Below are 144,179 nucleotides of genomic sequence, written 5' to 3'. Positions count from 1 at the left end.
GGCGTGGTGAGAAAAAACCGAGCTCCCCTGACCCTGTCCTGGTGCCGTAGTCGCACAGGTACTCATTGATGGCCCTCTGCTGCGTGTGCAGCCGCTGCAGCATGGCCAATGTTGAGTTCCATCTGGTGGGCATGTCACATATAAGGCGGTTCTTGGGCAGGTTCAACTCCTTTTGGAGCTCAGCCAGCCGAGCACAGGCATTAAATGATCGGCGGAAATGCACACAGACTTTCCTGGCCTGCTTCAGGACATCCTGTAAGCCGGGGTACCTGCCCAAGAACCGCTGCACCACCAGGTTAAGGACGTGAGCTACACAGGGCACATGGGTCAGTTGTCCCTGTCGGAGGGCGGAGAGGAGGTTGGTGCCATTGTCACAAACCACCATTCCTGGCTTAAGCTGGCGTGGCGTCAACCACCTCTCGGCCTGCCCCTGCAGAGCTGACAAAACATCCGCCCCAGTGTGGCTCCTGTCCCCCAAACAAACCAGCGCAAGCATGGCATGGCATCGTTTTGCCTGCGTACTTGTGTAGCCCCTGGAACGCCTACGAAGCACCGCTGGTTCTGAGGACAGAGCACTGGAAGAGGCCATGGAGGAAGAAGACGAGGAGGGGGTGGAGGAGAGAGGTGTGTCACAACCAATAGTAGCATTTTGGAGGCGTGGTGGCGGAACAACCTCCAACACTACTGCACCTTGTCCTGCATCCTTCCCAGCTGCCAGAAGAGTGACCCAATGGGCCGTGAAAGACAGGTAACGTCCCTGTCCATGCCTGCTGGACCATGAGTCAGCGGTAATATGCACCTTACCGCTGACCGCCCTGTCCAGCGAGGCAAGGACATTGCCTTCCACATGCCGGTAGAGAGCCGGAATCGCCTTCCGTGAGAAAAAGTGGCGTTTGGGGACCTGCCACTGAGGAACCGCACATTGTACAAACTCACGGAAGGGGGCCGAGTCTACCAACTGAAAAGGCAGCAGTTGAAGTGCTAGCAATTTAGCCAAGCTAGCATTCAACCGCTGGGCATGTGGATGGCTGGGAGTGAACTTCTTTCGCCGGTCCGGCAGCTGGGGCAGGGACATTTGCCTGCTATAATCGGACGTGGGTGTACCGCTAGCAGAGTTCCCGGAAGCACTTGGCTGTGACACACCTAATTCTACACCTTCATTCCTCTCAGAGCAGGTTTCAGAGAGGACTGAAGGTCTAGTGGGGTTGGAGATGCCAGCTGATGAGGAGCAAGGAGAGGTCCGCTTTGTTCTTTGGTGTGGGTCTTTGAGGTACGCTTGCCAATGAGCTGCATGGCAGGTCAACATATGTCTGGTCAAGCATGTGGTGCCCAAGCGGCTGATGTTTTGGCCACGTGAGATACGCTTGAGACATATGTTGCAAATAGCAGCGGTGCGATCTGATGCACTCGTCTCAAAAAAGGCCCACACCAAAGAACTTTTAGAATAACGCGCAGAGGCAGCGCTCTGCACAGGCGGAGCTCTGCGGTGTGATTCAGTCGGTGTGCTGCCCCTAAGCTGGCCCCCGGAGGGCATCCTGCCTCGTTGGACATGTGCCTCCTCCTCCTCCTCCTCTCTCCTTCCAGGCACCCACGTGGAGTCAGTGCCCTCATCATCCCCTCCCTCTTCATCGCTGTAGCAAACCTGGCAGTATGCTGCAGCTTGTGGAACATGACTCCCAGATTGCTGTCCTTCTTGAGCATCCCCTCTCTCTGCGCTCACGCTACTGCCTTCCTCTAGCTGAGTGTCATCATCAGAGCCCACAAAACACTGGGCATCCTCCTGGAGCATGTACCCAACACTGTGCTCAAAGAGTTCAGGAGACTCCTCAGGAGGACGTGGTGGGTCTAGGGAAGGAGTCACTGATGATGACATTGAGAGGAGGGAAGACGATGCGTTGGCAGCTGCTTTGCTAGTACCCTGAGACTGGGTGAGAGAGGAAGAGGAGGATGAAGAGGGCTTGGTCATCCACTCTACCAAGTCATTGGCATGTTGCGGTTCAACATGTCCAGCTGCCGAAAAGAAGGACAAGCGTGTCCCATGGCCAAGTGCTGATGACAATGCACCGCGTCCACGACCAGCACTGTTGTCTCTAGACACAGAGCCTGCTTGCCCTCTTTTATCGGCTCGCGCCTGTCTGCCTCTCCTTGCTGGCCTTCCAGACATGGTAATGGCCTGAAGGGAGTTGGGTAAAAAAGCAGTTGGGTAGTGTATATTGTGCTAGAGGCACACAACACCCACTAACTCCTGCAGATGCCTTTATTATAGAACACCAGAGATAAAGGGGTATATACAGATGTATACTGTGCTGTACTGGAGGCACACACAACTTCCAATAACTCCTGCAGATGGCAAGTGGGCTCAAATAGAGAACAGCTATGTAGGTGGATATAGCGGTATGTACTGGGTACAGAGCACGCAGACAGCACACACTATCTCCTAACACTACTGACTGCAAGCTCTATTATAAAAGATAGATCACTAGCTATATAGGTGAGGTGAATATAGCGGTGTATACTGCGGTCAGGGCACGCAGACAATAACCAGAGAACACCAGAGATAAAGGGGTATATACAGATGTATACTGTGCTGTGCTGGAGGCACACACAACTTCCAATAACTCCTGCAGATGGCAAGTGGGCTCAAATAGAGAACAGCTATGTAGGTGGATATAGCGGTATGTACTGGGTACAGAGCACGCAGACAGCACGCACTATCTCCTAACACTAATGACTGCAAGCTCTATTATAACAGATAGATCACTAGCTATATCGGTGAGGTGAATATAGCGGTGTATACTGCGGTCAGGGCGCGCAGACAATAACCACTACACAACAGCAAGATCGAAAATCGTCCGAAAACGATCGGTGTGTACTGTGTTGAAGGTACACAGAACACCCACTGCTTCAGATGCCAACACACTACAAAAGGCCGCCGCGCTGGCGGCCTTATATAGTGTGGGGCGTGCACTACACAGCCTGAGCTATGATTGGCCACAGGCATCCTGCCTGTGGCCAATCATGGCTCTCCTCGCTGCTGGCGCTGCGATTGGCCAAGCATGCGGGGTCACAGTGCATGCTTGGCCAATCATGAGCCAGCAATGCACTGCGCCATCGCATTGTGATATAACAACCATATCTGCCCTTACCAACTCCAATGGACTGTGCATAACTTAGTGGCCCATCTCATGAATAGAGGTTACTGCCTCAGGTAGCCAAGGACACCACCATTGACCAGACAAGACTTACCACTTGTCCTAGTGTTCATGGCAAGCTTTTAGTTCAATTAATATTATTGAATCTCCTTTGTGGAACCTGACCTTGAAAATGTAACTTTTTAGTAGCTGTCACCTCAGCCCGAAGGGTCTCGTTGCTAAATACGTTGTGCAAATAGCCGTGCACCATATCCTTCTCAGATTGAATGTTCTCAGTGTTACTCGAAAGGCCACTATGTTATTTTATTTTAAAGCAAAGAATTGTACTTCCCACTTTTAGGGTGGAAAAAAACTGCAATAGCATCTTTGGTGGGTTGAGTGAACTCTCTAGGCATAAATTGAGGCTACAACCACTGTCAGGAAGTCTTCTATCCTCTTCATTATCCCAGCAGGGAAAAATCAAGGCCAAGCAGGTAAAGAAGGCAAGGAAAATGACAGAATGTATTCTCTAATGCTCAGTGGTACAAATAGGGATAAACATACAGAGGAAAAAGGCAGAACTGAGTGAATATACATCTACTATAATCGGGGTTCACAGTGGGAACCCTTGGTTCCTCAGACACTGGTTGAGAAACCCTGTAGAATTATGCTTTCCTATCAGCATATAGAGTAGTCATCTCTGCATCTGATGACAACATCTGTTTCAGGAGACATTTAAAAAAAAAAACTTTCAGCAATATGGAGCTATGGATGTTTAAGGTTGGTGACCTTGTGGTACAATAGTAGCACATCAGACTCCATAGTAAAAAGTTTTGTGTTCAGATCAGATTGAGGTCCCAAGATTAAAAAAAAAGCCTTTATTTAATTTACTTATAATTTTTATTCATATGTTAGGTAATAAATATTAAAAATATTTTTTTTGTTTTAATCAGGCAAATATGAAAAATGACATATACAGTACATAAAAGGCATGAAAATTCATTTCCTGGAATGGACTGTAAAAAAAAAAAAAATATCAAACAGCTCTGCATTTTTTAAAATAGTGCGGATGAAATTTGAAGACAACGTTCTTTCTGATCTGCTGTCAAGATTTGCGGCACCATCTTTGCGGAAATATTTCTCATTCTCAAATCCTCTTTTAGAATCTGCCACACTGTTCATGTTGAAATCTTCTGCCATGATTCGCACAGTACGAGGGTTTGCACTCTGTCCACATTTGCATCCATCCTTTGCGTTTTTTGGGTGCCTACTGCATCATTGTGACCCCTCTTTAAACCACCTATGCCATTCCAAAACACTTGATTTCTTCATGGAATGTTCACCATAAGCCTGTTGTAAGAGAGCTACTTTTGTCAATTTTCACCTAAAAAAGCCGCTACTCCAGATTCCTGTCACTCTTTTTGCCCCAACAGCTTAATGCGCACACATGTAAATTCTTCTACTACTCCTTAAAGACTGAGTCAATCAATCTACCACTCAGGTATCTGCAAGTTAGAATATGTCAGAACACGCTCGAGCGCCAATGGCTGTGTGGCTCACCACTAGGGATAAGCTCAGGCGTTTTCACATGCTCCACGTGCAGAGCCCACCAGGAAGCCCGACCTCTGCAGCCGCGCATCGGGGCAATGTCTCACTGCCTGTGATTGGAGGAGCGCTGCACCGACTTCTTGGTGGGCTCTGCACATGGAACATGCGAACACGCTGGAGCTCATCCTTACTCACCACCATAGTGATGCGTCGCAGGAATTCTGGGAATTAAATTGTCACACCTTTCATTTTATATTCACCATTTGCAACCAGCAGGTAGAGGGCGAAAAGAAATAGCAACTTTCTGGAGGCTCAGATAGATGTTATAAAAAAAATAAGTATTATAGAAGGAAGGATCGGTTTCATTTTATACATATGTTCAACATACCTCCCAATCTTTCTAGATGGGAACGAGGGACACCTATTAGCAAAAGTATGTAGGCATGGGGCACACTCCCTGCCATGCCCTCTAAAGGAGCATTATACATATTTTTCTTACCACTACTATTCCTTTATAATTGGATGAAAAGTTTAGCACTGGGAAACACTTTTTGAAAGATAAAAAAATGCATTTGATATACAGCTATATAGATCAGACCAAAATGAGGGACAATTGAGGAGAAAAGAGGGACTTTTGTTTTCAGAATCAAGGACAGTCCCTCAAAATCAGGGACAGTTGGGAGCTGTGCTGTACAGTTGTGTTCAATATGCAATACATATTCAATACATTCATCCTATTTCAATTTTTTTTAAAGCCTGTGGCGTGCAAAACACACTCAAACTTCACCCGGTGCATAAAAAATGTGCACACACATGAAGAGTGACACAAAATCCTGGTGAATGCTATACTGTAAATGGGATATTCAGGACCTGAGTAGAGGAAATTCAGACTTCAAGCACTTAGTGAGAAAAAATATTTGGCCCGTACGGGGATCGAACCCGCGACCTTGGCGTTATTAGCACCACGCTCTAACCAACTGAGCTAACCGGCCAATTGGTAAACATCGGTAAACATTGGTAAACATTGGTAAACATTGGTAAACATTGGTAAACATTGGTAAACATTGGTAGTGAGCTCTATGTAAAAAAAATGTACTTTCAGCACAGTTGTATTACAGTAGCTAGAATTTGTGTTTTCTTATTAATATTTAAAGTAGTTATTAGCTGATGATACACCTGCTCCATGACTTGTGAAAGAAAACCTTAGGAGCTGTGCCCTAAAATACTTCAGCAATCTGTTTATATCCCAAATGTCCCCACAGACAACTCAAATCCCAAGAACAGAACCAGACAGTGAAAAAGACAGTGGAGGAAGAATGCCGAAATGTCTTAGGGCGCTATGTTCCAGTTGTAAGTTGAAATTCAAATGTAGGCTCTTCTACCCTCTTATACCTGTACCTGGAGCAGAAGAAAAGTTTATAAATTTGCTCACCGACAACTAGAGCTCCATCACAAGAAATTTGTCTGTCAGCTCTAAAAAACGGTACTGAGGTGATTCCTGACACTGCAGGCATCACTCGGGTACAACCCCTTAAAGCAAAAAACCACTTATATGTTTTATGTCAGCATCAACTAATTGTTAACAGGGCTCCATAGCTCAGGGGTTAGAGCACTGGTCTTGTAAACCAGGGGTCGTGAGTTCAAATCTCACTGGGGCCTAGCCAATGTTTGGCAAATGTATTTTGCATAGTAACAGAAAATTGTATCAAATACCATAATTTTCCCTTCATTGGGCCAGTCCGTGGCAAAATGCATGTCTACATGTCGTAGCATGCTGCCATACTTGCACCAGAAAAAATAGAAAATTGTCTGAAAACACTTACCACAATTTTCCTTTCTTGGCACCAGTTCACAGCAGCATACTACCCCATGTATTTTGCCATGCTTGGGCCAGGAAAATCAGTTTCTTGAAAAGTCCAAAGAAATGTTGAGATTATAAATGATACAAAGGCCTATAGATTACGAAAAACTTGACTTTCTGGAAATATTGACATAGGACTTATCAACTGGAAACACTAACATTTGTCATGAAATATGATATCTTGTGAATTATAAGATGCTCGTTTTCTGAGTGATCTTGTATTAGGAAACTACTTTTGCACATGAATGACATAGTTTGTATTTGGAATCTTATGTAACCCTGGATGTCCATCACACTTTCACAAAGTGACTGCCGGGACCCCGGCAGCTGCTTCAATGTAAAATTACATTTTCTGAAAGTGTCACTGAGAAATACAATGTAACAGGATAATTGTTACATTGCATTTACCATGTCATTCATATGTAGATCAGAGGGATGACCTTTCATCAGTTAAAGTAACCCAAAAATAAATAAACAGATTAAAAAAAAAGTTTTCCTATTTACTTCTTATTAACCACTAATTTTACCCTAGTCAGCCCTTTCTATTTCCTTCCTACCCTTCTTCCCCCTAGACATTATTTTTCTGCTGAATTTCATAGTCTTATAGTCGGTAAGGCTGAAAAAACACAATAGTCCATCCAGTTCAACCTGTGTAGGTGTATTTGTATCAGTGTCTATAATGATTTCCCACATCCCTGTATGTGGGGTCCTTTAAGATGTATATCTAGTGCCGCGTACACACGATCAAACAATCGGGTGGAAAAGTTCGGCAAACTGAAGTCCGCCCGACAATCCCCCCGTGTGTAGCCTCCGCCATACTTTTTGGACCCGAAAGTACGGCGGACTTAGAAAGTAGTTTTGCACTCCAATCTTCCCGCCGGACTCGCATTTAGGCACACAATCCGGCCGTGTGAGTGCCAGTCCGCCGATCTTTTGAAATGAGCGGACTTTCCTCCGCGTGCGTGGGCGAGTCCGTTCATTTCAAAAGTAGGGCGGATAGTACGGCGTACTTAGTACGCCGTATTAGTCCGCTGAAAAAGTGCCGTGTGTGGGCAAGTAGCCCGTTCGGAAAGTCAGACGGACTGTCTGGCGGGAAGTCCGCCAGACTAAGTCCGTCGGATAGTCCGCTACGTGTGTACGCGGCATAAGAGTCTTTTGAAGATATCTATACTCCCTGCATCCACCACCAATTGTAGGAGAGAGTTCCACATTCTTATTACCCTACCAGTTAAGAACCCCCTATGCACTTTAAGGTTAAACTGCTTCTCCTCCAGTCTCATTGTGTGGCCCTGTGTCCTTTTTCACTCCCTAGGACTGAATCATTAGTTTCCTATGCTGGGATCCCCATTAAGATATTTGTAGATCACTATCATGTCCCCTCTCAAATGTCTTTTCTTCAGCGAGAACAAAAATTTAGTGTTTGCAGCTGTTCCTCGTAATTGAGGTCATCCAGTCCCCTTGTTAGTTTTGTTGCCCTTCTTTGGACTCTCTCCAGCTCCAGCACATCCCTTTGAAGGATTGGTGACCAGAACTGAATGGAAAACTCCAGATCTGACCAAAGATTTATAAAGTGGCAGAATTATAGTTTTGTCTCTGGAGTGTATCCCCTTTTTTTTATGCATGCTAATATTCTGCCTGCTTTGGTAGCTGCAGCTTGGCACTGCATGCTGTTGCTCAATCTGTCATCTATTAGCACCCCCAGATCCTTCTCCATCCTTGATTCCCCCAGCTGATCTCCACCTAGTGAATATTTTTCATTTATGTTTTTTGCCCCCAAGTGCATTACTTTACATTTCTCCACATTAAACCTCATTTGCCATTTGTCTGTTCAGTTTGTTCTGCAAACTTTGTCCTGATGCAAGCTTATTACTCTGCTTATCTTTGTGTCATTCACAAAGACTGAGGCTAAACTAGTTATGTCATACTCTACGGTGTATCATTTATGAATATGTTGAATAGAATTGGTTCAAACAGAACTTTGGGGTACCCCACTCACTACTCCAGACCAGTCTGAGTACATGTTATTTATCACTACCCTTTGGACCCGCCCCTTAACCAGTTTTTTACCCAAGCACACACCCTATGGTCCAAGCCTGCAGACCTCATCTTTTAAATTAAGCGTTTATGGGGGACTGTATCAAATGCTTTTGCAAAGTCCAGATACACCACATCCACAGGCCTCTCTCTATCTAGATTGCTGCTTACTTCCTCATAGAATGTTAGCAGATTGGTCTGGCAGGAACATCCATAAACCCATGCTGATTACTAGGGATGGGTGAAAGGTTCGGCCCAAGCATAAGTTCTGGCGAATACCGAACAATATGCGGTGTTCGGGGAAAATTCGAAAGCCGCCAGAACACCATTAAAGTCTATGGGACAAGAACATGAAAAATCAAAAGTGGTCATTTTAAAGGCTTATATGCAAGTTATTGTCATAAAAAGTGTTTGGGGACCTGGGTATAAATGCAACATTTTTTTTAAAAGTGACTATTTTTTCGGGAGCAGTGATTTTTTTTTAATGTTTAAAGTGAAACAATAAAAATGAAATATTCCCTTAAATATCGTGCCTGGTGTCTATAGTATGCCTGTAAAGTGGCGTATTTTCCCATGTTTAGAATAGTCCTTGCACAAAATGACATTTCTAAAGGAAAAATTGTCATTTAAAACTGATCTTCAGGTCTGGTATGGATTTTAAGGGGAACCCTGCACCAAAATTAAAAAAAAATGGCGTAGGGTTCCCCCGGGGCAGGACCCGGGTCCCTTCACACTTTTTATGACAACTTGCATATAAGCCTTTAAAATTAGCACTTTTGATTTTTCATGTTCGTGTCCCATAGACTTTAACGGTATTCGTGTGTTCTGACAAATTTTTTGCCAGTTCAGTATGTTCTGGTGTGAACCGAACTGGGGGGGGGGGGGACTGTGTCTGGCACATCCCTACTGATTACTACTAATGATTTTGTTCTCCATAGTAAAGCTTTGGATATAATCCCTAATCATCCCCTCCAATAATTTACCCATTATTGATGTTAGGCTGACTGGCCTATAATTCCCAGGAATAGGTCTCAGCACTTTTTTGAATATTGGTACCACATTGGCTTTTCTCCAATCAGTTTGTACTAATCCTGTCAGTATGCTGTCCACAAAGACCAGGAACAATGGTCTGGCTATAACCTGACTGAGTTCTCTGAGGACTTGCGGGTGTAAGCCATCTGGTCCTGGTGATTTATTTTTGTTAAGTTTTATTGAGTCTTTAGTTGACTCCGGCCTCTGTTAGCCATGTGGGTATGTCACATGCTATGTCACTAACACTACAGTCACTTTTGGTAGGCCCTTCTTTTTCCTGTGTAAAAACTGTGGAGAAGAAGGCATTTAGTACAGTCGCCTTCTGTGTCATCTGCAACCATCCTCACATCCTCGTCTTTTAAGTGTGCTCCAATTTTGTCTTTTTACTGTTTGTCACGTACCTAGTAGGCGAGCCCGGAATGCAGGAAGCGGCCCCTCGTAGCCCCTGGCTGAAGAACCCCTGGAGGTGGTAACAGAAGCTCAAAAGTTCAGGGGGCACAAGTGCCTGGCAGGTAGATGCTGGTCCGGATGGGCAGCAGGACACCAACAGCGAGTAGATGGAGCTGAAGACAATAGGCTGGTGTAGGCAGGCACAAGTGGTAGACTGACTGGCAGACGGACGTCAGCGGATACAGCAGTCACAGGATATCCAACAGGTAGATAGAAACAGCAGAGTCGGGTACAGGCCGGGTCAGCAGGTAGCGGTCAACGTGGTACAAGAGGGATGAGGCAGAGGCGTAGTCAGACAAGCAGGAGGTCGTAGGCAGGCAGCAATGGATCAGGGTCAAGGTCAAGCCGGGTAACAGGAACCAAGGTAACAGATACGGGTATAGGATAGCAGGATCTCCGAGCACGCTGTAGACTGGACAGCACGGATGGAAGGGAGCAAGTGCCTTAAGAAGACTGTAGGGCGCCAAACGGTCGCACGACGAGTCAGCGTGCGCGAGTGGACGTGCGCCCGTTCGTGCCCCCACGTGCACGCGTGCGTTCGTTCAAGCCGACGCGAGTGCGTCCGGTCGCTCTAGCGCGCGTTAACGGAGCACGACGGGTCTTTGACAACAAGCTTCTATGGGTAAGTCTCTCGTGCGCAAACGAGACGCCAGGACGATCGTGACACTGCCCCCCCCCAAAGGGCAGCCTCCGGATGCCCAACCGAGCCATCTTACTCGGATGGGAGTTCTTAAAGGCACGGATGAGTCTTTTAGCGTGAATATTAGATTCTGGCTCCCAAGAATTCTCCTCCGGGCCGTACCCCTTCCACTTGACCAAAAATTGAGTCTGGTTTCGCCTTCTCCTGCAATCCAGTATGGATTCAATCTCAAATTCAACCTCTCCATTGACCATCACGGGTTCTGGAGGGCCGGTCATCCTGTCAACGAAGGGGTCCGGGACTGCGGGTTTGAGTAGTGACACGTGGAAGACTGGATGGATCCGGAAGGACTCTGGAAGCTTAAGTTCGAAAGCCACGTTATTCAGTTTCCTTTTGATCGGAAAGGGGCCCACAAATTTCGGACCCAACTTCTTAGAGGGGCAGGACAGTCTAAGGTTCAAGGTAGACAACCAGACCTGATCCCCAATCTTGAGATCCAGCTCCCCCCTCCTTTTCCTGTCAAAAACTTCTTTGTTGTGCTCTTGGGACTTGGTCAGGGTTTCTTGTAGATGTTTGTTGTTTGATTCAAGGAAGTTAAGACGGTCCTGTACTGCTGGTACCGAACATTCAGGGAAGGTGCCAGGCAAGAACACTGGGTGGAAGCCGAAGTTCGTGTAGAAGGGGGACTGTTTGGTGGCAGAGTGGACCGTGTTGTTGTAGGCGAATTCGGCCATAGGCAGGAGAGAGACCCAGTCATCTTGGGAGAAGGAGGAGAAACAACGGAGGTACTGCTCCAGAGTCTGGTTCGTCCTCTCAGTCTGGCCGTTGGTCTGTGGATGGTAGGCTGAGGACAGACAAAGATCGATCTTTAAGGCTCCGCAGAGCGCTCTCCAAAACCTCGAGGTGAACTGCACCCCCCTATCGGATGTGATGTTAACGGGAATGCCGTGGAGTCTTACGATTTCTTTGATAAAGGTGTTGGCTGTCTCTGTAGCTGAGGGAGTGCCTTTCATGGGCAGGAAGTGAGCCATTTTGGTAAGTCTATCGACTATAACGAAAATTGTAGAATAGTTCACTGAAGGGGGAAGTTCAACGATGAAATCCATGGAGATCATCCTCCATGGTCTATCAGGAACAGGCAGCGGTTTTAGCAGACCCCAGGCTCTTGACTTGCTGCCTTTGCTCCGGGTGCAGATGACACAGGTTTCCACGTACCTCTTGCAGTCGTCCTTCATGCGAGGCCACCAGAATGTGCGTTGGAGTAGTTCCAGAGTCTTGAATACCCCAAAGTGGCCGGCCAGTGGGTGATCATGACAGGCGGCCAGAACTGGGGTCCGAACTTCTTGGGGAACAAAGATCTGGTTCTCATGCCACAGAAGGTCATTGCTGGAGGACAACGGGATACCGGGTGGAGGCGTTAGGCCTATGGAAGCCTGCTTAATTTGGGATACCACATCCCCCTGGAGCAGAAGGAAGTTCCCCGTAGAGAGGATAGTATCTGTGGATGGCGAGCTCTCCGATTGGTTGTACATGCGGGAGAGAGCATCTGGTTTGGTGTTCTTGGATCCGGGACGGTAGGTGATGTGAAATGAAAATCTGGAGAAGAAGAGTGCCCACCTGGCTTGACGGGGCCTCAATCTCTTTGCGGTTTTAAGGTACTCCAAATTTTTGTGGTCCGTATAGACCAGGATCGGGTGGGTGGCTCCCTCCAGCAGATAGCGCCACTCTTCGAGTGCGGATTTTATTGCCAGTAACTCACGATCCCCGACGTCGTAGTTTCTCTCTGCCTCCGACAACTTGCGGGAAAAAAAAAGCAACTGGGTGGAGTAAGGACTTGGCCCCCTGCCTCTGGGAGAGTATCGCTCCTACTGCAATCTCCGAAGCGTCGACCTCGAGGATGTATGGTAGAGCGGGATTGGGATGTTTCAGGACAGAAGCGGATATAAACAAATCTTTTAAGGTTTTGAAGGCCTCTTGTGCTTCAGGGGTCCAATGAAACTTCCGAGACTGCTTCGTTAGTCCGGTGATGGGAGCGATAATTGCAGAGAAACCCTTAATGAACTTGCGGTAGAAGTTCGCGAATCCCACAAATCGCTGAACTCCTTTTTTATCGGAAGGGGCAGGCCAGTCCTGAATTGCGGAGATCTTCTGGGGATCCATCTCAATTCCCCTCACCGAGATAATCAGGCCGAGGAACTGGATGCTCGGTTGTTCGAAAACACATTTCTCGGGCTTAGCGTATAGACCGTGAAGACGGAGACGGGTCAGGACCTTCTTAACGTGTACCCGGTGATCCGCTAGAGAGGGGGAGAAAATCAAAATGTCATCAAGGTAGACAATTACAAACAGGTCAAGGTAATCTCTAAAAATGTCATTGACAAAATGCTGGAACGTGGCAGGAGCGTTACACAGCCCGAACGGCATCACCAGGTATTCAAAGTGCCCGAAGCGGGTACGAAAGGCAGTCTTCCACTCGTCACCTTTCCTAATACGGACGAGGTTGTAAGCCCCCCGAAGATCCAGCTTAGAGAATATTTTAGCGGAACCTAGTCTCTGAAAAAGTTCGGGAACCAATGGCAGAGGGTAACGGTTCTTGATGGTGATTTTGTTCAACGCCCGATAGTCCACGCATGGGCGTAGAGAGTGGTCTTTCTTTTCCACAAAGAAAATCCCTGCACCAGCCGGGGAAGTAGAGGGTCGGATAAATCCCTTTTCAAGATTTTCGTCCAAGTAGGATTTCAGAGTACTGAGTTCAGATTCAGACAGAGGAAAAATTCTTCCAAAGGGAATCTCTGCCCCCGGGAGTAGTTTGATAGGGCAGTCGTAGGGCCTATGAGGTGGTAGGGTTTCAGCCCCTTTTTTACTGAACACATCTAGGAAGTCGTGGTATTCTCTAGGCACAGCTTGTCGGGTGTCATCATCTGCTTCCAAACAGAGGAGGGCCGGAGAGTCCCCGTTAATTGCTGGGTAACAATGCTGGAGGCAGTAGTCTGAAGGGAATTTAATTTTTCCGGTGGCCCAGTTGATACGTGGATTATGTGCCTTCAACCAAGGCATGCCTAGAATGATGGGGAACAGAGGAGATTTGATGACGTCTAGGCACAGGAATTCTTGGTGAGTCCCGGCGATGACAGCAGAGAGGGGACTAGTCTCCTGAGTCACCGGTCCTGATTCTAGAGCGGACCCATCGGCCAGGTATACCGAGAGTCCCTTCTCTCTCGGTCTAAGGGGAATCTTGTTCTTCAGGGCAAAGGACACGTCCATAAAACCACTGCATGCCCCCGAATCAATAACTGCGTGGGTTGAAATAGTCCTTCCTGGGAGCTGCAAAAGAACAGGAACAGCCAGGTGAGAGGAGTTTTCAGACAGCACTGACGAAGGAACAGGTGGAACAAGAAGGCACTTACGTATCTTGGCTGGGCAGGAGCGAACAAAGTGCCCTGATTCTCCACAGTACATACAGAGGTTGTTGACCCGGCGTCGTTGGCGTTCCTCTGGGGTCAGTGATGGACGGAGTAGCCCTAACTGCATCGGTTCCGGGGGATCCAGCGTGGCTGTGGCAGGAACTGAAGGAGCTGGGTGGGGGGAGCTAGGCACCCGTGGCAACATCCAGACAGGGCGTGCAACTGTAGAAGAACGTTCTTGGCGGCGTTCCCTCAAGCGCCTATCAATTTGAACGGAAATGTCTATCAGGGCCTCCAGGGTTTCGGGAATGCCAACACGTGCCAACTCATCCTTCAAAGGCTCGGACAGGCCCATGCGGAACTGATATCACAGGGCTGCGTTATTCCAGTCCGTGTCAGCGCTCCAACGACGGAACTGCGACACGTAGTCCTCCACAGGCCTGCGACCTTGCTGCAGAACGTGTAGGGCTGCTTCTGCGGTTGCAGCGAGTTGGGGGTCCTCATAGAGTCTAGACATTGCCATAAAAAAGGTGTCTAAGGTGTCTAAGGATGGGTCCTTGCGCTCCAGTAGGCGATGTGCCCAGGCTTGAGGTTCGTTCGTTAGGAGGGAGATAACGAACCCCACCTTGGTCGCCTCGAGGGAGAAGGTCCTCGGTTGCAGGGCGAAGTAGAGCTCACAAGAGTTACGGAAGGCTCTAAACTTGTTCTGGTCACCCGTGAACCGCTCTGGGGTTGGTACTCTGGGTTCAGGTGGCATCATCACCACTGAAGGCGGGGCCTGGCCCCCTGGAGCAACGAGCGGAGAAGCAGATAGCGCTTGGACTTGCTCTTCCAGTCTGCCGTAGCCTTCCTGTAGACTCTTTACTGCCTGGGTAAGACCGGCCAAATGGCGGCAAAGCTCGTCCATGGGGGAGGCTCCCTGCGCAGGCTCGGACATGGCTGTCCAGTACTGTCACGTACCTAGTAGGCGAGCCCGGAATGCAGGAAGCGGCCCCTCGTAGCCCCTGGCTGAAGAACCCCTGGAGGTGGTAACAGAAGCTCAAAAGTTCAGGGGGCACAAGTGCCTGGCAGGTAGATGCTGGTCCGGATGGGCAGCAGGACACCAACAGCGAGTAGATGGAGCTGAAGACAATAGGCTGGTGTAGGCAGGCACAAGTGGTAGACTGACTGGCAGACGGACGTCAGCGGATACAGCAGTCACAGGATATCCAACAGGTAGATAGAAACAGCAGAGTCGGGTACAGGCCGGGTCAGCAGGTAGCGGTCAACGTGGTACAAGAGGGATGAGGCAGAGGCATAGTCAGACAAGCAGGAGGTCGTAGGCAGGCAGCAATGGATCAGGGTCAAGGTCAAGCCGGGTAACAGGAACCAAGGTAACAGATACGGGTATAGGATAGCAGGATCTCCGAGCACGCTGTAGACTGGACAGCACGGATGGAAGGGAGCAAGTGCCTTAAGAAGACTGTAGGGCGCCAAACGGTCGCACGACGAGTCAGCGTGCGCGAGTGGACGTGCGCCCGTTCGTGCCCCCACGTGCACGCGTGCGTTCGTTCAAGCCGACGCGAGTGCGTCCGGTCGCTCTAGCGCGCGTTAACGGAGCACGACGGGTCTTTGACAACAAGCTTCTATGGGTAAGTCTCTCGTGCGCAAACGAGACGCCAGGACGATCGTGACACTGCCCCCCCCCCCAAAGGGCAGCCTCCGGATGCCCAACCGAGCCATCTTACTCGGATGGGAGTTCTTAAAGGCACGGACGTTCTTAAAGACGCCAGGACGATCGTGACACTGTTAATATATCTGAAAAGAATGTTTAGGTTATTTTTACCGCTATGTGTCTCTTTTTTAGCCACCATGATTGGGATTTTTCATTTTATTGCATTCTATGTAGTGCAGGAATGCTGATGGTGACCCATTCCCTTTATATTTTTTAAAGGTCATACAGAACTTTTTTCCTTGATGAGGCTACTCACATTTCAGTTTAACCACCCAGGTCTAATGTTCACTTTACTATATTTATTGCGCATTGGTATGCACTATTTTATACCTTTGTTTAATATGTCCCTAAAGCATTCCCATTTCTCTTCAGTGTTCAATGATTCCAGAATTTGGTCCCAGTTAATGTCATATAGCAATAACTGTAGCTCAGGAAAACTGTCTCATTTTAAATTTAGTGTTTTTGTACTACCCATATGCATCTTTTTCCTATGATTTATGGTAAACATGATGATCCTATGATCACTAGATCCCAAGTTATCACATATCTCCACATCTGAGATCAGAATTGGATCATTCATATTTAATCGATCTAACAGGGCATTCTTTCCAGTTGGGGAATCGAACATTTGGGACATGAAGTTGTCCTGTAAAACACTGATGAAATGATGGGCCTTTAGTGAGTGAGCTGTTCCCTCTGCCGAGTCGATATCGGGATAATTGAAGTCTCCCATTATGATTACATTACCCTGTTTCTCTGCCATTTCTAACTGAAATAGTTATTCCAGCTCCTCTTCCTTCTTCATGTTGGGTGGCCAATAGCATACCCCCACTATTCATTTGCCACTCACCTCCTCTCTTTGAATTCTACCCATACTGATTTCACCTCCCATAGTCCCATACATGATGTCGCTCCTCTCTACCACCCTAACATCACTTTTGACATAAAGATACACCCCTCCCCTTCTTCTACCTTCCCTATCCTTTCGATACAAGGAATGTACAACATACCCTTGTATGTTAGCCAGCCAATCGTGTGAGCTGTCAAACCAAGTTTTAGTTATTCCTACAAAGTCTAATTCCTCCTCATGTAATAGCAGCTCCAGATCCACTATTTTGTTATCTAGACTCCTAGCATTTGTGTATACTCTTCTTAATGTTGTATGAGTGCATAATGTTTTCCCTCTTTGTTTCTCTTGGCTTTGTTTTTGAATTTGAATTGCCCACTCACCCCGTGATTAGTTGTTTTGTATTTTCACTGCTCTATTACTACTTCTGACTCTCCTATCACCCTCTGTCACACGTTCCCTGTCAGCTATCGCTTTTGCTGGTGCCTTTTTTGGCTTTTTTTGTTTCAATTTTTTTTCTGCTTCAATCATTTTTATTGAGTTTTCAAGTAAAAATGGAAAACAATATAAAATAGTAATATCACACACAGTAAGGCACTTCCATCATCATCAGTATATATAACAGGGGTGCCCAACCAGTGGCCCGGGGGCCACATGTGGCCCGCGGAGCCCTTTGATGTGGCCCGCGACCTCCTGCTCTGGGATGGCGGGTCGGAAAGCCCTGATTGCAGGTTGTCTACCCGCCATGCCAGAGTATCAGCTTTGTGAATGAAGCCAGTGGTAGAGGAAGCCAATTCTTCCTGTATAGCACCGGCTCCTGTCATAGGTGGATTGATACCAAATGCACTCTGCCGGGGACATTACATTTATTACTAAAATCTGTTTAAATATGGACGTATCTGTTCTGCAGTGGTTACTGGGCTGCTTTTAAACTGATCCGCAGGTATAGTGCAGTGTACCTGTGGCTTACCTGCACTGAGCCATAGACTTCTGGTTTTACTTGTGGGTTTGGTGCACTTTCAGAAAGTGCACCACACCTGCAGGATATGATAGAGTTATATGGCAAAGTACAGCTAACCTGCAGGAAAGCCACAGGTGCAGGTAGACCGCAGACCATCAGTGTAAAAGTAGTCTTAGGCCCCTTTAACGTGATCTGTCTGACCCAATCAGAGCCTCCATTCACCTCTATGGAGTGGCAGATGTAAATAGACTTGTGTCTGTTTACACCTGCCTCGTCCCAATCCGATCTGCTAAAAAAAACGGAAAGTGGATCCGTCCCTTTCTATTTGATCAGATGAGAGGGCCCATTGGGTAGAGTGGGCTGTGTCTGTGTCCACTTTGCATATGCAGAGTGGATGCAGAACTGTCATCTGCTCATTGTGGCCCGCGACTGGTTGCTAAGTCGCTTAAGTGGCCCTCGCTCTTCAAAAGGTTGGGCACTCCTGATATATAAGAATGGAGACATCAAAAGGGGAGTTAATCAAAGTCCCATAAAAAGTCCTATAATAATTATATGCAAAGGTGGTCAACAACTGAGAGTCCATTGTTGTGGTGTAGAACGGGCCATAGTCTAAGGCAGTGGTTCTCAACCTCAGTCCTCATGTACCCCCCACGGGCCATGTTTTGGGAACTTCCCTTAGATAAAATAACTCTTAGCAATACTCTGTCATTGATAATAATTTAAAGAAGCTGTGCAAAGTGTAAAAGAAAACTTGAAAACATGGTCCATTGGGGTACTTGAGGACTGAGGCTGAGAACCACCGTTCTAAGGTAAGGCCAAGCAACAAATAGTGTATGAGGTAGACCAGTGATGACGAACCTTGGCACTCCAGATGTTTTGGAACTACATTTCCCATGATGCTCATGCACTCTGCAGTGTAGTGGAGCATCATGGCAAATTTAGTTCCAAAACATCTGGGGTGCCAAGGTTCGCCATCACTGAGGTAGACCAACACTGTAGACCTGGTGGAGGGGTCGAGCAGGAGAACACCTAACCACCTGGATAGGTGATAGCAATAATAATTCAAAACAAACTATAGCATATTTAGAAGCCACACGGGCTCTAACCAATAAATGTATACATCTACCATAAGATAATCAGATTGTATATTGAAGCTGGTAGCATTTTTTTGTCACATATAAGCCTAGTCAGACTAGTCAGAACGAGTAGTCCTCCATATTGTCATTTTTTTTTAACCAGTTATTTTCTTTTCCTATTTACATCCTGTTTGATTTTGTTTGTGCATTTTGTATTTGTTACATAAAAAAATATGAAAAATGTAAAATGCGTCTTTATTTCATTTTTAGATTACTTTGACATGCTTTGAACCAGAAATTAAAATTGTAATGTTTTCTTTAATAGGACAAATTATAGAATAAAATGTGGTCTTTTTACATACAGTATCTACAGTAACAATTATTATTTTAAATATATATATATATATATATATATATATATATATATATATATATATATGCATAAAATTTGATTGCCCCCCAAAAATGATGTATTTTTTACACTGTTGTTTTCCAGGTATGGTTGATTGGCCAGCTTGGGCCAACTTAAATATGCATGTTTCATACCTGGCTGATATCCCTGTGGAAACTAGAAATCACAATAGTAGTCACTGGAGTAGCAGTGCAACACCCCATGTCCACAGATACAATCATTACTTCCCTCATTCAACCCTGCTACTTTTAATGAGGTTGCTAAACTTGTATCTAACACTCATCTAACCACCTGCCCCCTGGATCCTGCTCCCTCGCAAATGCTACGCTCTCCCTTTGACTCAATTCTATACCCTCTAACTCACATTTTCAACCTCTCCTTCTGTGGCATCTTCCCAAACTCTCTATAACATGCACTAGTCACCCCCCACCAATCTTCTCTTTCAAAAGATTTTTATTGAAGTTTCAGCATTGTAAAAGTAACATGGTACAGCGAAAACAGTTATCAATCAGGTAAATAACAAACTGAGTGTTTCAGAGGTGCAACAGAGCCATAACATACATGGTCCTACTTATAGAGTAAAATCATCAAGCAGCCTTCATCATTATCCAAGAAAGGAAGGAACTCCTCAGTCCCAACACCCCAACACCCAGAATGGGAACTTACTGTGTTGGGGTTCGAGGAGTTTAGCTCCCACTGGGATCCAATCGTTCATCTGTTTGTTTCCTGGCTGGCTAGCAAGGGCCGCTCATTTGGAGAGGACCTGTTTTAAGAGCTTGTAGAAGTATAATTGGGTACATCTCCAGATTTTCACATATGACTATGCTGCACTTTGTGACCTCAGTTAAAACTATGCTGTACCTAATAAGTAAACAAAGGCAATAAAGGGATAGCGAAAACAGAAAAGAGTATAGGTAGGAAAAAGAGAAAGAGAAGCATTGATAAAGCACCTTAAGACGGAGGGGCACTCGGTCCTCTGCATCTAATCAGAAGGAGAAGCACGGTTCAAATGTATTTGGCCCGGGGTTCCCATACAGCGTCCTTTCTGTCTACCCTGTCTAGAATGATGCTGACTGTTTTTTCCTGAGCCATAATCCAGGATATCTTTCTTTTAATTAACATAAATGAGACTGTGGGCTGTTTCCAAGCTCGAGCTATTGTTAATTTTTGTTTCCGAGACTGATGAACCTGATAAGACGGGATCTCCAACCCTGTGTCCAGACTTTGTAGATTACCAGCAGGGTGTGTGCTCAGGTGAGCAGATCACTTATAATGAGGGTATGGGAAGACCTCATGGCTCCCAGTTGGAGACTGCTTCACACCCAGAGAGACAGGAGGTCTACAGGAGTCAGAGGGGCTGCAGGAGGCAGCCAGAATGTGTGACTGCAAGAGGCAGTGCAACGGCCTGAGGACTAAGTCCAGAGCAGATCTGTGAGCGCTAAAGTGAAGCCATCCACATTGAGGAATCCTGCGGTCTGTGTGACCAGGATAAAGGGCAGAGGTACTGCTAAAGACAGCCAGGTGGGATAGCATTTTGTGTTGTGTTTATTTGCTGGAGAAGAACCCCTGTAAGGGAAACCTTTATGTTACGGACTTTTATTTGCCTTTTTAATAAAAATGGACTACCATGCTGTTAAATATAGTTCCTGACTGGCTTGAATCACTGACAAATGCATCTGCCACTAGAGCTAATGGTCCCCGATATCACAGCGTCTAAACCTTTCCGTCCCTGGTATGTCAAGTTTACTGCTGCAGTGGGCAACGGTAAGAGGGCCCGTCGGGTTTACAAAGTGACCAATCCTATAAAGCCCCTTATCTAGCCACCATTTAATGTGTCTTTAATGTCCTGTCCTGGCGGGAAAAGAGGATTTCTGAAATTGTGGGATAGAGGGCGCCAATGGGAGATCAAGTGTGAATTGTTTTTAAGAGAGTCCCAAAGTGTTAAGGAATGAGAGAGTGTGGGTGCTAGGATGGCCGTTCTTGTCTTGGTTGAGCACCAAAGTATATAATCTATTCTAGAGTGTAGTGGGGGATAGCCTCTTTCCACATGCAGCCAGTCAGGGTGAGCGATTTTAGAATATATATAGTGGAAAGTTGAGATAGTTGTGCTGCTTGATAGTACCAGAGTATGTTTGGCACTCCCACCCCACCCTGATCTCTACTGCGAAAGAGAGTTCCCTTGGCAATTCTATGCCCTTTGGTATCCCATATAAACTTTACAATTTTCTAATGGAAATACCGGAGATGGTCCTTAGGGATGGGGATAGGTAAGGATCTGAAGAGATACAGGATGCAGTGTAGTAGGATAATTTTTACCAAGTTCACCCTGCCTAGCCAGGAAAGGCCCAGTTTGTCCCATATTGAGAGATCTTCCTCCAATTTGCGAAATAATGCAGGGAAATTGGCTGAGTAGAGTTTGTCTATAGTCGCAGTCAAGTTAATCCCAAAATAAGGGAGCGCTGTCTCGGTCCACCCGAACTTAAAGTTGTTTTTAAGCTGAGAGACCAGCTGAGCTGGTAGATTAACATTGAGAGCTAAAGATTTTGAATAATTGACCGTGAGTCCCGAGACTTTGCCAAAATCATCCAGCACCCTGCATATAATAGGAAGAGAGGTGATTGGTGAGGATATAAAGAGCAAGATGTCATCGGCGAACAAATCGCATTTGTGAGATTGTGGTCTGCATTGTACCCCTTGTATGTCAGGGTTGTCTCTGATGGAGAGGGCCAGGGTCTCAATAATCATGGCAAAGATTAACAGGGATAAAGGGCACCCCTGTCTCGTACCGCGGAGGATTGGGAAGGAATTCAAGGGATGTCCCTGCATCTTAATTTTCACTTCCGGATTAGAGTGCTCCTATTATGTTCATAAAGAACTCACCAAATCCCCATTTTTTCAGGGTAGGGACCAGAAAAGATCAGGAGACGGAATCAAACGCCTTCATGAGATCCAGCGAAAGCAGGAAACCCTTTTGTTGGGGGCCCCCGTCCCATTCTGATCCCAAGAGCGAAACAACGTCTATGAAACAAAAAAACACCCAAAAAGGAATGAGTGTATAACCTCTATGGGAATTTAAATTGGGTTGCTGCCATTATATTAATAGAAAGATTTTTAATATTTGAAATTATTATTTATTCAACAAAAGAGAAAAAAGCCACTAAAGACAAGTAGCATTACACATAAAAAATTGGATGTATACTAGAAGTACATAACATATATACATAGAACAATGAATGACCAGGTCTATTGCAAGAGATGATCTTTACAAAAAAATAACCCAACGTTTCGAGTTATATATAAACAGTTGACCTCTTCTTCAGGGGTAATTCATGGTCAAATCAAGTAGATCTGTAGTAAGAAAAAAATAAAATAAAAATACATTACAAGTTCTCATGTCAGTCACGTACATAGATACCCATAAGCAAAATACAAATTTAATAGCTAATCATGTGTACATTTCAATATAATACACTGACGCAATCATATTTCACATAGCAACAAATGCATATAAATATATACACATTACTAACCATATGTGTAGATGGTGAACTTCATATAACATCCAACAAGAAGGTTGATCTACCCCAGCTCCATCGAGGTCAGAGGGCCCAAGGGATGAGGAGAAATCCAAATATGTAACCAGGACAGGGAGGTTATTGGGGAGAAAACGTACACCCCCCAACCCCATGGATGTCGTGTTCCTGTCAATCAATCTGGAATCCCAGCCACCATATGGCGTCACAGAGGGCACCACCACACGGGCCCGCCACGCTCCAATTGGGTGTCCAAACTGGCTAGGTGAAAACACACATACAAACATGTATCATATAAGTACCTCCCCAGGCATCCCGGTCAACATTGGGGTAATATCAAGAAAATCTGTGATTACATACAAACTGAGCTGAAAAGACCTATCCTCACTGCTGATGCAAGATATATTAGATCACAGGTGTGAATCCTCTCATAGGAACCAGGCTTGAGAAATCCCTCTACAGGGGCAGGGCTCAATTATCACCACACTGAAAAAGTGTCCTGTACCCAAAATCTGGGGGCATAAAATATAGACAGGCAAATTTATGACTCCATCCTAGTGTCACACATGCCTCTAACAGCCACAGCATATTGTATATATGTCCATGTAGCTATAATCTCTGTCTGTCCCAAAACCTGTGATCAGCTGCAGGCAGGAGAGAGCACTTGTGATCAGCCTTTTAAATACAGTCGTCACATGGTGCTCTTGATTAGGCCAATTCAGCCCAGCTGTATCTCCTAGATTGGAGAGCCACTGGAGCTAGGTGTATCCCGCTAAGTTAGGTGCCCCCCGGTTGGGCGGCGCGTGACGCCCCCCCCGAAATTGTGCATGTCACCCCAACGGCAATCTCCACCGAGATGCCAGGGAGGCGCACCCATGCCACGGCGCCCCGCACGCGGCGGAACCCCACGGCACATTCGCAAGGCCAGCCCACATCATCCACCCGTGACGCAGATCCGACATGGTCGCTCGCATACCGCGAGCAGACCGCCGGGACAAAGGAAGGTCGGGCCCGCCCATAGGGCGGACACTGGCCTCCCCTGCGCCGAGTGACCCCATCGGTGAAAGGGAAGGACCCAGAAATGAAAGAAATGAAACACAGACCACAAGGATTTTTCTCCAAAAACCCGTTCGGTATCCCCCACCTCCAAGGGGGAGGAAAAGCCCTGACCACACCGCGAAACAACGTCTATTGCCCTCCTGATCTGGTCCGGCCCCTGTCGCCTGGGAATAAAGCCAACTTGATCCTATTGAATGTAAAGGCCAATAAAGTTGGAAATCCTGTCTGCTATAATTTTTGTTAGAATTTTAAAATCATTCTTGATCAAGGATATGGGCCTATAATTGGAGGTGCAACGGGGGTCCTTACCTGGCTTAGGGATCACTGTAATGAATTCCGAGTTTGATGCCTTATCAAGGGGTGCATACCGGAGGTGAGTAAAAAAACGAGCTAAGTATGGGGAGAGTATTAGGGAGAAATGCTTATAATATGGAACAGAGAAACCATCTGGGCCAGGGGCTGAGTTATTTGTAAGGTTTTTAATGACCTGTGCTACTTCTTTCATTGAGATCGGAGCCTCTAACTCGTCCCTTTGCTGTTCTTCACTGATCTCAAAAAGGACTCTATGGTGTCGGAAGAGGGTTCCTTCCCTACCTTGCAATACAGAATGAAATAAAAGTCATGAAAGGCTTCCATAATTTTTTGGGGATTCTGTGTGAGGGATCCATCACTTAATTTTATTTTAGGGAGAGCATGGGTTCTAATTTTAGGGGTCAACCATCTCTAATAGACAATCCAATTGATCTTTTTGGTGACAAAACCATCCCCCCTCCCATCTGAGGTTCTTTTTCAGCTATTGCGGTGAGTGCTAGGTTCAGGGCTGTGTGGGCTAATTCCAACCTCTTTGCGGAGCCTGATGAAGGTTTGGATTTATGCAGTTTGGTTAGAGAGGAAAACTCCCTCTCTAACCTATCAATGTCCAATTTGGTAGCTTTGCGTATTCTAGACGAAATTTGGATTAGGCTACCCCTAATTGCAGCCTTATGAGCTGCCCACAGAGTGGATGGGGAGGCGTTGTCAATGTCATTCAGAAGGAAGTATTCCTGAATGTGTTTTTCCATTTCGTGAACGTGGAGTGTGGTTGCTGAGGATGGAGGCGTTTAGTCTCCAGTGAAATCCTGGATGTTGAATTTGTCCACCGTTTAATGTCAGTAGGAGAAGGGATTGGTCTGATGACTGATCGCTGCACCAGCGGGACATGTTGTTGTAGAAGAAAAAAATGGTCTATTCTAGAAAAAGATTGATGCGGGTTGGAGTAGTGCGTATAGTCCCATGCCCTCGGATTCATTTCCCTCCAGATATCCACCAAACCATGATGGAATATCTGTCTGGCTACATTAAGACTCTGCCTGGTAGGACGGACCTGGTTTTTGCCTGGGGGACATGTTTTATTGATTCCTGCATCAAAGACTAGGTTGGAGTCTCCTCCATAAATGACTAGGCCTTTGGTAAGTGGTGCAAGGGTGTGAAAAAGAGATTTAAAGAACTTTGCCTGCCCCTTGTTTTTGCACGTAATATGAAATGAGGGAGTAAAGTTGTTCATCTATGACAACCTTTACCAGCAAAAATCTGCCCTCCGGGTCTTTGAATTCAGATACCAGGGAGAACTGAGTTTTGCAAGAAAAGAACAGGCCTGCACCTTTAGTCTTATTGTCAGAGTTTGTTAAATAAAATCTGGGGAATTTGGCATGAATGAATGAAGGGGTATATGATTTTGGGAAATGTGTTTCCTGCAGGAACAGTATATCTATTTTTTGGGCATGATCATTTTCCTTCGTTTCACAGGGGAATTAAGTCCCTGAACATTGTGGGTGGCAATGCGTATGTCTGGTCTATGTATGGTGGGGTCAGCCATGGAGCAGTATAGGGGAGAAAGCGGGCGATCCCCGACCACCTACCTTGGTGGCAGAGGCTGATCTTATTGTGAATGCTGCAAGAGTGTTCACCTTGTCATCCGTCAGATCCCTGCGAAGGAGAGAGACCACATCCGTCACTGAAAGAAAAAATTTGAGAGATGAGGGATAGAGGAAAGGAAGAGAAAACAGTTTGAAGAACAAGTAGAAGTGAGCTCCGAGATAGAGGTGAGAGCAAGTCCACCACTCCCGGATAAACAATCATGATATCCCCCAAATAGTGAGGGAGTTCCCGATCAGGAGGAGTGAAACCACTACGGTTAACAGCTCCAAGTATGGGAGTAGGCGCATTGGACCCGCTCCGTCTTCCGCGCCCCTAACTAACAGCTCATAACAAATGGAACAAAAAATAAACATGAACAGTCAGGATATAAGTCCCTTATAGACTAAAATAGGAATGACCTGGACTAGGGGTATAGTAAGAAATGGGCAGGAAAAGAGGGCAGTACAGAAATGATAATGTGGGACCATGAACTGTAAGTCCGGTGTAGAGCTAGTCTAGGAGATCTGGATAAGAAATGTAAACTACAGGCAGGGAGAGAGGGGTGGGGAAGGGGGAGGGGGAGGCCTAACGGGCCCGACATGGCTCCAGCTTCGAGTTGGGGGAAGGGGCTAGAACAGTTCCTTCTGGATGCTCCTCAACAGCGCTAGTGGACCTAGAAAGGGAATAATTATTAATTAATTGGGTAAGAGCTCCTCTGGCGTAGGCATGGACCATGTAGTAGATTAGAATTGTCGAGTCCAGAGGATCAGTTCTGTAGGTTGTGCAGAAAGTCCATGGAGTCCAGATGGTTGTCCAATCAAAGTCCAAATAGAGAGGAGAGAAAAAAAATAAAAATAAAAATGTTTTTTTTTTCAAAGTAAAGGGGGTCCTCATCGGTTCTGTGTAAGTTCAGGTACACAAAAGCATGGCGTAGGGACTCAGAGAGGGGGTGTCACAGAAGCGGCCAGAGGAGTAGAAGTCCCTTAAAATCAGACAATATGGGGATAGATTTCAGTTGGACATAAATGCAAGGGGTCAAGGAGGGTCCTGACCCAAAAGAAATAGGAATTTTGTAGTGAAAGGGGGAGGATCCCCTCAAAATAAGGGGGGGTGTCTTTAGCTTCCTTGTTTCTGGGTGCCATCCAGAGGGAGGTTAGAGGACTAGATGGGGGTGAACGTTTGGTCATGCCGGATGAAGAGGTCTGCATTGGAGAAGGTGGATCCTTTGGAAGAAGGCCCAGCTTTTGCATCACTTGTTCTCCTTCCTGGAATGTGGAGAATTGAAAAGGCTTGCCATTAAGATCAAATTTCAGACTGAAAGGGAAAAGTCACCAATACTTAATATTCTTTTCTGTCAAACCAACAGAATGGGCTTGAGCGCCCGTCTTTTCTGGATAGTGAAGGGCGAGATGTCCGTGTAAATCTGTATCTGGTGTTCCAACAGCTGGATCTGTGGGGTTGTGCGAGCTCTCCTCATGACCTCCTCCATGACACTATAGTACTGTGGTTTAATCACAATGTCCTGTGGTAGGCCATCCTGGCGGCGGGGGTCCCAGGGCTTTATGACCTCAGTTAAGCTCTAGTTTGTGGGCTCAGATGTCTGGGATGAGGTTTTTGATGAGAGAATGTACAGCATCTGGGACATCCGTCACAGACTCTGGCAGACCCCAATCCTAAAATTAAGCATCCTGGACCTGTTTTTCAGGTCATCAATTTTTTTTCATGGCCCCCTCTAGTTGGTTATGCATGAAATTAGGCATTCCTGAAAGCGATCAGTGTTTTGATTGACTCGGTTGATCGTGGCGTCAACTTTGTTTTCAATGCTTTCAATGCTGGAAATCTAGGAGTTGGAAATCCGCTTTAATATCAGAGGTGATTCTGAATGCAGTCTGAGCTAAGCCCCTATCCAGCATTTCTGCAAATTTTGAGAACATGAGTGTAATGTCCTGGGTCTGAGAGGTGTGCTGGCCTGTCTCCTGATATGAGACATTAGGCCTGGGAGTGTGGGCTCCTGAGGGGGGCATGAGCATATGCATGTCTGGTTTAGGAGGGATACTGTTGTGGCTAGTGACAGTGGACCTCCACTTTTTGTGGGTGAAGGGGCCCCTCCACATACCTCCTCATGAAGTGTGTCATGCCATGGAGATGAGCCTGGGGTCCCTGTGAGGGCCTTGTGAGGTGGCCGGTCCCTCGCCATCTTGGATTTTTCAGTTGCTCCCGGGAGTGCTTCAAACAGTGCCCTTAAGCCTCTCCTCGCCGCTCCTACTTGTACCTAATCTTTCCCCAATGCTTGCAGACCACTCCGGTCCCGGTCTGGCAGCATGGGGGATAATATACCCACTGCAGGGTGCGCTGAATGGATAGAGTTGTACGGAGCTCCGTGGTCAGGCGTCCATCACAGAGCGCCACGCATGAGCACCGTTGGACCCCACTAATCTTAACAACCTACGTCCCATCTCCTTACTCTCCTTCTCCTCCAAACTTCTTGAAAGACTGGTCTGCAACTGACTGAGTGACCATCTGTCCATGATCCCCCTTCAGCCCGGATTTCGCCCTCAACACTCCACAGAAACTGCTCTCCTTTAACTCTCAAATGACCTACTAAAGGCTAAAACCAGCGGACACTATTCTGTACTACTTCTCCTGGATCTCTCTGCTGCCTTTGACACAGTGGACCACCCCCTCCTTCTCAATAAACTGCACTCCTTTGGTCTCAGTGACTGTACTCTGGGAGTGGGTGGGATAGGTAGGGCGAGAACCAGCGAAGAGTTGCTGCTGCCAGGCTCATCCACCTCACAAACCACTCAGCGTCTGCTATACCCCTCTGCCAATCCCTCCATTGGCTGCCACACCGAATTAAATTCAAGATACTAACTATAAGTTACAAAGCCCTCCACAGCCTGGCCCCCAGCTACATCACTAACCTAGTCTCAAAATACCAACCTAATCCTTCTCTTCGCTCCTCCCAAGACCTCCTGCTCTCAAAAACCCTTGTCACCTCATCCCATGCTCGCCTTCAGGACTTCTCCAGAGCCTCTCCCATCCTCTGGAATGCTCTACCCCAATCTGTCTGATTTTCTCCTACTTTATCCACTTTCAGACAATCCCTGAAAACTCATATCTTCAGAGAAGCCTATCTAGCCCCCATCTAACAACTGTACATTTATCTTCTCAATCAGCACATCGCCCACAGTTATTACCTCTTGTATCTCTTGACCTTCCCTCTTAGTTTGTAAGCTCTAAGGAGCAGGGCCCTCTGATTCCTACTGTATTAAAGTGTATTGTATTTGTACTGTCTAACCTCAAGTTGTAAAGCGCTATGTAAACTGCTGGTGCTATATAAATCCTGCATAATAATAATAATAATAATAGTCCTGTACCTATTGATCGCACTGCTGCTTAGTGAACACACAAGGTTGCTCATTTGGCACAAGCACCATTCAGAGAAAACTTTGCATTTCTCATTGAATGCAAAGTGTTCTGTGATTAGACGAGCTGGGCTGGTCAAATGTATGTATGCAAATAGGTCTGCCCCTGAACTGCAGCTTTGATGCATGAACATGTAGTTTTATGTCTTTAACATGCAAGGTTCTGTTGTTACCTTTTATCCCACAAGACTTGTATTCAAAACTGGTTAGCCAACTGCTGTTGATTCAATTAGCTACACACCCATCCAGGTCCTCTCTGTTTCTTTTTTAGCTAGTCTCATTGCCCCAGGCATGGCCAGAGTAAGGCCGCGTACACACGGGCGGACTGTCTGTCCAACTTAGTCCGCTGAAACACATTTCAGCGGACAGTCCGCTCGTGTGTGGGCTTGAGCGGACTTTTTCAGCGGACAGTCTGGCGGACTAAGTCTTTTGGAATGTTGGAAAGACTGTCGCTGGACTCGCTTTTGGGCGGACAATCCGCGGACAGTCCGCCCGTGTGTGTGCCAGTCCGCCCAACTTTTGAAATGAGCGGGCTTTTCCCACCCTGAGAAAAGTCTGCTCATTTCGAGCGGGTATCCAGGTAGGCGGGGCCCGCGACGGAGACGTCGCTGGCCCCGCCGCTTGGTATGGACTTAAAGGGGAACCCCAACGCCAAAAAAAATCGGCGTGGGGGTCCCCCCAAAGTCCACAACATACCCTTGTCCGAGCACGCTACCCGGCCGGCCAGGAAAGGGGGGCGAGCGAGCGCCCCCCCTCCTGAGCCGTACCAGGCCGCGTGCCCTCAACATGGGGGGTGCCTTGGGGAAGGGGGGGCCGCGCGGCCCCCCCACCCCAAAGCACCTTGTCCCCATGTTGATGAGGACAAGGGCCTCTTCCCGACAACCCTGGCCGTTGGTTGTCGGGGTCTGCGGGCGGGGGGCTTATCGGAATCCGGGAGCCCCCGGATACCGGCACCCCACCCTATGTGAATGAGTATGGGGTACAATGTACCCCTACCCATTCACCTGTAAAATAAAAGTACCCAAAAAAAACACAACACACGAGATAAAATATTTTTTTCTGTCGCCGCCGTCGGCGCCGCCGCCGCCGCCGCCGCCGCCGCCTTCCGTTCTTCTTCTTCCTCTTCTTCTCCAGGAGATGTTGCCTCGACGATCTCTCCGGCCACAATGCCAGGGCCGCACTGCGCGGCCACTTATATAGGGACAATGGGGCGGTGTCACATGGCTTTATGTCACATGGGTTGGTCACATGGGTTGATGTCACATGGGGACTATGACATCGTAAGGGGGCGGGGTCACCATGTGACCAACCCATGTGACATAAAGCCCTGTGACACCGCCCCATTGTCCCTATATAAGTGGCCGCGCAGCGCGGCCCTGGCATTGTGGCCGGAGAGATCGTCGAGGCAACCCCCCGGAGCTGTGCAATAAAATATTTTATCTCGTGTGTTGTGTTTTTTTTGGGTACTTTTATTTTACAGGTGAATGGGTAGGGGTACATTGTACCCCATACTCATTCACATAGGGTGGGGGGCCGGTATCCAGGGGCCCCCTTATTAAAGGGGGCTCCCGGATTCCGATAAGCCCCCTGCCCGTAGACCCCGACAACCAACGGCCAGGGTTGTCGGGAAGAGGCCCTTGTCCTCATCAACATGGGGACAAGGAGCTTTGGGGTGGGGGGGCCGCGCGGCCCCCCTTCCCCAAGGCACCCCCCATGTTGAGGGCACGCGGCCTGGTACGGCTCAGGAGGGGGGGCGCTCGCTCGCCCCCCTTTCCTGGCCGGCCGGGTAGCGTGCTCGGACAAGGGTCTGTTGTGGACTTTGGGGGGACCCCCACGCCGATTTTTTTTCGCCGTTGGGGTTCCCCTTTAAGTTCATTCCAGGCGGCGGGGTCAGCGACGTCTCCGTCGCGGGCCCCGCCTACCTGGAGACGCGCTTGAAATGAGCGGACTTTCCCCCTGCGTGTGTGGGCGAGTCCGTTCATTTCAAAAGTAGGGCGGACTTAGTACGGCGAACTTAGTCTGCCGTATTAGTCCGCTCAAAAAGTGCCGTGTGTGGGCAAGTCCGTTCATTCAAAAGTTGAACGGACTGTCTGTCGGATTGTCTGATGAACTTAGTTGGCCAGACAATCCACCCGTGTGTACGCGGCCTAACAGCTATTGTTCCTAGTGCCAGGACCCTCAGTGTCTTTGTATATCCAAGAAGATTCCTAGTACTTCCTAGTGACCCCCAGTCTTTCCTAGTGTCCCTGGGTTTATACTACTACATATCTTTGGTGAAAATAAGTACAAACTGATGTATATTATTTGGTCTGTGTGAAAGTTATAGTCCACAAGCTATGGTGCCAATATCTGAAAATTGATCGCACCTGAAGTACTGATGGCCTATCTAATTTCTTGAGACCCTAACATGCCAGAAAAGTACAAATGACCCCTTTTTGGAAAGAAGACATTCATAGGTATTTAGTAAGAGGCATGGTGAGTTTTTTGAAGTTGTCATTTTATCCCACAATTCTTTGCAACATCAAGATTTATTTTCCTTTTTTTTTTCCACAAAATTGTCATATTATCAGGTTATTTCTCACACACAGCATATGCGTACCCCAAATTACACCCCAAAACACATTCTGCTATTACTCCAGAGTATGGCGATACCACATGTGTGAGACTTTTACATACAGGGCCACATACAGAGGCCCAACATGCAGGGAGCGCCATCAGGCGTTCTGGAGCACCCAGGCCAATTCTGACATTTCTCTCCTACATGTAAAATCATAATTTATTTGCTCGAAAATTACATAGAACCCCAAAAAAAATTATATATGTTTTTTAGCAAAGACCCTAGAGAATACAATGGCGGTCATTGCAACTTTTTAACTTGCATAGTATTTGCGCAGCAATTTTTCGAATGTGTTTTTTTTGAAAAAAAAAAACAGTTTTGTGCTTTAAAAAAAAAAAAAGTAAAGTTAGCCCAATTTTGTCACCCTTCAAAATTGCACACACTCGTGGAAAGGCGCCAAACTTCGCTACTTAGAAATACCCATAGGCGACGCTAATTTTTTTTTACTGGTTACTAGGGATGAGCTTCGTGTTCAAGTCAAACATACGTTCGACTCGAACATCGGCTGTTCGCCCATTAGACAAATTCCGAACGTTATGGGCCGTTCGCACCCAATTCGTGTGGCGCTCACGGCCCACAATGCACTGCGTCATCGCAGTGCATTGCTGGCTCATGATTGGCCAAGCATGCACTGTGACCCGGCATGCTTGGCCAATCACAGCGCCAGCAGCGAGGAGAGCCATGATTGGCCACAGGCAGGATGCCTGTGGCCAATCATAGCTCAGGCTGTGTAGTACACGCCCCACACTATATAAGGCCGCCAGCGCGGCGGCCTTGTGTAGTGTGTTGGCGTCTGAAGCAGTTAGTGGGTGTTCTGTGTACCTTCAACACAGTATACACCGATCGTTATCGGCCGATTTTCGATCTTGCTGTTGTGTAGTGGTTGTTGTCTGCGTGCCCTGACCGCAGTATACACCGCTATATTCACCTCACCTATATAGCTAGTGATCTATCTTTTATAATAGAGCTTGCAGTCAGTAGTGTTAGGAGCTTGTGCGTGCTGTCTGCGTGCTCTGTACCCAGTACACACCGCTATATCCACCTACATAGCTCTTCTCTATTTGAGCCCACTTGCCATCTGCAGGAGTTATTGGAAGTTGTGTGTGCCTCCAGCACAGCACAGTATACATCTGTATATACCCCTTTATCTCTGGTGTTCTATAATAAAGGCATCTGCAGGAGTTAGTGGGTGTTTTGTGCCTCCAGCACAATATACAGTGGTGTGAAAAAGTGTTTGCCCCCTTCCTCATTTCCTGTTCCTTTGCATGTTTGTCACACTTAAGTGTTTCGGAACATCAAACCAATTTAAACAATAGTCAAGGACAACACAAGTAAACACAAAATGCAATTTGTAAATGAAGGTGTTTATTATTAAAGGTGAAAAAAAATCCAAACCATCATGGCCCTGTGTGAAAAAGTGATTGCCCCCCTTGTTAAAACATACTATAACTGTGGTTGTCCACACCTGAGTTCAATTTCTCTAGCCACACCCAGGCCTGATTATTGCCACACCTGTTCACAATCAAGGCATCACTTAAATAGGAGCTGCTTGACACAGTAAGGTCCACCAGAAGATCCTTTAAAGCTACACATCATGCCGAGACCCAAAGAAATTCAGGAACAATTGAGAAAGAAAGTAATTGAGATCTATCAGTCTGGAAAGGGTTATAAAGCCATTTCCAAAGCTTTGGGAATCCAGCGAACCACAGTGAGAGCCATTATCCACAAATGGCGAAGACATGGAACAGTGGTGAACTTTCCCAGGAGTGGCTGGCCGCCCAAAATTACCCCAAGAGCGCAGCGACGACTCATCCAAGAGGTCACAAAAGACCCCACAACAACGTCCAAGGAATTGCAGGCCTCACTTGCCTCAGTTAAGGTCAGCGTTCATGCCTCCACCATCAGGAAAAGACTGGGCAAAAATGGCCTGCATGACAGAGTTTCAAGGAGAAAACCACTGCTGAGCAAAAAGAACATCAAAGCTCGTCTCAATTTCTCCACAACACATCTTGATGATCCCCAAGACTTTTGGGACAACATTCTGTGGACCGATGAGACAAAAGTGGAACTCTTTGGAAGGTGTGTGTCCAAGTATATCTGGCGTAGAAGGAACACTGCATTTCATAAAAAGAACATTATACCAACAGTAAAATATGGTGGTGGTAGTGTGATGGTCTAGGGCTGTTTTGCTGCTTCAGGACCTGGAAGACTTGCCGTGATAAAAGGAACTATGAATTCTGCTGTCTACCAAGAGATCCTGAAGGAGAATGTCCGACCATCTGTTCGTGTACTCAAGCTGAAACGAATTTGGGTTCTGCAGCAGGACAATGATCCTAAACACACCAGCAAGTCCACCACCGAATGGCTGAAGAAAAACAAAATGAAGACTTTGGAGTGGCCTAGCCAAAGTCCTGACCTGAATCCTATTGAGATGTTGTGGTATGACCTTAAAAAGGCCGTTCATGCTCGAAAATCCTCTAATGTAACTGAATTAGGACAGTTCTGCAAAGATGAGTGGGCCAAAATTCCTCCAGGACGCTGTAAAAGCCTCATTGCACGTTATCGCAAACGCTTGGTTGCAGTTGTTGCTGCTAAGGGTGGCCCAACCAGTTATTAGGTTTAGGGGGCAATCACTTTTTCACACAGGGCCATGATGGTTTGGATTTTTTTTCACCTTTAATAATAAACACCTTCATTTACAAATTGCATTTTGTGTTTACTTGTGTTGTCCTTGACTATTGTTTAAATTGGTTTGATGTTCCGAAACACTTAAGTGTGACAAACATGCAAAGGAACAGGAAATGAGGAAGGGGCAAACACTTTTTTACACCACTGTACACCTGTATCTACCCTTTATTGCGGTTCTCTAATAGAGCCATCTGCAGGGCTTAGTGGGTGTTGTGTGACTCCATTACAGTATACCCCTTTATCTCTGGTGTTCTATACTAAAGACATCTGCAGGAGTTAGTGGGTGTTGTGTGCCTCCAGCACAATATACACTACCCAGCTGCTGTTTTACCCAACTCCCTTCAGGCCATTACCATGTCTGGAAGGCCAGCAAGGAGAGGCAGACAGGCGCGAGCCGATAAAAGAGGGCAAGCAGGCTCTGTGTCTAGAGACAACAGTGCTGGTCGTGGACGCGGTGCATTGTCATCAGCGCGTGGCCATGGGACACGCTTGTCCTTCTTTTCGGCAGCTGGACATGTTGAACCGCAACATGCCAACGACTTGGTAGAGTGGATGACCAAGCCCTCTTCATCCTCCTCATCCTCTCTCACCCAGTCTCAGGGTACTAGCAAAGCAGCTGCCAACGCATCGTCTTCCCTCCTCTCAATGTCATCATCAGTGACTCCTTCCCTAGACCCACCACGTCCTCCTGAGGAGTCTCCAGAACTCTTTGAGCACAGTGTTGGGTACATGCTCCAGGAGGATGCCCAGTGTTTTGTAGGCTCTGATGATGACACTCAGCTAGAGGAAGGCAGTAGCGTGAATGCAGAGAGAGGGGATGCTCAAGAAGGACAGCAATCTGGCAGTCATGTTCCACAAGCTGCAGCATATTGCCAGGTTTGCTACAGCGATGAAGAGGGAGGGGATGATGAGGGCACTGACTCCACGTGTGCCTGGTAGGAGAGAGGAGGAGGAGGCACATGTCCAACGAGGCAGGATGCAAACCGGGGGCCAGCTTAGGGGCAGCACACCGACTGAATCACACCGCAGAGCTCCGCCTGTGCAGGGCGCTTCCTCTGCGCGTTATTCTAAAAGTTCTTTGGCGTGGGCCTTTTTTGAGACAAGTGCATCAGATCGCACCGCTGCTATTTGCAACATATGTCTCAAGCGTATCTCGTGTGGCCAAAACATCAGCCGCTTGGGCACCACATGCTTGACCAGACATATGTTGACCTGCCATGCAGCTCGTTGGCAAGCTTACCTCAAAGACCCACACCAAAGAACAAAGTGGACCTCTCCTTGCTCCTCATCAGCTGGCATCTCCAACCCCACTAGACCTTCAGTCCTCTCTGAAACCTGCTCTGAGAGGAATGAAGGTGTAGAATTAGGTGTGTCACAGCCAAGTGCTTCCGGGCACTCTGCTAGCAGTACACCCACGTCCAATTATAGCAGGCAAATGTCCCTGCCCCAACTGCTGGACCGGCGAAAGAAGTTCACTCCCAGCCATCCACATGCCCAGCGGTTGAATGGTAGCTTGGCTAAATTGCTAGCACTTCAACTGCTGCCTTTTCAGTTGGTAGACTCCGCCCCCTTCTGTGAGTTTGTACAATGTGCGGTTCCTCAGTGGCAGGTCCCCAAACGCCACTTTTTCTCACGGAAGGCGATTACGGCTCTCTACCGGCATGTGGAAGGCAATGTCCTTGCCTCGCTGGACAGGGCGGTCAGCGGTAAGGTGCATATTACCGCTGACTCATGGTCCAGCAGGCATGGACAGGGACGTTACCTGTCTTTCACAGCCCATTGGGTCACTCTTCTGGCAGCTGGGAAGGATGCAGGACAAGGTGCAGTAGTGTTGGAGGTTGTTCCGCCACCAGGCCTCCAAAATGCTACTATTGGTTGTGACACACCTCTCTCCTCCACCCCCTCCTCTTCTTCTTCCTCCATGGCCACTTCCAGTGCTCTGTCCTCAGAACCAGCGGTGCTCCGTAGGCGTTCCAGGGGCTACGCAAGTACGCAGGCAAAACGATGCCATGCCGTGCTTGCGCTGGTTTGTTTGGGGGACAGGAGACACACTGGGGCGGATGTTTTGTCAGCTCTGCAGGGGCATGCCGAGAGGTTGTTGATGCCACGCCAGCTTAAGCCAGGAATGGTGGTTTGCGACAATGACACCAACCTCCTCTCCGCCCTCTGACAGGGACAACTGACCCATGTGCCCTGTGTAGCTCATGTCCTTAACCTGGTGGTGCAGCGGTTCTTGGGCAGGTACCCCGGCTTACAGGATGTCCTGAAGCAGGCCAGGAAAGTCTGTGTGCATTTCCGCCGATCATTTAATGCCTGTGCTCAGCTGGCTGAGCTCCAAAAGGAGATGAACCTGCCCAAGAACCGCCTTATATGTGACATGCCCACCAGGTGGAACTCAACGTTGGCCATGCTGCAGCGGCTGCACACGCAGCAGAGGGCCATCAATGAGTACCTGTGCGACTACGGCACCAGGACAGGGTCAGGGGAGCTCGGTTTTTTCTCACCACGCCAGTGGGGCATGATCAGGGATGCATGCACTGTCCTGTCACCGTTTGAGGAGGCCACAAGGATGGTAAGCAGTGACAGTGCATGCATCAGTGACACTGTACCTCTTGTCCACCTCTTGGAGCATACGCTGCATGGAATAATGGACAGGGCACTTGAGGCAGAACAGAGGCAGGAAGAGGAGGACTTCCTTGCCTCTCAAGGCCCCCTTTATCCAGACAGTGTTCCTGCTGTGCCACCCATCACACAGGAAGAGGATGAGGAGGAGGAAGAGGAGGAGGAGGATGATTGTGTCAGCATGGAGGTGGAGGCTGGCACTCAGCATCAGCATCAGCAGCAGCAGTCTTGTAGGGATGATTTACAGTCCCAAGAAACACGTGGACTTGTACGTGGCTGGGAGGAGGTAGCTGCAGATCATGTTGCCCTTAGTGACCCAGAGGACTCCGGACCGAATGCCTCAGCTAACATACGCTGCATGGCCTCCCTGATCCTGCAAAGCCTGCGGAAGGATCCTCATATTCTTCAGATCAAGGAGAGGGACCATTACTGGCTGGCCACTCTCCTTGATCCACGGTACAAGGGTAAGGTTGCCGACCTTATCTTGCCATCGCAGAGGGAGCAGAGGATGAGACATCTCCGGGAGGCCTTGCAGAAAAGTCTGTGCAACGCGTTCCCAGAGACTGGGAGGTTACAAACTCCTGGTCCTGGACAACGTGTTGCTGAGGCATCGGTCAGAAGGAGCGATGGAGAAGGTGGCCGTCTGACTGATGCTTTCAGACAATTTTTTAGTCCGCAGCCCCAAGGTATGATCGGTTCCAGCAACCATCGCCAGCGTCTGATTTACATGGTGCAGGAATACCTAGGGGCAAGGTCAGACTTGGACACCTTTCCCACCGAAAATCCTCTGGCTTACTGGGTCTTGAGGATGGATCACTGGCCAGAGCTTGCACAGTATGCAATTGAGCTACTGGCCTGTCCTGCATCCAGCGTTCTTTTGGAACGCACCTTCAGTGCTGCTGGTGGCTTTGTTACCGATCACAGGGTGTGCCTGTCCACCGAATCAGTTGATCGACTGACCTTCATCAAGATGAATCAGTCTTGAATCACCCACAGCTACCAAGCACCTGAAGCTGATGTAACCGAATAATTTTTTTTGAAATATCACATCCCTTCAAGACTGCCTATGCTGATGCTGAGTGACTGTCCTGTTATGTTGATTGTCTATCCTCTTCCTCCTCCGCTGATATGTTGGAAGAACATTTCTGGTTCTGGGTGATGCCATCAGCCCAATTTTTCTGCCCCTGTTTAACAGGGGCGTTTAATTACAATTTTTGATGCAATGCTTTGCAGCAGGGCTAATTCCTGCAATAAAACTAGAGTATATGGGAGAGGTTGCAGTGTGGTGGCACCAGCACCAGTGCCTAAGGCCCAATTTTTCTGCCCCTGTTTAACAGGGGCGTTTAAGTACAATTTTTGATGCAATGCTTTGCAGCAGGGCTAATTCCTGCAATAAAACTAGAGTATATGGGAGAGGTTGCAGTGTCGTGGCACCAGCAGCAGTGCCTAAGGCCCATTTTTTCTGCCCCTGTTTAACAGGGACATGTAATTACAATTCTTGATATAATATTTCACAGGAGGGCCTGTTCCTGTGCCCACCCAGAGTAACTGTGAGGACTTATAGTGTTGTGGCACCAGCACCACAACCACCAAAGGTCAATTTTTCTACCACTGTTCAACAATGGCATGTAATTACAATTCTTGATATAATCGTTCACAGCAGGGCGCTCCAGCGCCCACCAAGAGTCACTTTGAGGGCTTACAATGTTGTGGCAAAACCAACACCTTGTTCCGCCATTTCTGCAGAGCATATAGGGCAGGCCCCTACTTTCAAACATCCAACTTACAAACATCTCCTACTTGCAAACGGAAGGACACAACAGCAAGTGAGATGAAAAAAGATGGACGACAAAACAAATTATACAGGGGTGATAACCCTTCCCTATGTTTTCCAAAAAGATTAAAAATAGTTTTTTTGACTGCAGCTACACTTTAAAAATGTACCAGTTGAAAATTACAAACAGATTCAACTTAACACAACAAACCTACACAGTCCCTGTCTTGTTTGCACCGCCTGCGTATATAGGGCCTGGGGGCCACACGCATTTCCTTTTTTTAATATGGGTACTGGTTCCCCTTAATATGCGTACAAGACCCAAAGGGGCTGGTAATGGGCAGGGAGGGCTACCCATGCCATTTTTCTCAATGATTTTCAACCATATTGCAGGAACCAGATATAACATTAAAACAGCAAGCAGTTTTAAATGATGTTATTTCCGTTTAATGTCATTTTGTGCAGGGACTGTTCTAAACACGGGAAACACGTGGCACTTCACAGACATACTACAGACACCCCCCAGGCACCATATTTAAAGGAATATTTCACTTTTTTTTCACTTTAATCTTCATTAAAATCAGTGTTCCCGCCAAAACGGCCATTTTTCTAAACATTTTAGGCATTGACCCATGTCCCCTGGGGCAGGAGCCAGGTCCCCAAACCCTTTTTAGGACAGTATCTTGCATATTAGCCATTAAAATTAGCACTTTTCATTTCGAACGTTCGAGTCCCATAGACTTCAATGGGGTTCTAAAGTTCGTACGAATTTGGGGTCCGTTCGAAAGTTCTGGTGCGAACCGAACCGGGGGGTGTTCGGCTCATCCCTACTGGTTTGAGTTACAGAGGAGGTCTAGGGCCAACATTGTTGCTCTCACTGTAATGTTCGCAGCGATACCTCACGTGTGTGCTTTGAACACCGTTTTCATACGTGGACGGAACCTACGTATGCGTTCGCTTCTGCATGCGAACATGCGGGGACAGGGGCGCTTTAGAATTTTTTATTTTTTTTATTGTTCATTTTACTTTATTTATTTTAGTTTTACACTTTTTCCCCCAAAAATAAATGTTTTGATCACTTTTATTCCTATTACAAGGAATGTAAACATCCCTTGTAATAGGAATATGGCATAACAGGTGCTCTTTACAGTGAGATATGGGGTCAATAAGACCCCAGGGCTGAGCATGTCCGAGTATGCCTGGATATCACCGAGTATTGCAGAGCTGTGCATTGCTATGCATACTAGCTCATTATGCCTTTGTCTTGGTTTATGAATTGGCTTCCCCATTTTTCTTGGACTCCCAGCCAGAAATGCAGAAGCTAAGCTCTCTGGTGTGAGAGTGAGCTTGGAAACTGACTCTTGATTTTTCGATCTTCTTTAACTCAGCAGACATTCATCTTGAGGCAGGAAGCCAAACTGACCACTATTAAATTTAGGCTTGACCTTCTACGATCAAGAAAAATGCAGTGATAGCGTTTCTCCTAGAAGGTCACAACATCTTCTTGTAAGGTCATGTATATGGCCAATCCCACAAGGGACACACACTGACCAGAGGGGTGATCCCAACCCCTGAACAACTTTCAGTTCAAAAGGGCATAACTTTGACATCCTGCTGTGACAATATACTTCAATCTTGTAGAATGAGCACTTGATATGTCCAACATAAGGGCATTGTCAAGCGATCTTCTGGGGGTACTTAAAATACCTCCAAAGCTTCACTTCTATTTAAAGGCATTTCACCAACCTTACCAATCTGGACAAAGGTTGTCCTCATCTTCCTTTTCAGAAGAGACTGAAGAGCATTAATTGGCTTGAGAAGGCCCTGAAAAGAAGACAGGACATTGCCAGAATAGATGGCTCTTGCAGGAGAGTAATTCAGCCATTCCTTTAGCCCTTGTACACACGGTCGGAGAATCCGTCGGAATGTGTCCTATCGGACCGTGTTGTCGGATAATCCGACTGTGTGTGGTATGCATCGGACTGATTCCGTCGGAATATCCGTCGGACCCAATTTTCCAACATGTTGGAAATATTTTCCGACCAACTGGTTCGATCGGACATACTCCGATCATGTGTAGAGAATTTTGATCGGACCAAGTGCCACGCATGCTCAGATCAAATTCCTACATCAAAGCTATTGGCTACTAGTCTGAACGTAGTCCCATCGTAACGAAATTACGTCATCACGTTCTGAATGAACGGATTTTTCGACAACTTAGTCCGACCGTGTGTATGCAACAGTTTCGGTCAAGATCCGACAGGCAAAATCCGCCGGACAAAATCCGACGGATTTGGTTGGCAGAATGTCCGACAGTGTGTACAGGGGCTTAGAGTGCCTTGACCATATACTTAATTGTGACAACTTGATCACTATCATCATAACCGCAGCCTTTATTATTATTATTATTATTATTTATTATTATTATTATTATTATAGTGGTTCTATCCCTGTATGGTTGCTGAGCAAGGAACGCACTTGACTATCACCGATTCACTCACCGATGGGAACTTTTTCTCCCTCCCTTTCCCCTTTTTTCACCCTTCAACAAACTAAACAAATACCTTTGTTTAGATATAGATTGGCAGTTGGGGCCTAATCCCCCTCCCAGTCGCCGGGTAAGGCCTTTTTTTCCCCCAATCTGGTTCTGGCCTATCCAGGGGCAAGGGCAGAGAGGTAAGACTTTGCTCTCATTAGGTATTGTAATATTGTCTCCTTTATTGATTGGCTAAAGTAATTGTTACCTTATACTTTATGATGATTTTTGTATATTCATATACCCATGAAAAATTGATGTTTTTTTAGATGTAGGTAATTTCATGAAGAAGCTGAGAAGCGAAACTAGTCGAAATACCTCACCTTCCCCTATGAAATTGTGATTTACATTTGAAGTTGTAATGTCTTTTATTTTAATAAATTATATTTTTATGTAATATTGTTTTTTCTCATTCTGATGTAACAAATTTACATGCCCCGTAACAGTCCCCTTGCTCACACCTTTCTGATATCTCTGATTGGAGACCATAAATCTCGATTAAATATTCAGTTTATCTAGTTGGGATGAGGGTGCACATTGAAATTTCATAACTCTTATTTACTCATATGAGGCCACCCATTTCTTATAACCGCAGCCTGCCTGAACAAAGTAGAAATCACATGATCATTCACCTCTGCTTGGGAAGAAGCTAACAAGGGTTAATTTGCCTCAGGTGGTTCTGAGACTACTCATTGGCACCATATATGACTCCTTTAGAGAATGTATTGACCACATGCTTAATGAATGTGACAACCGGTTAGGTGTCTTCTCTCCTTCTGTGACTGACCAAAGTCTCAAAAACACGTTGTCCAGGACCAGGAATTTGTAACCTCCCAGTCTCTGGGAACAAGTTGCACAGACCTTTCTGCAAGGCCTCCCGAAGATGTTTCATCCTCTGCTCCCTCTGCGACAGCAAGATAAGGTCCGCAACCTTACCCTTGTAATGTGGATCAAGGAGGGTTACCAACCATTAATGATTCGTCTCCTTGATCCGACAAATGTGAGGATTCTTCCGCAGGCTTTGCAGGATCAGGGAGGTCATGCAGCGTAGGTTAGCTGAGGCATTCGGTCCGGAGTCCTCTGGGTCACTAAGGACGACATGATCCCCAGCCACCTCCTCCCAGCCACGTACAAGTCCACGGGTTTCTTGGGACTGTAAATCATCCCTAAAAGACTGCTGCTGATGCTGAGTGCCAGGCTCCACCTCCATGCTGACACAATCCTCCTCCTCTTCCTGTGTGATCGGCGGGCCAGCAGGAACACTGTCTGGATAAAGGGGGCCTTGAGAGGTAAGGAAGTCCTCCTCTTCCTGCCTCTGCTCTGCCTCAAGTGCCCTGTCCATTATTCCATGCAGCGTGTGCTCCAACAGGTGGACAAGAGAGACAGTGTCACTGATGCATGCACTGTCACTGCTCACCATCCTCGTGGCCTTCTCAAATGGTGACAGGACAGTGCATGCATGGATCATGGCTCACTGGCATGGGGGGAAAAAAACAAGCTCCCCTGACCCTGTCCTGGTGCCATAGTCACACAGGTACTCATTGACGGCCCTCTGCTGCGTGTGCAGCCACTGCAGCATGGCCAATATTGAGTTCCACCTGGTGGGCATGTCCCAGATTAGGCGGTTCTTGGGCAGGCTCAATTCCTTTTGGAGGTCAGCCACCCGAGCACTGGCATTATATGACCGACGGAAATGCACACAGACTTTCCTGGCCTGCCTCAGGACATCCTGTAAGTAGGGATGGCCGAACTGTTTGCCCGGCGGTTGGTTCGCGGCGAATTTTGCGTGTTCGCGATTCGCCAAACCGACGGACTATTGCCGCTGTTCGCCCGGCAGACATATGTGTTTACAGTGTGAAAGAAATTTGACCCATGATGACACATCCATCATGGGGTACAGGACAGTCAATTGAGACATTTCAGCACATGGACAATTGGACATACCCCCTACCTTATAAATAGACCTGATCTGGCGGCCATTTTACATTCTGTCTTATGTCAGTGTAGGGAGAGGTAGCTGTGTGGAGCAGGGACAGACTGTAGTGACACAAATCACTAGCTATTAGGTCCACAAAAGTCCTTTTAAGGACTGGTATTGGTGTAGTACAGTATATAGGGTTCAGTGCACTGCTGTGCTGGTGATTGCAACTGTCTTTTGTCAGTATAGGGACAGGACGCTGTGTGCAGCAGGGACAGTCAGTTTAATAACTAGCTAGCTATTACTATTAGGTCCACAAAGGTCCTTTTAAGGTCTGGTATAGGTGTACAATATATAGGGTGCTGGTGCATTGCTGTGCTGCAGATTACTGCTGGTTTCTGCAGCAGTCTTTTATCAGTGTAGGGACTGAGGGACAGTCTGCAAATCACTAGCTACTAGGTCCACAAAGGTCCTTGTAAGGACTGGTATAGGTGTACAATATATAGGGTTGTGGTGCAGGGTGCTGGTGTCAGTGCTCTATATCACGGTGCTGGTGTCAGTGCTCTATATCACGGTGCTGGTGTCAGTGCTCTATATCACGGTGCTGATGTCAGTGCTCTATATCACGGTGCTGGTGTCAGTGCACTCTATCACGGTGCTGGTGTCAGTGCACTCTATCACGGTGCTGGTGTCAGTGCTCTATATCACGGTGCTGGTGTCAGTGCTCTATATCACGGTGCTGATGTCAGTGCTCTATATCTCGGTGCTGGTGTCAGTGCTCTATATGACGGTGCTGGTGTCAGTGCACTCTATCACGGTGCTGGTGTCAGTGCACTCTATCACGGTGCTGGTGTCAGTGCTCTATATCTCGGTGCTGGTGTCAGTGCTCTATATCTCGGTGCTGGTGTCAGTGCTCTATATCACGGTGCTGGTGTCAGTGCTCTCTATCACGGTGCTCTTGATCATCTCCTGCACCCTCTTCATAGCCTTTCCTGACCTTTCCTCTCCTCCATTGCCTTCATGCACTCCTGAGTCCTGAATTGTCAAAATTTCAAAGATAAAAAAAGAATGCTTGTAGTTGTCGATCCCAGATTTACTTCATGCATGTGTTATGTCAGTGGCCATGTGGTGGGACTATGTGTGCACAGCTAGTAAGTATTTTGTGGCTGAAAATATGACCTGTAGGTTTTTAAGGTTCGCCTGCCATTGAAGTCAATGGGGCCCACTGCGAACTTTGGGCCGCGTTCGCGAAACGTCCCATCAGAAGTTCGTCCATCTCTACCTGTAAGCCTGGGTACCTGCCCAAGAATGGCTGCACCACCAATTTAAGGACGTGAGCCACACAGGACACATGGGTCAGTTGTCCCTGCCGGAGGTCGGAGAGGAGGTACGTGCCATTATCACAAACCACCATTCCTGGCTTAAGCTGGTGTGGCATCAACCACCTCTCAGCCTGCCCATGCAGAGCTGACAGAATATCTGCCTCAGTGTGGCTCCTGTTCCCCAAGCACACCAGCGCAAGCACAGCATGGAATCTTTTTGCATGCGTACTTGCGTAGCCCCTTGAACACCTACAGAGCACCGCTGGTTCCGAGGACAAAGCACAGGAAGAGGCCATGAAGGAAGAAGAAGAGGAGGGGGTGGAGGAGAGAGGTGTGTCAGAATCCCCAGTAGTAGCATTTTGGAGGCGTGGTGGCGGAACAACCTCCAACACTACTGCACCTTGTCCTGCATCCTTCCCAGCTGCCAGAAGAGTCACCCAATGCGCCGTGAAAAATAGGTAACGTCCCTGTCCATGCCTGCTTGACCATGAGTCAGCGGTAATATGCACCTTACCACTGACCGCCCTGTCCAGCGAGGCCAAGACATTGCCTTCCACATGCCGGTAGAGAGCCGGAATCGCCTTCCGTGAGAAAAAGTGGCGTTTGGGAACCTGTCAATGAGGAACTACACATTCCACAAACCCACGGAAGGGGGCTGAGTCTACCAACTGAAAAGGTAGCAGTTGAAGTTCTAGCAATTTAGACAAGCTAGCATTCAACCGCTGGGCATGTGGATGGCTGGGAGTGAACTTCTTTCGATGGTGCAGCAACCGGCCGATTTCTGTGCTCAATGTGGACTTGAAGCTCTTTACCAAAATTCTTGCCTCTCAGCATTTATCTTTGTTACCTCAACTAGTCCACCTGGACCAAGCGGCTTCATCTCTTCCCACGAAGCAAGAGACAACACGTTTGCTCAATCTGGTTCACTTCGACAAGCAAATGGGCTCTCCCTGTGTATTCCTTAGTACGGATGCCAAGAAGGCCTTTGATAGAGCAATGTTTGCGGTCCTGAGACACATGGGTTTTGGGGAGCAGATGCTCCGTTGGATATCTAGCGTATACTCCTCACCACGGCCTGTGGTTAAGGCAAATGGGGTGTTCTTAAAGCCGTTTCCCATGCATAACGGCACCGCCAGGGATGCCCTCTCACACCCCTGCTATTCGCCCTCTCATTGGATCAGTAGACCCATTCTGACACTACCTAAAATCTATGGGGGGGGGGGGGGGGTAGACTTTGTTTGAATCTTTCTGTGAAGACAAAGACCCGCCTGAAGGAAATGTAGATTGTCTAAAGGTGATTTCTTAACCCCTTCATGTCTGTCAAAGTGTGACGTTCAATCCCCACACAGGCCTGGGAGATTAGCCCATTGAGACAATGACATAAAACAACAAAGTCTCTCAGAGCAAATCTAATCTTTATTCTTTGGTGTGAATATTTAAAGGGGGCTTTCAGAAAGTACCGCCCTTTGAACGTGTCATACAGATTATCCAATCATATACAAGTACAGCCTACAATAAAAGTGAAACTAGCAATTCCTCAAAATCATGTGCTTTCCAAGAAACGAAACAACTAAATAAGATAACAGTAACATGGGAAACGAAACTAGACTAGCAAAACTTGAGCATACATTTTGTGAGGTGGATGTTAGAGAGAGACACAAAATGGAAACCAAATTTCTTAAAGAATGAAAGCGGTTAAGCTAAATATCCCTTCAATCCCCTCTTAGATCATATAAGATGATCTCTACATTCTATGTTGTGTCTTAATACTTCTTTGGGATTGTGGCATTGATTGCCTGATGACTCTTCATGTATGTCATGTAGGATAGAACCTTATCGGGAGATTGAAGGCGTGCAACTATGCAAGTGCAACACTTAAAGCAGAGGTAAAGAATCAGAGCAAGGATAAATATCATAACAATAACAAGGACAATGTCTTTTAACCATGAAAATATACCTCCAAGATAGATAGATTGATAGCAGCACAGCCATTGGCTCCCGCTGCTTTCAATAAAATCCAATTACACGGGAGCTGGGGGCAGGGCCGAGTCCTGCTGTTTGTGTCAATAGACGCAAGGCTACTTTGTGCAAAGCCAACTGAACAGAGGAGGCAAGTATGACATGTTTGTTTAAAAAAACCCCCAAAAAAACGATTTAACCTTTTAGATAGCCTTTAAGTGGTCACGATTACCATTAAAGACAAAAGTTGTAGGACTTACTTCCAGCTAGAGCTAAGCCCACGTACACACGGTCGGAGATTTTGGCAACCAAATCCGTCGGATTTTGCCCGTCGGATTTAGTCCGACGGATTGTGTCCGAAACTGTTGCATACACACGGTCGGGCCAAGTTGGCGAAAAATCCAATCTTTCAGAACGTGATGATGTAATTTCGTTACGATGGGACTACATTCAGACTAGTAGCCAATAGCTTTGATGTAGGAATTTGATCTGAGCATGCGTGGCACTTGGTCCGATCAAAATCCTCTACACATGATCGGATTAGATTAGGTCCGTCCAGCCCAGTTGGTCGGGAAATATTTCCAACATGTTGGAAAATTGGGTCGGACGGAATCAGTCCGATGCATACCACACACAGTCGGATTATCTGACGACGCGGTCCGATAAGACTCATTCCGACAGATTCTCTGACCGTGTGTACAAGGGCTAAGGTATATCCCACCATGCCTTTTTGAAGAGGCAGTCCCTGTATTGGAACTGAATGCCTCTCTCCTCCACGACTGCCCCACTTTCGTCTGCTGCAGAGATCTGTAATAAAAAAGGGTTGCTGAAATGTGCCACTCATCCTTGAAAAAAATCCCTTCCCTTTGAGATCATAGGTACCAAAAGGGCTCAGTATTACATTGATTTTCCATTAAAGCATATTAGATTTGAATAAGTTTATTTGTACTTGAAAGCAAGAGAAAATTGAGTCACTGCATGTGAAAAGTGAAAACATGTTTAAAAGGTGTAACAAATTGCAACCATTACAACATACAGTCACTGTAACAGTAAAAATATTTGGACACATAACACGTCTTGATGTACTGTATTTGTGTGTGCATTAAAGGATATTTGTTAAAAAAATCTTTATGTCACAGTCTGTACTAACAATAAGGCCTAGTTTTCACTTGTGGTCTGGGAGTGGTAAATACAGCTGGTTAATCAGGTGGGAGCCACTAAGAGCTGGATCACACGGGGTGGCTTCAAGGTTGTCCGACTCTGAAGCCTCCCCGCACAGCTCGACTTGTAAACAACTTCTTTAATAGAAGTTAATGCATGTCGTGTTGAAGTCATCCCAAAGTAGTGCAGGAACCTTTTTCTAAGTCAGAGAGACTTGGGTCACTCCTATTAGAACAGTTCCATTGCACAGAATGGAGCGCGACTTGTCAGTCAGCTAAGACGCCTGACAAGTCGCCCCTTTGTGAACTGGGTCTAATGCCCCATAAACACGATCAGAAATTCTGCCAGCAAAAGTCGGATGTGAGCTTTTGGTCAGAAATTCCGACCGTGTGTACGCTCCATCGGACTTTTGCTGGCGGAATTCCAGCCATCAAAAGATTAAGAGCAGGTTCTCTATTTTTTGGTCGGAAAAAGTTCCTATCCGTAAATGCGTTCGTCTGTATGCAATTCGGACGCGCAAAAAATCATGCATGCTTGGAAACAATTCAACGCATGCTCGTAAGCATTGAACTTAATTTTCTTGGCTCGTCATTCAGAGAACTTTTGGGTGACTGTGTGTATGCAAGGCAAGCTTGTGCAAAATTCCGTAAGAAAAACCATCCATGTTTTTTCTGAGGGAATTTCTGATTGTGTGTATGGGGCATAAGAGTATTGAGACACATAGAAGAATGATAAGAAGTATCAGTTATTTAGCAGGTTTTGGTGTACTTTTCCCCATCAATAAAGCAGGGCTCATTGGCAAAGGCAGCTGGAAAGATTAGTGTGTAATAGCTTATTTGCAGGTACAGTTTTTCATTAAGCAACCAAGTTGCTTTATATACTCAGCAACATCATTCTATCATGCTTGCTTCTTCATCATTGATGTCCCAGAAGAACTTGAGAGGTAGACCCTTCATCTTTTCCTTATAAACGATGTCAAACTGCTCACTTTGTGCCACTGTCATTCTGTTTTTCCAGTCACCAACAGTGCCTGATGAAGAGCAATGGGAAATGTTTATACAGATGGCAGTGAGCAACGCAAAGCAAATTTAGGAAAACTCCACATAATGAACAGAAAAGTCATGAGTTCTGTTTTGCACACCTTGGTTAAATTACATGTTGATGAGTTCTGCTTGACAATAATTCAAAGAAGAGGGTAATGATTTGCATGTGCTTACACAGGCAGCACCATAGTTCATAATGTACACTTTTTCCTTTGTCTGAATTCCACTAAATAATTGTGAGTAAAGACAGTGAGGCATGCAGGCATGATACAACCACCCGGTTGTCTAATAAATGCCACCAAAAAATTTAATTAATTTCCTACTTGTGAAGAGCTCTGCTTTAAGACGCTAAGTCAGGTTTTAAGGCATCTTCTGCAACAAAAATGTAATTTTTGGTGAGATACTTCCTAAAGATTTCTTACTACTTTTTCATTAAGAAGGTGATTCTTGTATAGCGATACCCTCACTTAAGAGGGCCGCAAGTTTGGTTTGGGCCCTGAGCACAGCTCCGCCAACCCCCCCGGCAATCTGCTCTACCCACTCTGGCACAGTTAGTATCTAGCAATACACATTAAATCGCTTATACTCTAAATATGTGTGTGTGCGTGGGTGGATAACTCAAGCTCATAGACAATCTTTGAAAGTATATAACTGACTTTACTTGTTGTTTTTATAAAAGGAATAACATGAATCAAACATTTGGATTGCAACACATAAGCAGGTCCCTGCAGTAATCAGTAATAAAGATAAACAGAGTAATCAGCATAATAAAGTATTGCTATGCAACTCTAACGCTGCCCTTTTTCAGCTACTTCCCCACATGGGTAAACTAACACCCAGCACTATCTACCTATGCAGTCAGGCCTGACTGATCTAGATAGAAGTCCAGTAAAACAATATTCGCTAGAAATCTTTCGGTGGTGCACTTGAAGAACAACTTTGTAATCCAAACGAATAATAAAGATAAAGCATCTGTCTTTAAACAGCTCTCACCACCCGGACAAGTCCAAGTCCGTTTTCTCTGCCTTTTCGTCTAGGAACAGGAATCCACCGACCTCTGAGTCTTCAATCCTTCTGGTGTACTGCAGCAAGGATGAGAAGATGTCTCTCAGGTACAGCTAGGCTGGCAGAGGGCTCTTTGGAAAAGAGCACAAGGCCCAGGCTTCAGGCCTTGTGCCTCCAGCAGTTCAGCACAGACCTCCTCTTGCTAGGAGAAAGGGGGGTGTCCAAAGAGAGAGAGCTAGGCCTCTCCCCCTCCTTATATGCCCTCCCCCATGAGTCTCTGGGGCATAACTCCAAACATCCTGGGAACCAGCGGGGTTCTGGGAACAGTAGTTTTTATAGTCCTTAAAGAGACCCCGCTACACTTGAAACAATCTCCAAAGAATTTATTGAAAGAATTAACAGCACAGAGGGTACAGCACAATCCTATCCTCATGTCTGCACACAATGGGTTAACTTCTCCTCTGGAACCCACAGGACCACCTCTTCCTAGCTTCCAAGCTCAATAAAAGACAGTCCCCTCCCAAACTGAAGTGTTTGATAACTGAGCCTGCGACAGGCCACTAGGGAGGGAGTCCTGTGCTGACATGAGGATAGGCCAGGAAAGGAAACTGATGGTAAGTATCTGAAAAAAAATTTTTTTCCTGGCCCACCTCATGTCAGAACACAATGGGATATAACATAGCAGAATAAATGCACAGGAGAGAACACATGATAAGAGACACTGATAATCTAGGAAAAGCTGCTAAAGAGTAAGACACAAATAATTTTTCTCTTGTCCTAAACTTTGCCAAACTTGCTGACCACATGCCTAGCTTGCAAGGTCAAACGAAGACTACACAAGAACTTTAGCCATCTTACGCCAAAGGCTTCCTGCCACCCCTCTCGTCGAATGAGCTTGCACCTGTTTCGAAACAGAAAGGCCTACTTCCTGCATGTCAATCTAATCACTCTGGTAATCCAATAGAAGATGACTCTTGAGGACTTGATGGCAAAATAAAATATTGTCCACTTTCCTCACATTATTTGACCTTTTTGCAAGTATACTGTTAGCAACTTGACCATGTGTAAGGAACTGAAGTTTTCCTGCTGTGTACTCAGTGACTCCTGTGAGAATGGACTGCTTCTCAGTTTTCCTCAAAACTGGATACCACTTCAGAAATGAGCTTTGAAGATGGACATAGTAATATGATTTTTTAGTAAAAAAAAAAATCAAAACACAAAAGGGCCCTTTGCAGGTACTGTAAAGCCCCATACACACTATCAGTTTTTCTGCTGAGTTTTTCCTTCAGGTTTACCAAAACCATGTAGTACAAGGGCCTGCCTGATTGCATACAAATTGAAACTCCTAAGCCCTTGTACACACGGTCGGACATTCCGACAACAAAATCCATCGGATTTTGTCAGACGGATTTTGCCCGAAACTGGTGTTGCATACACACGGTTGGACAAAGTTGTCGGAAAATCCAATCGTACGTAAAGTGACGACATTATTTTGTTACGAAGGGACTACGTTCAGGCTAGTAGCCAATAGCTTTGTTCTAGGAATTTGATCTGAGCATGCGTGGCACTTTGTATGATCGGAATTCTCTACACACAATCGGACAAAGTCCGATCGGATCATGTTGTTGGAAAGTTTTATAGCCCAGCTCTAAAACTTTGTCCGTCGGATATTCCGACGGAAACAGTCCGATGGAGCCCACACACAGTCAGATTATCCGACAACACGGTCCGATCGGACATTTTCCGTCGGAATGTCCGACCGTGTGTACAAGGGCTAAGGTTTGACCTCATATTATATGGCTTTGGTAAATCTGAAGGAAAAACTCAGCAAACTCTTTCAGAACCAAGTCTAAATCCCACAAAGAGAACAAGGATTTCCTTGGGGGTGATATAGTAAACATATTGTCACCTGCAAGAACCATATAGTCAATGGCTCTTCCACTCATCTGCCAACTGTGAAAGATGATAAGGTAGGAGATATGTACTTTAATTGAGTTGTATGTGGGACCAGGTGTCCTGTGTAGGAATCTGGGGGATGCGGATTGTCCTGGTTAGGAGAAGATGGTCGATGGCATGTCTTATGTTTTCTGAAGTGTTCGTGTTTAGGGCTTCTGCTCCTAAAATAGTGCAACACCATAATTTGTGGTCCTTGAGCACTCTTTTAAAAACATGTCCCACACTACCACCTCCTACTTTTCCCTAGTTTTCTGTGCCACTAACAGTTGTGGCAAGCTTATATCTGCACATAATATATGAAGAAAATCATATAAATCTCTCACCAAAAACAAGTACATTGTCTCTTTAAGACCCCTCTGTTCTCATCCACTTATTTCAGAAGTAGTAGCAGGCAAGCCCAGGCAGCACTTCCACAGGCAGACAAGAGACACAGTCAGAATCTGAGACAAAAAACAGTCAGACTGTTCAATCTACAGGACCACACGGCACAGCAGGGGAGCCAGGGGAGCACATCTAAAGGCAGACAGGAGACAGTCAGAATCTGAAACCAAAACCAGTCAGACTGTCAAACCTTCAGGAGCACACAACATAGCAGGGGAGCAACAGCAACAAGTCTTTAGGCCTCATGCACACGAGACGCAGATGAAACCTCTGTTAAAAAAAAGCTGAAACGCGCGCTTAGAAACGCGCGTTTTGCCGCGTTTAGACGCGTTTAGACGCGTTTAGACGCGTTTGCGTTTAAACGCGTTTATAAAGATAACATCATGTAGACCCTCCCCAAGCTCTCAAAGCATTTTTTTAAACTATTTCTGCTGTTTTGATCAGAGTGAGCAGCAGCAGCATAGAGAGCAGTTGTACACTTGCATTTGCCGTGTCACTTGCCACGGCACCTGCCACAAGTTGTGGATTGTCCACTTGCCACGTCACTTGCCACAAGTTGGGGATTGTCCACTTGCCACATCACCTGCCATGTCACCTGCCACAAATTGTGGATTGTCCACTTGCCACGTCACTTGCCACATCACCTGCCACGTCACTTGCCACGAGATGTGGATTGTCCACTTTCCACGTCATCTGCCATGCCACCTGCCACAAGCTGTGGATTGTCCACTTGCCACGTCACCAGCCACATCACCTGCCACAAGTTGTGGATTGTCCACTTGCCACGTGACTTGCCACATCACCTGCCACGTCACTTGCCACATCACCTGCCACAAGTTGTGGATTGTTCACTTGCCACGTCACCTGCCACGTCACCTGCCACAAGTTGTGGATTGTCCACTTGCCACATCACTTGCCACAAGCTGTGGATTGTCCACTTGCCACATCACTTGCCACGTCACCTGCCACGTCACTTGCCACGTCACCTGCCACAAGTTTTGGATTGTCCACTTGCCACGTCACTTGCCACGTCAGCTGCCACGTCACTTGCCACGAGATGTGGATTGTCCACTTTCCACGTCATCTGCCATGCCACCTGCCACAAGCTGTGGATTGTCCACTTGCCACGTCACCAGCCACATCACCTGCCACAAGTTGTGGATTGTCCACTTGCCACGTGACTTGCCATTATCACCTGCCACGTCACTTGCCACATCACCTGCCACAAGTTGTGGATTGTCTACTTGCCGCGTCACTTGCCACATCACCTGCCACGTCACTTGCCACGTCACCTGCCACAAGTTGTGGATTGTTCACTTGCCACGTCACCTGCCACGTCACCTGCCACAAGTTGTGGATTGTCCACTTGCCACGTCACTTGCCACAAGCTGTGGATTGTCCACTTGCCACATCACTTGCCACGTCACCTGCCACGTCACTTGCCACAAGTTTTGGATTGTCCACTTGCCACGTCACTTGCCACGTCACTTGCCACGTCAGCTGCCACGTCACTTGCCACATCACCTGCCACAAGTTGTGGATTGTCCACTTGCCACGTCACTTGCCACATCACCTGCCACGTCACTTGCCACGAGATGTGGATTGTCCACTTGCCATGTCACTTGCCACGTCACCTGCCACGTCACTTGCCACGTCAGCTGCCACGTCACTTGCCACAAGATGTGGATTGTCCACTTGTCACATCACCTGCCACATCACTTGCCACATCACCTGCCACATCACCTGCCACAAGTTGTGGATTGTCCACTTGCCACGTCACTTGCCACATCACCTGCCACGTCACTTGCCACGAGATGTGGATTGTCCACTTGCCATGCCACTTGCCACGTCACCTGCCACGTCACTTGCCACGTCAGCTGCCACGTCACTTGCCACAAGATGTGGATTGTTCACTTGTCACATCACCTGCCACATCACTTGCCACATCACCTGCCACGTCACCTGCCACAAGTTGTGGATTGTCCACTTGCCACGTCACTTGCCACATCACCTGCCACGTCACTTGCCACAAGATGTGGATTGTCCACTTTCCACGTCACCTGCCATGCCATCTGCCACAAGTTGTGGATTGTCCACTTACCACGTCACCAGCCACATCACCTGCCACAAGTTGTGGATTGTCCACTTGCCACACCACTTTCCACGTCACCTGCCACGTCACCTGCCACAAGATGTGGATTGTCCACTTGCCACGTCACCAGCCAGATCACCTGCCACAAGTTGTGGATTGTCCACTTGCCACGTCCCTTGCCACGTCCCCTGCCACGTCACCTGCCACAAGTGGATTGTCCACTTGCCACATCACTTGCCACATCACCTGCCACAAGTTGTGGATTGTCCACTTGCCACGTCACCTGAGACAAGTTGTGGATTGTCCACTCGCCACGTCACTTGCCACATCCCCTGCCACAAGTGGATTGTCCACTTGCCACATCACTTGCCCCATCACCTGCCACAAGTTGTGGATTGTCCACTTGCCACGTCACCTGACACAAGTTGTGGATTGTCCACTCGCCACGTCACTTGCCACATCACCTGCCACAAGTGGATTGTCCACTTGCTACGTCACTTGCCACGTCCCCTGCCACAAGTGGATTGTCCACTTGCCACGTCACTTGCCACGTCACCTGCCACAAGTTATGGATTGTCCACTTGCCACGTCACATGCCAGTCACCTGCCACAAGTTGTTGATTTTCCACTTGCCACGTCACCTGCCGCGTCACTTGCCGCGTCACCTGCCAGGTCACTTGCCACGTCACCTGCCACAAGTTGTGGATTGTCCACTTTCCACGTCACTTGCCACTTCACCTGCCACGTCACTTGCCACAAGTTGTTGATTGTCCACTTGCCACATCACTTGCCACCTGCCATGTCACTTTCCACAAGTTGTGGATTGTCCACTTGCCACGTCACTTGCCACAAGTTGTGGATTGTCCACTTGCAATTGAAATTGTTTAAAATATTTTTCTAATGGTTTTTCATCATTTGCAATCATTTTTGAGATTTTTAATGTAAAAAAAAAGGTCACCTTTAAAAACGCATATAAACGCAAACGCGGCTAAACGCAGGTGCCGCGTTTAGCCGCGTTTAGCCGCGTTTTGCGCCTGAAACGCAGAAATTTTTGTTTCTGAACGCATTTTTTTGCTTCTGGAAAAAGGAGATTAAACGCAACTGCATATAAACGGAAAAAAACGAGACTGTGTGCATGGACACATAGGATAACATTGAATGAGTTCAGGTGCAGTTGAAAAAACTGTCCAACTGCATCTGAACGCGCGTTTAACTGCGTCTCGTGTGCATGAGGCCTTACCTGGCAGAACTGCAGATAAGTCAGTTCCGCTGAAGACTTCTAAGACTGTTATGCCATTACTTGGACACTGGCGGTCACTATCCTGTGCCGCCCCATTTCCCTGCCCCTGTGACATCATTCACAGCCTCTCTCAGTCTACAAATAAAGCTAGGAGAGTGGTGCAGCATGCTGCCTATTCAAGACAGGAAAAAACCCAAGGGAGAGGCAAATGGCAATATTGCAGAGCTCACTAGTAACACACCTGTACAATATGTTGTTTGAGCATCATTTCCCAAGCCGTGACGCACAGGGCAACCCGTTTCAGGTTTATTTCCAACAATCTGGGTCTTCCAAGACCAGGAGAGGCTGAACCTGGAGGGGAAAGTGCACCTGGGGGGTATACTTGCAGCAACTAAAGTACTTACAAACTGCAATCGACAGGTAGCTTGGAGCATGACCACAAGAGAAGAGTTGGAAAGGGGCTGTCTTTTATTGAGCTTAGAAGCTTGAAAGTTGAGGTCCTATGGGTTCCAGAGGAGGAGTTAAACCATTGCATGCTGACGTGAGGTGTGCCAGGAAAAGGAAATACAAGTATAGAACAAACATCATCTGTGACTTGATCAATACAAGCATTAGGTAGATAAAAATATGCCTGTGGCTTCAGGTATGCACTTATAGATGTCCGGGCAGCAATACCTGTAGACATATACAAGTGAATAGACCTTCACTGAGTAGGCATTGTTACAGTAAAGTCATTTTTCCATAAATAAATATGATGATAAATACACCTTCAACTACATACAGTATGCAAAATGGCATTAGAGAGATGGTTAATTAGGAAGAACAAGCAGGGTGGGTGCAGTTCTAATTCCAGTGAGTTCAGGTCTGGATAAATGAAAAGGGTGATTATACGCAAGTGCTAGCATTGTAGCCAATGGTCCCATATTTTATTGTATTTGGAGGGACAGTCTCTATGAAAATAAATATGTTTTTTGTGGGGTGGGGAAGCATTGACCTCCACAAGCCAGGTCTGGAACGTGAAAGGAACAGCCTGCATCCTGCCCCTGGCTATCAATTTCTTTGCACAGAATAGGGTTTCATGGAGAAATGTAGCCATGAATTGAACTACTTCAGAGTCAGAAAATATCCCAAGTGTTCATTGTTTTTTTTTTTTTTAGGGTTTACAGAAAGGGGAGATCCCATGATGTCATAAAGGAACTGCACTATTTGTTGCCAATATCCCTGGATAATTGGGCAGGCCTAAACAAATGAAAGAAAGTGCCAGGGGCAGCTGAGCACATAGAGCATAGAGGGTTATGCGTTGAGTGAAACTCAGAATTCAGAAAGGGGTTAAGTAGGCTCTATGGTATATATAGTTATGTTAAATGATCCGACAGTCTGGGAGATACCAGTTTGCACTTATCTAAAGCTTCCTCCAAATCTTCATGATTCAAATCATTTACATCCACTTCCCAGTGAAATTTTGTCTGGTAGGCAAGTTTTGTGGCTGAGGGTGTAATACACATTTTGCAGAATGTGGAGATCAACTTTTACGGTCCCAGACCACATACCACATTCAGTAGTAGTCTCAACTGTAGGACCATCAGGGGTATAGAGATGACGCAAATAATAAATGCCCTTAGAGGCTCATATCTCTGGACTATGAGATAACTCTGGCTCCCCTGCCACAGAGGGAGAAAAGCTGTGAATTGGGGAAGAGAATTTGATCTGGTCAAGGCCAAGTCCCAGACACGTTTGTGTTCGTACAAGAGGCTGGTATGATCATCGACTACTGTGGAAACTCTCAATTCATACAGCACTGCACATAGTAGGTGATGAAAAGTGTGCCCACTGGAGGTACAGACCAAGCCTTGATACTGTTGCTGGTCATTTTAGTCTCTGGCAGAGATGAGATAATTGAATGGCCAAGTAGTACAAGTTAATTGCTTTCCGATGCAAAGCCATTCCCTGATCACCCCACAACAGTGAGTCCTGATCACCACCATGCCATTGTGTCCTGTGGCACCCAAAAAATAACATTTCCAAAAAACTCTCTATGCCTCTAGGAAAATATGTTGGGGGGTTTCTTTCCAAAATGTTGTTATTTTATGGGTGTTTCTACTGTCCTCATTCTCCAGGGTCTCCAAAAAGGTGATAGGTAGTCAAGAAATTAGATGTGAAATATATGTCCTTGAACACCTGTAGGTGCTCCTTGGATTTTGGGTCTTTCTATGTGGCTAGGCTGTGAAAAAGTCTCACACATATAGGGTCATATCCCCATACTCAGGAAACGTAGCAGAATGTGTTTTGAGGTGTAATTCTATGAAAAGTGCCTTGAAAAGGTATTCATACCCCCTTTATTGGGATTTTATGTGATAGACCAACACAAAGTGGCACATAATTGTGAAGTGGAAGGAAAATGATACATGTTTTTTTTTTTTTTTACAAATAAATACCTGAAAAGTGTGGCGTGCATATATATTCAGCCCCCCTTACTCTGATACCCCTAACTAATATCTAGTGGAACCAATTTCCTCCAGAAGTCAATTAATTAGTAAATGGAGTCCACCTGTGTTAAATTTAATCTCAGTATAAATCCACCTGTTCTGTAAAGCCTTCAAAGGCTTGTTGGAGAACCTTAGTTAACAAACAGCATCATGAAGGCCATGGACTACTCCAGACAGGTCAGGGATAAAAATTTTGAGGAAGTTGTGAAGAAACAGGGTTAGGTAAGGTTCTAAAAAAATATGTTCAATCCATAATCAGAAAATGGAAAGAGTAAAGCCCCGTACACACGAGAGGACTTATGTCCGACAGACTTCCGAAGGAGTTCCGTCGGAGTTCTGCCGGAATTCCGACGGAGTTCTGACGGACTTTTCGGCGGAGCGGACTTGGCCACACACAATCACACTAAACTCCGACGGATTCGAACGTGATGACGTACGACTGGATTCGAATACGGAAGTTCATAGCCAGTAGCCAATAGCTGCCCTAGCGTCGGTTTTAGTCCGTCGGAATAGCATACACACGAGCGGAGTTTTCGAAGGGACCGCGTCCGGCGGAGTTCCGTCGGGAAAATTTGAAGCATGTTCCATATTCTAAAGTCCTTCAGACTTTGGCGAGTCAAAAGTCCGTTGCAGCCCACACACGATCGAATAGTCTGACGGACTCAGTCCGTCTGACTTTGGATGTTGAAAAGTCCGCTCGTGTGTACGCGGCATAAGGGACAACTGCAAACCTACCAAGACGTGGCTGTCCACCTACACTGACAGGTCGGGGAAGGAGAGCATTAATTAAAGAAGCAGCCAAGAGGCCCATGGTAACTCTGGAGGAGCTGCAGAGATCCACAGCTCAGGTGGGAGAATCTGTCCACAGGACAACTATTAGTTGTGCATTCCACAAATCTGGCCTTTCTGGAATAGTGGCAAGAAGAAAGTCATTGTTGAAAGAAAACCATAAAAAGTCCCATTTGCAGTTTGCTAGAATCCATGTGGGGGACACAGCAAACGTGGAAGAAGGTGCTTTGGTCAAATGAGACCAAAATGTAAGTTTTTGGCCTAAAAGCAAAATGCTATGTGTGGAAGAAAACTAACAATGGGCATCACCCTGAACACACCATCCCCACTGGGAAACATGGTGGTGGCAGCATCATGTTGTGGGCATGCTTTTCTTCAGCAGGAACAGGGAAGCTGGTCAGAGTTGATGGGAAGATGAATGGAGCCAAGTATAGGGCAATCTTAGAATCTTTGAGTGATGCTCTTGGAATCGTTGCCTATACTCAATTTTATTTACGAGCTTGTGTTATCAGATTTGCTGTAAGTGTAAACCGCCCTTTTTTTATCAATAAATGTCAAACAGTATCACACTTTATGCGGTTCATTTGTTTTTCATGCATGTTTTGGAGTCCACCATGGATACATGACAGTCCCCATTTAATATTGGGTGGAATCTTTCTTACCATTGTTCTAGTGGTGGGAGTTCCTGTTTGAGGTCTTCCCTCAAGAGTGCCTGTTTGCTATGCGGTATGTGTGTCCATCGAACCTGGTAAGCGTGAACACTTTACCATTTTGACTGTATTTTCAAGTGTCAGCCCGGATTATCCAAGAAAGACCATTTCACTTAATTTTGAACTATAATGGACGTTCCATAGATGTTTTTTATTCACTTTGGACTTTTGGTTCTGTTCACATTCAATTTTGCATTGCTTACCTCACCTTTTCAGGTTCACACGCTATTTACTTTCTCACTTAGCGCCACACTTTTGTTTCTTATTTCAGTCTTAGAAGAAAACCTGTCAGAGTCTGCAAAGGACTTTAGACTGGGGTGGAGGTTCACCTTCCAGCAGGACAACAATACTAAACATACAGCCAGAGCTACAATGGAATGGTTTAGATCAAAGCATATTCATGTGTTAGAATGGCCCAGTCAAATTCCAGACCTAAATCCAATTGTTAATCTGTGGCAAGACATGAAAATTGCTGTTTACAGGCGCTCTCCATCCAATCTGACAGAACGTGAGCTATTTTGCAAAGAAGAATGGGCACAAATTTCACTCTTCAGATGTGCAAAGCTGGTAGAGACATATCCAAAAAGACATGCAGCTGTAACTGCAGTGAAAAGTTTGAGCATCTTAAAGGCTGCAAGTCTACTGGACCACAATAGATAAACTTTAGAGATACCTTCTAGTCCTTTCTGTATGTTATGTAAAAATGGTGTGAAGTTTGCCTGGTAAAGAGAAGCTACATGTTTGGTTAGTTTAATTCCTAAGTATGATATGGAATCCTTGGCCCACACGCATGGGTAAATCGTGCTTAGATTATTTTGTTGCTCATCTGGAATTCCAAGGGGTAAAATAAAGAATTTAGTTGCGTTAACTTTGTAGTAAGACACAAGGCTGAAATCAGTAAGAGTTTCATCTACCGAAGCCAGTGAGGAATTGGGATTGGTTAACATGAGAATGATATCATCTGCAAATAGATTTATCTTGTGTTCGACAGCGCCAATTTTGACACCCTTAATATTTTTTTAATCTAATACTTTCTGCCAGGGGTGCCATGGTGCCTTGTCTTGTGCCGTTAGTAATAACAAATGGTGCAGATAGCGAGGATGAGCAGTATAATTGTGCAGAGGGGGACGAATAGAGAGCCGTATTTGCGTAACGTCATCTCTGGATACATCCAGTGGACTCTGTTAAATGCCTTCTCTGCATCCAAAGAGAGGAGCAGAGAAGGCATTCCATGTTTTTCCATATGATGAATGATATTTATCATCCTACGAGTTGCATCTGATGTTTGTCGCCCTTTTGTGAATCCCGATCGGGGTTTGGGAGTAAGTTAAACAATCTATACGCTACGATTTTGGCGTAAATTTTGGTGTCATGGTTGAGTAAGGAAATAGTTTTGAAGTTTTGGGAAGACGTGGGTTCCTTACCTGGCTTCGGCAAAGTTTTATAATCAGGGCTTTAAACATTTCTGGTGGGAATGAGGCAGAGGAAGCAGTGGCATTGAATATTTGTGATATGTGGTCAATGAAACTAGATTAAATTTTTTTGTAATATTCCCCTATAAAGCCATCAGGACCTAAGCTTTTAATAGGGCCTTTGCTCATACTTGTAAATCCCTTTTATATGGCCCTCCTCATCCCAGCCAGCCCTCCACAGTTAAGATTGTTACTAAATACTCCGTTCACCATAACCATGTTCGCCATCTTTTGTCCCAACATTGGCATTTACTCACCAAGCACCATATTCTGAATAAATATGTTAGGCCATCTCCGGAGTTGGTGTTCAGGAGGGCCGCCACTCTTGGAGATAAGTTCACAAGTAGCCATTATCAGGCCCACCCTCATCGATTAGAGGGCCCTAAAGGTACATATGGATGTGGTCACTGTCCTTGATGTCCATGGATTTTGGAGGGATGTTTGTTCACTCTCCCTAATGGGGATAATTTTTCCACAAGACACCACGCCAATTGTGCAACCAGGGGGGTGGTCTACCTGATGGTCTGTGCCTGTAAAGCTTTCTATGTAGGCAAGACCATCAGGGAACTACGGCAGCGAATAGGGGACCACCTCTATCTTTCCCCTAGTGGCAAGTTTACCACAGTAGGGCGCCATATCGGAATTCACCATAGATTCAATGTAAACTGTGTTAAATTCTTTGTCTTAGAAGTGATCCCTGAGGACCCAAGAGGAGGCGATTGGGATTGTGTTATTTTACAACATGAGTGGCGCCTGGCTTCTGGGTTTAAATGGTGCACATATGTGTGCCTATGCAGGATGGCCACACACCCGGGAGCACCCTTTGCAATATTTTCGCCTGGTAAGCTTTTCCATTTACTGCGCCTCAGTTTAAGTTAATTTGATCTTCTAGTCGGTCTGACTGCTTTTCAGACCGGCTTGTGACCATCGACTTGAGCCTCTGAACTTTTCCCAATCATTACCTTTCATTACATGTTTTTTTTAGGCTCTTTCTGCAGTTCAAACAGACACTACTCAAGTGTGCCTGCACTTATAGTAAAGTGAGCTATACCATACTTAAGTTACATCTCTATCTTAGTATTGCTATCCCGGGTGTGCTACTTTATTTAAACCCCACTACTATTAGGTGGGTTATTTGAATATATCCTATCACATTGGGTGATTCTTCTTGGCTGCTATCTATTCACTTCTTGTCCCTATCTTTTGCACCCCCTTTTTTTTCCGTTTTCCTTCCCTCTCTCCTTCTTCCCCCATCCCCCCCTTCCTCCTTTTCTCTCCCCTCTCCCTCCTTCCTTCTTTTTGGTGGTTATAGATATGAGCATCTTAAAGGACCCCCCTGATAGGTTTATTTATCTTATCTGCTTCTTTGGAATCTTACCTGCATGCACATATACCCCCTGTGCTCGCCCCCACGGGGAACACCCATTCATGGGTGTCTCAGTTTATGCCATCTGTTACTCCACTTTGGGTCTGTCGGTGAGTTGCTCAAATTTTCAAATACTCCCAACATATTTCCTTGTTTTGTATTTTTGTGTAACCATGTATTTTTATATTGTTATATTTTTGTACTATATCTTTCTCCAGATGTCTATAGGTTGACGCCTCCTGAGGAAGTGGCAAAAGCCGTGAAACTAGTCGAGGCCACGCTCACACATACATCATACCCCTAGTCCTTTATGGGGGACACTACCCATAATTTTTAATGTCTTTGTATTGTAAAATATCATGTTGTTATTTGTACTGTGAATTATTGATTACATTTCTTTTGTATATTTTATAATAAATGTTATTCCCTTTTTTTATTTATGATTTTTTTTACTATTGGGTACTGCAATAGTCCTAAGAGGGTGACTTAGGGTTAACGGGGTTTGGAGTATCCCTTGTTGTATCTATTCAACCTTCCTTTTTTCCGCATGAGTAAGAGTTGTGACAGGAGGAAAATAATGTGAAATCTCTTTCTCTGCGTGCTGGCATCTCCATACATCACAGAGATGGAGATTGGATAGTAGTGGGTTAAGTGCTAGTTTTCTTCTTTTGGGGCTAGAGGTAGAATCCATATGAGGGTCTGGGGTAATGTTAAACTCACAACTCACTGGATTTTATAAATGCAGAAAGTGTAGGGTCTGTTCTTTGAATTCTTGTCTTCAGAGACGGACTACCACCTTTTGGAGCACGGCCACAGGATTGAACCACAGTATTAAACCGTGTATTACATGTGCTACTACGGGAGTGGTTTATATGTTGCAGTGCCCTTTTGGGCTGCAATATGTGGGACGTACGAAGCGCCCTCTACAAGTGAGACTCAATGAACATATAACTAATATTATCATTGGTTTCCCCAACCACTCTGTGTCTAAACACTACTTGAGGTTTCACAATAAAGACCCCTCTAAGACTCTTTTCTTAGGGATTGATAAATATAAACCTCACTGGCGGGGTAGCTCTTTAGTGAGAGAAATTTCAAAACTTGAGATGTCTTGGGTCCACCGCCTAAAAACCTATGCCCCGTTTGGGCTCAATATTGACACCGATGTCAATGCTTTTATTGATAATTCTTAATTTTTTAAGTCTCCGTTTATCATCTAATGTACTTGAGTCTGGTTTTTTATTTTTATCTTTGAATCCTGTGGGACAATTTTGTTTTATATATGTATAACAATTTTCTTTGGCCTTGCTGGTTTTGAGATGCTGGACTGGTCTATAGAATATATATATGTGTGATGTTTTAGTATATACATATATATATATTTTTTTATTTTTATATTTATTTTTATTTTTATATTTATTTTTATTTTTATTTCTATTTTTATTTTTATTTTTATTTTATTTTATTTTTATCTTTATTTTTATTTATTATTTATATTTATTTTTATTTTTATTTTCATTTTTATTTTTATTTTTATTTTTATTTCTATTTTCATTTCTATTTTCATTTATTTTTCATTCTTTCATTTTAATCCAAATAGCCACGACTGAATATTGGGCATTGATAGGGATATTAATTTTATGCGACCAGTTGTTGGGATTATTGGTTAGATCTATATGCATAGAATATTTCGCACTTCCCATATTTCCCTCTACATACTAGGGAATGGCTAATATTATATTTTTAGGTTTAATATTGAATAAATTTTGTAAAAAAATTTACTTTAGGTATACATCTTGATCATCCCTAATATACACAGTATTGATATGTGATATTTAATATGTGTATATGTTTTTGCAGAAATTCTCTTAAAGGATTAGATGCTGCTCACTCCACATTCAGGTTGATTCCTTTTTTGTTTTTGTTTTGCTCTTTTGTACGCTATGCGAAGTGATGTATGGACGGTGTACTGTCCATCTTACATTTGTAGGGCATCAATATACACATATACCTTTCTGATTTTAATTTTATTTTTTACCTTTATTTTTGATTTGATTATTAGGTACATCTTTGAGGTATAGTCAGTGCCCATGTGGTATAATGGCCCATATTACATGCGGGTTTGCTGCAATTGTCAGCATTGGACAGACCGTGCGTGCCTCAGGGCTATTTGCCATTAACTACAATGGCGCCTCGAGACTAAGTCTTGCATCTCAAAACGAGGCTTGGTATGCATTATTAGCTTTATTAGGTGGAGCGTCACTGCGCTGCCCGTTCCCCATTGACAACGTCAGGTATGACGAAACGCTTCTGGGAAGGCACGCAGTGACGCCACCACGTTGTAGGAGAGGAGGACGGGCTCCTGTTTGCCGGCCGGCTTTTTCTTTATGTTACTTTTATACGCTGTAAACTTTCGACTTACATGTAAGTGCGCTACTTTTTATCTTTAATAAATTGTCTCAACGATATTACGCCATGTTGGTTCCTTTCTTTTCTGTGGACCACTGAGTACCTTTTGGGACCACGGAATAGATTACTGTCTGGGGAGTGCTGTTGCGGTGCGGAGAGCTGACCCACTAGAAGGAGGATAACTTTGGTGTGACCTACCATCTATATACAACGCTCCAATCTATATACCCTCTGGTAAGCGCACTCACTATACGGTGACGGGTACTTCGTGCGCTTTCAGAGTGTGTTGAATCACTGTGGTGTTTCTATTTAAGAACATAAGTGTTAACTATATGGACTTATACACGAACTCTTTATGAATGGATTTTTTGCATTGTTATTTTTATGCATTTCTTCGATTGCTATACACTTGAGGTGTTTTTGATTGTATAATCATTTATATATTAATTATTTATATATTTTTACTATTTAATTTCTTTTTATAATTGGTTAGAGGGCTGGCGCAGCTTTTTTGTATTCCTATATTTTTGTACTATATCTTTCTCCAGATGTCTATAGGTTGACGCCTCCTGAGGAAGTGGCAAAAGCCGTGAAACTAGTCGAGGCCACGCTCACACCTACATCATACCCCTAGTCCTTTATGGGGGACACTACCCATAATTTTTAATGTCTTTGTATTGTAAAATATCATGTTGTTATTTGTACTGTGAATTATTGATTACATTTCTTTTGTATATTTTATAATAAATGTTATTCCCTTTTTTTATTTATGATTTTTTGTACTATTGGGTACTGCAATAGTCCTAAGAGGGTGATTTAGGGTTAACGGGGTTTGGAGTATCCCTTGTTGTATCTATTCAACCTTCCTTTTTTCCGCATGAGTAAGAGTTGTGACAGGAGGAAAATAATGTGAAATCTCTTTCTCTGCGTGCTGGCATCTCCATACATCACAGAGATGGAGATTGGATAGTAGTGGGTTAAGTGCTAGTTTTCTTCTTTTGGGGCTAGAGGTAGAATCCATATGAGGGTCTGGGGTAATGTTAAACTCACCACACCACTGAACCATGTTGCATTCTTTGAATTTTCTTGTAAAGTTTTCTAAAGAAACGTAGTTGGTGTATGTTGGGTGCCTATGTGGACACAATGGTGTAGGTTGCGTTGTTGATTAGGCAAACCAGTATGAGCCTTTGAAGCAACTTTGTATTTGAAAGGACAGGGAGTCCTTGATTTGCAATCAGGATACCTTTATTCTTGGGTGGAGCATTCGCGGTATAGATGTTAGTGAAGTGTCTGTTGATACAGCGAGGAGGATTAGATTCTTGAAAATGGGTTTCTTGTACACGTAAGATATCACAGTGGAAGTCCACAGCAAGTTTCCACAATGATGATCATTTAGCCGAATGGTTGAGACCATTGTCGTTTAATGACAGAATTTTAATGGACATGTTGAGTGCCTAACTCAGTAGGTAAACATAGGAACGTTTGGAGACCAAGGTTGTGGCAGTGAAGAAAGGTCCTCAAAGCTGGATGCTTGGTGAGAGGGTGAAGTCCTTCACAGGTTGAAAGCGGTGATAGGCTAATATGAACTTGGAGGAAAGCGCTGCAGTCAGAACTGATGTTGCTATTGACAACAAAAAAAAGAATAAACAAAAACTTCTTGTATAAACAGAAGAGAAAACAACAAAGAGACAGGTAAATACCTGTGTTAATTTCCCTTGCAATGGGCACTATGATGCCAAGGAGATCAAAATGGGGGGAAGAGTTCTGGGGACCGAATGTGGTCCCCAGAACTCATGTCAGGATCACTTATCACGAGAGTGTTCACACAGCGTGTCAAAGGTTGCGTGCCGTATCCATTGGTACTGGACATGGTGGTTACGTAGCGCTTTGGTTATAGTGTTGAGCTGTCTATGGCTTAAAGTGTGTTGAGAGAGGTCTGCGAATAATTGTAGCTGACTATATGGGTCTGGTAGTGTACCCATGTGTCTTGCTTTCTGCATGAGCTGTTCTTTCACATGGTAGAAGTGAATTCCCAGGAACACATCTCTAGGCACTGACTCTGATAGGAATGGTGGTTTGGGGAGCCTATGGATGCGATCTATGATCAGTTCAATATTTTTCAAATCAGGGAGCAAGACCTTGATCAAGCCATGCACATATTGGGATAGATCAAAATTGGGTACAGATTCGAGTACGCCATGAATGTTAAAGCGGGATTCCGTTCTTTTTTTTTCTTCTTACCTGTGTCACAGGTGGGCGACTGCTACCTTCGCTTAGCATCCACGTCCGGCGTTTTTTTGACCCCCAGCGCGACGATTCTTTTCCTCGGGATGACTTTTAAAAAAGTGCTCTGGCGTTTTCCATTTTAAGTGTGGGTGTCTGAAGCCCACAGGCATTTACTTCCTGTATATCGATGACGCTCGGCTCCCAGCATGCTCCGATCCATCTTGCGCATGCTCAGTGATAGCAGTGGTAATGGCAGATACAGCTGCCTGCCCACTTTAAAAATGGCAAATTCGGACACGCCCTCGTCACGTGACCGGCGTCCTAACGAAATCTCACGAGATTTCGCAATTTCATTGTCCCCCCATGGATTCTTGGGAAATAGCTTAGAAATTTCCCAGGGACCATTGCAAGGACGATAACCACGCCTACTCCCACGGGAGGACAGCCCGGAAGTCAGCAGAAACATCTGAAATAAAAGGTAAGTAAAGAATATTTTTTTTTTTTCAGGGTTCATTTAGGTAAGTATTCTATCTTGTGATTTTAATAATATGAAGTTTAATTTTTAGGTACCAAACCGCTTTAAGATTATTTTGGTGTGATCTGTCCTCAATGTCGGCCAATTTATCTTTGATCCACTTATTACCCTCCATTTGTTTATCTTGAGAATCAATGATATCATTGACCATAGGGGTAAAGTCACCTAAGTTAGATCCTATACAAGACATTCTCTCCTCAACCACTGACATTTTGTCACCAAAGTTGTGCATGAAGGAGAACATGTCTGCCTGCAGAGAGCTCCTCAGGGACATCAGCATGTCTTTTAATGTGGAGTCTAACACAGGTTGTCCTGCTGTATAGAAGGAGGCTATTGAGTCCGCTTGGGGTGCTTGACAGGATAATAAAGTAAGCTGGTTCACCTCAGTGTTGGCAGCCTGTGGATCTAATCTCAATTTAGCCTTTGCTGGGCTGGCAGAAAGAGGAGAACTTGGAAGGCACCGTGGCGATCCCACTCCTGAACCTTGAGGACCCCTTTCCTCATGAGCTACGATGGCTAATTCCTCCTTTTGAGAGGCGAGTGATGCTATGTCTGTGGAGCAGAGATCTGCCACATTGCCATCTTGTCCTCTCCTCATGGCTGGCTGGAACATGTATGCTGTGAGTTTCCTAGGCGGCAGCTCCTCCTTACTCTTCAGTGACATGCTGAGCAGGGATGGACCGGAGCTCCGGTGGGTCACTGTGAGGCTGTGTGATTTCATGATCCAGTGTGAGGAACTTTCAGCTTAAGCAGCCATCATATCCATGCGCCAGCCACGCCCCCCCCTGGGGGGTCTGGCATTTTGATTAGCAAGATAAGCTAAAAGTTTACCAGAGTGTTATCCATGCTCAAAAATATGTTGTTTACAAAAACAACTTTTGTCTAGCTTTTTCGTAATGAGTGGGTCCACCACCCTGATCTGCAGCTTCAATTGGTTTGCATGTTCCCCTGAGGGATCCTTAGTGAATTTGATCTTAAGGTGTGTCAACTGTTTAGTAGCCTGTGTGAGAACGTGCCTAGATGTAGACAGGACTGGTGCAAGGATTTTTGACACCCTAGGCAAAACCTAATTTTGCCGCCCCCATTGGCCCTACCCCTGACTCCACCCCCTTTGCCCTGCTAATGTGACAGAAGGTGCCGCTATACAGGAAGCATCGGCTCTGCTTCCTCTAGCATTGGCTCCAGTGCTGTGCTGCACTTCTAATTACACTAGCAGTCGGACTGAGTTAGTTACATGCTGCAGCCTGCAGAGCATGCAAACATGGAGGGAAGTCAGCGGCTGGGCGCCCCTAGGCAGCAGTGCGCCCTAGGCGGCTGCCTAGTTTGCCTAGTGGTAACACCGGCCCTGGATGTAGAAGATTTGAGTCTAGAAATGTTATTGGTAATGAGTAAACAGATGTGAAGCTTAAAGGACTCCCACACTATAAGGGGGGATGCTGTATTGGCGTTAGCTTTAAAAAATAATACTTGACTCATCGGCATCGGGTATGGCGGACAACCAAAGAGGGTTGAGAGAGGTAGGAGGTCACTATATGTATGTATTGCAGCCCAGATTGGAAAGTGGTCGAAGGGTACTAAAGGAACAAACCCCATATCCAAAAGCCAGGGTATTTAAGTTCTATACAGTAAGATAAGGTCTATGCGGGACATACTAGAGTGAGAGGCAGAGAAACATGAGTAGGCACTGGTGGATGGATACTTATGTCTCTATGAATTTACCATTGCAAAGTCTGTCAAAGGGCATGAGAATCTGGTTTTGTGATCAGTGGTTAGATGTTTAGGCGCAGAGCCTGACTTGTTCAGGCTAAAAAAATAAGGGTGGTTATGAAGTCACCAAGCCAGATAGTCAGGACTGGTGGGTAATATGCCATATAGGAGAAGCCATCACTAAGCACCACCACCAAGTGAACAGATTAGGGCTATAAGTATGGAAATGGGAGTGAGTATTATATGTGGCAAGAAGCGCCCAGCCTATCCAAGGTGTCCTTAGGGCACATTGCAATTGACCCACCACATGGGTGTCCTCCACCAATGCAATAACATCAGCTTGTTGACCCTTCAATAGGAGATGGCAGCAGATCTTTTATTTTGTCATGTTGACCACACACATTCCATTTGAGAATTTAAAAAAGTCAAGGGGGACTACTAATAAGGTAAAACAATGAAGCCAGGAGTCAGTCTCATCAGCAGAGCTGTAATAACACCAGAGGTCTAATACATTGCATGTTGCCATGGTGTGATCCTAAAACATGCTGGAGAGTCACAGAAATAAGAAATAACCCCATCCATCCTGCTCTGCACCATCCCCAACTTGTTTTAGCATTTACCCCTAACAGCAACCATTAAAAGTGTTGGTAGGGCACAGAGGAGGAACCCTGTGTCTGTATATAAATAAACAGTTGTAACAGGGTTAACTCAAGCATCAAAATAAAACTGATAGAAAAATTGCTATGGAGTCTATATGTTGCAAAGCAACGCAAATTGTAGGGCATTGCCTGATTGAGCTAGGAAGGAAATACGTTGACGGGCACCCATGGTAAATGGGCACCACCACTTGCAAAACATAGAAAATAACTGTACTTAAAGTGCATGAGTTACCCTGTTAAAAAAAGAGAGTCAAGAGAAAAAGTATGAGTTCCAGCTGGAGAGACCCATGATGGGCAGTGAGATTTCCAAATGCTAAACAAAGGTACTTAACAGCTTCAGAATTATTTGTGTATTAAAGGAAAAGGAATCAGCAGGCTAGAAAGGCACGAGAGCCAGGATTGTTGGCATTTCTAAAGCATGCCCGGGCAGTAGGAAAAGGGTATAGGTAAGGGAGGTGGGGAGAGGAAAGAATAAGAGAGGTAACAGGGGAAGGGAGGGAGAAGTAGGGCAGCAGGAGAAGCGGGTCATGACAGGGGGAATGGGAACCTGCTACCTTATTTCAGGGCATAAAACTGTGCCTGCCTGGGGGTGGTAACGTGCTCACAGACTAAAGATACTGAATGGTGACAATAGCATTAGTACTTGAAGGTGTCCCCTGTTTCTGCCAGTTGAGAAAAGCTTGTCAGGACCTGGATCACCTGCTGGTGGCACTGTGGGTATCTGGGCGGAAAACTGAAGTTCCAGTGACCACCAACGGGCAGCCAACAGGTTCCTGCAATAAGTTCCACCTGGCCCCAGTTGATTGGAGGGTACTTAAGTAGCTATAAGCAGCTGGGACCAGTTGGAACTGACACAGCTTTGATGTTATCAAAAAAGCAACTGTTATCGTCCACCACCTGTGGGCGAACAGGATACAACATGGCATAGTTGATTACAATTTGGAGCAAACAGGGAATGAATTATCACGGCGCAACAAATAAATCGACAAGTACTTTTATAAAGAAAACTTTTATTCATACAAAATGTGATTTAAAAAAGGGAGCCGTCAGTACAAAGTAGTCACATATCAATAATGAAGCAAATTTTGATGAGCAGCTGATAAGATGATAAGTAGCAGGCCAACTTCTTCCCTACTAGTTTCGCCAACACATTGGCTTCATCAGGGGAGTAGAATAAAGTGATGATAAAAAATTGCTTTAGCACTAAAAAGAGAAAAAACAATAATATAATTATTAAGTTGCAGCTGCTCACTCACTGTAGTATGCCATTGTGTTGTGTGACGAAACTAGTAGGGAAGAAGTTGGCCTGCTACTTACCATCTTATCAGCTGGTCATCAAAATTTGCTTCATTATTGATATGTGACTACTTTGTACTGACGGCCCCCTTTTTTAAATCACATTTTGTATATTTTGTATGAATAAAAGTTTTCTTTATAAAAGTGCTTGTCGATTTATTTGTAACACCGTGATAATCCCTTCCCTGTTTGCTCCAAATTGTATTTAATTACCGGGATGAGGTGCCTTATCTATTAAGGACATACCAGACTCACCCTTTCCCATGGCATAGTTGATATTTTTCACCCTGAGGTAGCGTTTTACTTCCAGACATTTTCTACCTTGTCGAGGTACCTCAGCGGAAGACTCAGGGAAGATGGTGAGTTTCCCATTGAGGAAAAGAATGTAGACCTTCTCCCTAGTAAGGTGGAGCACAGTATCACTGTCCTTGTAATTAAGTATCTTTGCAATGAAGGTGAGTGGTGATGGTGCGCCTGGAGGAGGCTGCTTTACCAAATTGGGAGAAGGCCTCCCTGCCATAGATGTTGATCAGCAGGTTATCCAAAAAGAAGGCCGGGTCAGAACCCTTTGCGCCTTCCAGAAGACTGATAAACCGCAGGTTACTGTGGCCCAGTCTATTCTCCATGTCATCCTGTTTCTGTAGTAGTTGATGTAGTTGAAGAGCCTTTGTAGCAGTGACAGGGCATCTTCCACCCTGACGGATTCTCATCTCTGACTAAGTGACTTCCCTGAGTTTTCAGAAATTTTGTATGATCAAAGAGAGATCCACTTTCACTGCATCAATTTTAGTAGTGAGAATTGCTTGACAGGAGGATATATCCTCCAGCACTTTTGTTGTGTCTGCTGCTGACTGGTCTGTATCTGAGAAGGATGGGCTGCCATCTTCCCCGGCCTGTTCCCAGCCTTGTTGTCAGAACCTATCGTCCTTGAAGCTAGTCTTTGGTGCCTTCTGAGGTGGGGGCATTTTGAGCAGATATATTGGGCACCCCAGGAATGGTGTAAGGTGTGCAAACAGAGTATTTAGTTGCAGGATATAGGAGAAAAGCAAGCGGTGAAAGCAGAGCTCCTCTTACAAGAATCTTATTCCATACCGCTTCAGGCTCCGCCCCAAGGATTTATTACTTCTAAAGGGATGCAGACACTGCCAATTTTCTCATCAGAGTACTGAAAGTGCATCAGCTAATTATAATAAACCAGTCGCTCCCTATTTAGAATCACTCTGCACAGGATATGGTGCAACAAACATGTTTCTTCAGATCAGAAACAGGTAGGAATCTGTAAAGTTTGTTAAAATGCTTGCAGCATAGATTTATCACCCAGAGAGGATTATTTTTTTTCTCAGCAAAAGTGGAATTACTCTTTAAGTCTGCTAGAGTGTCATTGGGGTTGATTTACTAAAGACAAATAGGAAGTTCACTTTGCAAGAGGAGTTGCATTTTGCAAGGCAATTTTCCCAAGAGCTTAGTAAATAAGGTACAGCCCTGCTCCAATCATATGTGAGTAAAAATTGTGTGAGTGTTTTATTTTTTGTTTGGTTTTTATTTTTTCTTGCTTGCACATGATTGGATATTCTTTGCAAAGTGAAACTTCACCAACCAAAAAACTTAGCTCTGGGGTATATTCAGTGACAAAGTAAACAGCCTATTTGCCTTTAGTAAATCAATCCCATTTCACCTGAAAAATTTGACCTACGATACCAGATTTCTTCTGCAGGTGTCTGAAATTGCAGGTCCTGCAGGCAAAATCGCTCTCAACACGTTACTCTTTCATGTTTGTTAACTGAAATAACTTAACAAAGCGTTACCTTTGCGAAGAAAGTCTCCTTTTTCAAAGTTCAAGTACTTCTTTTCAATAAATTTATAATTAGCAAGAGGATCTTGTTTCATTGTTCGGAATGATGACTTCTCCACCACTGTATCTACTGCTTGGTCATCAAGTTTGATTTCCAAAAAGTTGCATATTTTTATTACAGCTGATCTAAGATCCTAAAACAAATTGAATATTGTAAGACGCGTTCAGAAAAAAGAACACAACACAATGTACAGTATATTTAAATTGGTAATGGCAGCAGAATAATTTATTTTCATCTATAAAAGCACAAATCCACCAGGTATCAAATAGCAGCAATTAGGTAGTACTTGCTTTTTTCATCTCTTCATAAGTAATAAAAAGAATATTGTAGTCCTCTTTGTGGGTGTGCCAGCCTCTAAAATGATCAAACCATGACCCGCCAATCACTGTAAAATAAAGGAATATTTCCAAGATTTTATAATGTATAGTAAACAAATTCAAAATAAGTGATAACATGTGCTTTCTACAATTTAAAGTGGCCTGTTGGTATTGTTTGTGCAACCCTTGAAGCCCCTGCAGACACTAATCTACAGTATCTCGCAACGGTGAGTACACCCCTCACATTCTTGTAAATATTTTATTATATCTTTTCATGTGACAACATCGAAGAAATGACACTTGTCTACAATGTAAAGTAGTGAGTGTACAGCTTGTATAACAGTGTAAATGTGCTTTCCCCTCAAAATAACTCAACACACAGCCATTAATGTCTAAACCGCTGGCAACAAAAGTGAGAATAGGGAGCAGGTGGGTAACATTTGGTGTCATCGATCTCACTTTCTCATACTGGTCACTGAAAGTTCAACATGGCACCTCATGTCAAAAAACTCTCTATGGATCTGAAAAAAAGAATTGTTGCTCTACATAAAGATGGCCTAGGCTATAAGAAGATTGCCAAGACCCTGAAACTGAGCTGCAGCAAGGTTGTCAAGACCATACAGTGGTTTAACAGGACAGGTTCCACTCAGAACAGGCCCTGCCATGGTTGACCAAAGAAGTTGAGTGCATGTGCTCAGTGTCATATCCAGAGGTTGTCTTTGGAAAATAGACGTATGAGTGCTGCCAGCATTTCTGCAGAGATTGAAGGGGTGGGGGGTCAGCCTATCAGTGCTCAGACCATAAGCCACACACTTATGTGGGAAGGTTGCAACACCTATACATTTGTTTTCCTTATACGCTGCACACTGCTTCAAATTGCTCTGCATGGCTGTTGTCCCAGAAGGAAGCCTCTTCTAAAGATGATGCGCAAGAAAGCCTGCAAACAGTTTGTTGAAGACAAGCAGACTAAGGACATGGATTACTGGAACCATGTCCTGTAGCCTGATAAGACCAAGATAAACTTATTTGGTTCAGATGGTGTCAAGCGTGTGTGGCGGCAACCAAGTGAGGATACAAGGACAAGTTTGTCTTGTCTACAGTCAAGCATGGTGGTGGGAGTGTCATGGTCTGGGGCTGCATGAGCGCTGCCGGCACTGGGGAGCTACAGTTCATTGAGATAACCGTGAATGCCAACATGTACTGTGACATACTGAAGCAGAGCATAATCCCCTCCCTTCTGAGACTGGGCCGCAGAGCAGTATTCCAACATAACGACCCCAGACACACCTCCAAGACGACCACTGCCTTGCTAAAGAAGCTGAGGGTAAGGGTGATGGACTGCCCAAGCATGTCTCCAGACCTAAACCCTATTTAGCATGTGTGGGGCATCCTTAAACAGAAGGTGGAGGGGCGCAAGGTCACTAACATCCACCAGCTCCGTGATGTCACCATGGAGGAGTGGAGAAGGACTCCAGTGGCAACCTGTGAAGCTCTGGTGAACTCCATGCCCAAGAGGGTAGAGGCAGTGCTAGAAAATAATGGTGACCACACAAAATATTGACAGTTTGGGCCCAATTTGGATATTTTCACTTAGGGGTGTACTCACTTTTGTTGCCAGCGGTTTAGACATTAACCACTTGCCGCCCGCCCACCGTCAAATGGCGGCAGGGTGCTGCAGCTCTCGTTCTGGGTGGACGTCATATGACAGCTTCCCAGAACGACCGCTCTCATTCTCGTTGCTATGACACGGCGCGAGCCTGAACTCTGTAACCATGTGATCAGCTGTGTCCAATCACAGCTGGTCACATGTAAACACGGAGATGCCTGTAATCGGCTCGCCTCACCTCACACTGACAGAGTGTGAGGCGAGCCGATCAGTGGCATCTCCTCGCAGAGGACATCTAGGTATGTAATCAGGGCACTGATCATCAGTGCCCTGTATTCAATTAAGTGACCACAAGTGTCAGCAATCAGTGCTCACAAGTGCCAGCAATCAGTGGTCATTAGTGATGCCAGTCAGTGCTGGTTATCACTGCTGCCCATCAATGCCACCCATCAATGCCCATCAGTGCCGTCTATCTGTGCTACCTATCAGTGTCCATCAGTGCCACCCATCAGTGCCACCTATCAATGCTCATCAGTGCGGTATATTCGTGCCTCCTCACCAGTGCCGCCTCATCAGTGCCCATCAGTGCAGCCTATTGGTGCCCATTTTTAAAAAAGAAAAAAAAAAGAAGAAGTGATTACCATCAAAATAAAGCTCTATTTGTTTGAAGAAATTTATAAAAATTTCACATGGTTACAGACAGTGTAGCATTACTGCGCAATTGTCATTTAACTTGTGACAGCGCTGAAAGCTGAAAAATGGCCTGAGCAGGAAGGGGGTGTAAGTGCCCTATATTGAGGTGGTTAATGGCTGTATGTTGAGTTATTTTGAGGGGACAGCAAATTTACACTGCTATACAAGCTGTACACTCACTACTTTAAATTATAGCAAAATTTAATTTCTTCAGCGTTGTCACATGAAAAGATATAATAAAATATTTACAAAAATGTGAGGGGGTGTACTCACTTTTGTCAGATACTGTATGATTCCCATTCCCATTTCCTTGTTATAGCAGTGATTTCTAGCAGCCTCATGTAATATATTTCCAGTCCATGACTGTCTCCTGAAGCATGTTCCCAATCTCTAACAACTCCTATAGAATGCTCACAGACTTTGTGCCCTGCTGTCGCTGACCATCTCTTGTTTTATGTCTGCAGTCTCGGACCATCTGTTGTATTATGTTCCTATTCTCAGACCATTTCTTGTAAGATGTCTAATCATACTATTTATTCTGGGGACCACTGCCATTAGGATAGAAATCTAGGGGAACATCAACCCAGCATTTAATTGTTGTCACTGGAACGGGAATAGGAACAATATTTCTCAAAAGGGACACTTCTGCCAATGGCGATCAAAGCTTCAAACCCTTTCCATACTATGCAAAACAAGACGATAATAATTTAAATATATATATATTTGTTTTTAAATTAGTGCAAATATATGATCAGTGGGTACTCTATTCAGTAAATACAATATTTATTAGTGAACTACCTCTCCCAGACAAGAACAGATCCAAGAATGTTTCCCACTGCAACCTGATGTGTAACTGGGTATATAATTCATGGAAGTGATACATTGACACCAAGACATCTTTTGGGTTTCTGCTCACATAGACAATCTGAAAGCATAAAAAAGAAAAAAAATATATACCTTCAAACCAGAAAATATAACTTAATACCAGCCCTGCTCTTGTGAGTAGTGATGGCCGAACGGTTCGCCCGGCGGTCGTTTCGCGGCGAATTTCCGACTTTCGCCGTCCGCGGGTTCGAACGCCTTTTTCCGTCGTTCGCCCCGGCGGACTTACGTGTTTAATGTATACAAGAACTTTAACCTTTCGTGACACGTTTATCATGTGTTACAGGACAACCAATTGAGACATGACAGCTCATGGACACTTGGACATTCCCCCTAACCTATAAATACACCCGATCCGGTGGCCATTTTACATTCTTTCTTCTGTCACTGTAGGGAAAGGATCCTGTGTGGAGTAGGGACAGAGAAAACGCTAGCTATTTGGTACACAAAAGTTCTTTTCAGGACTGGTATAGGTGTTAGGTCAGCAGCCTGAGTTTCTTTTGTCAGTTTAGATAAAGGGACAGAGCGCTGTATGCTGCTATTTTAGGGACAGCTCAGCCAGATTAGTCTTTCTTCATCATCATCATCATCATCATCATTAGCTGTTACTATCAGGTCCACAAAAGAGCTGTTCCAGCTAATCGTTCCAGCCTACTCTTTTTTGCCAATTTGTATAGGGACAGGCAGGAAGCAGTGTTGTCAGGCAGTGAGGATAATTTTAAAGACTTGCTGTTACTATTAGTTCCACAAAGGTTCTTTTCAGGACTGGTATCAGTGGTACGGTAATAGGCTTGTACACGTATAATATTCTTTCTTCCAAATATAGAAAGAATATTATACTTGACTGCTGCCCTTCTGCTGCAGTCTGCTAATCATTCACAACTCACTTGTTCCACAAAAGTTCTTATAAGGACTGGTAACTTGGTCTGTCTAGGGTGCTACGGTACATAGGCTTGGGTGCGGTACAGTCTGCTGTTCTGTAAGGACCGCTATCGGTCCACAATAGATAGGGTTGCCGTGCACTACTGCTGACCGCTGCCCTATACTGCAGCAGTCCTTCAGCGGCATAGGGACTGACGCACAGTCTGCTAAACACTAATACACAACCTGCTTGGTCCACAAAAGTTCTTATAAGGACTGGTAACTTGGTATAGGGTGCTACGGTACATAGGCCTGAGTGCGTTACAGTCTGCTGTTCTGTAAGGACCGCTATCGGTCCACAATACATAGGGTTGCCGTGCACTACTGCTGACCGCTGCCCTATACTGCAGCAGTCCTTCAGCGGTATAGGGACTGACGCACAGTCTGCTAAACACTAACACACAACCTGCTTGGTCCACAAAAGTTCTTATAAGGACTGGTAACTTGGTATAGGGTGCTACGGTACATAGGCCTGAGTTCAGTACAGTCTGCTGTTCTGTAAGGACCGCTATCGGTCCACAATACATAGGGTTGCCGTGCACTACTGCTGACCGCTGCCCTATACTGCAGCAGTCCTTCAGCGGTATAGGGACTGACGCACAGTCTGCTAAACACTAACACACAACCTGCTTGGTCCACAAAAGTTCTTATAAGGACTGGTAACTTGGTATAGGGTGCTACGGTACATAGGCCTGAGTGCGTTACAGTCTGCTGTTCTGTAAGGACCGCTATCGGTCCACAATACATAGGGTTGACGTGCACTACTGCTGACCGCTGCCCTATACTGCAGCAGTCCTTCAGCGGTATAGGGACTGACGCACAGTCTGCTAAACACTAACACACAACCTGCTTGGTCCACAAAAGTTCTTATAAGGACTGGTAACTTGGTATAGGGTGCTACGGTACATAGGCCTGAGTGCGTTACAGTCTGCTGTTCTGTAAGGACCGCTATCGGTCCACAATACATAGGGTTGCCGTGCACTACTGCTGACCGCTGCCCTATACTGCAGCAGTCCTTCATTGGTATAGGGACTGACGTACAGTCTGCTAATCACTAACACACAACCTGCTTGGTCCACAAAAGTTCTTATAAGGACTGGTAACTTGGTATAGGGTGCTACGGTACATAGGCCTGAGTGCGTTACAGTCTGCTGTTCTGTAAGGACCGCTATCGGTCCACAATACATAGGGTTGCCGTGCACTACTGCTGACCGCTGCCCTATACTGCAGCAGTCCTTCATTGGTATAGGGACTGACGTACAGTCTGCTAATCACTAACACACAACCTGCTTGGTCCACAAAAGTTCTTATAAGGACTGGTAACTTGGTATAGGGTGCTACGGTACATAGGCCTGAGTGCGTTACAGTCTGCTGTTCTGTAAGGACCGCTATCGGTCCACAATACATAGGGTTGCCGTGCACTACTGCTGACCGCTGCCCTATACTGCAGCAGTCCTTCAGCGGTATAGGGACTGACGCACAGTCTGCTAAACACTAACACACAACCTGCTTGGTCCACAAAAGTTCTTATAAGGACTGGTAACTTGGTATAGGGTGCTACGGTACATAGGCCTGAGTGCAGTACAGTCTGCTGTTCTGTAAGGACCGCTATCGGTCCACAATACATAGGGTTGCCGTGCACTACTGCTGACCGCTGCCCTATACTGCAGCAGTCCTTCAGCGGTATAGGGACTGACGCACAGTCTGCTAAACACTAACACACAACCTGCTTGGTCCACAAAAGTTCTTATAAGGACTGGTAACTTGGTATAGGGTGCTACGGTACATAGGCCTGAGTGCGTTACAGTCTGCTGTTCTGTAAGGACCGCTATCGGTCCACAATACATAGGGTTGACGTGCACTACTGCTGACCGCTGCCCTATACTGCAGCAGTCCTTCAGCGGTATAGGGACTGACGCACAGTCTGCTAAACACTAACACACAACCTGCTTGGTCCACAAAAGTTCTTATAAGGACTGGTAACTTGGTATAGGGTGCTACGGTACATAGGCCTGAGTGCAGTACAGTCTGCTGTTCTGTAAGGACCGCTATCGGTCCACAATACATAGGGTTGCCGTGCACTACTGCTGACCGCTGCCCTATACTGCAGCAGTCCTTCAGCGGTATAGGGACTGACGTACAGTCTGCTAATCACTAACACACAACCTGCTTGGTCCACAAAAGTTCTTATAAGGACTGGTAACTTGGTATAGGGTGCTACGGTACATAGGCCTGAGTGCGTTACAGTCTGCTGTTCTGTAAGGACCGCTATCGGTCCACAATACATAGGGTTGCCGTGCACTACTGCTGACCGCTGCCCTATACTGCAGCAGTCCTTCAGCGGTATAGGGACTGACGCACAGTCTGCTAAACACTAACACACAACCTGCTTGGTCCACAAAAGTTCTTATAAGGACTGGTAACTTGGTATAGGGTGCTACGGTACATAGGCCTGAGTGCAGTACAGTCTGCTGTTCTGTAAGGACCGCTATCGGTCCACAATACATAGGGTTGACGTGCACTACTGCTGACCGCTGCCCTATACTGCAGCAGTCCTTCATTGGTATAGGGACTGACGTACAGTCTGCTAATCACTAACACACAACCTGCTTGGTCCACAAAAGTTCTTATAAGGACTGGTAACTTGGTATAGGGTGCTACGGTACATAGGCCTGAGTGCAGTACAGTCTGCTGTTCTGTAAGGACCGCTATCGGTCCACAATACATAGGGTTGCCGTGCACTACTGCTGACCGCTGCCCTATACTGCAGCAGTCCTTCAGCGGTATAGGGACTGACGTACAGTCTGCTAATCACTAACACACAACCTGCTTGGTCCACAAAAGTTTTTATAAGGACTGGTAACTTGGTATAGGGTGCTACGGTACATAGGCCTGAGTGCAGTACAGTCTGCTGTTCTGTAAGGACCGCTATCGGTCCACAATACATAGGGTTGCCGTGCACTACTGCTGACCGCTGCCCTATACTGCAGCAGTCCTTCAGCGGTATAGGGACTGACGTACAGTCTGCTAATCACTAACACACAACCTGCTTGGTCCACAAAAGTTCTTATAAGGACTGGTAACTTGGTATAGGGTGCTACGGTACATAGGCCTGAGTGCGTTACAGTCTGCTGTTCTGTAAGGACCGCTATCGGTCCACAATACATAGGGTTGCCGTGCACTACTGCTGACCGCTGCCCTATACTGCAGCAGTCCTTCAGCGGTATAGGGACTGACGCACAGTCTGCTAAACACTAACACACAACCTGCTTGGTCCACAAAAGTTCTTATAAGGACTGGTAACTTGGTATAGGGTGCTACGGTACATAGGCCTGAGTGCAGTACAGTCTGCTGTTCTGTAAGGACCGCTATCGGTCCACAATACATAGGGTTGACGTGCACTACTGCTGACCGCTGCCCTATACTGCAGCAGTCCTTCATTGGTATAGGGACTGACGTACAGTCTGCTAATCACTAACACACAACCTGCTTGGTCCACAAAAGTTCTTATAAGGACTGGTAACTTGGTATAGGGTGCTACGGTACATAGGCCTGAGTGCAGTACAGTCTGCTGTTCTGTAAGGACCGCTATCGGTCCACAATACATAGGGTTGCCGTGCACTACTGCTGACCGCTGCCCTATACTGCAGCAGTCCTTCAGCGGTATAGGGACTGACGTACAGTCTGCTAATCACTAACACACAACCTGCTTGGTCCACAAAAGTTTTTATAAGGACTGGTAACTTGGTATAGGGTGCTACGGTACATAGGCCTGAGTGCAGTACAGTCTGCTGTTCTGTAAGGACCGCTATCGGTCCACAATACATAGGGTTGCCGTGCACTACTGCTGACCGCTGCCCTATACTGCAGCAGTCCTTCAGCGGTATAGGGACTGACGTACAGTCTGCTAATCACTAACACACAACCTGCTTGGTCCACAAAAGTTCTTATAAGGACTGGTAACTTGGTATAGGGTGCTACGGTACATAGGCCTGAGTGCGTTACAGTCTGCTGTTCTGTAAGGACCGCTATCGGTCCACAATACATAGGGTTGCCGTGCACTACTGCTGACCGCTGCCCTATACTGCAGCAGTCCTTCAGCGGTATAGGGACTGACGCACAGTCTGCTAAACACTAACACACAACCTGCTTGGTCCACAAAAGTTCTTATAAGGACTGGTAACTTGGTATAGGGTGCTACGGTACATAGGCCTGAGTGCAGTACAGTCTGCTGTTCTGTAAGGACCGCTATCGGTCCACAATACATAGGGTTGACGTGCACTACTGCTGACCGCTGCCCTATACTGCAGCAGTCCTTCATTGGTATAGGGACTGACGTACAGTCTGCTAATCACTAACACACAACCTGCTTGGTCCACAAAAGTTCTTATAAGGACTGGTAACTTGGTATAGGGTGCTACGGTACATAGGCCTGAGTGCAGTACAGTCTGCTGTTCTGTAAGGACCGCTATCGGTCCACAATACATAGGGTTGCCGTGCACTACTGCTGACCGCTGCCCTATACTGCAGCAGTCCTTCAGCGGTATAGGGACTGACGCACAGTCTGCTAAACACTAACACACAACCTGCTTGGTCCACAAAAGTTCTTATAAGGACTGGTAACTTGGTATAGGGTGCTACGGTACATAGGCCTGAGTGCGTTACAGTCTGCTGTTCTGTAAGGACCGCTATCGGTCCACAATACATAGGGTTGCCGTGCACTACTGCTGACCGCTGCCCTATACTGCAGCAGTCCTTCAGCGGTATAGGGACTGACGTACAGTCTGCTAATCACTAACACACAACCTGCTTGGTCCACAAAAGTTTTTATAAGGACTGGTAACTTGGTATAGGGTGCTACGGTACATAGGCCTGAGTGCAGTACAGTCTGCTGTTCTGTAAGGACCGCTATCGGTCCACAATACATAGGGTTGACGTGCACTACTGCTGACCGCTGCCCTATACTGCAGCAGTCCTTCAGCGGTATAGGGACTAAGAGTTTTGTCACAGGGTGATTTAAAAAATGACAGGCAGAGGAAGAGGCAGGCCCTTCCGCAGGGGTGGTAGGGGTAGGGCAGGAGCAACAGCCTTGAGCCAAAGTGGGAAGTTGCAGAAGGTGCGTTCAATTACTTTAAAGGACGCACCAGACTTGGTTGAGTGGCTCACTCAGCCTTATTCTTCTGCACCCTCCTCATCCTCTCGATCTGCACCCTCTTCTTCACTCTCTGCTATGTGCACCCCCAAAGACACTACCACCAACAACACCACCACCACCACATACCTTCCGCTTGAGTGCAAATGGGGGCCTTCATGCTCCAGTGTTTTAATAGGGACCCCCGTATAAAAAGCATGAGGGTCAAGGACCAGTACTGGGTGGCAACGTACTTAGATCCCCGGTACAAACACAAAATGGCGGAAATGTTACCGCCGTCGCAGAGGGCTGTCAGAATGCAGCACTTCCAGGCCTTGCTTCGAGAAATGCTGCATTCTGCTTTTGCGTGCGCTGGCAGAGGAGCAATTCCCACTCCCAGAGAAGGATTTGCGGGTACCAATCCAACAGCGCCTGCAAGAAGAGGCCGGTTTGAAGATGTGTTGGTGACTTCGGATATGAGGTCATTCTTTCAGCCGACCCATCGACAGGTGTCATCCGGATCCAGCATCAGGGAACGCCTAGACCGTCAGGTGTCCGACTACATTGGGTTAACGGCCGATGTGGACGCTCTGAGGAGTGATGAACCCCTAGACTACTGGGTGGGCAGGCTTGACCTCTGGCCAGAGCTTGCCCAATTTGCAATCGAACTGTTGGCTTGCCCCTCATCCAGTGTCCTGTCCGAAAGGACGTTCAGCGCAGCAGGGGGGATTGTGACCGATAAGCGTACTCGCCTAGCTCACGACAGTGTTAACTACCTCACATTTCTAAAAATGAATGAGGCATGGATCTCGGAGGAATTCAACACATGTGATCAGTAGACCATGTATATGTCTATAAACAATTTTTGGAATCAAGCACACAGACCTTCTTAATTCATTTGGCTCACTTCCCTGACCCAAAAAAGCACACCGTACTATATGCCCCTACCCTCCTCTTTGAAGAGGTTGAGCGGTGTCATATTTCTACTGGGGCTGCTTATTATGAGGGGTTCCCACCATCCCTGTGCTGTGCTGACTTCCTCCTGGGTGTTCTTATTATGAGGGGCTCCCACCATCCCTGTGCTGTGCTGACTTCCTCCTGGGGGTTCTTATTATGAGGGGCTCCCACCATCCCTGTGCTGTGCTGACTTCCTCCTGGGGGTTCTTATTATGAGGGGATCACACCATCCCTGTGCTGTGCTGACTTCCTCCTGGGGCTGCTTACGGTGCTGCTGTCAGCGCTGTATGTCACGGAGCTGCTGTCAGCGCTGTATGTCACGGAGCTGCTGTCAGCGCTGTATGTCACGGAGCTGCTGTCAGCGCTGTATGTCACGGAGCTGCTGTCAGCGCTGTATGTCACGGAGCTGCTGTCAGCGCTGTATGTCACGGAGCTGCTGTCAGCGCTGTATGTCACGGAGCTGCTGTCAGCGCTGTATGTCACGGAGCTGCTGTCAGCGCTGTATGTCACGGTGCTGCTGTCAGCGCTGTATGTCACGGAGCTGCTGTCAGCGCTGTATGTCACGGAGCTGCTGTCAGTGCTGTATGTCACGGAGCTGCTGTCAGCGCTGTATGTCACGGAGCTGCTGTCAGCGCTGTATGTCACGGAGCTGCTGTCAGCGCTGTATGTCACGGTGCTGCTGTCAGCGCTGTATGTCACGGAGCTGCTGTCAGCGCTGTATGTCACGGAGCTGCTGTCAGCGCTGTATGTCACGGAGCTGCTGTCAGCGCTGTATGTCACGGAGCTGCTGTCAGCGCTGTATGTCACGGAGCTGCTGTCAGCGCTGTATGTCACGGAGCTGCTGTCAGCGCTGTATGTCACGGAGCTGCTGTCAGCGCTGTATGTCACGGTGCTGCTGTCAGCGCTGTATGTCACGGAGCTGCTGTCAGCGCTGTATGTCACGGAGCTGCTGTCAGCGCTGTATGTCACGGAGCTGCTGTCAGCGCTGTATGTCACGGTGCTGCTGTCAGCGCTGTATGTCACGGAGCTGCTGTCAGCGCTGTATGTCACGGTGCTGCTGTCAGCGCTGTATGTCACGGAGCTGCTGTCAGCGCTGTATGTCACGGAGCTGCTGTCAGCGCTGTATGTCACGGAGCTGCTGTCAGCGCTGTATGTCACGGAGCTGCTGTCAGCGCTGTATGTCACGGAGCTGCTGTCAGCGCTGTATGTCACGGTGCTGATGTCAGTGCTCTGTATTACGGTGCTGCTGTCAGTGCTCTGTATCTCCTGCACCCTCTTGTTTGCCTACCCTGGTCCCTGACCTTCCCTCTCCTCCATTGCCTTCATTAGCTCCATAGTCCTGAATTGTCAGAACAATTTCCCAAATAAAAAAAAAATGCTTGTAGTTATCGATCCCAAATTCACCTCATACATGTATTATGCTATTGTCCAGGTGGTGGGACTACGTGCTACCCCCTAATAATTACCCCGTGGCCGCAAATTCGACCTAAAGGTTTGCGAAATTCGCCTCCCATTGAAGTCAATGGAGCCCGCGGCGAACGGTCGTTTTCGCGAACGTTTGTGCCCGTTCGCGTTTCGCGTTCGCGAAACGTCCCGTCGGAAGTTCGTCCATCACTACTTGTGAGACCCAGATACAAGCTATGTATCAATTGGACTTTATCCTCATCAGAATATATGCATTTGGGCCAAGTCTCTCCTGTAAAACTGTTAGCCCTTGTACACACGGTCGGAGAATCCGTCGGAATGTTTCCTATCGGACCGTTTTGTCAGATATTCCGACTGTGTGTGGCCTCCATCGGACTGTTTCCGTCGGAATATCCGACGGACCAACTTTTCCAACATGCTCCGATCGGACATACTCCGATCATGTGTAGCCTACTCCGACGGACAAAGTGCCACGCATGCTCAGATCAAATTCCTAGACCAAAGCTATTGGCTACTAGCCTGAACGTAGTCCCGTCGTAACGAAATAACGTCATCACGTTATGTACAATCGGATTTTCCGACAACTTTGTCCGACCGTGTGTATACAACAGTTTCGGACAAAATCCGTTGAACAAAATCCGTCGGACAAAATCCAACGGATTTGGTTGTCAGAATGTCCGACCGTGTGTACAAGGGCTTACAATGTTGATGTGTGGTGGATCTGAGGAATTTCTTGGCTAATGTTTCCCTCCAATTTTCTACAGATCAACATAAAAAGGGGCTCTACAGTGCTCCAAAAGTTAGCTGCTGGAAATAATCACAAGATGTAGGCCGTTATGCTCCTGGATGGCTCCTCCACCGGGGGGGGTGCACTTTGGTTCCATGAGGGACTGGGAGCCTAAGGAATCAAATAGACTGTTAGCCTTTTAAGAATATTTGCCAATTTAGGACTATATGGACTATATGGACTCTGTGCTACCTCTTGTGGATTATTTGCCACCGCAAACTATTAGATAAGCGACCGCAACATACAGGGATATACAATGTAATACTGACATATAATCACACACATAGGTTGGACTTGATGGACTTGTGTCTTTTTTCAACCTCACCTACTATGTAACTATGTATGAGAAAGTGAGAGTGATAACACCAAATTTAACACATGGTTGTGTGTTGAGTTATTATGAGGGGACAGCAATTTACCCTGTTATACAAGCTGTACATTCACTACTTTACATTGTAGCAAAGTTTCATTTCTTCAGTGTTGTCACATGAAAAGATAGAATAAAATATTTACAAAAATGTGAGGGGTCTACCCACTTTTGTGAAATACACTAAAACACCACCCATCTTATAAAGTCACTCTTTTTCTCGTTGTCGGGAAGGGATCAGTTAGCGGAATCAAGTACTCCTTTACAACAGGTGTCCTGATTTAAATATCTAGAAGTACACACCCGCAGAGACCCTTTGCAGTATCTGGAGGATAATGTTTACCCTATACTCTGGCAATTTATCGGTAAATGTAAATTTTGGAAGAATCTCCCACTTACTCCAGTAGGGAGAATAAATCTTATAAAAATTAGCTTTCTTCCTAAATTTTTGTATGTCTGCCGACACTCTTCTTCAATAAGCTTGACCAGACCGTTTCCTCATTTATCTGGACGGGTTCAGTCCCCCAGGTGGCTAGGGCCAAGCTACAGCTTTCATTGACTGAGGGAGATCGATCCCTCCCTAACTTTAGGAAGTATTACTGGGCTGCACAGTTGGTTACTGTGCGGTGGTGGTTCACCCAAGACATTTCCAACCTGGCGGTGAATCTGGAGGCGGCTATCTTGGGATCGTACGCTGAGCTTAGCAATCTTGTATACTGCTGTCCCAAGGGACAACTCTAGTGGCCTGGAAGCAGGTTACTTACCTTCTTAGTGAGACGAATACCATTTCTCCCCACACTCCGCTTTGGGGCAATCCCTCTCTGCCTCATCTCAGGTCCATACCTGATCCCCAAGTTTTGGGCTAGATTCCAAATTACTACATTGAAACAAATAATGTCAGGAGGGCGCATTCTCCCCTTAGCAGAGCTTAAACAGAAATTAAATCTGCCATCATGGATGTACTTTAGGTATGTGCAGCTTAGGCATGCCATAAAGGCCATAAAGGCACAGTTCCCTGATAGAGTGGTCCTTGCTGTGCACTCAGTTGAACGGCTTGGCTATTTGAGCTGTGGCAGAGAGATATTCCTGCCCTGATGGAGGAGGATTGGACCGAGGACTTATAGAAATGCATCCCACTTATGATATTGGGCAGGGACTGCTTTGTCCAGCTTAAATCTTTACATAGAGTATACTATACCCCCGCTAGACTTTCTAGAATCTACTCAGAAGTGACAGATACTTGCCCCAAATTAAGACAGTCGGTGGGAACATTCATACATATGGTGTGGGAGTGCACCCCATGTTCGGTCTTTCTGGCAGGAGGTGGTTGCAGATGTTAATGCTGTGGCAGGCTTTTCCTTGGATAGGGACCCCCTTGTATTTATTTTGGGCATCACTGACAACTTGAATACCACCAAGCATACTGTTTTATTTGTTTTCTATGCAGCCTTTTATGCCAGGAAGACAATACTGACCAAGTGGAAGCTCCCGGACCCGCCTCAGCTCTCAGCGTGGAAGGCGCTTATTAATGCAGTTTTGCCCTGGTATAAACTTACCTACATGGATCAGAACTGCCGAGGATAAATGGGAAGATGGCAATGTATGGGGCCCCCACCTGTGGTTTGCCCTTATTTGTTTTTGTCACCTCTGGAGACACGTATGCTCTTTATTTCTGGTACTCCCCTCCCTTTCCTTCCCCTCCCCTTCCTCTTCTCCTTTTGCCCCTCCCTTCGCCCTCCCTCTCCTACCCCTCTCCCTCTTCTTAGTTAAAGTTCACTGGATTACTTCTTAGTGGGAGCACAAGAATGGTGGGTGGATGTAACCCTTGAATGCTTTAAAACTCCCATTGTTGGTCATCTCGGGAAAATGAGAGGTTGATAACTGTGTTGGATTTTGAATAGAGAGGATTCCAATCTAATAGTATGCTTTTAGAGGTAGTACCGCAATTGCCTAGATTAGCGCTGTTGACAAGTTACCTCTTGTAATGTTAATACATTTTTCTCACGTGTATTTTTTTTTTTTTTATTTCAATAAAACGTTCCTTCTGTTAAAAAAAAAAAATACCACCCATTTTGCTTACTTTTGCTCTTTTGAACCCGACATCTTTTGGCATAAGATAGTAAGGCAGTTGTGCTGTGAAGAGGCGAGGAGATTTTTTGCTATTAAAGTCAATGTTGTATGAATTATATTCAATCCATGGAGCTCTGGTCAAATTGTCAATATGTTCTGATCCATTCCTATGTCCTTCATAAATGATCAGACTTAAAACTTGTTGTGCCCATATTGTACCTGCAAATATAGTTTCAGTGTTTTTTAAATTTTTTATCCTTATTGCAAATGCTGTAAACCACTTAACATTCATCATTACTAAAAAAATAAAAAAAATAAAACTGTTAATATTATTAGCCAAGGCTCCATAATATCCCATTCAGACAATTCAAAAGAATTAGGAGCAACTATACATAATATACCAGAGATCTGAAGAAAATAAATATACCGTATTTATCGGCGTATAACACGCACTTTTTTCCCCTTAAAATCAGGGGAAAATCGCGGGTGCGTGTTATACGCTGATCCTCTGTGATTTGTGATAGATTTTTGGGTTCTGGGCGGCTTTCAGACACCTTCCGCCCTTCTCGCGGCTTTTGGCCGCCTTTGGCCCTTGTCGGCGGCTTTCGGCCACCTTCGGCCCTTCTCTGCGGCCGAAAACCTCCGAGAAGGGCCGAGAGTGGCCGAAAGCCGCCGAGTACGGCCAAAGGCGGCCAAAAGCCCCCGAGTACGGCCGAAGGTGGCCAAGAGCTGCCGAGTACGGCCGAAGGCGGCCAAGAGCCACCGAGTACGGCCGAAGGCAGCCAAGAGTCGCCGAGTACGGCCGAAAGCCGCCGAGAACTACCGGGCACCGCCGAGATACACAGGACATCTCGGCGGCGCCATTTTTAAAAATAAAAGCTGACATCACTGAGGGGACAACGATGCACAAGGCTGCAATGATGGACAGGCTGCATGATGGACAGGCTGCATCACAAGGCTGCAATGACAGACAGGCTGCATGACAAGGCTGCAATGACAAGGCTGCATGACAAGGCTGCAATGACGGACAGGCTGCATGACAAGGCTGCAATGACGGACAGGCTGCATAAAAAGGCTGCAATGATGGACAGGCTGCATGAAAAGGCTGCAATGACGGACAGGCTGCATGACAAGGCTGCAAATGACACTGACAAGGCTTCAGATGGACACTGGTAATTCATTCTGTACAGAATACATAAGGTATAAATTACAAATGGAGTGTTGTCCTTTGAATTCTATGTCTAGGATTGGACGAAAACCTGGCACGGGTGGCCGAGGAAAACTTCTCAATGAACAACAAGAACAAGAGATCTGTAACATGGTGTTTCCAAATAATGTCATTACATTGAGACAGATCCACACTGCAATCCTACAAGACAATGCCATATTCCAAAATGTCAACTCTATAAGCATCTCCACAATAGCCCGCATATTGAAGAAGCATCAGATGACAATGACTCAAATTTACAGGGTACCATTTGAGAGGAACTCTGACAGAGGGAAAGAGCTGCAGTACTACTATGTACATGTAAGTCACTCACTGGTTGTCCATCAAGATGACCTTTTTACAATTACCGTAAGCAGTGGTTCCCAAAATGTATTGGTTTCAGTACCCACTTTACCTGATTTCTGAATCCAGGTAATCCAGGTATGAAAGTATTTGATTTACGTAGCTGATTTATAAACATTTTGCCTAAAAACTATAGCCTACTGTATGATGCAATTATCATTATAATCCTTATTTTGAAGAATATAACATACAATACAGTAAGAAAAAGGGTCAAAGAGATGCAATTACAGTAGTGCCTCCCATGTAAATCTATCTAATACTGTGGGTTTTACTGTAACATTTCAGTAAGTCTACTCATTGATAATTTTCCCCCTCCCCTTTATGTCAAATACCCCCTGTAGTACCTCTGCATAGGGTACATGTACCCCAGTTTTGGAATACTGGCCAGTAGTATATTGAACGTGTGTAGAACATAGAACATTCCTATGTAACTATCTGTAACTGTAGTGTATGACTCTTCTGTATGACTGATTTGATGTTTTCTTTTTTTACTCTGTTGTAGAGAATAATGGCATTGGAAGGAAACTAGACCTCTCACATACTCATGTATGTGGATGAGGCTGACTTTAACCTAGCCAAGGGCTGAAGAGATGGCCATAATTTTATTGGACACCAGGCCACGGTGGATGTCCCAGGCTAGCGAGGGGACAATATAACTATATGTGCTGCCATTTCTGAGAATGGTGTGGCCACTCACATCCCCAGTCTTGGCCCACACAATACACAGAAGCTCCTCATCTTCTTGGACTGCCTTTATTTGGATTTGATCCCTGAAAATGAGAGAGGTCTGATAGGGCCTCACCTACCACAATATATAATTGTATGGGACAATGTGAATTTCCACCATGGCCTGCTTATCACTAGACATGTGCATTCGTTTTCGTCCGAATGCATTTTCGTCCGAATTTCTGGTATTTTCGTTTTCGTTTTGACAAACGATAACGAAAGTGCAGATTCCGAAAAACGAAAGATCCGACATAAATAAATGCTTTTTTTCGTTTTCGTTGTTACAACAGTTCGATATAGAATAGGAGATTCGAAGTGACCGTTCGATATAGAATAGGAGATTCGACGTGACTCCATATGTCTATTGAACCTGTGGTCGAATGTGCCTAAGTTTAGTTTACCTCTATTAGTCCTATTATATAGAAAAGCTTCGACAGAGAGTAAATATTCGACATAGAAAGAACAGAATCGACAGAGAGAAACGATACTGGAATTGGGTGGGGGAAGTAAATTAAAAAAAAATAATGATAATATTCGACAGGATCGTTGCACGTTTATAATAATATTCGACGGGATCGTTGCACGTTTATAATAATATTCGACGGGATCGTTGCACGTTTATAATAATATTCGACGGGATCGTCGCAACTATACGACACTGCAATCGTACATTTCGGCAATCGAATGCTCCGCCTATAGGCTATATATAGTTTAGCAGCTCCATCAAATCTTCTTTATCCATTCGACAGATACCATAAGCCTTCCAAGACAGATTCGACCGTAATTCATGTGGATTTTCGGACGAATGCAATTTTTGCACGAAAAACGAAATAAATAAAAACGAATTTCGGGAGTAACTAAATAAATAAAATTTACGGACGAAAACGAAAAAACTAAACGAAATATTCTAGTCTGCACATGTCTACTTATCACGGCCTGGTTCACTGCTCATCCAAGGATAGATATGGTGTTCCTACCACCTTACTCTCCTTTCCTTAATCCTATTGAGGAGTTTTTCTCTGCTTGGAGGTGGAGAGTGTATGAGCATCGGGCTCAAAAACTGTACAGTAACTACTGTCAATGAAGGACTGGGCTAAGACTGAAAGGTGGATATGAGGGATATTTCAATGGTCCTCTGCCATAGAGACAAAACATCTAAAAATTTTCACTTGTAGTGCTTACACAATGCCAAAGGGACGAAGCATTTTAGGGGCACTGACTATTTGAATGAGAAAGAAATTTATTTTTGACACATGAGTGAACTGTTTTGGGAAAGATATGAGCTTTTGAAGGTGAACCATGGTGTTGTGGCGAACCATCCAGGTTATTTTGCCAAAAGCACCAAGAGAGTTGAGAACGTCTGGTCTGTTTCAAGAAATAAGCCAAAGCAATTGAGAAGAATCTTTGCCATTTTGGGGGTGCTGACGCTTTATATGGGAAAGGAATATGGTTTTGAAGCATGAGTGAACAGTTTTTGGAGAGATATGAGCTTTTGCACGTGAGTTATAGTGTTGTGCTGAACTGTAAGACTGTTTTGCCAAAGGATCTTAGGCCGCGTACTAGTGATGGCCGAACGGTTCGCCCGGCGGTCGTTTCGCGGCGAATTTCCGACATTCGCGGTCCGCACGTTCGAACGCCTTTTTCCGTCGTTCGCCGCGGCGGACTTACGTGTTTAATGTATACAAGAACTTTAACCTTTGGTGACACGTTTATCATGTGATACAGGACAGCCAATTGAGACATGACAGCACATGGACACTTGTACATTCCCCCTAACCTATAAATACACCCGATCCGGTGGCCATTTTACATTCTTTCTTCTGTTAAGATAGGGACAGGTTCCTGTGTGGAGTAGGGAGAGATAAACCACTAGCTATTTGGTACACAAAAGTTCTTTTCAGGACTGGTATAGGTGTTAGGTGTTGATAGGTTTGCTGTGCTGCTGATTCTTGCAGCAGCCTGAGTGTCTTTTGTTAGTTTAGAGAAAGGGAAAGGACGGTGTATGCTACAGGGACAGCCAGATTAGTCTTTCATCATCATCATCATCATCATCATCATTAGCTGTTACTATCAAGGTCCACAAAAGAGCTGTTCCAGTAACCACTAATCGTTCTCTTTTTTTGCCAATTTGTATAGGGACAGGAAGGAAGCAGTGTTGTCAGGCAGTGAGGGTAATTTTAAAGACTTGCTGTTATTATTAGTTCCACAAAGGTTCTTTTCAGGACTGGTATCAGTGGTACAGTAATAGGCTTGTACATGTATAATATTCTTTCTTCCAAATATAGAAAGGATATTATACTTGACTGCTGCCCTTCTGCTGCAGTCTGCTAAACATTCACAACTCACTTGTTCCACAAAAGTTCTTATAAGGACTGGTAACTTGGTATAGGGTGCTACGGTACATAGGCTTGAGTGCGGTACAGTCTGCTGTTCTGTAAGGACCGCTATCGGTCCACAATAGATAGGGTTGACGTGCACCACTGCTGACCGCTGCCCTATACTGCAGCAGTCCTTCAGCGGTATAGGGACTGACGTACAGTCTGCTAATCACTAACACACAACCTGCTTGTTCCACAAAAGTTCTTATAAGGACTGGTAACTTGGTATAGGGTGCTACGGTACATAGGCTTGAGTGCGGTACAGTCTGCTGTTCTGTAAGGACCGCTATCGGTCCACAATAGATAGGGTTGACGTGCACCACTGCTGACCGCTGCCCTATACTGCAGCAGTCCTTCAGCGGTATAGGGACTGACGTACAGTCTGCTAATCACTAACACACAACCTGCTTGTTCCACAAAAGTTCTTATAAGGACTGGTAACTTGGTATAGGGTGCTACGGTACATAGGCTTGAGTGCGGTACAGTCTGCTGTTCTGTAAGGACCGCTATCGGTCCACAATAGATAGGGTTGACGTGCACCACTGCTGACCGCTGCCCTATACTGCAGCAGTCCTTCAGCGGTATAGGGACTGACGTACAGTCTGCTAAACACTAATACACAACCTGCTTGGTCCACAAAAGTTCTTATAAGGACTGGTAACTTGGTATAGGGTGCTACGGTACATAGGCTTGAGTGCGGTACAGTCTGCTGTTCTGTAAGGACCGCTATCGGTCCACAATAGATAGGGTTGACGTGCACCACTGCTGACCGCTCACCTATACTGCAGCAGTCCTTCAGCGGTATAGGGACTGACGTACAGTCTGCTAAACACTAATACACAACCTGCTTGGTCCACAAAAGTTCTTATAAGGACTGGTAACTTGGTATAGGGTGCTACGGTACATAGGCTTGAGTGCGGTACAGTCTGCTGTTCTGTAAGGACCGCTATCGGTCCACAATAGATAGGGTTGACGTGCACCACTGCTGACCGCTCACCTATACTGCAGCAGTCCTTCAGCGGTATAGGGACTGACGTACAGTCTGCTAAACACTAATACACAACCTGCTTGGTCCACAAAAGTTCTTATAAGGACTGGTAACTTGGTATAGGGTGCTACGGTACATAGGCTTGAGTGCGGTACAGTCTGCTGTTCTGTAAGGACCGCTATCGGTCCACAATAGATAGGGTTGACGTGCACCACTGCTGACCGCTCACCTATACTGCAGCAGTCCTTCAGCGGTATAGGGACTGACGTACAGTCTGCTAAACACTAATACACAACCTGCTTGGTCCACAAAAGTTCTTATAAGGACTGGTAACTTGGTATAGGGTGCTACGGTACATAGGCTTGAGTGCGGTACAGTCTGCTGTTCTGTAAGGACCGCTATCGGTCCACAATAGATAGGGTTGACGTGCACCACTGCTGACCGCTCACCTATACTGCAGCAGTCCTTCAGCGGTATAGGGACTGACGTACAGTCTGCTAAACACTAATACACAACCTGCTTGGTCCACAAAAGTTCTTATAAGGACTGGTAACTTGGTATAGGGTGCTACGGTACATAGGCTTGAGTGCGGTACAGTCTGCTGTTCTGTAAGGACCGCTATCGGTCCACAATAGATAGGGTTGACGTGCACCACTGCTGACCGCTGCCCTATACTGCAGCAGTCCTTCAGCGGTATAGGGACTGACGTACAGTCTGCTAATCACTAACACACAACCTGCTTGTTCCACAAAAGTTCTTATAAGGACTGGTAACTTGGTATAGGGTGCTACGGTACATAGGCTTGAGTGCGGTACAGTCTGCTGTTCTGTAAGGACCGCTATCGGTCCACAATAGATAGGGTTGACGTGCACCACTGCTGACCGCTGCCCTATACTGCAGCAGTCCTTCAGCGGTATAGGGACTGACGTACAGTCTGCTAATCACTAACACACAACCTGCTTGTTCCACAAAAGTTCTTATAAGGACTGGTAACTTGGTATAGGGTGCTACGGTACATAGGCTTGAGTGCGGTACAGTCTGCTGTTCTGTAAGGACCGCTATCGGTCCACAATAGATAGGGTTGACGTGCACCACTGCTGACCGCTGCCCTATACTGCAGCAGTCCTTCAGCGGTATAGGGACTGACGTACAGTCTGCTAATCACTAACACACAACCTGCTTGTTCCACAAAAGTTCTTATAAGGACTGGTAACTTGGTATAGGGTGCTACGGTACATAGGCTTGAGTGCGGTACAGTCTGCTGTTCTGTAAGGACCGCTATCGGTCCACAATAGATAGGGTTGACGTGCACCACTGCTGACCGCTGCCCTATACTGCAGCAGTCCTTCAGCGGTATAGGGACTGACGTACAGTCTGCTAAACACTAATACACAACCTGCTTGGTCCACAAAAGTTCTTATAAGGACTGGTAACTTGGTATAGGGTGCTACGGTACATAGGCTTGAGTGCGGTACAGTCTGCTGTTCTGTAAGGACCGCTATCGGTCCACAATAGATAGGGTTGACGTGCACCACTGCTGACCGCTCACCTATACTGCAGCAGTCCTTCAGCGGTATAGGGACTGACGTACAGTCTGCTAATCACTAACACACAACCTGCTTGTTCCACAAAAGTTCTTATAAGGACTGGTAACTTGGTATAGGGTGCTACGGTACATAGGCTTGAGTGCGGTACAGTCTGCTGTTCTGTAAGGACCGCTATCGGTCCACAATAGATAGGGTTGACGTGCACCACTGCTGACCGCTGCCCTATACTGCAGCAGTCCTTCAGCGGTATAGGGACTGACGTACAGTCTGCTAAACACTAATACACAACCTGCTTGGTCCACAAAAGTTCTTATAAGGACTGGTAACTTGGTATAGGGTGCTACGGTACATAGGCTTGAGTGCGGTACAGTCTGCTGTTCTGTAAGGACCGCTATAGGTCCACAATAGATAGGGTTGACGTGCACCACTGCTGACCGCTCACCTATACTGCAGCAGTCCTTCAGCGGTATAGGGACTAAGAGTTTTGTCACAGGGTCATTTAAAAAATGACATGCAGAGGAAGAGGCAGGCCCTTCCGCAGGGGTGGTAGGGGTAGGGCAGGAGCAACAGGCTTGAGCCAAAGTGGGAAGTTGCAGAAGGTGCGTTCAATTACTTTAAAGGATGCACCAGACTTGGTTGAGTGGCTCGCTCAGCCTTACTCTTCTGCACCCTCCTCATCCTCTCGATCTGCACCCTCTTCTTCACTCTCTGCTATGTGCACCCCCAAAGACACTACCACCAACAACACGACCACCACCACCACCACCACATACCTTCCGCTTGAGTCACTGGAATTATTTTCCGATCCATATCAAGAGGACATTTCTGATGCGCAGCCACTCTTGGTATTGGATCAGGAAGAGGAGGTAGCAACAAGCGCTACTCAGCAGTCTGACGCCAGTACCCAGATCAGCCCAAGGAGGAGGTTGGTCCCCGGTGTTGCTGCCTACTCCGAGATCTCTACTTATAGCGGTGGGGAAGGTGACGTTGATGATGACGTGTCTAGTGATGTCACGTGGGTGCCCACAAGAGAGGAAGAGGAGGGGAGTTCAGAGGGAGATATGGACCAGCAGATAGGGAGGAGAAGCAGCAATGACTTACATTGCACAGCAGGGACAAAGCAGACTGCAAATGTATCAGGAGCGAGTCATCGACCATGTACGGTCACATCTGGCGCTCCCAGGACACCGGCACATGGCTCCGCAGTGTGGGCTTTTTTTAACGTGTCCGCTGCTGACAATAGCGTTGCCATCTGCAATCTTTGCAGTCAACGCGTTAGTCGCGGTAAGCCCAATACTCACCTAGGGACGACCGCCTTAAGAAGGCACATGAGCAGCCATCACCGAGCCCAGTGGGAGCAACGGAACACACAAAGCCACACTGCAGGCTCTCACCGTCCAGCCTCGTCTTCTACTTCTCCTTCTCCTCTCTCCTCACAATTGTCCTCCACTCCACCTTCCATCACGCCAAGCTCACATTTTTCTGCAAAAAGGCAGGCTTCCGTGGGCCTAATGTTTGAGCGTAAAAAAATGATGATGCCGGATAACCCTCTTGCCCAACGGTTGGCGGCTGGCTTGTCAGAACTCATAGCCCGCCAACTACTGCCATATAAACTGGTGGACTCGGAGGCCTTTCGCAAATTTGTGGCCATTGGAACACCACAATGGAAGGTCCCAGGAAGGAAGTATTTCTCAGAGAAGGGCATCCCAGAGCTATATGGCCATGTTCAGCGGCAAGTGAATGTATCTCTGGCACACAGTGTCGGTGCCAAGATACATCTGACCACAGACACGTGGTCTAGCAAACACGGGCAGGGAAGGTATATCAGTTTTACTGCCCACTGGGTGAACCTTCTGACGGCCGTCAAGCATGTAACCCGTGGCACCCGTGTAGATTTGGTTTTACCGCCACGGATTGCATGCAGGCCTGACTCTTCTTCTCCTCCTCCTACTCCATCCTCCTCCCTCTCCTCCTCAGCTGCCTCCTCCTTTTCCGCTGCTAGCGTCTCTTCCACTGCACCGCCCAAGCTCCCCAGAACCTATTCCACATGCCAGGTGAGACGTTGCCATGCCGTGCTGCGTCTGTTGTGCCTGGAAGCAAAGAGCCACACTGGCCCGGCACTCCTTTCAGCTTTGCGTTCACAGGCAGATGAGTGGCTAACACCGCTCAATTTGACAGTTGGTAAAGTGGTGTGTGACAACGGTGCCAATCTGCTTAGCGCATTGAAACAGGGCAAAATCACGCACGTGCCGTGCATGGCACACGTCTTAAACTTGGTCGTGCAGCGATTCCTTGTCAAATACCCTGGGGTCCAGGACATCTTGCGGCAGGCAAGGAAAATCTCGGCCCATTTCAGAAGATCTTACACGGCCATGGCTCGCCTTGCTGACATTCAGCGGCGACACCATCTGCCGGTCAGACGTCTTATTTGCGATTGCCCGACGCGATGGAACTCAACCTTCTATATGCTTGATAGGCTGCTCCAGCAGAAACGTGCAGTTAACGTCTACCTGTATGAACTCTGCGAAAGAAACGGTTCTGGGGAGCTGGGTTTTTTTTCACCGCGCCAGTGGCTGCTCATGCGCGACACATGCAGACTTCTGCGGCCATTTGAGGAGATCACCAAACTGGTCAGTCGCAGCCATGGCGCCATCAGTGACATGGTACCTTATGCCTTCTTTCTGGAGCGTGCATTGCGTCGTGTCATTGATCAGGCTGTGGAGGAGCAGGAGCGGGAAGATGAGGAAGTCGCAATGCTGGATGAATTCCCAGGGGGGGCTACTCTATCTGAGACAAGTCAACAACAGGAGTCTGATGAGGAGTCAGAGGAGGATGGTGCCGGGGCGGATGAGCAGGAGCAAGAAGAGCATGCTTTAAACCTTTCTGGGATCCCTGTTGTGCGAGGATGGGGAGAGGAGAATGAAGAGGACGACATTATCCTGGATGATGAGCAGGAGCCAGGCCACCACACCGCTTCCACTTTAGTGCAAATGGGGGCCTTCATGCTCCAGTGTTTTAATAGGGACCCCCGTATAAAAAGCATGAGGGTCAAGGACCAGTACTGGGTGGCAACGTACTTAGACCCCCGGTACAAACACAAAATGGCGGAAATGTTACCGCCGTCGCAGAGGGCTGTCAGAATGCAGCACTTCCAGGCCTTGCTTCGAGAAATGCTGCATTCTGCTTTTGCGTGCGCTGGCAGAGGAGCAATTCCCACTCCCAGAGAAGGATTTGCGGGTACCAATCCAACAGCGCCTGCAAGAAGAGGCCGGTTTGAAGATGTGTTGGTGACTTCGGATATGAGGTCATTCTTTCAGCCGACCCATCGACAGGTGTCATCCGGATCCAGCATCAGGGAACGCCTAGACCGTCAGGTGTCCGACTACATTGGGTTAACGGCCGATGTGGACGCTCTGAGGAGTGATGAACCCCTAGACTACTGGGTGGGCAGGCTTGACCTCTGGCCAGAGCTTGCCCAATTTGCAATCGAACTGTTGGCTTGCCCCTCATCCAGTGTCCTGTCCGAAAGGACGTTCAGCGCAGCAGGGGGGATTGTGACCGATAAGCGTACTCGCCTAGCTCACCACAGTGTTAACTACCTCACATTTCTAAAAATGAATGAGGCATGGATCTCGGAGGAATTCAACACATGTGACCAGTAGACCATGTATATGTCTATAAACTATTTTTTTAATCAAGCACACAGACCTTCTTAATTCATTTGGCTCACTTCCTTGACCCAAAAAAGCACACCGTACTATATGCCCCTACCCTCCTCTTTGAAGAGGTTGAGCGGTGTCATATTTCTACTGGGGCTGCTTATGATATCCCTGTGCTGTGCTGACTTCCTCCTGGGGGTTCTTATTATGAAGGGATCACACTATCCCTGTGCTGTGCTGACTTCCTCCTGGGGGTTCTTATTATGAGGGGATCACACCATCCCTGTGCTGTGCTGACTTCCTCCTGGGGCTGCTTACGGTGCTGCTGTCAGTGCTGTATGTCACGGTGCTGCTGTCAGCGCTGTATGTCACGGTGCTGCTGTCAGCGCTGTATGTCACGGTGCTGCTGTCAGCGCTGTATGTCACGGTGCTGCTGTCAGCGCTGTATGTCACGGTGCTGCTGTCAGCGCTGTATGTCACGGTGCTGCTGTCAGCGCTGTATGTCACGGTGCTGCTGTCAGCGCTGTATGTCACGGTGCTGCTGTCAGCGCTGTATGTCACGGTGCTGCTGTCAGCGCTGTATGTCACGGTGCTGCTGTCAGCGCTGTATGTCACGGTGCTGCTGTCAGTGCTCTGTATTACGGTGCTGCTGTCAGATGCCTCTATCACGGTGCATGTGTCATTCCGGTATGTCACGCTGCTGGTGATCATCTCCTGCACCCTCTTCTTTGCCTACCCTGGTCCCTGACCTTCCCTCTCCTCCATTGCCTTCATTAGCTCCATAGTCCTGAATTGTTAGAACAATTTCCCAAATAAAATAAAAATGCTTGTAGTTATCGATCCCAAATTCACCTCATACATGTATTATGTCATTGTCCAGATGGTGGGACTACGTTTTACCCCCTAATAATTACCACGTGGCCGCAAATTCGACATGAAGGTTTGCAAAGTTCGCCTCCCATTGAAGTCAATGGGGCCCGCGGCGAACGGTCGGTTTCGCGAACGTTTGGGTCCGTTCGCATTTCGCGTTCGCGAAACGTCCCGTCGGAAGTTCGTCCATCACTACCGCGTACACACGCGGGGACTGTTCGCCCAACTTTGTCCGCTGAACAGTGTTTCGGCAAACAGTCCGCTCGTGTGTGGGCTTTCAGCGGACAGTTTCAGCGAACAGTCCGCTGAACAAGGTTTTTCGGAAATTCCGAAAAACTGTCCGCTGAAACTTTGTTTCAGCGAACAGTCCCCTCGTGTGTAGGCTTGTTCGTCAAACTAAGTTCCGCGCATGCTCAGAAAGGATTTACACGCCGAAAGTTATAATGCAGTGTATAGGACGTCGTATTTTTCGTCCCGTCGTACGTGCCGTTCACGTCATCGCGCACGGTTTCAGCAAACTGTTCGTTCGTCGTGTGTGGCCATGTCCGTCCATGCTAATTTTGAGCGGACTGTTTGCCGAAACTGTTTGACGGACAAAGTTGGGCGAACAGTCCCCGCGTGTGTACGCGGCCTTAGAGTTTTGAGAATGTAATTTCTGTTTCAAGCAAAAAACTTTAATTGATATACAGTATATATACATGTTTAGCTCTTAGGTAGGCCATACTTGGGTCAAATTTCGAATTTCGTTCATATTTCGCACCATTAGCAACAGCCGATTTTCTTACGGCCATCGAATTTGTGTAATCGGACATGTTGGAAATTTTTTGAAAAACAAACGATTTTTTTATCAATGATGGGAGAATCGAGCGAGAAATGTAATTGAAAAATAAATGCACATGTGCAAGAAAAGAAAACACCCGGAAAGAAAGGAAGATTCCTAGCCACTAAATTTATTTTCTGTTGCAACATGAGATGAAAAGGAAGGCTTGGTTGGTCAAATTTTGAAATCAATGATGGTACCATCAGATCACAAAACACATACATTTTCTGATTTTAAAAAGAAAATACTTTCAAAATTCGACCATGTATGGCCAGCCTTAGTTTGCTCTTATTTTCTCTACTGTCACCTTGACCAAGAGCACCGTTGTTCATATGGTACTTCACAAAATCTGACCACCTGATTTATCAGTTTGGTTTGATGGCTTTCTGTCATTATTAACAATAAAAACCTAAGCCCTTGTACACACGGTCGGACATTCCAATGTAAAATGTCCGATCGGACCATGTTGTCGGGTAATCCGACAGTGTGTGGGCTCCATCGGACCGTTTCTGTCTGAACGATCGGATTTTCCAACAACTTTGTCCGACCGTGTGTATGCAACAGTTTCGGACAAAATCCATCGGACAAAATCCGTCGGACAAAATCCAACGGATTTGGTTGTCGGAATGTCCAACCGTGTGCACAAGGGCTTACAGTTCAGCCTTTTCTCATTTTATCTAAAACTTAAGCCCCGTACACACTATTTTACCAAAACCAAGCCAGATTTACCAAAACCATGTAGCTCAAGGGCCTGCCTGATTGAATACAAATTGAAACTCTAATGCCCCATATACACGGTTGGATTTTCCAACAGAAAATGTGCGATCGGATCATGTTGTCGGAAAATCAGACGGTGCGTAGGCTCCATCGGAATTTGTGGCGCACAAAGTTTGAGAGCTGGATCTAAAATTTTCTGACGACAAAATCCGATCGCGTAAATTCCAATCGTGTGTAGACAAGTCTGACGCACAAAGTACCATGCATGCTCGGAATAAATTACGAGATGGAAGCGCTTGGTCTTGTAAAACTAGCGCTTGTAATGGATATAGCACATATGTCACGCTGTAATGTTAAAAATTGTTTAATGCAGCGCATTCTCTTTTTCTTTATAATGCTAGAAGAATGAAGTTGTTTTGCTGCTCATATTCAAACAGACTTCTCACAAGCTACTTTCTTTATTATTTCTCCTGATTTCATGAATATAATATTTTTATTCGGCAGATCTCCCGAATAATTATTTTAGTTTTATATTTTTAATATTCTTAAGTATTTTGTGCTTGTTTTTTTATTCAATATCTCAATTTTTTTATCTCCATCATTTTTTTGTGGGTTTTGTGTGTCAAGTTTCCACAACACCATTATTATCTTGTAATTTGAAACCTCAAGGAGCGTGGTTGGTGTTCCTTGTTAATTTCACATTGTATTTAGGAAATGTACCTGCCTACTCACAAATAAACTGGGCTTTTTGAAGTAAAACACATTTTACATTTTTTTTTTTTTTTAAATAAATGGGCCTTTAATAGGGGGTCATAAGAAAATAAAGAGGAAGGAAGCGTTGGGGAAACTGCTGAAATTGGCAAAGCCTTTGTACCCAAGGGCACACATCAACTATTTAAAGGCAAAATTGGTGGCCTGAGGAGTCCATATATAAGGGAGTACAGTCTGGTCCAGAAGTCCAAGATATCAGGAACAGCAACAGATGACATCTATGTCCCTGGGCTGTGGTCATATAACAGCCTGCATCTTTTGTCAGACCAGACTGAACCCAGGCCATCACACTCTTGTCTTCCTTAGACATTTCCTTTCAGGCTTCCTTCCAGGCTGTGGCTCTGCTTTTGTAGTTGTGGCAGGAGGTGGAGGAGGAGGAGGACGAGGGTCGACCTCCTGGCTGACACTTACCCCTGCCACCTCCTGGCTGAGGACATCCTGTGTATGAAAAAGGGGCATAGTTTTAGTTTTTTGTCAATCACTTCATTTTGTGCTCATGACTGTTGCAAATTGAATGTTAATAAATAGAACAGACTATCATTCTGACCCCAGCATTTTTCATTCTTGTCCCAATCATTTTTGGTTACTACTGTCTATTCACATGTAAACTACTTTGTTAAATCAGAACTTACTGATCAATAATAACATCTACATAACATCATTAAATTTACGACAATAAATATGCTGAACAATGCTCTACCTTACTCAAGCTAGGCTCCTCCACATGTTGCTGCCTGGAAGGCCCAGGTTGGACATCGGAAGCCTCAGCTGGGGGGGAAGGAAGCCTTGAAGGAAGAGTGGAGCGTGCTGGCCTGGGTTCCCTCTGGTGTGCCAGAAAATGCAGCCTGTCATAGTACCACAGCCTGGATACATAAACGTCATCTGCAGCTCCTGATCTCAGGGAAATCTAGACCTTCTTGCGCTCCCACAGATATGTACTCCTGATGATACCAATTTTGGCCTTAAAATAGGTGATGTCTGCCATGGGGACCACCGGCTTCACAAATGCAAGCAGTTTCTCCAGTGCTGCCTTCCTCTTTCTTAGGTTCTTATAAAAGGGGTGGTTCACCTGCCAAAGGCAGGGCAGCTCACTCAATGAAGATGGGGATAAATTCACTGTCTTTGAATGGATCCATATTCTCTGCAAGACGCAACACAAGACAAACCCTAATGTCAGGCTAAACACTTCTAATTTTGTCCCAATATAGGCCTCAATCTAGAAGCAGTATAGGCCAGTGATGTACCTAATTAAAATTGTACCTTTGTTCGAACGATCTTCGCTTCCGCTACTCCTTCCTCCGCTCACAGATCGTATGTACGATGCATGCGTGTTGCATTTTATATACATTGCGCATGTGTGAAACTCCGCCCACCCCTGACATTCTTTCTAGTTTATTCCCCACCCCTTGTCTTTCGGCACAGTGGGGAGAGCACATGGCAGAGACACAGCAGGTGCGTGCTAATTACAGCAACGAGGAGAACAAGGAAAGCCCAGAGCCAGAAACATCCTGATCCCCGAGGAGAAGATTTAAGGCCTCAAATATGTCCTTTGTAGAGATGCTGGAGATGGTGGACATATTGAAAAGGAACGACTATGATGGGAAGTATGGACCTTACCCAAACCCAAATATCAGAAAGACCAAGATCATGACTAATGTTGTGAACAGTCTGCAGAAGAATTTTGGGGTACGACGATCCAAGGATCAACTGAGGAAACTCTGGTCAGACCTGAACCTGAGGGAGCATGATCAGTACAAAAAGATCAAGCGAGTTCTTCAAAAAAGTAAGTAGTTGTCGTGTGTTCATATTATTAGTATTACTTGCATACCGCTCCATGTGCTTTTCTTTAGTGTTGTACAGTTTAAAATGGCCAATTTCATGTTCATGGGTTCAATTGTTCGTAGTAAACATAGTTTGTTTGCCCACTTTAAATACTAGTCAAAGGAAGTTTGCTGCCCAGAGGGGTTTGTAACTAGAATGAAATGTAAACTTGATTCAGTGTAAAGGAGATGACACTTAGCAGCTGTTTACACATCTGGACTCATGAGCACTAATGTGGGACACCAGAACACCCTTTTCATTAGGGTGTTCCACACACGTGCTCCAGAGGATACTATAGGGGTGCCTCCATCTGTGAAACTTGCACAAAACAGGTAAGTATTCCAGCTTTAGAAAGTGTCAAAAATAATGTTTTCAGGTTTGAACTCTGCAAAAAAAGACAATTGTACGACACTTCCAAGCAATGTTCATATTCTTATTTCTGCCCTCAAATATCAGCATGCTAAGTATACATTTTTTACATACTCATAGGGGAGAGAAGGGACCCCACACCTCCCGAAGAAGGGGAAATACCAACACCAGAAGCAGAGGAGGAGGAGGAAGTAGAGGTTGTTGAAATTGGCAAAATTGTCACCACAACAGGTGAGTGTCTGAGACCACAGCTTCAGGTAATAGATGTATGCCTGCATTTTTAGAATACATGGCATTTTTTTTGTTTATTTTTAGGTGATGTGGATGTTGTGGAAGAAGAATGTAATTTTACCAGTGAAAGTGCCCAGATCCTCATCAGGGAGATAATGGGGTGCAATCTCGATTTAGAAAATCTCAAGAAAAACATCAATGATGTTCAACAAAAAATTAAGAGCATCATTGATGTTTTAGGGAGAATCTGAAACACACAAAACTAGCTAGCATTGATTTGCGATTTAAAAAAACAGTTTTATCTTTTTTGAAAAGCCAAATTTGGAAGATGCACACAGTGTGTCAACATGTGCTATCTGCCATCACGGGAGATATACTGTATGTACGTGTTTTGTGGGTACAACCCCTTCCTCGCTACTAAAGTGGCTGAGATGAAGGGGTTGCACCCCCAAAACGTACATTGATCCCCCATGATGGGAGATAGCACATGTTGACATTAGGCATGGGATCAGGAGGAAAATGCTCAGTTTGAATCACAATTTGTGTGCCTCTTCCAAATTTGGCTTTTACAGAGGTGACACCCATCTGATGAAGGCAATATCAACACAGTTTGGACATATTCATGTCTGATATTGTCTTCCCTTTTCAAAGTTGAACTTTGTAAGTTCCTCCGTTCTGTATGTTATGCTTTGAAACATGCCTGTTTCATAAAAATGGCTAGTTTTATTAATGTTACCAAAAAAAAGTTATATACACCATATATTTTGGTTTGTTGTAAAACCCTTTTATAAATACACATGTGAATGTGCTTTGAGTAAAAAAATGTATTATCATCTACAATGTGTGACTTCTTCTTTCAATGCTCAAAAGCATTTTTTGTAGTAAAGTTGTTGTTTTCTGTGGCAATGGGTGTTATTTACTAAAGGCAAATCCACTTTTGCAGTGCGCTTGTAGTGCATAGTGGATTTGCCTTTAGTAAATAACACCCACAGTGGTTTTTAATTTGCCCCAATCAGGCCATTTTCATGACTCCATACATTTCTGTCATGGTGCTGAAAATGAGGAATATTTTTGTCAGTAATGCACTATATACATTAACAACAAAAACAAGGTGTGTGTGTAGCAGACCCACAACACAATCATATCTGAAGAAGAGACTGTCACTTCATCTCTCAAAGAAATTTGGTTTGCACTGTTGAAGAAAAGGGCCAAAAAAAAATTAAAAAAAAAAACCTAAGAGACAGCTAAAACAAACCCAAGCAGTAAATGAAAACAAATATTATTGCAGTTTCAAATATAAATTTATTTAAAAAAATGTCTCTCAAACATTGTCTGGCATATCAATGGCCCCCCTACCCGCAAAGTACTCCATGTATCTGTTTCTGACCTCACGGGCGCTTTGGGGGGGGGGCCAGGATGGCCAGCTTCAAGTGCCGTCAGGTTGGAAAGTTATGGAAAGTCTGCCTCAGGCCCAACTGAATCCATGTAGTTTGGTGAGTTTTTAATTTTTTTTGAGAAAATTGTGCAAAATGCAGCAGGAAAGCACTATATGGTTCAATTCAGTTTATATTCCGCCATGTGGATTGGAGTCAAAAATAGGCGGAACTGGCTGGACATTATCCCAAAAGTGTTCTCTACCACTCTTCTGGCTCTGGCCAGCCGGTAATTAAAAACCCCCTGGTCCAGGGTGAGGGTCCTCATAGGGAATGGCCACATAAGATGATCCCCCAGCACAAACGCTTCACCCGCGATGAAGACGAAGGGGAGTCCTTCCACATTCTCCCCTGGAGGTGGCAAGCCCAAGCTGCCACTCTGGAGATGCCAGTAGAAATCCGTCTGGGCGATCACTCCACCATCCGACATCCTGTCATTTTTCCCCACGTCCACATACAGGAACTCGTAGGTAGCTGACACCACCGCTAACATAACTACTATTATACCTCTTGTAATTATAATAGTAGGGTGGGACAATGTGGACATGTTTCCCATCAATTGCACCTCCACAATTGGGAAAGTCCCAACGAGTGGAAAAGTAGGAGGCCACAGTCTGCCATTCCTGTGGCGTGGAAGGAAACTGTGGCGTCAAACATGAAACAAAATTGTAATTTTGCACATAAACATTGAAAGCAGATTAGACACAAACATTTTTGACCAACATAAGTATAACAGTTTTTGAAATGAGTATTTAAAGACAAAAGTATAAGGTTCACTTATCAGATTTCTCACCCCATCTGATGGCCCATTGCAAAAATTTAGGGGGCTGAAGCTGAGAGCTGAATGCATAAATAATGTGTGTTAACTTTGGCCAGCCCCTCCTTACTTACACTATTGGCAGTCCACTGGACAGGTAAGAAGTGTCATAATAACAAAAAATACAAATACACACTGAACAAATGGAAGCACATTTTTACATTCTGCTATTACCTATGAGAAACAAACTTTAAACAGTAGCATTTGAAAGTATTCAGGCAGGCCCTTGCACGACATGCTTTGGTGAATTTATCCACAAATCTGACCACAAAATAGGTATATTGTGTATGGGTTGGCAAAGTCAGCAGACAGAGTATTGCTATCAGCTGACTTATCAGTTGGGGGGAGGGGTTTTTCCAAATGAGTTTGGGACACCAAAAAAAGCCTCTGTCACTCTGTATAAATTTTAGGGCACACATAACATTTGTACACATTTTAGGGGCTGTTTAGGGGAAAGCAATACTATGGAGCTGACAAAATACATTACTAAGTGACTAGGCTATAGGTGTATATGGGCCCAGAACAGCATGCTGGGGAGGTTAGTGAAGGCAAATATGCATGAAGGAAAAAAAAAGAACTTTAAAAGCTTCCAGCATGCATGAGGACAAAGGGGCACAGCATATTACAGCATATTCCAATCATGGTAATTAGGGAATGATGAAAGAAATACAATACATTAGCAAACATGAAATACATATAATGTGATGCTAAAGGAGAAAACTTACCTTAATATAGTCCTTCTGTAGGACCTGAATAATGGCAGAACAGGTCTCTGGGATAATGATCCCCAGAGCCTGGGGGGAGATGCCTGTGGAGAACTTGAGGTCCTGCAGGCTTCTCCCAGTCACCAAGTGGCAACAAGCCTCTACTCCGGAGTGATGGCTTGCCACATGCAGGTATCCTGCTTGCTGACATAAGGGGTCAGCAAAGCCAACTGACGGTTAAAAACGGGATTCGTCATCCTGAGATAATTTCTGAAATCATCAGGATTATTCTCCTGGATCTCACGAAGCAAAGGCATGTGCGAGAATTGGTCACACTGGAACAACCAATTCTTGGTCCATGAACTCCTCCTCTCCCCGGTTCATAGACTGGGCTTGGGTCAAAGATAAAAGCCCAACACCAAGCCCCTGCGCAGCACAAACTCTACGATGAGTACATACACGAACCATGACTTCAAAACAGTCAGCTGGTCAGAACGGACTAACAGAAAGCACTGAAAAACAGCAAGGCCTGAAAAAACGAGCTGAAAACCAGAAACGCACGGACAATAATGCACTGAAAATCATATATAGTACTATAAATACCACGCACTGACAAACAAATGCGAACTGACTACACGCACTGAAAAGCAGATACGAACCCACAAGCACAAACTGTAGAGCAGTAACGATCTGAAGCACAAGTCTGAAAACCATGAATCGTCTCTCACCAAAGTTCTACTAACACGTGATAAACATGAGATCAGCTGAAGGAGCCCAAAGGGTGGCGCACGTGGTACTGAACTTCCCTTTTATAGTCCCGTCGTACGCGTTGTACGTCACCGCATTCTTGATGATCGGAATTTCCCGACAACTTTGTGCGACTAAGTGTATGCAAGACAAGTTTGAGCCAACATCCATCTGAAAAAATCTGGTGGATTTTGTTGTCGGAATGTCTGACCGTGTATATGGGGCATAAGGCCCCTTTCACACAGGTACTTTTAAACTGCCAGTAAAACACTGAGTGGTTTTGTAGAGCTTTTCAGGTGCTTTTGAAGAGCTTTCCATTCATTTCAATGGAGAGGGACACTTTTTCACTGCTCTGCCAGCGCACTCCCAGTGCGAAAGCAATCATTGATTTTAATGGAAATAGGTTTTCGTGAGCTTTCCAGGTGCTTTTTTTACCTTGAAAGCGCTTGAAAAGCGCCTCAGTGTGAAAGGGGTCTTAAGGTTTGACCTCATATTATATGGTTTTGGTAAATCTGAAGACAAAAATCTGCAGAAAATCTAATACCGCGTACACACGACCGGACTTTTTGTCGGACTAGGTCAGACGGAACGAATCCACCGGTCAATTTGGTCGTGTGGGGGCTTCATCGGACCATTGAGGTCTAAAAATGTGACGGACTTCAGATTTAAAACATGTTTCAAATCTTTCCGACGGACTCAGGTCTGGTTGAAAAATCAGTTTGTCTGTATGCTAGTCCGACAGATGAAAACCGACGCTAGGGCAGCTATTGGCTGCTAGTAGGGATGAGCCGAACACCCCCCGGTTCGGTTCGCACCAGAACTTTCGAACGGACCCCAAATTCGAACGAACTTTAGAACCCCATTGAAGTCTATGGGACTCGAACGTTCGAAATGAAAAGTGCTAATTTTAACGGCTAATATGCAAGATACTGTCCTAAAAAGGGTTTGGGGACCTGGCTCCTGCCCCAGGGGACATGGGTCAATGCCTAAAATGTTTTTAAAAATGGCCGTTTTGGCAGGAGCACTGATTTTAATGACGATTAAAGTGAAAAAAAAAAAGTGAAATATTCCTTTAAATATGGTGCCTGGGGGGTGTCTATAGTATGCCTGTGAAGTGCCACGTGTTTCCCGTGTTTAGAACAGTCCCTGCACAAAATGACATTAAACAGAAATAACACCATTTAAATTGTAATTAAACGCCCCTGTTAAACAGGGGCAGAAAAATTGGGCTGATGGCACTGGTGCTGGTGCCACCACACTGCAACCTCTGCCATATACTTTAGTTTTATTGCAGGAATTAGCCCTGCTGCAAAGCATTGCATCAAAAATTGTAATTAAACGCCCCTGTTAAACAGGGGCAGAAAAATTGGGCCTTAGGCACTGGTGCTGGTGCCACCACACTGCAACCTCTCCCATATACTCTTGTTTGATTGCAGGAATTAGCCCTGCTGCAAAGCATTGCATCAAAAATTGTACTTAAACGCCCCTGTTAAACAGGGGCAGAAAAATTGGTCTGATGGCATCAACCAGAACCAGAAATGTTCTTCCAACATATCAGCGGAGGAGGAAGAGGATAGACAATCAACATAACAGGACAGTCACTCAGCATCAGCATAGGCAGTCTTGAAGGGATGTGATATTTCAAAAAAATTATTCTGTTACATCAGCTTCAGGTGCTTGGTAGCTGTGGGTGATCCAAGACTGATTCATCTTGAGGAAGGTCAGTCGATCAACTGATTCGGTGGACAGGCGCACCCTGTGATCGGTAACAAAGCCACCAGCAGCACTGAAGGTGCGTTCCGAAAGAACGCTGGATGCAGGACAGGCCAGTAGCTCAATTGCATACTGTGCAAGCTCTGGCCAGTGATCCATCCTCAAGACCCAGTAAGCCAGAGGATTTTCGGTGGGAAAGGTGTCCAAGTCTGACCTTGCCCCTAGGTATTCCTGCATCATGTAAATCAGACGCTGGCGATGGGTGCTGGAACCGATCATACCTTGGGGCTGCGGACTAAAAAATTGTCTGAAAGCATCAGTCAGACGGCCACCTTCTCCACCGCTCCTTCTGACCGATGCCTCAGCAACACGTTGTCCAGGACCAGGAGTTTGTAACCTCCCAGTCTCTGGGAACGCGTTGCACAGAGCTTTCTGCAAGGCCTCCCGGAGATGTCTCATCCTCTGCTCCCTCTGCGATGGCAAGATAAGGTCGGCAACCTTACCCTTGTACCGTGGATCAAGGAGAGTGGCCAGCCAGTAATGGTCCCTCTCCTTAATCCGAAGAATACGAGGATCCTTCCGCAGGCTTTGCAGGATCAGGGAGGCCATGCAGCGTAGGTTAGCTGAGGCATTCGGTCCGGAGTCCTCTGGGTCACTAAGGACAACATGATCCGCAGCTACCTCCTCCCAGCCACGTACAAGTCCACGTGTTTCTTGGGACTGTAAATCATCCCTATAAGACTGCTGCTGCTGATGCTGATGCTGAGTGCCAGCCTCCACCTCCATGCTGACACAATCATCCTCCTCTTCCTCCTCCTCATCCTCTTCCTGTGTGATGGGTGGCACAGCAGGAATACTGTCTGGATAAAGGGGGCCTTGAGAGGCAAGGAAGTCCTCCTCTTCCTGCCTCTGTTCTGCCTCAAGTGCCCTGTCCATTATTCCACGCAGCGTATGCTCCAAGAGGTGGACAAGAGGTACAGTGTCACTGATGCATGCACTGTCACTGCTCACCATCCTTGTGGCCTCCTCAAACGATGACAGGACAGTGCATGCATCCCTGATCATGCCCCACTGGCATGGTGAGAAAAAACCAAGCTCCCCTGACCCTGTCCTGGTGCCGTAGTCGCACAGGTACTCATTGATGGCCCTCTGCTGCGTGTGCAGCCGCTGCAGCATGGCCAATGTTGAGTTCCATCTGGTGGGCATGTCACATATAAGGCGGTTCTTGGGCAGGTTCAACTCCTTTTGGAGCTCAGCCAGCCGAGCACAGGCATTAAATGATCGGCGGAAATGCACACAGACTTTCCTGGCCTGCTTCAGGACATCCTGTAAACCGGGGTACCTGCCCAAGAACCGCTGCACCACCAGGTTAAGGACGTGAGCTACACAGGGCACATGGGTCAGTTGTCCCTGTCGGAGGGCGGAGAGGAGGTTGGTGCCATTGTCGCAAACCACCATTCCTGGCTTAAGCTGGCATGGCGTCAACCACCTCTCGGCCTGCCCCTGCAGAGCTGACAAAACATCCGCCCCAGTGTGGCTCCTGTCCCCCAAACAAACCAGCGCAAGCACGGCATGGCATGGTTTTGTCTGCGTACTTGCGTAGCCCCTGGAACGCCTACGGAGCACCGCTGGTTCTGAGGACAGAGCACTGGAAAAGGCCATGGAGGAAGAAGAAGAGGAGGGGGTGGAGGAGAGAGGTGTGTCACAACCAATAGTAGCATTTTGGAGGCGTGGTGGCGGAACAACCTCCAACACTACTGCACCTTGTCCTGCATCCTTCCCAGCTGCCAGAAGAGTGACCCAATGGGCCGTGAAAGACAGGTAACGTCCCTGTCCATGCCTGCTGGACCATGAGTCAGCGGTAATATGCACCTTACCGCTGACCGCAATGTCCAGCGAGGCAAGGACATTGCCTTCCACATGCCGGTAGAGAGCCGGAAACGCCTTCCGTGAGAAAAAGTGGCGTTTGGGGACCTGCCACTGAGGAACCGCACATTGTACAAACTCATGGAAGGGGGCCGAGTCTACCAACTGAAAAGGCAGCAGTTGAAGTGCTAGCAATTTAGCCAAGCTAGCATTCAACCGCTGGGCATGTGGATGGCTGGGAGTAAACTTCTTTCGCCGGCCCAGCAGCTGGGGCAGGGACATTTGCCTGCTATAATCGGACGTGGGTGTACCGCTAGCAGAGTTCCCGGAAGCACTTGGCTGTGACACACCTAATTCTACACCTTCATTCCTCTCAGAGCAGGTTTCAGAGAGGACTGAAGATCTAGTGGGGTTGGAGATGCCAGGTGATGAGGAGCAAGGAGAGGTCCGCTTTGTTCTTTGGTGTGGGTATTTGAGGTACGCTTGCCAACGAGCTGCATGGCAGGTCAACATATGTCTGGTCAAGCATGTGGTGCCCAAGCGGCTGATGTTTTGGTCACGTGAGATACGCTTGAGACATATGTTGCAAATAGCAGCGGTGCGATCTGATGCACTCGTCTCAAATAAGGCCCACACCAAAGAACTTTTAGAATAACGCGCAGAGGCAGCTCTCTGCACAGGCGGAGCTCTGCGGTGTGATTCAGTCGGTGTACTGCCCCTAAGCTGGCCCCCGGAGGGCATCCTGCCTCTTTGGACATGTGCCTCCTCCTCCTCCTCCTCCTCCTCCTCTCTCCTTCCAGGCACCCACGTGGAGTCAGTGCCCTCATCATCGCCTCCCTCTTCATCGCTGTAGCAAACCTGGCAGTATGCTGCAGCTTGTGGAACATGACTGCCAGATTGCTGTCCTTCTTGAGCATCCCCTCTCTCTGCGCTCACGCTACTGCCTTCCTCTAGCTGAGTGTCATCATCAGAGCCCACAAAACACTGGGCATCCTCCTGGAGCATGTACCCAACACTGTGCTCAAAGAGTTCAGGAGACTCCTCAGGAGGACGTGGTGGGTCTAGGGAAGGAGTCACTGATGATGACATTGAGAGGAGGGAAGACGATGCGTTGGCAGCTGCTTTGCTAGTACCCTGAGACTGGGTGAGAGAGGATGAGGAGGATGAAGAGGGCTTGGTCATCCACTCTACCAAGTCGTTGGCATGTTGCGGTTCAACATGTCCAGCTGCCGAAAAGAAGGACAAGCGTGTCCCATGGCCACGTGCTGATGACAATGCACTGCGTCCACGACCAGCACTGTTGTCTCTAGACGCAGAGCCTGCTTGCCCTCTTTTATCGGCTCGCGCCTGTCTGCCTCTCCTTGCTGGCCTTCCAGACATGGTAATGGCCTGAAGGGAGTTGGGTAAAAAAGCAGTTGGGTAGTGTATATTGTGCTAGAGGCACAGAACACCCACTAACTCCTGCAGATGCCTTTATTATAGAACACCAGAGATAAAGGGGTATATGCAGATGTATACTGTGCTGTGCTGGAGGCACACACAACTTCCAATAACTCCTGCAGATGGCAAGTGGGCTCAAATAGAGAACAGCTATGTAGGTGGATATAGCGGTATGTACTGGGTACAGAGCACGCAGACAGCACGCACTATCTCCTAACACTACTGACTGCAAGCTCTATTATAAAAGATAGATCACTAGCTATATAGGTGAGGTGAATATAGCGGTGTATACTGCGGTCAGGGCACGCAGACAATAACCACTACACAACAGCAAGATCGAAAATCGGCCGAAAACGATCGGTGTGTACTGTGTTGAAGGTACACAGAACACCCACTGCTTCAGACGCCAACACACTACACAAGGCCGCTGCGCTGGCTGCCTTATATAGTGTGGGGCGTGCACTACACAGCCTGAGCTATGATTGGCCACAGGCATCCTGCCTGTGGCCAATCATGGCTCTCCTCGCTGCTAGCGCTGAGATTGGCCAAGCATGCGGGGTCACAGTGCATGCTTGGCCAATCATGAGCCAGCAATGCACTGCGCCATCGCAGTGCATTGTGGGTCGTGAGCGCCACACGAATTTGGTGCGAACGGACCAAAATGTTCGGACTTCGCCGAACGGACGAACAGCCAATGTTCGAGTCGAACGTACGTTCAACTCGAACACGAAGCTCATCCCTAGCTGCTAGCGATGAACTTCCTTATTCTAGTCCGGTCATACGTCATCACGATCGAATCCATCAGGCTTTGGTGTGCTTGTGTGTGGCCAAGTCCATCTGTTTGGAAAGTCCATCAGAACTGCCAGGAAAGTCCGTTGGGAAGACCGTCGGACCTAGTCTGCTGGAAAGTCCGGTCGTGTATATGTGGCATAATAGTGTGTATGGGGGTCTAAGTGGTTTCAACTCTTAAAGAGGAGCTCCACCGTAAAAAAAAAAAAAAAAAAATATTAAAAGCCAGCAGCTACAAATACTGCAGCTGCTAACTTTTAATAAATGGTCAATTACCTGTCCAGGGTGCCCGCGATGTCGGCAGCAGATAACGAGCAATCGCTTGTCTCTCGGCTGCCCCTGCCGCCATCCTCTGGCAGGGAATCAGGAAGTGAAGCGGTGTGGCTTCACTGCCCGGTTTCCTACTGTGCATGCTTGAGTTGCACTGCTTGTCTTCCCTGGTCCCTGTTGTGTCCTGGGAACTGTGTGTTTCCAAGAACACAAAACGGGGCGGGGGGGGGGGGGGGCATCTGTGGCTATTCTGCTGCTAGCTATTCCCGGAAGTGGGTGCAGATACCTGTATTATACAGGTATCTGCACCCCCCCTCCCCCTTGAAAGGTGCCAATTGTGGCACTGGAGGGGGGTGAGGAATCCGCAGAGTGGATTCGTAGGGTGGAGCTCCGCTTTAAGCTGGATACACACTATACAATTTTCTGTAGATTTTTTTTCCTCGTCAGAAAAAACTCTGATGGTTTTCCTGTCAGAATTCCGCTCAAACTGTCTTGCCTACAAACGGTCACATCAAATTCCAACCGCCAAGAACGCGGGGACATACAACACATACAACGAGACTAGAAAAAGGAAGTTTAATAGCCAGTAGCCAATGGCTTCCATCTCGTAGTTGAATCTGAGCATGCGTGAGTTTTTGCACGTTGGAATTGCAAACACATGATCGGAATTTCCGATAGAAAGTTTTTCCATCGGGAAAATTGAGAACATGCTATCAAATTTTTGCTGGTGGGAAATCGGCCAGCTAAATTCCGATGGAGCATACACACGGTCGCATTTTCCAATGAAAAGTTCTCATCGGTCTTTTGCTGTCCGAAATTTCCGATCGTGTGTACATGGCATAAGGGTTTCGCTTTTTATACAATAAGGCAGGCGCTTGCACTACATGGTTTTGGTAAATCTGAAGACAAAAATCTGCAGAATATCGCCACTAAAGTGGATTCAGAGCAGTTGCACTATTAAGATATTCCCTGGGGGGGAGATGGTTTTTCTGGTGTAGGGTGGGGTATGTTGGCCCGGCACAGCTAGCTCCCATTTGGGGTGCCGCGTTGGGCATAACTCATTCTGGCCCTGTCTTAGCCCTCAGAGGAATTGCTGATTGTTGCGTACATGCCAACTTGCGGTTATGCTGTCTTTTGAGGCTCTACCTATGCAGTTTTCTCAGATTCCATAAGCCATTCTGTACTTGTTATTGATTCCATGCGCAATATGTATACGCTCTGTACTTGTAATACTCGTTCTTTTATCTTATGAAAATAAAACTTTTTGAAATATAAAATCTGCAGAATATCTAATAGTGTTTATGGGGCTTTACCCTCTAAGGCCGCGTACACACGGGCGGACTGTTCGCCCAACTTTGTCCGCTGAACAGTGTTTGGGCGGACAGTCCGCTCGTGTGTGGGCTTTCAGCGGACAGTTTCAGCGGACAGTTTGACGGACAAGGTTTTTCGGAATTTCCGAAAAACTGTCCGCTGAAACCTTGTTTCAGCGAACAGTCCGCTCGTGTGTAGGCTTGTTCGTCAAACAAAGTTGCGCGCATGCTCAGAAAGGATTTTCACGCCGAAAGTTATAATGCAGTGTATAGGACGTCGTATTTTTCGTCCCGTCGTACGTGCCGTTCACGTCATCGCGCACGGTTTCAGCAAACTGTTCGTCCGTCGTGTGTGGCCATGTCCGTCCATGCTAATTTTGAGCGGACTGTTTGCCGAAACTGTTTGACGGACAAAGTTGGGCGAACAGTCCCCGCGTGTGTACGCGGCCTTAGTCCACTTTAATAGTTAATGTTGCTTTACATGCTAGTTAGTAATTGTTAATAATAATAATAATAATACTTACCTGACTTTGGATATGCGACTATAAACACATCGCTGTCTCTAATTTCCATCTGTTCCAATAAATCAATTTTTTCAGGTGTTGTGGCTCCAGCATAGAAATAAATTCCCTTATGCTTGAATAGAAAATAATTTAGTGCCTCTTCCAGACCTTCTTGTGCCATTGTAGCAAATCTACAATTTCAATAATTGTATGAGTTCAGTTAAAGAAAAATGAAAATATAAATGTCCACATACTTCCCAGTATTAAAAAAGATCATACACTTCTGCTCTCTGATCTTACCCCTCGCTCAGTGTAAAGACACATTTATAATGTACAAAGGGGTCACAAAAGTTATATTTATATAAATCCTGGATGACTACTGTGCCAAGATGTCCATGTAAAAGTAACTACTTAAATTGAATCCTGTACCTTTGCCTTTTAATATCTCATCCATTTCCATACCGAACAGTAAAATATGTGACTGGCTAAATCAGATGTTATTTTTAGGGTAAATCTGATGCTAGACATGTTTTCAGTCTTTATTTTCAGTGCTCTAAAGTTTAGATTTCAAGGTGTCTTTGTATGGCCCTACACAGCAAAAGATATAAAATGTGATGGCGTTTAAAACTAAAAGCCCCACCTTACAGCAGATATTGCATGATGTCTTCAGTTACCACTATTAACCCTTTTTGGATATGCCCAGCCTTCCCATTTTCTCCAGGGAAAGCAATTTAGTTACCACCAAAGACACTCCCAATGGAATGGGTGCAATGACCTGGTCAGGTCCACCATCAGGGGGACAACCAGGGCAGGACTTACCATTGGGCTTGACTGGGCTCAAGCCCATGGGCCCCTTCCAATAGGGGGCCCCATGGGCCCCACCGAGATACATAGCCGAGTGTACTCTGCTCCGCTCCGCTCACAGTCACGCCCCGTCCCACCCTATGATGGACATAACACAGGGACTGGGTGTGACTGTGAGCCAAGCCGAGTACATTCGACTACTCTCAGTTCCGCTCGGGACTGCGAGAGGACCCGAGAGCCGCTGTAAGGACATATTCTGTGACCCGTCGCAGTTTGCTACAGAAGTGACATTCCGTCACCGCCATCTTGCTATACCCCACACTCGTCCACAGTAAGGATACACTAAGAAGGGGTAAAACGGACATGTTGTTACACCCAGCAGAGTTTTGCATTTTAGACATATTTATAACATTAAAGTTAGAATATAGTGAAATATAGTACTTACAACTCCGTCTGACTACTTAGATGTTGAATTTTAAAAGCAGCAAACTTCTGTCAGATTAGCAAACCTGTGAGATGAGCAGGGTTACCGCTGCTTTTAAAATTTAAGATCTAAGTAGTCAGTATTATTTCACTATATAAACTGACTTTACTGTTATAAATACGTGCAAAATGCAAAACTCCGGTGGGTGTAACAAGATGTCCGCTTTACCCCTTCAAAGTGTATCCTTACTGTGGAAGAGTGTGGGGTGCAGCAAGATGGCGGTGACGGAACGTCACTTCCGTAGCAAACTGCAATGAGTCGCTGAATATATTGTTACACCACCAAGAGGACCCGAGAGCCGCCGAGATACACAGGACTCTGTATCTTGGCAGACCATTTTTAAACTTCAAGACTGCAATGACAAGGCTGCACATGACACTGGACAAGGCTGCAAATGGGCCTGGACAAGGCTGCAGATGGATGGGTAAGGCTGCAGGTGGACACTGATAAGGCTGCATTGATGGGCATTTAAATGTTAAAAGTTTTTTCCTTAAACTTCCCTCCTAAAAGTTTTTTTTCCTTAAAATTCGCTCCTAAACTTGGGGTGCGAGTTTTACACCGGTGCGTGTTATACGCTGATAAATACTGTAATGTATAGAAGGTAGGGCCCAAAAGTGACTCAAGTCCAGGGGCCCCCACCACCCTAAGTCCTGCCCTGGGGACAACCCATACCCATGTAGGGGGCCTGGACATTCCGAGAGGCCTGGACAGTGGTGTATCATCCATGGGCCCACTGTACGCTGACACACTGCACCTATGGTTGGGTGGATATTGTTATTACAATAGTAATCCCCATGCCTCGGGCATTGCAGGTGAGGTTGGCACTGTGATGCCTGGCTCCTGTCACAGCATCCTGTGTGACAGTATAACACACAGGTCTGCTGCCATCTGGGAGTTGTGGGCATCATATCGCAGGCAGCTGTCTGTGAGCAGGTTTGGCTTCACTGGTGGGCAGGGCGATGACGTTACAAGAGCCTGGCAAGAAGGAAACTGCAAGGCATGTCGCTGAGGTCTGCAAGTAGAGGGAAATGTTGTGAAGACTGACACAAACTGGGTTTAGGGGGATATTTTGCAGATTGACCTGGGCTGTTTCTTTGCTCTATAAGAATGTCTCTTTGGTAGATTGGGCCATCTCTTTGGTGGATTGGGATGACTCTTTGCTGAATATATGGATGTCTGTTTGCTGGATGAGGACGTCTCTTTGCTGGATTGGGCCATCTCTTTGCTTAATATATGGAGATATCTTTTTGCTGGATTGGGCCATCTCTTTGCTATATGGGGCCGTCTCTTTGTTATATAGGGTTGTCTCTTTGCTGGATTTGGCCATCTCTTTGGTGGATTGGGCTATCTCTTTGCTGAATTGGGATGTCTCTTTGCTAAATATATGGATGTCTGTTTGCTGGATGAGGAGGTCTCTTTGCTATATGGGGATGTCTCTGGGCATGTCTCTGGATTTTTTTGCTGTTGTTATACTGCAACTTGGATAGGATGCCATGCGGCTGCTCTACAATAGAGGTATTTACACTGATTTTTTTCTGCTGAAACTTCTGACAAGGAGCAGGGATGTCTCTTGTTGTATATGGGGGTCTGTCTCTTGCTATATATGGGAACTGTCTTTTGCTATATATGAGGACAGTCTTTTGCTGTATATGAGGACTGTCTTTTGCTGTATATGGGGGGCTGTTTCTTTCTGTATATGGATGACTGTCTCTTGCTGTATATGGGGTCTGTCTCTTGATGTATATGGGGTCTTTCTCTTGCTGTATATGGGAGGCTGTCTCTTGCTGTATATGGGGTCTGTCTCTTGCTGTATATGGGGTCTATCTCTTGCTGTATATGGGAGACTGTCTCTTACTGTATATGGGGTCTGTCTCTTGCTGTATATGGGGTACTGTCTCTTTCTGTACATGGGGGACTCTCTCTTTCTGTATATGGGGACTGTCTTTTGCTGTATATGAGGACGGTCTCTTGCTGTATACGAGGACTGTCTTTTGCTGTATATGGGGTCTGTCTCTTGCCTTATATGGGGGACTGTCTCTTGCTGTATATGGTGGGCTGTCTTTCTGTATATGGGGGGCTGTCGCTTTCTGTATATGGGGACTGTCTGTTTCTGTATATGGGGGTCTCTCTCTTTCTGTATGTGGGGGGGGTCTGTCTCTTGCTGTATATGGGGGACTGTCTCTTGTATATGAGGACTGTCTCTTTCTGTATATGGGGCCTCTCTCTCGCTGTATATGGGAGACGGTCTCTCACTGTGTATGGGAGACTGTCTCTCGCTGTATATGGGGAACTGTCTCTCGCTGTATATGGGGGACTGTCTCTCGCTATATATGGGGTCTGTCTCTCTCTGTATATGGGGTCTATCTCTTGCTGTATATGGGGTCTGTCTTTCGCCGTATATGGGGGCTGTCTGTTGCTGTATATGGGGGCTGTATATTGCTTTATATGGGGGGTTGTTTCTTTCTGTATATGGGGGGGTTGTCTCTAGCTGTATATGGGGGGGGTCCCTCTTGCTGTATATGGGGGTATATGGGGGGTTGTCTCTTTCTGTATATGGGGGTTGTCTCTCACTGTATATGGGGGGGGCTGTCTTTTGCTGTATATGGGGGACTGCCTCTTGCTGTATATGGGGGGTTGTCTCTTTCTGTATATGGGAAACTGTCTCTTGCTGTATATGGGGAGTTGTCCCTTTCTGTATATGGGGGACTGTCTCTTGCAGTATATGGGGGGTTGTCTCTTGCTGCATATGAGGGACTGTCTCTTGCTGTATATGGGGGTTGTCTCTTTCTGTATATGGGAGACTGTCTCTTGCTGTATATAGGGGTTTGTCTCTTGCTGTATATGAGGGACTGTCTCTTGCTGTATATAGGGGTTTGTCTTTTGCTGTATATGAGGGACTGTCTCTTGCTGTATATAGGGGGTTGTCTCTTGCTGTATAGGGGACCGTCTCTTGCTGTATATAGGGGGTTGTCTCTTGCTGTATATGAGGGATTGTCTCTTGCTGTATATGGGGGGCTGTCTCTAGCTGTATATGGGGGGACTGTCTCTTGCTGTATATGGGGGGATTGTCTCTTTCTGTATATGGGAGGGTTGTCTCTATCTGTATATGGGGGGGCTGCCTCTTGCTGTATATGGGGGGTTGTCTCTTTCTGTATATGGGGGGTTGTCTCTAGCTGTATATGGGGGGGGGGGCTGCCTCTTGCTGTATATGGGGGGGTTGTCTCTTTCTGTATATGGGGGGTTGCCTCTCACTGTATATGGGGGGCTGTCTCTTGCTGTATATGGGGGACTGCCTCTTGCTGTATATGGGGGGTTGTCTCTTTCTGTATATGGGAAACTGTCTCTTGCTGTACATGGGGAGTTGTCCCTTTCTGTATATAAGGGACTGTCTCTTGCTGTATATGGGGGGTTGTCTCTTTCTGTATATGGGGGACTGTCTCTTGCTGTATATGGGGGGTTGTCTCTTTCTGTATATGGGAGACTGTCTCTTGCTGTATATGGGGGGTTGTCTCTTTTTGTATATGGGGGACTGTCTCTTTCTGTATATGGGGGGTCTGTAAATTTCTGTATATGGGGGACTGTCTCTTGTATATGAGGACTGGATAGGATGCCATGCGGCTGCTCTACAATAGAGGTATTTACACTGATTTTTTTCTGCTGAAACTTCTGACAAGGAGCAGGGATGTCTCTTGTTGTATATGGGGGTCTGTCTCTTGCTATATATGGGAACTGTCTTTTGCTATATATGAGGACAGTCTTTTGCTGTATATGAGGACTGTCTTTTGCTGTATACGGGGTCTGTCTCTTGCTGTATATGGGGGGCTGTTTCTTTCTGTATATGGACGACTGTCTCTTGCTGTATATGGGGTCTGTCTCTTGATGTATATAGGGTCTTTCTCTTGCTGTATATGGGAGGCTGTCTCTTGCTGTATATGGGGTCTGTCTCTTGCTGTATATGGGGTCTATCTCTTGCTGTATATGGGAGACTGTCTCTTACTGTATATGGGGTCTGTCTCTTGCTGTATATGGGGTACTGTCTCTTTCTGTACATGGGGGACTCTCTCTTTCTGTATATGGGGACTGTCTTTTGCTGTATATGAGGACGGTCTCTTGCTGTATACGAGGACTGTCTTTTGCTGTATATGGGGTCTGTCTCTTGCCTTATATGGGGGACTGTCTCTTGCTGTATATGGTGGGCTGTCTCTTTCTGTATATGGGGGGCTGTCGCTTTCTGTATATGGGGACTGTCTGTTTCTGTATATGGGGGTCTCTCTCTTTCTGTATGTGGGGGGGGTCTGTCTCTTGCTGTATATGGGGGACTGTCTCTTGTATATGAGGACTGTCTCTTTCTGTATATGGGGCCTCTCTCTCGCTGTATATGGGAGACGGTCTCTCACTGTGTATGGGAGACTGTCTCTCGCTGTATATGGGGAACTGTCTCTCGCTGTATATGGGGGACTGTCTCTCGCTATATATGGGGTCTGTCTCTCTCTGTATATGGGGTCTATCTCTTGCTGTATATGGGGTCTGTCTTTCGCCGTATATGGGGGCTGTCTGTTGCTGTATATGGGGGGTTGTCTCTTTCTGTATATGGGGGGTTGTCTCTAGCTGTATATGGGGGGGGGGGGCTGCCTCTTGCTGTATATGGGGGGGTTGTCTCTTTCTGTATATGGGGGTTGCCTCTCACTGTATATGGGGGGCTGTCTCTTGCTGTATATGGGGGACTGCCTCTTGCTGTATATGGGGGGTTGTCTCTTTCTGTATATGGGAAACTGTCTCTTGCTGTACATGGGGAGTTGTCCCTTTCTGTATATGGGGTCTGTCTCTTGCTGTATATGGGGTACTGTCTCTTTCTGTACATGGGGGACTCTCTCTTTCTGTATATGGGGACTGTCTTTTGCTGTATATGAGGACGGTCTCTTGCTGTATACGAGGACTGTCTTTTGCTGTATATGGGGTCTGTCTCTTGCCTTATATGGGGGACTGTCTCTTGCTGTATATGGTGGGCTGTCTCTTTCTGTATATGGGGGGCTGTCGCTTTCTGTATATGGGGACTGTCTGTTTCTGTATATGGGGGTCTCTCTCTTTCTGTATGTGGGGGGGGTCTGTCTCTTGCTGTATATGGGGGACTGTCTCTTGTATATGAGGACTGTCTCTTTCTGTATATGGGGCCTCTCTCTCGCTGTATATGGGAGACGGTCTCTCACTGTGTATGGGAGACTGTCTCTCGCTGTATATGGGGAACTGTCTCTCGCTGTATATGGGGGACTGTCTCTCGCTATATATGGGGTCTGTCTCTCTCTGTATATGGGGTCTATCTCTTGCTGTATATGGGGTCTGTCTTTCGCCGTATATGGGGGCTGTCTGTTGCTGTATATGGGGGCTGTATATTGCTTTATATGGGGGGTTGTTTCTTTCTGTATATGGGGGGGTTGTCTCTAGCTGTATATGGGGGGGTCCCTCTTGCTGTATATGGGGGTATATGGGGGGTTGTCTCTTTCTGTATATGGGGGTTGTCTCTCACTGTATATGGGGGGGGCTGTCTTTTGCTGTATATGGGGGACTGCCTCTTGCTGTATATGGGGGGTTGTCTCTTTCTGTATATGGGAAACTGTCTCTTGCTGTATATGGGGAGTTGTCCCTTTCTGTATATGGGGGACTGTCTCTTGCAGTATATGGGGGGTTGTCTCTTGCTGTATATGGGGGTTTGTCTCTTGCTGTATATGGGAGGTTGTCTCTTGCTGCATATGAGGGACTGTCTCTTGCTGTATATGGGGGTTGTCTCTTTCTGTATATGGGAGACTGTCTCTTGCTGTATATAGGGGTTTGTCTCTTGCTGTATATGAGGGACTGTCTCTTGCTGTATATAGGGGTTTGTCTCTTGCTGTATATGAGGGACTGTCTCTTGCTGTATATAGGGGGTTGTCTCTTGCTGTATAAGGGACCGTCTCTTGCTGTATATAGGGGGTTGTCTCTTGCTGTATATGAGGGATTGTCTCTTGCTGTATATGGGGGGCTGTCTCTAGCTGTATATGGGGGGACTGTCTCTTGCTGTATATGGGGGGATTGTCTCTTTCTGTATATGGGAGGGTTGTCTCTATCTGTATATGGGGGGGCTGCCTCTTGCTGTATATGGGGGGTTGTCTCTTTCTGTATATGGGGGGTTGTCTCTAGCTGTATATGGGGGGGGGGGCTGCCTCTTGCTGTATATGGGGGGGTTGTCTCTTTCTGTATATGGGGGTTGCCTCTCACTGTATATGGGGGGCTGTCTCTTGCTGTATATGGGGGACTGCCTCTTGCTGTATATGGGGGGTTGTCTCTTTCTGTATATGGGAAACTGTCTCTTGCTGTACATGGGGAGTTGTCCCTTTCTGTATATAAGGGACTGTCTCTTGCAGTATATGGGGGGTTGTCTCTTGCTGTATATGGGGGTTTGTCTCTTGCTGTATATGGGAGGTTGTCTCTTGCTGCATATGAGGGACTGTCTCTTGCTGTATATGGGGGTTGTCTCTTTCTGTATATGGGAGACTGTCTCTTGCTGTATATAGGGGTTTGTCTCTTGCTGTATATGAGGGACTGTCTCTTGCTGTATATAGGGGTTTGTCTCTTGCTGTATATGAGGGACTGTCTCTTGCTGTATATAGGGGGTTGTCTCTTGCTGTATAGGGGACCGTCTCTTGCTGTATATAGGGGGGTTGTCTCTTGCTGTATATGAGGGATTGTCTCTTGCTGTATATGGGGGGCTGTCTCTAGCTGTATATGGGGGGACTGTCTCTTGCTGTATATGGGGGGATTGTCTCTTTCTGTATATGGGAGGGTTGTCTCTATCTGTATATGGGGGGGCTGCCTCTTGCTGTATATGGGGGGTTGTCTCTTTCTGTATATGGGGGGTTGTCTCTAGCTGTATATGGGGGGGGGCTGCCTCTTGCTGTATATGGGGGGGTTGTCTCTTTCTGTATATGGGGGGTTGCCTCTCACTGTATATGGGGGGCTGTCTCTTGCTGTATATGGGGGACTGCCTCTTGCTGTATATGGGGGGTTGTCTCTTTCTGTATATGGGAAACTGTCTCTTGCTGTACATGGGGAGTTGTCCCTTTCTGTATATAAGGGACTGTCTCTTGCTGTATATGGGGGGTTGTCTCTTTCTGTATATGGGGGACTGTCTCTTGCTGTATATGGGGGGTTGTCTCTTTCTGTATATGGGAGACTGTCTCTTGCTGTATATGGGGGGTTGTCTCTTTTTGTATATGGGGGACTGTCTCTTTCTGTATATGGGGGGTCTGTAAATTTCTGTATATGGGGGACTGTCTCTTGTATATGAGGACTGTCTCTTTCTGTATATGGGGCCTCTCTCACTGTATATGGGGCCTCTCTATCGCTGTATATGGGAGACTGTCTCTCACTGTATATGGGGGACTGTCTCTCGCTGTATATGGGTCTGTCTCTTGCTGTATATGGGGTCTGTCTCTTGCTGTATATGGGGGGTTGTCTCTTGTTGTATATGAGGGACTGTCTCTTGCTGTATATAGGGGGTTGTCTCTTGCTGTATATGGGGACCGTCTCTTGCTGTATATAGGGGGTTGTCTCTTTCTGTATATGAGGGATTGTCTCTAGCTGTATATGGGGGACTGTCTCTTGCTGTATATGGGGGACTGTCTCTTGCTGTATATGGGGGACTGTCTCTTGCTATATATGGGGACGGTCTCCTTCTGTATATCTCCTGCATTGAAATCAATGGGGGCGCTTTTGCATTCTGTGTGTGTGTGTGTGTGTGTGTGTGTGTGTGTGTGTGTGAAGGGGGAGGGGAGCCGTGGCTGGCTCTTTCTCTGTGGATGTGGCTGGCTCTGTGTGTGTATTATATATTTGTATTTAATTGAGAGACACATTAGTAGGGGGAAGGTCTTGGGTTAAAGCTAGGTGTCAAGTAAAGGTGTAGCAATGGCCGGATTGGAGCAAGGGACTTTTGGGCTGCAAGGGGAGGGATTTGAAGGGTTTAAATCTGGCTGCAAACTGGTTTTGGGCAGAAAAACTAACTTTGTCCTTTTCTTTGCAGAACTGCAGTGAAGCTGTGACGATTGCTTGAAGAATGGCGCCCAATAACAGGAAGATTTCAAAGAGATACCTGGATATAGAGCCCTCAGGACTTTCTGTCCCCATCATCACCCAGCTATAGAGCCCACAGGACTTGCTGTTTCCATCATCACCCAGCTATAGAGCCCACAGGACTTGCTGTCCCCATCATCACCCAGCTATAGAGCCCACAGGACTTTCTGTCCCCATCATTACCCAGTTATAGAGCCCACATGACTTACTGTTCCCATGATCACCCAGCCATAGAGCCCACAGGACTTACTGTCCCTCATCATCGCCCATCTATAGAGCCCACAGGACTTACTGTCCCTCATCATCACCCAGCTATAGAGCCCACAGGACTTGCTGTCCCCATCATTACCCAGCTATAGAGCCCACAGGACTTGCTGTCATCATCATCACCCAGCTATAGAGCCCACAGGACTTTCTGTCCCCATCATTACCCAGTTATAGAGCCCACATGACTTACTGTTCCCATGATCACCCAGCCATAGAGCCCACAGGACTTACTGTCCCTCATCATCGCCCATCTATAGAGCCCACAGGACTTACTGTCCTCATCATCACCCAGCTATAGAGCCCACAGAACTTACTGCCCCCATCATCACCCAGCTATAGAGCCCACAGGACTTACTGTCCCTCATCATCACCCAGCTATAGAGCCCACAGGACTTGCTGTCCCCATCATTACCCAGCTATAGAGCCCACAGAACTTACTGCCCCCATCATCACCCAGCTATAGAGCCCACAGAACTTACTGTCCCTCATCATCAGCCAGCTATAGAGCCCACAGGACTTACTGTCCCTCATCATCACCCAGCTATAGAGCCCACACGACATGCTGTCCCCATCATCACCCAGCTATAGAGCCCACGGAACTTGCTGTCCCAATCATCACCCAGCTATAGAGCCCACAGGACTTTCTGTCCCCATCATTACCCAGTTATAGAGCCCACATGACTTACTGTTCCCATCATCACCCAGCTATAGAGCCCACAGGACTTACTGTCCCTCATCATCGCCCATCTATAGAGCCCACAGGACTTACTGTCCTCATCATCACCCAGCTATAGAGCCCACAGAACTTACTGTCCCCATCATCACCCAGCTATAGAGCCCACAGGACTTACTGTCCCTCATCATCACCCAGCTATAGAGCCCACAGGACTTACTGTCCCTCATCATCACCCAGCTATAGAGCCCACAGAACTTACTGTTCCCCATCATCACCCAGCTATAGAGCCCACAAGACTTACTGTCCCCATCATCACCCAGCTATAGAGCTCACAGGACTTACTGTCCCTCATCATCACCCAGCTATAGAGCCCACAGGACTTACTTTCCTTCATCATCACCCAGCTATAGAACCCACAGGACTTGTTGTCCCCATCATCAGCCAGCTATAGAGTCCACATGACTTACTGTCCCTCATCATCACCCAGCTATAGAGCCCACAGGACTTACTGTTCCCCGTCATCACGCAACTATAGAGCCTACAGGACTTACTGTTCCTCATCATAACCCAGCTATAGAGCCCACAGGACTTGCTGTCCCCATCATTACCCAGTTATAGAGCCCACAGGACTTACTGTCCTCATCATCACCCAACTATAGAGCCCACCGGACTTACTGTCCCCATCATCACCCATCTATAGAGCCCACAGGACTTGCTGTCCACTATCATCACCCAGCTATAGAGCCCACAGGACTTGCTGTCCACCATCATCACCCAGCTATAGAGCCCACAGGACTTACTGTCCTCCATCATCACCCAGCTATAGAGCCCACAGGATTGCTGTCCACCATCATCACCCAGCTATAGAGCCCACAGGACTTACTGTCCCCATCATCACCCAGCTATAGAGCCCACAGGACATACTGTCCCCATCATCACCCAGCTATAGAGCCCACAGGACTTGCTGTCCCCATCATCACCCAGCTATAGAGCCTACAGGACTTACTGTCCCCATCATCACCCAGCTATAGAGCCCACAGGACTTACTGTCCCTCATCATCGCCCATTTATAGAGCCCACAGGACTTACTGTCCTCATCATCACCCAGCTATAGAGCCTACAGGACTTACTGTCCACCATCATCCCCCAGCTATAGAGCCCACAGGACTTACTGTATGTATCTTGTATTGAAGTCACTGGGTGCGCTTTTGCATTCTGTGTGTCTGCCTCTTTCTCTGCGTGTGTGTAGAGGCGGGGGGCTGCCTCTTTCTCTGTGTGTGTGTGGGGGGGGCTGCCTCTTTCTCTGTGTGTGTGTGGGGGGTGGCTGCCTCTTTCTCTGTGTGTGTGTGGGGGGGGGCTGCCTCTTTCTCTGTGTGTGTGTAGGGGGGGGCGGCTGGCTCTTTCTCTGTGTGTGTGTGGGGGGGGGGAGGCTGGCTCTTTCTCTGTGTGTGTGTAGGGGGGGGGGGCTGGCTCTTTCTCTGTGTGCGTGTAGGGGGGCGGGCGGCTGGCTCTTTCTGTGTGTGTGTGTGGGGGGGGGGGAGGCTGGCTCTTTCTCTGTGTGTGTGTAGGGGGGGGGGGCGACTGGCTCTTTCTCTGTGTGTGTGTAGGGGGGGGGGGAGGCTCTCTCTCCGTGTGTGCGGTTGGCTCTCTCTCCGTGGGTGTGGTTGGCTCTCTCTCCGTGGGTGCGGTTGGCTCTTTATCCGTGGGTGCGGCTGGCTCTATGTGTAATATATATCTGTATTTAATTTATATTATTTATATCAGTGTTGATTCATCCTAGAGTGATCCTTTTAATATGTTTTTGTATTTTTCCTCTTATTTATATCAGAGTTGATTCGTGGACTGACTATATGGGAAGGGAACAATTTAAGGATTAACTAGCAAGAGAAGGCACATAAACATAAATTTGAGCTAGCTGCACATCCTGTAACTGTATTCAAAAAAGAAAAGAAAGAATTCCCCGTGGGGTTTTCTGGCAGCAAGAAAGGACAATCACTTTGTAAAAGTCAAATAACTATTTTTATTATCAAAACTACTTGTCAAATGACATTAGAGTACAAAAAATGTATTAAAATATGAACTCTGGTGTACAATAGTGCGGAAAAAATAAAGTGCAGGAAAATAAATACATATACATAATACTTTCAATCCATTGAAATGGTAGTTTGAATAAAGTCCCTACAGTATAAATTAAGTATACATTATACCCCTATGCATTTCGACCATGAGATTTAATAGTCTTCCTCAGGGGGTTTCAGAGATCTCTGCAATAATATCAAGAACAGGCAGGTTATACATTCCATAAAAATTAATATTGAATTACTAACAGCTAAATAAATATTTATTTTATATTTACCCAATCCACAGTATTAATTCTGCCTGAACCAGAGAACTTTCCTAAAAACGTCCCAGATTTTTTCCCCGCATGCAAATCACGGTCCCCACTGCAAGATAATCCACCCAGGGGGGAAAACAGGGGGAAGGAAAATGGACCAACCCCCAAGAAACCCCCCAGAAAGAGGGGATTCACAGGCTTACAAGGGGTGACTGTCTTTGTGGGCCAACACCACAATGGGACGGCCCAGAGGCCACAGCACCTGAAAAACACAATCATGAATAATTAACTAAAATATATCCTATGAAGGTAATGTAATAGTTAAGGATTTTCCCTGATCTGGAATTGAGAGACACCTTTGGAGGGGGAAAGGTATTGGGTTAAAGATAGATGTCAAGTAAAGGTGTAGCAATGGCCAGATTGGAGCAAGGGGCTATTATGCTGTAAGGGGGAGGGATTTGAAGGGTCTAACAACTTCCCGCCCAAGGTACATAATAGGACATCCTGGTATATCTGAATGCTGCCTGCAGCTATGTCTTTTTCAGCCAGCGATTCTCTGCACCATAAGAATGATCATAGCGGCTGTTCTGCCGCTTGATCGTTCTTACAGGCGGCGAGAAGGAACACCCCCCCTCCCGCCGCTCTCCGGTGCTTCTACCGACTCACCTCTGCGATCAGTGAGTCTGAGAACGGATCCGCCGGCCCTGGATGTTTACCATAGAGATTTTGCGATGTACCAGTTGGTCGCTGGAGTCTCTATGATCGTTGTGACATTACGCTCGGTCTCTGCATTCAAACAATCGGCACCGCCTCGGCTGGGAAGCCAAGATCATTTTTAAAAAATTTTTATTTCAGGCTTCCCAGCCTAGAGGTGAGATGTGGGGTCTTACTGACCCCATATCTCACTGTAGAGAGGACCGATCATGCCATATTCCTATTACAAGGGATGTTTACATTCCTTTTAATAGGAATAAAAGTCATCATTTTTTTTTTTTTTAAAGTGTCAAACTAAAAAAAGAAAAGTAAAATGAACAATAAAAAATTTTTTTAAGCGCCTGTGTACTCGCGCGCAGATGCGAATGCATACGCAAGTCCCGCCGACATATGAAAACAGTGTTCAAACCACATATGTGAGGTATCGCCTCAAACATTAGAGCAAGAGCAATAATTCTAGTACCGAAGGTGGCGCCATTCCACGAGCGTGTGCAATTTTGAAGCGTGACATGTTAGGTATCTATTTACTTGGCATAACATCATCTTTCACATTATGCAAAAAAATTGGGATAACTGTAATGTTTTGTTTTTTTTAAAGCATGAAATTGCTGCGCAAATACCGTGCGAGATAAAAAGTTGTAACAACCACCATTGTATTCTCTAGGGTCTCTGATAAAAAATAATAACAATGTTTGGGGGTTCTATGTAATTTCTAGAAAAAAATGATGATTTTTACATGTAGGAGCAAAGTGCCAGAGTTGGCTCGGATGGGAAGTGGTTAAATCTGGTTGCAAACTGCTTTTGCGTAGAAAAACTAACTTTGTCCTCTTCTTCGCAGAACTGCAGTGAAGCTTTGACGATTTCTAGAAGAATGGCACCCAGGAACAGATAGATTCCATACATACGCCTGGATGGGGTGAACGTGTGGAACAATGGTGGTCAAAAGACGGGAGAGCAGAAGAATGAAGAAGACAGCTTAGAGATCAGGAAACCATACCCTGTAGGAAATATCTGCGCCGGCTGCACCTTCATTCGCGGAGGCCTCTCCTACCTTCCTTTCTCTCCCCCTTTTTTTTTCTTCCTCCCTATCCTCCTCTGGGTCAGTTCTGGCTCCTCCATCTATCCTTTACTTCACAGTGCTATTTTCCCCTGGGGCTAGTGATATACTGTATATGCAAACCCTGCAGTGTTGCTGGTGAACTTGCAGGAGGCAGAGGCAGGTGGAGGCAAAATCTGACTGTCATATTCTACTTTGCTCCATACACAGCAGCAATCAACTCTGTGAAGAAGAGGTATGAGTCCGATGTTCAACTCGAACATCTGGTGTTCACCTGTTCGCCGAATAGCGATCAATTTGGGGTGTTTGCTGCAAATTTGAAATCTGCGGAACACCCTTTAAAAGTCTATGGGAGAAATCAAAAGTTCTAATTTTAATGGGGACCCGGATCAATGCAAAAAAAAGTTTTAAAAATGGCAGTTTTTTCAGGAGCAGTGATTTTAATAAGGCTTAAAGTGAAACAATGAAAGTGAAATATTCCCTTAGATTTCATACCTGGGGAGTGTCTATAATATGCCTGTAAAGTGGCACATGTTTCCTGTGTTTACAACAGTCCCTGCACAAAATGGCATTTCTAAAGGAAAAAAAGTCATTTAAAAGTATTTGAGGCTATAATGAATTGTCGGTCCTGGCAATACACATCAAAGTCATTGAAAAAAAAATGGCATGGGATTCCCCTGCAGTCCATTACCAGGCCATTTGGGCCGGGTATCAATATTAAGGAAAACCCAGAAAAAAAAAATTGTGTGTGGGTCCCCCCAAATTCCATACCAGGCCCTTGAGGTCTGGTATGGATTTTAAGGGGACCCCGCAGCAAAATAAAAAAAATGGCGTGGGGATCCCCCCAAAAATCCACACCATACCCTTATCCCAGCACGCAACCTGGCAGGCCGCAGGAAAAGAGGGAGGCGAGAGAGCGGCCCCTCCTCCCTCCTGAACCATACAAGACCACGTGCCCCCAGCATGGGAATAGTGCTTTGGGGTAGCCCCCCAAAGCACCATTTCCCCATTTTGATGGGAAAAAGGGCCTCATCCCCACAACCCTTGGCTGGTGGTTGTGGGGGTCTGTGACGGGGGCTTAGTGGAATCTGGACGCCCCCTTTAACAAGGGGACTCACAGATCCTGGCCTCCCCCTCTGTGTGAAATGGTAATGGGGCACAAATGTACCACTACCATTTCACAAAAAAAGTGTGAAAATGGTAAAAATTACATGACACGGCTTGAGACAAGTCCTTTATTAAAAAAATAAAAATAAAAATGTCCCCCGAAGTCTTTTTCTTCTTCTTTTGCTCGGCCGACGGACCAATAAAGACACTAAGGGGAAGCCATAGGATGTCCCCACCCACGGTCACCGCGTGGCCCCAGCCTCAGTTGTAAACGGTCGCCTCCCTTGCAGCCCGCCTATACAGCCCCACATCCGGAACCAGATTGAAGTTTCCCAGTAGTATCACATTTTCAGTGGGAAAGTCAGCTATTTTAGCAGTGATCAGGATCAGCACTTGAAAGGAGGCTGGGGTGGCAGGTAGAGGCCCACTATGACCCATGGCATACAGAGGACAAGTGCGTGTGTAGCACTCACCCCCCATAGGAGCTGCTGATGCACATCTAATCCTGTACTCTGCCTATCAACCCCAAGGACAGACTCAACCCCTCTGGCACACACAGCCCCTGGAGGACAAGGAGAGACCCCCACTAGTGTATTAAAGGTCTCTGCCTGGAGGGATTAAAGGCCAGCTTGATTGACAGATAGCCATCATAAGGGAAGTTCTGAGTCTCGAGGCCCCAAATCTCCAGCTTTCCAACTTCTGAAGTGGCAAGTGCTTGAGGTGCTTGTAGTTAAAGTCTCTGTAGAGGAGAGTCACTTGAGCCCCAGTGTCCAAGAAGCCTTTGGTGTATATTTCCTCTACCTGAATGGAGACTTTGGCAGAAGGTCCCACTAACTTGGGAGGGAGTTTATAGGAAATGGCAGGCTTCGCTGGGCTCGGGCATACCCATCGATAGTGTCCAACTCCTGCGCAGTTGAAACAGGTCCTGTAATTTGCTGGCCTCTCCCCCGCTGCAACTGTAGAGCTTAACGACTTCTTGGGCATTGGAACTCCCTCAATGAGTGGAATAATGGGTCTGTGGTCAACAGAGCCATCATTTCTATCAGCTGTGACACTTGAGTTTTGAGAATCTCGATCTGAGGGTCACCATCAACTGCACTGGCTGCCCTGACTTCAACGAAAGATCTTGGCCTCTGGCCTCTTTTCTCCTTGTTTTCCAATATGGCCTTCTCTTCACGTACAATCCGGATCAGGTCTGGATACTTCAAGAGACCACGATCTTGTTGGGTTCTCAAGAGAAGGGTGATGGGGTCTCAAGGCTGAGCACCCCTCAAGACTTGCTGGGCTCAGATTTCATCCACCTGCTGGGGATCTAGACCCTTTTTCAACAAGACCTGGTGTATAATTTTGTCCAAATGTCTCATGTACTCTGACAGCTTCTCTCCTGCCTCTTGGTAAGTGTGCTCCAACTGGTAGATAAGATCGGAGACCTTCTCTGTTCACCCAAACACATCCGGCAGCACAATTTTACTTGCTGAGTTTCAAATTGTGGATGGCCTCTGAGGCAGGCCCTCTTAAGCTCTCTGTGATACTGTGTTTCTTGTGAGTCTCAGCAATGTCCCATTAATCCAGGGCTTGCATGATCTGGTCCAGCCACTCTTCAAAGTTGTCCTCTCCTGGAGGCATGGGTTGGCTTCCAGAGAAACCACTGAGCTTGCGATATCCAGTTCCAGACTATATTGGAGTGTCCTTCTGGCATCTTGACACAAAGTCCCCTAGGGCTGCAAAGAGTTCCGGCCCCACCATAGCCAGATGTGGATTATAAAAAAACTGTCACCCGAGAGGACGGTCGCCTCCCATGCAGCCCGCCTATGCAGCCCCACATCCGGAACCAGATTGAAGTCTCCCAATAGTATCACATTTTCAGTGGAAAACTCAGCTATTTTATCAGTGATCAGGATCAGCACTTGAAAGGAGGCTGGGGTGGCAGGTAGAGGCCCACTATGACCCATGACATACAATGGACAAGTGCGTGTGTAGCACTCACCCCTATAGGAGCTGTTGATGAACATCAAATCCTGTACTCTGCCTATCAACCCCAAGGACAGTCTCAACCCCTCTGGCACAGCTGTTTGATAATGTTAGTGTGAGACACAGCGGTAATGAGAAACATAATAATGGTAAACTATATAGTATATTTACCGTAGCCTTGGAACGTGTAACTTCACCAGCTGTAGTAATAGATGGAGTTTCACACAAGTTGTCAATTAACCATTGAAGGAGTTTACTGAGAAAATACTTAGCACAATAAACACTGTGCTAACTTAGGAATAAAGAATGACACTAGATAACAGTCAATGTGTACATGAAACTTCAAAATTCACTGACCACCATCTAGATGTACATGCAGACAGGCGCACAGTAAGCCAGTCACTCAATATCCTCAAACGTTTATATTGAGCGCCTTCCCACCATCCTCCAAGCATGCACACCAAATCTGCAATAACTGTTATGAACACACAGTAGTACAACACAATAAGTATATCCTGTGCTCAAGGACTCCCCCTAGGTTGTAATGCAACATTTGCTTCAAAGTGGATTACAGTACTTTTTAGGAAGTAATAGAAGTCCTTAGTCTTCTTGGTCTTCAGCTAGCTCAGGGTATTAGACTGCAGTATTTGTAAATTCAACAGGGAAACAAGTGGACAGCAGACTGTATGATAAGTGATGTTCTGATAAATGTGTACTGGCAAATAGAAGGTACTTGTAATTAGTGATGGACGAACTTCCGACGGGACGTTTCGCGAACGCGAAACGCGAACGGACACAAACGTTCGCGAAAACGACCGTTCGCCGCGGGCTCCATTGACTTCAATGGGAGGCGAATTTCGCAAACCTTTAGGTCGAATTTGCGGCCACGGGGTAATTATTAGGGGGTAGCACGTAGTCCCACCACCTGGACAATAGCATAATACATGTATGAGGTGAATTTGGGATCGATAACTACAAGCATTTTTTTTTTATTTGGGAAATTGTTCTGACAATTCAGGACTATGGAGCTAATGAAGGCAATGGAGGAGAGGGAAGGTCAGGGACCAGGGTAGGCAAACAAGAGGGTGCAGGAGATACAGAGCACTGACAGCAGCACCGTAATACAGAGCACTGACATCAGCACCGTGACATACAGCGCTGACAGCAGCTCCGTGACATACAGCGCTGACAGCAGCTCCGTGACATACAGCGCTGACAGCAGCTCCGTGACATACAGCGCTGACAGCAGCTCCGTGACATACAGCGCTGACAGCAGCTCCGTGACATACAGCGCTGACAGCAGCACCGTGACATACAGCGCTGACAGCAGCTCCGTGACATACAGCGCTGACAGCAGCTCCGTGACATACAGCGCTGACAGCAGCTCCGTGACATACAGCACTGACAGCAGCTCCGTGACATACAGCGCTGACAGCAGCTCCGTGACATACAGCGCTGACAGCAGCACCGTGACATACAGCGCTGACAGCAGCTCCGTGACATACAGCGCTGACAGCAGCTCCGTGACATACAGCGCTGACAGCAGCTCCGTGACATACAGCGCTGACAGCAGCTCCGTGACATACAGCGCTGACAGCAGCTCCGTGACATACAGCGCTGACAGCAGCTCCGTGACATACAGCGCTGACAGCAGCTCCGTGACATACAGCGCTGACAGCAGCTCCGTGACATACAGCGCTGACAGCAGCTCCGTGACATACAGCGCTGACAGCAGCACCGTAAGCAGCCCCAGGAGGAAGTCAGCACAGCACAGGGATGGTGTGATCCCCTCATAATAAGAACCCCCAGGAGGAAGTCAGCACAGCACAGGGATGGTGGGAGCCCCTCATAATAAGAACACCCAGGAGGAAGTCAGCACAGCACAGGGATGGTGGGAACCCCTCATAATAAGCAGCCCCAGTAGAAATATGACACCGCTCAACCTCTTCAAAGAGGAGGGTAGGGGCATATAGTACGGTGTGCTTTTTTGGGTCAGGGAAGTGAGCCAAATGAATTAAGAAGGTCTGTGTGCTTGATTCCAAAAATTGTTTATAGACATATACATGGTCTACTGATCACATGTGTTGAATTCCTCCGAGATCCATGCCTCATTCATTTTTAGAAATGTGAGGTAGTTAACACTGTGGTGAGCTAGGCGAGTACGCTTATCGGTCACAATCCCCCCTGCTGCGCTGAACGTCCTTTCGGACAGGACACTGGATGAGGGGCAAGCCAACAGTTCGATTGCAAATTGGGCAAGCTCTGGCCAGAGGTCAAGCCTGCCCACCCAGTAGTCTAGGGGTTCATCACTCCTCAGAGCGTCCACATCGGCCGTTAACCCAATGTAGTCGGACACCTGACGGTCTAGGCGTTCCCTGATGCTGGATCCGGATGACACCTGTCGATGGGTCGGCTGAAAGAATGACCTCATATCCGAAGTCACCAACACATCTTCAAACCGGCCTCTTCTTGCAGGCGCTGTTGGATTGGTACCCGCAAATCCTTCTCTGGGAGTGGGAATTGCTCCTCTGCCAGCGCACGCAAAAGCAGAATGCAGCATTTCTCGAAGCAAGGCCTGGAAGTGCTGCATTCTGACAGCCCTCTGCGACGGCGGTAACATTTCCGCCATTTTGTGTTTGTACCGGGGGTCTAAGTACGTTGCCACCCAGTACTGGTCCTTGACCCTCATGCTTTTTATACGGGGGTCCCTATTAAAACACTGGAGCATGAAGGCCCCCATTTGCACTAAAGTGGAAGCGGTGTGGTGGCCTGGCTCCTGCTCATCATCCAGGATAATGTCGTCCTCTTCATTCTCCTCTCCCCATCCTCGCACAACAGGGATCCCAGAAAGGTTTAAAGCATGCTCTTCTTGCTCCTGCTCATCCGCCCCGGCACCATCCTCCTCTGACTCCTCATCAGACTCCTGTTGTTGACTTGTCTCAGATAGAGTAGCCCCCCCTGGGAATTCATCCAGCATTGCGACTTCCTCATCTTCCCGCTCCTGCTCCTCCACAGCCTGATCAATGACACGACGCAATGCACGCTCCAGAAAGAAGGCATAAGGTACCATGTCACTGATGGCGCCATGGCTGCGACTGACCAGTTTGGTGATCTCCTCAAATGGCCGCAGAAGTCTGCATGTGTCGCGCATGAGCAGCCACTGGCGCGGTGAAAAAAAACCCAGCTCCCCAGAACCGTTTCTTTCGCAGAGTTCATACAGGTAGACGTTAACTGCACGTTTCTGCTGGAGCAGCCTATCAAGCATATAGAAGGTTGAGTTCCATCGCGTCGGGCAATCGCAAATAAGACGTCTGACCGGCAGATGGTGTCGCCGCTGAATGTCAGCAAGGCGAGCCATGGCCGTGTAAGATCTTCTGAAATGGGCCGAGATTTTCCTTGCCTGCCGCAAGATGTCCTGGACCCCAGGGTATTTGACAAGGAATCGCTGCACGACCAAGTTTAAGACGTGTGCCATGCACGGCACGTGCGTGATTTTGCCCTGTTTCAATGCGCTAAGCAGATTGGCACCGTTGTCACACACCACTTTACCAACTGTCAAATTGAGCGGTGTTAGCCACTCATCTGCCTGTGAACGCAAAGCTGAAAGGAGTGCCGGGCCAGTGTGGCTCTTTGCTTCCAGGCACAACAGACGCAGCACGGCATGGCAACGTCTCACCTGGCATGTGGAATAGGTTCTGGGGAGCTTGGGCGGTGCAGTGGAAGAGACGCTAGCAGCGGAAAAGGAGGAGGCAGCTGAGGAGGAGAGGGAGGAGGATGGAGTAGGAGGAGGAGAAGAAGAGTCAGGCCTGCATGCAATCCGTGGCGGTAAAACCAAATCTACACGGGTGCCACGGGTTACATGCTTGACGGCCGTCAGAAGGTTCACCCAGTGGGCAGTAAAACTGATATACCTTCCCTGCCCGTGTTTGCTAGACCACGTGTCTGTGGTCAGATGTATCTTGGCACCGACACTGTGTGCCAGAGATACATTCACTTGCCGCTGAACATGGCCATATAGCTCTGGGATGCCCTTCTCTGAGAAATACTTCCTTCCTGGGACCTTCCATTGTGGTGTTCCAATGGCCACAAATTTGCGAAAGGCCTCCGAGTCCACCAGTTTATATGGCAGTAGTTGGCGGGCTATGAGTTCTGACAAGCCAGCCGCCAACCGTTGGGCAAGAGGGTTATCCGGCGTCATCATTTTTTTACGCTCAAACATTAGGCCCACGGAAGCCTGCCTTTTTGCAGAAAAATGTGAGCTTGGCGTGATGGAAGGTGGAGTGGAGGACAATTGTGAGGAGAGAGGAGAAGGAGAAGTAGAAGACGAGGCTGGACGGTGAGAGCCTGCAGTGTGGCTTTGTGTGTTCCGTTGCTCCCACTGGGCTCGGTGATGGCTGCTCATGTGCCTTCTTAAGGCGGTCGTCCCTAGGTGAGTATTGGGCTTACCGCGACTAACGCGTTGACTGCAAAGATTGCAGATGGCAACGCTATTGTCAGCAGCGGACACGTTAAAAAAAGCCCACACTGCGGAGCCATGTGCCGGTGTCCTGGGAGCGCCAGATGTGACCGTACATGGTCGATGACTCGCTCCTGATACATTTGCAGTCTGCTTTGTCCCTGCTGTGCAATGTAAGTCATTGCTGCTTCTCCTCCCTATCTGCTGGTCCATATCTCCCTCTGAACTCCCCTCCTCTTCCTCTCTTGTGGGCACCCACGTGACATCACTAGACACGTCATCATCAACGTCACCTTCCCCACCGCTATAAGTAGAGTAGGCAGCAACACCGGGGACCAACCTCCTCCTTGGGCTGATCTGGGTACTGGCGTCAGACTGCTGAGTAGCGCTTGTTGCTACCTCCTCTTCCTGATCCAATACCAAGAGTGGCTGCGCATCAGAAATGTCCTCTTGATATGGATCGGAAAATAATTCCAGTGACTCAAGCGGAAGGTATGTGGTGGTGGTGGTGGTGGTCGTGTTGTTGGTGGTAGTGTCTTTGGGGGTGCACATAGCAGAGAGTGAAGAAGAGGGTGCAGATCGAGAGGATGAGGAGGGTGCAGAAGAGTAAGGCTGAGCGAGCCACTCAACCAAGTCTGGTGCATCCTTTAAAGTAATTGAACGCACCTTCTGCAACTTCCCACTTTGGCTCAAGCCTGTTGCTCCTGCCCTACCCCTACCACCCCTGCGGAAGGGCCTGCCTCTTCCTCTGCATGTCATTTTTTAAATGACCCTGTGACAAAACTCTTAGTCCCTATACCGCTGAAGGACTGCTGCAGTATAGGTGAGCGGTCAGCAGTGGTGCACGTCAACCCTATCTATTGTGGACCTATAGCGGTCCTTACAGAACAGCAGACTGTACCGCACTCAAGCCTATGTACCGTAGCACCCTATACCAAGTTACCAGTCCTTATAAGAACTTTTGTGGACCAAGCAGGTTGTGTATTAGTGTTTAGCAGACTGTACGTCAGTCCCTATACCGCTGAAGGACTGCTGCAGTATAGGGCAGCGGTCAGCAGTGGTGCACGTCAACCCTATCTATTGTGGACCGATAGCGGTCCTTACAGAACAGCAGACTGTACCGCACTCAAGCCTATGTACCGTAGCACCCTATACCAAGTTACCAGTCCTTATAAGAACTTTTGTGGACCAAGCAGGTTGTGTATTAGTGTTTAGCAGACTGTACGTCAGTCCCTATACCGCTGAAGGACTGCTGCAGTATAGGGCAGCGGTCAGCAGTGGTGCACGTCAACCCTATCTATTGTGGACCGATAGCGGTCCTTACAGAACAGCAGACTGTACCGCACTCAAGCCTATGTACCGTAGCACCCTATACCAAGTTACCAGTCCTTATAAGAACTTTTGTGGAACAAGCAGGTTGTGTGTTAGTGATTAGCAGACTGTACGTCAGTCCCTATACCGCTGAAGGACTGCTGCAGTATAGGTGAGCGGTCAGCAGTGGTGCACGTCAACCCTATCTATTGTGGACCGATAGCGGTCCTTACAGAACAGCAGACTGTACCGCACTCAAGCCTATGTACCGTAGCACCCTATACCAAGTTACCAGTCCTTATAAGAACTTTTGTGGAACAAGCAGGTTGTGTGTTAGTGATTAGCAGACTGTACGTCAGTCCCTATACCGCTGAAGGACTGCTGCAGTATAGGTGAGCGGTCAGCAGTGGTGCACGTCAACCCTATCTATTGTGGACCGATAGCGGTCCTTACAGAACAGCAGACTGTACCGCACTCAAGCCTATGTACCGTAGCACCCTATACCAAGTTACCAGTCCTTATAAGAACTTTTGTGGACCAAGCAGGTTGTGTATTAGTGTTTAGCAGACTGTACGTCAGTCCCTATACCGCTGAAGGACTGCTGCAGTATAGGGCAGCGGTCAGCAGTGGTGCACGTCAACCCTATCTATTGTGGACCGATAGCGGTCCTTACAGAACAGCAGACTGTACCGCACTCAAGCCTATGTACCGTAGCACCCTATACCAAGTTACCAGTCCTTATAAGAACTTTTGTGGAACAAGCAGGTTGTGTGTTAGTGATTAGCAGACTGTACGTCAGTCCCTATACCGCTGAAGGACTGCTGCAGTATAGGTGAGCGGTCAGCAGTGGTGCACGTCAACCCTATCTATTGTGGACCGATAGCGGTCCTTACAGAACAGCAGACTGTACCGCACTCAAGCCTATGTACCGTAGCACCCTATACCAAGTTACCAGTCCTTATAAGAACTTTTGTGGACCAAGCAGGTTGTGTATTAGTGTTTAGCAGACTGTACGTCAGTCCCTATACCGCTGAAGGACTGCTGCAGTATAGGGCAGCGGTCAGCAGTGGTGCACGTCAACCCTATCTATTGTGGACCGATAGCGGTCCTTACAGAACAGCAGACTGTACCGCACTCAAGCCTATGTACCGTAGCACCCTATACCAAGTTACCAGTCCTTATAAGAACTTTTGTGGACCAAGCAGGTTGTGTATTAGTGTTTAGCAGACTGTACGTCAGTCCCTATACCGCTGAAGGACTGCTGCAGTATAGGGCAGCGGTCAGCAGTGGTGCACGTCAACCCTATCTATTGTGGACCGATAGCGGTCCTTACAGAACAGCAGACTGTACCGCACTCAAGCCTATGTACCGTAGCACCCTATACCAAGTTACCAGTCCTTATAAGAACTTTTGTGGACCAAGCAGGTTGTGTATTAGTGTTTAGCAGACTGTACGTCAGTCCCTATACCGCTGAAGGACTGCTGCAGTATAGGGCAGCGGTCAGCAGTGGTGCACGTCAACCCTATCTATTGTGGACCGATAGCGGTCCTTACAGAACAGCAGACTGTACCGCACTCAAGCCTATGTACCGTAGCACCCTATACCAAGTTACCAGTCCTTATAAGAACTTTTGTGGAACAAGCAGGTTGTGTGTTAGTGATTAGCAGACTGTACGTCAGTCCCTATACCGCTGAAGGACTGCTGCAGTATAGGTGAGCGGTCAGCAGTGGTGCACGTCAACCCTATCTATTGTGGACCGATAGCGGTCCTTACAGAACAGCAGACTGTACCGCACTCAAGCCTATGTACCGTAGCACCCTATACCAAGTTACCAGTCCTTATAAGAACTTTTGTGGACCAAGCAGGTTGTGTATTAGTGTTTAGCAGACTGTACGTCAGTCCCTATACCGCTGAAGGACTGCTGCAGTATAGGGCAGCGGTCAGCAGTGGTGCACGTCAACCCTATCTATTGTGGACCGATAGCGGTCCTTACAGAACAGCAGACTGTACCGCACTCAAGCCTATGTACCGTAGCACCCTATACCAAGTTACCAGTCCTTATAAGAACTTTTGTGGACCAAGCAGGTTGTGTGTTAGTGTTTAGCAGACTGTACGTCAGTCCCTATACCGCTGAAGGACTGCTGCAGTATAGGGCAGCGGTCAGCAGTGGTGCACGTCAACCCTATCTATTGTGGACCGATAGCGGTCCTTACAGAACAGCAGACTGTACCGCACTCAAGCCTATGTACCGTAGCACCCTATACCAAGTTACCAGTCCTTATAAGAACTTTTGTGGAACAAGCAGGTTGTGTGTTAGTGATTAGCAGACTGTACGTCAGTCCCTATACCGCTGAAGGACTGCTGCAGTATAGGTGAGCGGTCAGCAGTGGTGCACGTCAACCCTATCTATTGTGGACCGATAGCGGTCCTTACAGAACAGCAGACTGTACCGCACTCAAGCCTATGTACCGTAGCACCCTATACCAAGTTACCAGTCCTTATAAGAACTTTTGTGGACCAAGCAGGTTGTGTATTAGTGTTTAGCAGACTGTACGTCAGTCCCTATACCGCTGAAGGACTGCTGCAGTATAGGGCAGCGGTCAGCAGTGGTGCACGTCAACCCTATCTATTGTGGACCGATAGCGGTCCTTACAGAACAGCAGACTGTACCGCACTCAAGCCTATGTACCGTAGCACCCTATACCAAGTTACCAGTCCTTATAAGAACTTTTGTGGACCAAGCAGGTTGTGTATTAGTGTTTAGCAGACTGTACGTCAGTCCCTATACCGCTGAAGGACTGCTGCAGTATAGGGCAGCGGTCAGCAGTGGTGCACGTCAACCCTATCTATTGTGGACCGATAGCGGTCCTTACAGAACAGCAGACTGTACCGCACTCAAGCCTATGTACCGTAGCACCCTATACCAAGTTACCAGTCCTTATAAGAACTTTTGTGGAACAAGCAGGTTGTGTGTTAGTGATTAGCAGACTGTACGTCAGTCCCTATACCGCTGAAGGACTGCTGCAGTATAGGGCAGCGGTCAGCAGTGGTGCACGTCAACCCTATCTATTGTGGACCGATAGCGGTCCTTACAGAACAGCAGACTGTACCGCACTCAAGCCTATGTACCGTAGCACCCTATACCAAGTTACCAGTCCTTATAAGAACTTTTGTGGAACAAGTGAGTTGTGAATGTTTAGCAGACTGCAGCAGAAGGGCAGCAGTCAAGTATAATATCCTTTCTATATTTGGAAGAAAGAATATTATACATGTACAAGCCTATTACTGTACCACTGATACCAGTCCTGAAAAGAACCTTTGTGGAACTAATAATAACAGCAAGTCTTTAAAATTACCCTCACTGCCTGACAACACTGCTTCCTTCCTGTCCCTATACAAATTGGCAAAAAAAGAGAACGATTAGTGGTTACTGGAACAGCTCTTTTGTGGACCTTGATAGTAACAGCTAATGATGATGATGATGATGATGATGATGAAAGACTAATCTGGCTGTCCCTGTAGCATACACCGTCCTTTCCCTTTCTCTAAACTAACAAAAGACACTCAGGCTGCTGCAAGAATCAGCAGCACAGCAAACCTATCAACACCTAACACCTATACCAGTCCTGAAAAGAACTTTTGTGTACCAAATAGCTAGTGGTTTATCTCTCCCTACTCCACACAGGAACCTGTCCCTATCTTAACAGAAGAAAGAATGTAAAATGGCCACCGGATCGGGTGTATTTATAGGTTAGGGGGAATGTACAAGTGTCCATGTGCTGTCATGTCTCAATTGGCTGTCCTGTATCACATGATAAACGTGTCACCAAAGGTTAAAGTTCTTGTATACATTAAACACGTAAGTCCGCCGCGGCGAACGACGGAAAAAGGCGTTCGAACGTGCGGACCGCGAATGTCGGAAATTCGCCGCGAAACGACCGCCGGGCGAACCGTTCGGCCATCACTACTTGTAATACTTACCCCTTAGCAGTGGATGTGATGCAGCATTAACTTTATAGCACAGGGAAGGCAACCCTGAAGTTCTGCTGTATGCAGCGTACAGATAAGTGAGAGCACTTCTGTGGGACTACAAGTCTCACCAGCAGTCTGTAACTAAATAACACGCAACACTGCACTATATTGATCTGGGCAAGTGCCCGCTCACCACAACAGGCCCAGATGCTTGCAAGGCTCCTTTTCCTGGTATCTCAGTTCCAATCCAAGCTGGCGCCATCACACCGCACTGCGCCTTCTGATGGCTGACGTAACTGTAATACAGGAAACCTTTAGAAATCTTGGATCCTCCAGTCCATCTGCATGCTGGTCCAGCTGAATGTGATCTGGAGCTCCACAGAGGCCAAATGATTCCGCTCCGCGCCTCCCTGGCCGTAGTCTGTCGGCCACACACAGACCTCCTTGCAGGCAGGCTTTGAATGGCATCCCAAGAGGCCGGGAAATGGCTGCGCTGTCCCTTTTATCTCACTACCCAGCAGGCTGTTCTGTGACCTGGCATTGTGGGCAGGTGAACTGGGCACTGCGGTTCGGTAGTTCACAGACTGAGTTTTAGTACATGATTCACTCTATCTCCCACAATGCTTTTGAGCATGGCTTTAATGAAACCAAACAAAAGTCTTAATAGCATTAAATAGAAAGGACACTAGAGGGAGCCAAACTCTTATTTAAAGAACATCACATTTCTTAACAACTTGGGTGGCAAAACCCCTCCGCTACATGTGCATTATCACATACCTGCCCTCCGGATCCAGAGCCAGGTCAAGGAGTTTAAAGGGGAGCATTTTGAGGACCAGTATACTAACTCCCCTTGAAAAGG

General features: G+C 46.6%; 1 protein-coding gene and 1 non-coding gene across 2 annotated transcripts; both read right to left on the bottom strand.

Annotated features, from left to right (window-relative positions):
* Positions 1 to 5,597: 5,597 nt before the first annotated feature.
* TRNAI-AAU (transfer RNA isoleucine (anticodon AAU)) lies at positions 5,598 to 5,671 on the bottom strand. Its single transcript has one exon. It is a non-coding gene; the product is annotated as a tRNA-Ile (tRNA).
* A 41,714-nt stretch (positions 5,672 to 47,385) lies between these two features.
* On the bottom strand, positions 47,386 to 127,688 carry LOC143961356 (amine sulfotransferase-like). The gene is made up of 7 exons (XM_077470622.1): positions 127,570 to 127,688; positions 116,085 to 116,254; positions 88,015 to 88,223; positions 76,263 to 76,389; positions 73,139 to 73,233; positions 72,801 to 72,981; positions 47,386 to 48,653 (listed from the first exon to the last, which is right to left on the bottom strand). Exons 2-7 carry the CDS (start codon positions 116,242 to 116,244, stop codon positions 48,514 to 48,516), a joined length of 912 nt encoding a protein of 303 aa, XP_077326748.1. The 5' UTR covers positions 116,245 to 116,254; positions 127,570 to 127,688; the 3' UTR covers positions 47,386 to 48,513.
* Between the last annotated feature and the right edge of the window lie 16,491 nt (positions 127,689 to 144,179).

This window comes from Lithobates pipiens, unplaced genomic scaffold, assembly GCF_037356315.1.
Source record: "Lithobates pipiens isolate NorthernLeopardFrog02 unplaced genomic scaffold, aLitPip1_a1.2 Scaffold_8, whole genome shotgun sequence".
Lineage (NCBI taxonomy): Eukaryota > Metazoa > Chordata > Amphibia > Anura > Ranidae > Lithobates > Lithobates pipiens.
Note: the sequence above shows the minus strand (reverse complement) of the source record. Positions and strands in the feature narration are given on the sequence as shown.

Bases quoted from the DNA above. Each gene is read 5' to 3' on its own strand.
- LOC143961356 (XM_077470622.1), bottom strand. From the start codon at position 116,244: ATGGCACAAGAAGGTCTGGAAGAGGCACTAAATTATTTTCTATTCAAG. The intron at 76,390-88,014 runs GTAAGCAAAATG...TTATGCTTTCAG, and splicing joins TCGGGTTCAAAAGAGCAAAA to ATTGTCTATGTGAGCAGAAA. The intron at 72,982-73,138 runs GCAAGTACTACC...AATTTGTTTTAG, and splicing joins CTTATGAAGAGATGAAAAAA to GATCTTAGATCAGCTGTAAT.